This window comes from Pholcus phalangioides, unplaced genomic scaffold, assembly GCF_987345545.1.
Source record: "Pholcus phalangioides strain wild (caught in Gottingen) unplaced genomic scaffold, Ppha-v1.0 ptg000015l_1, whole genome shotgun sequence".
Lineage (NCBI taxonomy): Eukaryota > Metazoa > Arthropoda > Arachnida > Araneae > Pholcidae > Pholcus > Pholcus phalangioides.
The window spans coordinates 60224094-60368272 of record NW_028301608.1 but is presented as its reverse complement, the minus strand read 5'-3'; the positions used below and the strand labels follow the sequence as shown (position 1 = coordinate 60368272).

Here is a 144179-nt window from a genome sequence, read left to right as displayed (position 1 = left end):
CATTTTATCAGCTCTGAAACTAATTTTACACTAATTAAAAATCAAGTGAAAAATTCTGAAAATATTTCTTTCGGTAATTTTGAAATAAATTTTTCATAAACGATAAGTCATTTCTCCCATTAATTCTAAAATTATTTCTCTCATTAATTCTAAAATTATTTCTCTCATTAATTCTAAAATTATTTCTCTCATTAATTCTAAAGTTATTTCTCTCATTAATTCACAAATTATTTTTCTCATTTGTTCTGAATTGTTTTTCTCTAAAGTGCATTTTGAAATTAATTCTTCAACCAATTTTGGAATATTTTGTTTTCTACAAATTTTGTAACTATGTATATTTTTTTTTGTTTGGGGGCTAATGCGAAAAGCTTTGAAGGCCACAAGTGGCCCACAAGACATGCATTAGAGACCGCTGGGTAGGACAGGAATAAAGTTTGACTGATTCATACAGTTTAAATTTTCACTAAGGGAAGACACCGCAGGTATATACAGGGTACATAGGAAAGCCACTTTGCCACAAATTACTGATGAACCGTTGATCCTAGAGACATACTATCAATTACAGTATCCAATTAATGTATAGACTTCGGTTCCATCATTCATATTGCAAAGGGTTGTATAGTAATTAAAATAAAAAAAAAGTAACTTTCTATTTAGCTAGCCTAACTAAAAATACCAATCAGAAATACAAATACAAATACAACGCCACAACAGGCAAAATGCCCAACGAGGTGGCTGAGAAAAAGATGCCCATAAAAATATGGATGGCATATATTTCAAAAATACAGCAACCCAATTAAAAATGCAATTAACAAAAATTGTAAACAATATATACACATGATAAAATATTATACAATGCCCATAAAGAATACTTATGGTTGTCTTATTCTAAGAATGAATAGCTTCTCGATTTACCCCAACACGTTTATCGTATTTCTTTTTAAACGTGTCAATTGTGTTACAATTTACTACCTCCGGGGGTAAGCTATTCCATTTATTAACAACCCTATCAGAGGAAAATTCCCTGCGACACCATAGCCATGCATTGTCCCTCACTAATCGATACTGGTGTCCCCTTGTAAAAGCAGTCGATTGGCGGTCGCTGACTCGTTTCTCCTGAGGCCAACAAAAAAAGGACCGCGTTTCTTAACTCGATATTCGTCGAAATATTCGAAATCATAAACGTACTAAAGTTGGGAAAGAACAGCATGTACTAACGGAAAAGCCCAGAAGTATGCTGATCTTTCCAAATATTTCTTCGATTTCCGAATTCAAATATCTCAGTGAATATTCAACTTCAAAATTTGGAATTCTTTTTGGTATACATATAGAAGAGACAGGGAATCACTTCCTATTTTTGGAGAGGGTGCCCGAAAAAAAAGTTAATTTTTTATTTTAATAACTGTACTAAAAACGTTATTTAGTACCTGTTCAAATTGGAAGTATGCCTCTAGGACCAACGTTCACCAATAACTTTCGTCAAAGATACATTCATGTGAGTGATCACAAGGCAAGGGATATACCAGTGCCAAAGTTTGAAAATCACTGGTGAAATGAATGAACATCGATTGCTGTAAATTCACCATTTCAGAATTACCATCTTGCGATTGTTACAAAAAGCATACGCTGTCCGGCTGATGAGGTATTAATAAAATCTTTTCTTTATAATACATGCGACCAATAGTATATTCATCGTCAAGACTGGCTACATGGTATAACTTCGATAATGATGATTAGAAAACAACAATTATCGATCATCAAACGGTGATAGCACTGTATCACGAACATATTAAGAAATTGGAAATAATTTTTTTTTCTCTTATAAGATTTTTCTGAAGGAACATCTGAAATCATTTATATATAAATGATATGACAAAAAAAAAATTCGCATTATTGACATCATCGTCATTATCAAGTGGTTGAACAACGAGGTCATCAATATGAGTAAGACACATTTGGCGACGTCCCAGCCTTGAGCATTTTTCCGATTGACAAGCGGAAGAACGTCGTTATAAGATAATTCTTTTCTTTCTTTCTTTTTTCCACTTTCCTTCCTTTTCTTTACAGGAAAATGAAAATGTTGTTTTCTTCCATATTTCGGTTTCTTTTTTTGCTCCCTCTTATTTCTCAAAATCCTTTTTTTTTTCTGGTATTTAATGATTATTGACAGCGACCACTAATAGTTTGAGTCTGACGAGCTTATCATTATATTCAATTTAATGATCCGATTTTGTGATTCACGTTAATCGATCAAATAAGAGAAATAAAATACCGGAAATTTTATTCCTTTATCGCCCACAAATTGATTTGTTATAATTGTATACTGAATTGTTAATTCGAATTCAAATTGATGGGAAAAATAAGATTTATATATATATTTTTTCATTGACGTTTTTTTTGAACACATAAATTAATTCCTTTGAAATAGTGATTTTCAAAAATATGTTTAAATGAAAATAGTAGTAGAAAATAAATATGTTCATGTGTGTTGATTATGCGTTGATTATGTGTTGAGTCATGCACGTGCAGTACATGATTTATAACAACGTATTCAATATTCTTATACATTTGTTATAAAATATTTGCACTTTTTTGTTCACAAAAGCACTATTATGTTCTAACTTACGTTCTCTACGGAAATTGAATATTTGTAGATCACTGAACGAAATAAAATCCGTGTTTTTCTACTATTTGTTCCATAGCTCATCATTGATCGCATTGCAATTACTATAAGCTAAAACTTAATGGAAACTTGAAATTACTGCATTACATCACGGGAATCCATATCGAAGTTCAGAGTTTTAATTTTAATAATAATAATTGTAGAAATCGTAATGAATTCGAAAATATTCGGGCACTTGCTCGATGAATTCAAGTTAATTTTCTGGGGTTTGTTTTCAGTTTTTTTTGATAAATTTCGTAATATTGTTTAGTAATAATTAATGTTTCACCTACCAATGTTACCAATATCTTACCATTATCTTGGATATCGAAAAAAAGACTGTCTGAGCTGTACTGTTAATTCTGAGTCTCTGTCCTGCACGAATAATTACTCAAGGTTTTAAATTACACAAGTTAATGTTCCAGCAATAACAATAATATATTTCTAGTATGTTCCAACAGTGATGATTTCAATCATCGAAAAAATAATCTGAAATTCAAGCTTTCACTGTTTAGTTTCTCACCAATAAAAAGGTAAAACAAGTTTACCAAAAGTGATTTATCGGCCAATGGTCATCACAATTAAAACATTACATAAGCTCCAGCAACAGGAAAAATTTACAAATGAGCTCTTAATCGTATATTGCAGTGATTAGCTTTCGCGCAGCTTCTTCTATCGACAAAACTGCATTCAAATATACCAATTCCTACAATTTTTATGAATCTTTGAACTATTCACGAATTTATGGGAAAAATAATAAATAATAATAATAAGTAAATAATAAATAATAAATAATAATAATAAATAAATAATAAGTAATAATAACAAATAAATAATAAGTAATAATAATAAATAAATAATAATAAATAAATAATAAGTAATAATAATAAATAATAATAATAAATAATAATAATAATAAATAATAATAATAAATAAATAATAAATTGTTTATTTATTATTTTTCTGAAACGTATATTCATTAATATAAAAAAAAACAAAAAAAAACACATTTTCACTGCAAATATTTAAAAGTGTTTCTACGAAAATATTAAAAAAAATCAATGATTAAGCAAAATTGGTTAAGAAAAATAATTGGCGGGTGTGGTTTCGTGTTAATAAAACGGAGATTGAGAGATTGAGAATTCGAGAATATAGTGATAAATGAATAAATATTAGCATTGGTATTTGGTATTTTTAGTTTTCGCTTTAGGGAAGTGAACTTGGTTTTGGGGTGTAATTGGCTGACATATTGGTTGCTATTTTGGATTCTATTTAAATTTTTTATTTTACCTTACTCGACAGAATGACCTGCATGATGGTTTTGTCATAATTTTTTTTCGACATTGTTATAATCATCATTTAAGATTAAAAAGACTACAACTGCTGTCAGAAAAAAAGAAGACTACACAGAAAGCAACGAGACTTCCGGGTGGATTGAGCATGGCAAGTGAAAAAAAATTGCACTACCTAGTATGGGAAAATCTCAATCATTTTGCATACTTAAGTTGTTCTCAGACGTATCCATTAGCCAGTGAGTGATTTCCGTTGAAATGAAGCGGAACGGGATATCAGGGGGTTATGAGAATGAATTGGAAAGTAGTTATGAGTCCAATATTATTAGTTATAAGTTTTTCCTCCCTCAATTTCCATGTATCCACCCACTCAGACAAGGACTAAGAGAAGCACCTTCTCTGAGAAGCTGCATTTTAGCTTTAACTTCACGCACCAGTTGCTATTTCAACACACCACACGTTTCTACTTCGACTAAGCGTCGAACTGGTGACGAACCCGAGCAGGAAAATTCTGTCACGTTTTTGTGATTCTACGTGTTTTATTTATTTCTTTTTTCTTATTTTAGTTTACTTGTTTCGGGCTCTTCTTTTCCCTCGATCGTGAGAAGCTTAATCTATTCTTCTAGAGTATATAAGAGGATAGTTTTTCTATGAGTCGTTCAGAAGTGAAGTTGTCAAACAAAAAGTGTCATTTGGAGCTACCTTATCTGATTTCTTTGGTTTATTTAGATACTCTTATATTCCCAATACATCCATTCCAGTATGATCTCAAAGGTACAGTGGCCATCAATACTTATTACATTTCTTGAACGATAAGTTTCTATCTAAAGTCGATCGAAAGCTAACTTTATATTAAGGATAACCCAGAGGATAGAACGATATATAAATCATTTTTTGTGAAACGCAATGTAAATTTAACATGTGTGATTGAGGCTCAATTTTTTTTTAATTTATGAAGAAAAAAATATTTGTAACAATCGATCTCGTATAATGACTGATTATACGAGAAAATCAACCATCGATTTGATATAATGATACCTTTTGCTCTATTTGAGATTCCATAGATATACCTCGAGTATACATTGAATCGATTTGCAAAAAATCAGTGACTTAGTTTTACTTAATTTACTCTACTGAAAAACAAAATTTCCCCTTTAAATATTCATATATATTTTGTACATATTCATATATTTTATTTCTGATGACCGTCTAAAAAAAAACGTTTTCATTGACCATAGTAGAGTATTCACAATTTACAGTGGGTAGAGCACCACAATCCCTTATATAACGAATTTTTCTATGAAATTAATAACGAATACGAGTAATAACAATAAATACTAGAATGCGAAATTTTTATGAGAACTCTCATATTTCCGTTGATTTATTCCGAATTCTAAAAATTCTTCTCTAAATCATTTCTCCATAACGAATTTCGGAAAGTGAATGCGTTATAATATTTAAGCATTAAAAGTTAAAACAAAGTAAACAACGAAGCAAGTTTTTCAAGCAACAAAGTTAAAATTTTTTAAGTTAATCACTAAACTTACAAGCCCAAGTAGTGAAAAAAGATTCTATATAAAAATATATAAATAATTTCAAACTGAATCGTCTTATATACAGGGTGCATAGAAAACAGGGGAGGCCGAACCGTTCATCCTAGAGGTTTTAATTAGAAAAAGTTCCCAATAGCATGTGGTACTAAAATGTTTCAAATATGTCATGCATGTTGCAAGGGGTTTATAGTTATTAAAATAAATATAATAAATAAAATATAAAAAAATATTTTTTATACAGTCCCTGAGTGCCCAGAATCCAATTAGAAAATTGTTGCTCTGTCTCCCTTCGTGCCAACAAGAATCATTCCGTATTTCTAAGTGCAATATTCACAGAGATATTCGAATTCGAAAAACGAATCGAGGAAAAAAACAACAGCGTTAAATGCGAATAAAAAGGGTTTTCCGCATCATATCTGCTTTTTTCTCGGTTTTCGAATTCGAATATCTCAGTGCATATTGCACTTAGAAGCATGAAAAAAATGTTGTTGTCACGAGGAGAGACAGGGTAACAACTTTCTAATTGAGTTTTGGGGAACACGGGAACTGTATGAAAAGTTATTTTTTAATAAATAACTATAAACCACGTGAAATCTGAATGACATATATCAATATTATATGCTTTGGAAACTTTTCCTAATTGAAAGTATACGTTTAGGATCAACGGTTCGGCAGTAAAATGCCATACCTCCTGGTCGCTATGCACCCTGTATATACATATTCTCATCGATGATAATATTTAGTGTATTTTATTAAAATTTAAACAATAGTTTTACTTTTTATAATGTTTCATATAATTTGTATGTCGATGTTCCAGTTATTTTTCAAAGATATTAGTCATATTTATAATTATTATTTATCCAGTAGTGATCCTACGCACCGTATGGAATAACTAAACATAGACGGTTTAAAGCTGATTTGTGGAAAAGCTTCGATGGGGGGCATTCACCAGGATTATAACCAAGTGTCATGAAACAGGAAGTTTGGTTGGCTATAAAAGAAAAAGAAATAGGGAATGGGATGAAAATACGGCAATGTGTGAAATGATAATACTAGTAGTAGGTCCTTTGACATAGCTAGTTGCAGCTTGCGGATAAATACCTTAAATATGAAGATTCAATGCCCATTCATTCTTCAATTGATCAAGTTTTCAATCTTTTATGTGATATACGAAATTTCAATTACTGAGATTGAGACTTTTAGTGTCTGAATGAGAATTTTGATTCATACTTGAATTAATGCTAAAAATAAAATGAGCGTAAATACGTGCGAGCTATAAAAATCGTTGATTCTGTCTTAGGGCATTAGGTAATATTAGTTACATTACCCTTGTCACGTCTTGAAGTACCAGGCAGAAAGTAAGTTAATTAATGGGGGAATTGCATTGAAAATGATATCTCGTATCAATTTTGCAAATTTTCTGAATTTTTTCATTGAAACAAACAATCGACACGAATTTTGGAATTGAGCACGCTTCTAAGAAACAAGAATACGATTTTTTAGTGATATGGATATAAAATCTCTCTCAATTTCAATATACTAAAAGAAATCATTGAAAATAAAGGTCGGTCTACTAAAAAATAATAATGACTTAGTATGTTATAATTATATTGACTTAGTAGTGACTGAAATAGATCTGGTGTGGTACGTTGTTTGCCATATAATTATTTTTAACATATGTTCTGGATATCTTTCGGTAACACTCTGACAGATTCTTTAGAATCCGGCCGTGCCCGGTGAGTCCCGTGCATTAAGACGGCACTGAAACACTGCAAATATGTGAGATTAATATTGATATTTATAGTCATATAATTACCATAATATAATACAAATTATGGAAATTATTTTCAATTCCAATTTTAGTAAGGGTTATGAATCGAATCGTGAGTTTCAAGAAGGGAATACATAAAAAAATTAAGTTTTTGAGAAATCGAAAAAAACCGCATGAGTTTAAGGAGTCCTGTATCTGCCTCTAGGGACTGGATTTTGAGTTTTTCTTACCACTCCCATGTAGAGCAAAGCGTCGTTATATCCGAGGTCATAGCGTTTTCATTGACATTATATTCGAGTCCCGTTAACATTATTCTCTATAGGAATTAGTCCGAACCACCAAATTATCGAATTTATAACCAAGGTGTCGTTATAACTAAGTTCAACTGTAAATTCATGATGGGAGAAAAAACATACCCGGATGAGAAAGAATGCATCATTGAATAAACTTCCTGAATGGGGTTTTAGACTCATCGCACAGAAAATAATGTTGAAAAAAGTCACTTCCTATACATTGATACCGTCATCAAAGGAAGAGGCATTACTACGTCAAGAAGCAGGAAGAAAGTAAAAACAAATACTTGAAAAGCAGGAAAAATATCTTCATGAATGGAAGGACAGCCAACCAACATATACACACATGAGATGAATGACTGTAGTAATTACCAACATAAGGAAAACTGAAATACAGTGCTTCACATTCAAATAATGATCATTAGGTTCCGCAGTTGTCTCTACGGATTTTAACGATGGTTTATAAATAACTTTCACTAGCAGTAAAAGGATTAGTAGTGATCAGTCTCAGATTAGTAACAAATAAGGGATTTGGAAAGAAACAAACAAAAAAAAAAACTAGCTAATCCTGTATACAATAACTATCAATTTGGGGAAAAAAATCCGTTTGATTTTACTTTATCCTGAGAATTTCACAAAATAAATTCCTTACATTGAATAGTTCTTTTTTTTTTTTTACGATGGAAATTATGAGGAAAAATGTTACCCTATAAGAAAGAAAGAAGGTGAGGTCGCTTTCCATATTTAACTTAATCGGATGAGGGGGGAGGGGAGTCTTTTACCTTTTAGCACAGTAAAAAATTTTATGTAGAAATACTATTGAAAACATTATTTATCCATTGATTTGTTTCAAATGTTTGTCAAATATATCTGATTGTGTATGCTATCCAAAATTTTACATGTCCCTAATACCGAAGTCAGGGCCAGAACGGGGGGAGGGGGGGGGGTAGGGGTTTTTTAAATATTAAGTTTAATTTTGAATAAGATTGAGTCGATAAAATCTCAATCTTTTTTATCTGGGCATTTTGCCTGTTGTGGCGTTGTTTTTGTATTTGTATTTATTTGTATCATTCTATGAACTTAAGTTTTCTTTATTTTGAATCATTTGTTATTCAATTGTATGGATTCCATGCGATTTTATCATGCACGCAAGCTGTTTTTGATGCATTTTTTTTGAAATTTTTTTAAAAATTAAGTGTTAAAGATATGTAAAATTTTGTGCTAGCATAAAATGGCATACTCTCAAATATATGTGGCAAAAATTTGAAACGAATTAATGGATAAATAATATTTTAAATAATTTTAATTTTTACATAAAGTTTTTTCGCCATGTTGTTGTTTTACCAGGTAGGAGATCCCTTAATGATATTCCGAATATTTCTCTCCCTTTTTTTTGTGCGATGCAAAAATATTAAATTTGTGCCTGTTTGGAGTGATTTTCATGATAGTTTGATGGAAAACATCAACCTCAGAAACAAACGATGAAATTGGCTATATAAATCAAAATATTACGTTGTTATTAATGATGAATAGTCAATATCAAGTAAAATATACTCCTTCAAGTGTAATACATATAATAATTGCGCTAATTTTTTTTCCCTTTTCAATTTCAGGCTTTTATTCTCTTGGCTGTTTTCGCAGTTGCATTCGCTGACTATCATTCCAGCTACAGCGAAGATGATGCTGTAAGTATAAAATAATACATTGTGTGATTGACAATATTATGTACTGTACTTTTTTCCGTGACTATTAATTCGTTTAATATTATGAATTATATTATATCGTACGTAGATGATGTTTTTCATGTCCTCATGTACTTTGATTGCAGAACGGGATTCAACTGTCCACTGGTAATGAAAATCAAAGCAGATCAATACTACAAAAAATTATTAAAAATGAATGTGAATATATTTTGCTATGATGAGATTTTGTGAGATAATGAAAAACTCATAGAGAATTCGTCTATTATGCGAATATTTGCTTGAGATAAAAGTATTTTATCTATTTATTTGTTTAATCAAACACATTCGAGACTTTTGGGGCTAAGTTAGCCTGCGAGTTCTCAAATAGTAATACCCCATAAATTCGTGGGTAGTTTAAAAATTCATAAAAATGGAAGTAAAAAATTGTTACATTTGAATGTAGTTTGCGAAAAAGTTTTTCAGGAAGGGGTATTTTTCAGTACAGAAAATTGTTAAATTTCCGAGTTTTCGTCGATAGAGGGCGCTGCAAGAAAGTCCGACAATAGTGATTGGACTTTTATCTTTCTCCAATCTCTTTTGTGTCCGAAACGTTTGTAAAGCTGAGGCGTGGCTGAGTCAAAACAACTTGGTGCTTTGTCTACCAATGTCAACATCACTATGAAAATCTTATGCAAGTGTCAATAACAGGAGAACTTAGAAATGAGTTGTTATTTATATAGCATGTGCATTTCATAGGATTCTGACAAGCATATTTCCAGTGATTTGTTTTCATGCATTTCCATCTATAGTCAAAAATTTAAACTATACTGTTTTCCTGAATCTTTTCGCACCGAATATGCAAATACATACGAATTTATTCACAAATTAATTAACTAATGTGACGCACTGACTATATCCGGAACAGGACCACGAGACTCAGCCCTACCATTTCGGATACCACGTGAAGGATCACCACGGTGAACAACACAGGGAAGAAGCAAGCGATGGCCATGGCAAAGTAAAGGGCAGCTACGGATTCACTGACGAGAAGGGCGTCCACCGCCAGGTTCATTACGTCGCCGACGACGATGGTTTCAGGGCTGAAATCAAGACAAATGAACCAGGAACCGCTAACCAGCAACCTGCCAACGTTGGTTTCTTCTCCAACGCTCAAGAGTATCTTCACTTCCACGAGGACATTCCCGAACCCCACAGCGCTTATTTCGACTAAAGATATTTCTCAAGTCTTGTATCAGTCGAATGAGGTAAGTAAACTAGACCTTGCCCTATCCGATAGATTTTACCATTACATTTCGTACATTGCGTGCACAATTAAATCCAGGGAACAATTTTTTTAGCTGTGCGTGACATCTCGTCGGCTCCTCTTAGGCATATAAGTCACACCAGAAAAATAACCCGGAAAAGCTGCAACCATCTTCAACCTGTTGCTCGTGAGCACCATGATGCTCCTCGAAGCACCAAAAGTGCTCAACGCTCGTGTTTGATTTCGTAGACGCGAGCACTTGCTCCATGTTTCGATTAAACATTCTGTAGAATTGCATTCAAGGATTACAGTTAAAAATGCGGATTTAAGCATACGTATGTCAAAGTTGCCGTATAGAGTGTTTATCGTTCGATGATGGGCATAAGCAGTGTTCACGACTTGAGAAAGGTTGCAGCAGATAATTTGCATTTTTTCCATATTTTTCAAAATGCATGTTAATTTTTTTACTTACCCTGGATTTGACACCCCTCCTATAGCGCGGCGCTTCGTGTGGCCGCACATGTTGCATCTCGACCAAGAGCCACTCCTTTTTTTATATAAATAACTTTTTAATCTTTCTTTCAAACCGAGTACTAATCCGGTCTATAACCATGGGAAATTAGCTACGGAATTGTTTATACATGCGCACCTAACAATCTGAGTACGTGTTGTGCGTGAATTTTTAGTGCGAATTCATTACTATGACTACATGACCACGCAGCAGCCAACTTTTCAATTGCTAATCAATTAATTGATTAATAATCATCTGTAGCAAAAATAAAGCATAAGGTTTCGTGGAAACCACGGAGAAATAAGAATGACGAAATTGTTTCGTCATAAGAACATACTAATTCAAACATAGGAAACTACTAAACCACACATGTGCCTCGTCCATATCCCTCTGCGGAACTTCAAACGGTACATATTGGGATATGTCTGTCCGTGTTGTGAACCTGACGTGAAACTTGTTTCTGTGTAATGCTTGTATGGTGCTGCCATCTGCCACGTATTTTCCGAACTATGAGTGAAGTGCAATGCTTGAGGATTTTACCGTTGTAGGTCTGTTGCTCTCTGCGGCGAGACTTTTTAATGGGGAGATCGGCTTGCATTCGCATTTCGAAGTTGGGAATCACAGAAAACCAACTTCAGCCGACCACCACTGTGGCGAAGGTGGATTTCGAACTCGCGACCTCGCGATGGGAGTCCGTCATTATGACCACTCGAACACCACAGCGGCTAAGAGAAGGAAACTGTATTTACTGTATTAAAAAAAATCCAATTGGACAAATTCGGTAGAAAAAAAATCTTTAAATTCCTTCAATTTTTTTTTGATTTGATGGTTATTATTTCCTACGAAATCTTTATTTCCGACCATACCTACAGAGGGAGATATTACTACTTGAAGGTGTGCAGAGAAGATCTACGCATGATCTTGTTAGCATACAAGGCTTGAGCTATGAAGAGAGACTTGATTTCTTGAATATGTTTGCATTGGAAGAACGCAGGGGTTTGGAGGAGGATATGATCAAAGTGTTTAGAATTTTCACCGGGATGAATATAGGATGGACCACGAGTTATTTATACACCGTCAATCACCTGCTTCGACAAGGGAACACCAGTACCGTTTAGTACGGGACAACTCCAGGTTATAGTGTCTCGCATGGAGTTTTTCCCTAATAGGGTTATCAATAAATGGAGTAGCTTTAATTTGGGGGTCGGTAAACCTATTAGGATAAATCGAGAGGCGTGCTATCCGTACTTAGATTATAGGCTATACTACTAATTACTTTCGACAGATATATGCTTTTATATTGTGTGGCGGTATTTTAGTGATATTTGACATTCATATTTTTTATGGACATCTTTCTTCAGCCATGGGCAGTTTGCCTGTTATGACATTTGTATTTGTCTTAGTTTCACGCTGCTTTTTACAAGTAATTGTAAATTTTGTAGATTTTTAAAATATTTTTTTTTTATTTTGAAAGGTATAGCAGACAAAGGTAATCCAGCCAGTTGCTTATTCCCTTCGTAGAAAACCCAAACTGGATGGGTAAGGAATAACCGGTGAATGCAAGCCGTATACGTTCTGTTCTAACAAATCAACAGCAAACATTCCAGAGCGAAAATTGTTCACCAGGCTGCAAAAAACCGAAACAAAAAAATACACACACACAAGACAACAAGCGACGACGCAAAGATAAAGATGTCACTGATAAAAGAGTGCCACACTTCAAAGAATAATTTTAGCGTAATCTCAAGAGAATATCGAAAATTATTGGATTAATTGAATGTAGGTCTCTTACAGGATCAAGTATATGACATGAAGTAATGACATAAAGAAATCTGAAATTGGTAAGCGCTGTCTTTATGCTGTGGTAAGCGATGATTGATGGTTATTCATGCAGTACATATGTACATGCTGTTCTATATAGTCTAGTATATTTGTTGTAATATTTTAGGATTCAAAATCGTATAGATGTGTTCTAAACCTTTCTCTCTTTCTTTCCTCTTATATTTTCAATCTACATAATTAAAATTATATCGGGTTTTATCGCATGTTCGTAAAAAGGTATCAAAATCACTACATTTTTTTAAAATGTAATTTTCTTTACCATTATTTTTTCTTCTAAAACAGACTTTTTCCTTCACTACTATTTTCCAACCCTATTCTTTTTTTTCCATTGGTTGAAGTTACATTTTGTGATATGTGTACTCTAGTCATTGATAGGAAAATTTCGAAGTTGTTAAAAAAAAATAAGTATCATGAAATTACTCGTCCTTACCACAGCATAAAGAAGTGATTATTTCTCAACGCAGAAAACTTGTAAACTGATGAATAAATTTTTGGATGGAAAAAAAGATTGAATTGATAAATATATATATATATATACTTAATTTTTCATATGTATATAAGCATTGAGATTTTCATCGAATGGCATGTTTAGATTAGTAACCAACGACATTAAATAGTGCACATAATTTTGTAATATTTTTCTGAAAATTATTTAGCAGTAAAAATATCGCAAAAAAAAAAATCACATTCATCACTATAGTTATATTCTTCATTTTGTAATATAGTCTTATTTTTTTTTCCATTTGATTCACGATTGCTTTTCGCGTTATGTTTGGTGCCGCGTATCTATGTAAACTGTATTATAGAATCATCATAGTAATAAAATATCGAATCATTGCAGAAATGTATTCTTTGTTTCATTTATTTCGGATCTTATAGAAATTCTTCATCGGGATACGGAGACCTATAACATGCTGCAGTTTCCACATCCAACGAAATTCTGCGACACCCTTGATATTTAAAAAGAAAAATTCGATATTTTTTGAAAAATATCAACTTGTTTCAGAAAAAAGTTTTGACCGTTCTTCCAATTCGTGAACAAATTGCAATTCTTGTTTTCTATGTGTGATGATTGGTTACTTTATATTTGAGCAGTTTATAAAAAAAATTGGAGATTAATTTAGCATGTTTTTCTTGGTAATTCACGTAAATGTATAATTAATCAATTTTTTAATTGATAAAAATTAATTGTCTCAATTTCATTAAAATAATTAGTAATTATGTTTTCGGGAACTTCATGTACCATGGAACAAAAAAATTTGGGAGTATACTATTTTTTTTTTGATTATTTCTTTTCATGATCATGAAAAAAGTTCCGGATCTAAAATCTCGATAAAATTCCTACAAAAAATTTCATTTTAAAAATTCATAGAAAATCAAATCTTTCTCTTTAACTTTTAGAAAAATATATATACTGCGGCACTGTTTATGTCTTCTAATTTCACAAAATGTTCGTTTCACGGAAAAAAATTGCAAGAAAATTACTTGAGCAATTTTTTTAATCCTTTAGGTGGCATTGACGATGCATCTCACCTCCTTAAAAGCCTTTTATTTTTGCATTAATATTGATTGCCCATATATTTTGTAAAGTTGATTTTTCAATGAAACGCCCATTACTTTGCACCTGCTGAAAATAGGAAGAAAGTCTACTTCATTAAATATGCCATTTTGCATGGGGTTTAGTGATTTCTACTATGCCGCTCAACCCTTAAATGATTGAAAATGATTTTTCTTCTGATCTGATAACTTTTTTCATAGTATAACTTTCCGGTAAAAAATCATTAAAAAAAAACTATTTCGAATTTGATTGTTTATAAAGAGCCTTAAAGAGAACGTACATAGCTTTAAAAAACGTATATAAAACAAATGTGTTGAAGTGTATGTATATATATATATATATATATATATATATATATATATATATAATATTACTTTCCAAATACATAACTACCTTCTTTGTGAGCTAAATTATAGGGAAAAAAATTGGGGTTGCAAACTTCAAGTTAAAAAAAGATTAAAATAAAACATTTTGACAAATGAGCGGAATCGCAGCCACACCTGCTCAGCAACAAAAAGCTGTTGTTATAATCGGGACGTCTATCAGCAAATTCAAAATATAAAATGGAAAGAAAAATAAAATCATCTTACGGGTGCAAAGGCGATTTTGAATTTTCATATCCTCACTATTGGCAGCAGTAATGAACGTTTAAAAGACTCTTTGCACATATGAAAAGCCATGCATTTAAGGTTTAAAGGGTTAAACAAAGCCTACTGCGCGCAAATGCAACGTGGGTCAAAAATGGGTCCTGCACTAATGAAACTTTGACCATACAGTGTCTGTTGAAGTCAAATAAGTTTCTAAGTCAGATATAAGTTCTAATTTTATTACGTCTTCCAATATTACGTCTGCAAAGAGCAACTACAAAAGTTATATCTCAATGATACTTCTCCAGAATTAATAAACTGTCACCGTGAGTTTGAAACCAAAGTGCAAATTCGCAAATTTAAACGTATTGTCCGCAGAAGAAAAGTAAAGTTTTGATTACATCAGTGTCACGATTAATAGTCCATAAGTTAACATCAGAGCAGCGGTATCGAGGAGGAGCTCCCGATCCAAATTCACGAAATTCCAAGCCGTCAAAAATATGATTTTCCTGTCAGAAGCGGCACTCATCAGCTTCAAGGCGTGTTTCGAAGCGGCATCCAGACGAGGTTCTTCTGCTTCCAACCCATCGTCACATTCTATTTTCTGCAGGACGTCGTCCACAGCGTTTTTGAACAGCATCCGGGTCATGAACATTTTTCTGGACACTCGCGCTGCAAGCATGATTATGCAAATCAATGGGCATAACGACAGCGGCATGTAGTTGAAGCAGTGCATCACGAAGCGGTAAGTGAACATCGAAGTGAGGCTCCGTTGAAGGGCTGAATTCATGACCTGTAATGACATGAAGAATATGAAGATAGAGAACACACAGCATAGGTAATACGAAATCACTACCATTATAGCAGCGGACATCATTTCATCGAGATTAGCTATCGCGCACTGTATGTTGCAGAATTGTTTCATGGCTCCCGCGACTGCGTCTGGGAAGCGTAACTCCTTCAGAGATGTGTTTAATTCTTCCAAAAAATCTGAGATCGTTAAGCACGTAGCGCAATAAAGCACGGTCACAAGCCCAACGAAAACGAAATGATACCACTGAGAAAAAAACGAACATGCGAAGTACAGAAACCTCTTCATCGTGTCATCGTAACTGAAATTGATGAATAGCGTCACATCGTACATGTAGTCGATGGTAGTGCTGTCGTACGGATCGCAAGTAAGAGCAAACGTCAAGGAGTACAAGAACGGCAGCAAAAGCACTATAGCCACACATATGTTGACGCCGATGAAGCGTCTGTTCTGCAGTTTACTGTTCGCTGAAACCGCTTCCAAACTTTCCAACAACTTTCTCATTTTGACTCTTCGTGAATAAAGCAAATACATACAAACCAAGGGGAAAACTTTCACCGGCCAGAAGAATATGATGTTGTTGATATGTTCACCGTGTTTCAACGCTAATACGAAATTCGCTATAAAATACGCTGACCCAACGTGCAAGAGTATGGACGTCGAACTCCATAGGATTTTATAGACGAAAAACGAAGATTGAAGTCCCAGAATATACGTGAACCACGGGTATAAAAAAACTGGGAGGATACCAAACGTTTTTTTGAAATATGGTGTGGATTTGGAGTAGCTCCAAACTGTTTTGCTCGGCCGTAAATACATCAAAATGGAGGGAGAGCTGCTGGATATGTGCTTGATTGACACAATATCAGTCATTTTTCCTTGGTTTTTTAAGTGAAAAAATTTGTTTTACTATAATCACAATGCTATTTGCGTCCTATGTATGCTGTATCTATGTTACTGTTCTGCATAGACACTGAAATATGCAGCGTTACTAAATTCTCGCGAACAGTTATCATAAATGGATGAAATTGATGATGAAAATTTAAGAAAACGCTAAGATCTTTTCTTAAGCATGGAGCTACTATGTCCTCACGATGTCGAAATTGAACTGCTTTATGATCGAACCTCATTCCAATTTCTCCGATCAAATACGTTCAATGCGTTCAATTGATTCAACTAATCAAATATTACATTACGCATGTACAGTATATACAAACCCATTGTTATAGAAACATCACTTTCTCAAATATGACCTTCACCGGCTGGGACAAGCTGGTGCAATTGGAATTTCTGCGTTATACAGCACATTCCCTTCCCAGAGTAAATACGTCTCTATGATTGGTAATGAAATCTTTGTAAAGCGTGAAGATGGTTCTATATCAAATAGAAATCAGAACAAACATAATAAATTGAGATCCCGTGAAAAGCTTCGCCCACTAATGATGTAGTGTCAGTTGATTTCACTGGAGACGGCACCATCATCAGTTGCATAATGAGATTATTATTGATCATTTTCAATGGTCAGTATATCGTAAGGCGCAGTTGACAGGAATTGTTTATTTTGTCTGTTTACTTGAATAATTAGTAGTATTTGAACTATATGCACAGTTTGGATAGCCATATAAACCCTATAATACCAGTATGACATTACATATGATGAGATTTTCGGTGCTGTCAGGTTATTAGAATTTGATTTCTAGACCATTCACACGTTTCCAATAATATACGGCCCAAATACTTGTATTCTGATAAGAATAATAGTTATCATGCAACCGAAAAAACAACAACATTGAAACCCTGTTCGTATTCAAGCACGTAAAAAAACTGGTCTCCAAATTTTTGACATGGTGAAAACATGGCCTATTACACATATTATTTAACCATTGATTTACTTCAAATTTAGTACAAACATTTCTGATTGTATATATTATGCTACGCCAAAAGAACGCTTTATGCAGTTTACATACCTCGGCCAAAGAAAATGATTCGCTCCCGAATCACGTTCGTTAGCTGAAATTTTCGTAAGCCGAAACGTGATTTCCCATAGTATTCTATAGAAAATTGTTTGACTCATTGCAGGTTCTGCCCAAGATTTAAATAGATTTTTTTAAAACACCAGGAACGCTATAAAAAAAGACAAAACCTAAGTCTAGGCTAAAATGAACAGATTCAAAATAGTATAAAAAGAGAATCTACAGGAATATGAGAGATATTGAATTGTGTGTGTGGCTGGTGTTGATACAACCTAGTCAAGTTTGTCGGTGTCCCCTCCATTTGTGATCTAGTCTGCTTATTTCTGTGTCTGATACATACAGATAGAAAATATAAGCTCCTAGAATGTTCAGACTGTTCAATTTAATGCTAAGAGTCTTGCACCGAAAGAACGCGTGCTCTGAAAACATAGACTCCCTTTTTTTAAATACATTTTTTATTGGCTGAATCTTTCATTTTATATAAAATGGTTGAAAACTTTCAGAAAAAAAAAGGTACAGGTGGAAAAATATCCCGAAGGGTGGACATGACTCAAGTGAGAGTAATTCTGATGATGATAGGCGCTAAAATTTAGCTTACGATGCGGCTGTTTTATATTAGCGCATGCACCATATGACACAAAATGTTAGTTAGCCAAATCCGCCTTCGTTAGCCGAGGTAGCAAAATCACGAAAAACTCCAGGTATCACTCTGTCTATGTTACTTCTCTGTCTATGACATCAATTTCACTGAAAAAAGATTCCAAATAAAAGAAATTGCTGAGTTCATAACATGATGTGAAAACGATTTCAGATCCATTCATAAACAATGGGTTATAAAAAAATTATTCTTTTTAGTTTTAAAATTAATTTAAAATAAAGATCGAGTCTCAATTAAATCTCAGTATTTTTCATCGTGTTATGAACTGAACGGGTTTATTTATTTTGAACCAATTTATATTCAATTACATTGATGTCATGCTACTTTATCATGCTCAGAAGGTGTTAAAAATGCATCCTTTTTTTAAAAATTTGCACAAAAATTACGTATTAGAGACATATAAAACGATCAAATATATGTGTACGAAATTTGAAATAAATCAATGGTAACTTATATTTTTTAATGATATCCCCTACCGGAACATAGTTTTCACCATGTTTAAAAAGCAGAACCACTTTGGTGAATCATATCTGGTTATCATTACACGAACATGCACTCGAGTGATAGTGCTGCCATCTAATGAATTATTTATAAACAACAATAATCAGTTGGATAAAGAGAAATATGTTTTGGTTTTTAATACTGCTCAATTCAAAGGAAGCATGAATTTTAATGGAGTCTATATGGAATAAATTTTAACGGAATTTGAATAAGATAATAGATTATTATCTCATTTACAGACAAAAATGTATTAATCTCATTATTAAGATGAAAGAGTTATGTGTAAATCCTTAACGCGTAAAGTAAAAAGTCTTAAACAGGCTTAATTCCTAAAACATTTGTGTGATACTTATGAAACAACATTTTTTTCGATTTGTTAACAGAAAAACACGTTTTTTTTACAGATTAAGGATAATTAGTTTCGACAAAGATAAAACCATTATTATTATTAAATAAACTGGTTAATTATAACACAGCTGCTGTTTTATGATCGGATTAATAATTCGACTATAATCCAAGCAGAAACTCTTACAAATGATAATTTAGTAGAAAACGGGCAGAAATTTTTTATGGACAACTGATAAAGGCAGAATATAATCTAAATAAGTGAACGGCAAATAAATAGAGGATAAATATTGGAGAATAATTGTATTTGTGTGTTAGGAAATAGTTAAAATGATAAATCACTAAGGTGATGTAAAGACCTTATGGGTGAATGGGGTTGGAGCGTCTGAGGAAGTATCAAGTTCCTCAACCTTTTTACACATGTGGACTGGTAAAAATAATTAAAAATATTCACGAACCGGCAGAAACGAGAGGAATAAGTTGCGGGTTTTTTTTGGCAAAAAAAAAATTTGTTAATGATTTGCAAACCGGGGGAAAAATGAATGTAAAAACGAATTTGCGGAACACAAAAACATAAAAAGTGTATACAGGAGGACTGATTTCTTTCTTTCATCAAAAAATACTTAAATAGTAGAAGTAATTGCAAACCAACTGACAGCATTCTGATTTGAAAGGATACTCATTTCGAAACAATTATACACACATTATATCCAAAAAGTTGATAAAAATTTCTATCAAACATTGGAAGAATCGGAATTCCAACATTTAAGGGAAATCACTCCTTTTCCCTGTACACAAAGACTTACGGTCATTAGGTTTGATATAGAAGGATAATAGTTGTGTATAAATAACTTATCTATTCATTGTATATTTTTTTAATATAATATATATAATCAGCACGTATTCCCAAGAGATCTTTACGATTTGTCCAGGGAATTTTGTTAGTGTTAGTAGACATCCATGCTCGAACACGGACCTGCACAGTCAAAAGCTAGCTCCCTAACCACTGGACTGCCAGGCGACAATATTCATAATTTCACCGTATTAGCATAACACTTATCATATGTCAAAAAATACTAAATATTCATAGTATTTTACTTATTTATTTCTAATCTCATTTTCACGATATCATCATTTTCAATCTTTTAATTTTTGTATAGACTATGATAATATTACACTTGGTAAGGGCATGGTCCTCCTCTACTGTCTAACTTAATTTTACTGGATCTATCGTATTTTTATAACCCAAGAAGAGCCAGAAAATCTGAAGTATTTTGTATTGTACCCTAATAAAGTAATTTGCTTAACGCACAAGTGTTTTCGAATCGGCGTAGATATGATGAAAAGGCTATCAGATGAGCTACACTCAGCGAAGACACTCGTTCCAACATTCAAGGTTTCACGCTGACTGTAAAAACAGATATAATAGGTAATTCAGAGACAGTATTTTTTTTAAATCTTGAAATTATGCAACTACATATCAGCAGCTACGTAGATTGGGTGGAAACTTTTTGTGGACCATCGGTTGAAGAACACTGATCTAAAAGGTTGGTATTGGTAAAGAACAGCCTCTATAAGATATGTTCTCAAAAGACAACTTCCGTATAACTAACTCTGCCTATCATACTCTGTTGAAAATCAATGAGCGATTCTCATTAGTACAATAGTTTTTTAACAGGGGTGCATGAGCTTGGATGAAAATAAAATTGACATTGTTCTTACATTATTTCGTAAGAATTTTGAAGAATCAATATTTGTACTTTACAAGCATTACTGAATTAGTTTTAGCATTCAAATAATTACACGTAGAAACCTGGATTTTTTTTTTTGGTTTCAGGGGAGACAGGGCAACAACTTTCTAACTGGGTTTTTTTAAAGAATTAAATTTTTACACGCACACCTTGTGTTTAAAAACCCAATTATAAGAAAGTTATCTTGGCTGCCCTAAAAAATTCCACGTTTTAATTGCAACTATTTGACAACAAACAGAGAGAAGTTGGAAAAATGAATGGGGGGTAAAACGAGTGTTTTAGTTGGTCTAGGAGAGACAGTACAACAACTTTCTAATTAGCTTTTTGAGCATAGGATGTCCGTATAAAAGTCAATTTTTGTATGTTAATAACTATACCACCCCTTGCAATATAAATGTCGTGTCTAACGTTGTTTGTATACATCTACTAATTGGAACTATGTCTCCAGGGTCAACGGTTCGCTAATAATTTGCGGTATGTGTTGCTTGCTATATGCACTGTGTATATGATATAGTCAATTTACTTATTAAAAAAAAAAAAATAGACAATCAAAAAAGCAGCGCGGCGGCTGATTTTATCGACTAATTTCACATTTATCAAATAATACTTTAAATAGGAAATTTGGTATAGAGAAGCAAATTAAGATGTGAGCATTCGGATGAAACTTCAATTTTACAGAAAATCTTTTCTGAAGTTTGTTATGCATAGATTGCTGTTTTCCCATATAGATACAGTCTTCATTTATATTTTCAAACACTTTGCACCGTTTTGCAGAAGTAAATATCAATGACAGATTTTGATAACACACATTGCATTAGGATATTTTAGGGGTTTTTTTTTCAAACGAGAGACCAAAACAAGAATTAAAAAGTAATTATACACGTGCCTATGGATAAAATATATCTTCATTCATGAATTCAATAATCTCACATTTATACAAACACATAAATGAATATATGCTAAGTACATAATCTCATTCGGGATAATGATTTTCATGAATCTATAAATCGCTCGGATTCCTGGTGAAGGTTCACGAGGGTATAATAATATGGCGGAACTGTGCAACGATTACAAGCAATTTTCGTTTGGTTGACATTAAAGAATTAGTGCTTATTGGAGCAAGAGAAAAAAACAAACTCGAATAACCTGAACCAGCAAATAAAGTGTCCTTTTGGACATCGCGATAACATTTCCGGCGATAACCGAGAAATGAAACCATGGTAATTACGGAAATATAAAATAGATTAATGAAATACTGCAGCGTTGAATTAATTTTTTGCTATTATTGTCGCAATAATTTTAGAATTCTATTCATCGGGGACAAAATCGAATAGAATTATGTTATTAATATACTTTGTCTTACATAATCAAGATTTATACATAAGGCTGGGATTACACTATAAAAGTTCCATAAAAGCTCTTTTATAAAACTTAAAAAAGCAACAATAATGGACCTATTGGTTATATTTCAGCAAATGTAACTGAAACGCTTATCGGCTGCATTTTTAAAGTTTTATAAAAGATATTTTATCAAACTCTCATAGTGTAATCTCGGCCTAAAGAAAAAAATGTTTTTATTTTGCTGATGCAAATCGGTCTAAATAAATGTAATGGATGGGTACAGTAAGTACTGTGGATCCAGCTTAAGATGAGATTTTCCTGTTCAAGAACTCTTTCCAGTGTCCCGGGTTTCTTTCCTATGAAGAAACATTACTCGTTCAAGACGTTTTCCCACTTATTTCATTTGACTACTACTGCCACTTCACTACATGCCAACGCCGGCCATATCGCCCTACAGAAATTTGCTGCCGTTAAAGACTAGGGTTGGAAATGAAGGCGCCATCCATCGGTGGTAGCGTAAAGCTACGTTAGGGAGAATATGGTTATTTATATGCTTCCTCCGGTTCGAACCGGGGAACTGACGGCAACGTTTAGGGTGGTAGACGAGGATCTCACCACCATGTCACTTGGCTGACACCATATTAGATTAGTCTTAATGATGTTTTTTTTTTGGTGGTCGGCTGAAGTTGGTTTTTTGTGGTTCCCAATTTCGAGGCTCGAACGCGAGCCGATCTCCCCTTTAAAACGTCTCGCCACAGACAGCAACGGAAATACAAACATTTCAATCATTGAAATTCACTCACTTCATTTCTGCAATATAGATCGCAGCACTGAAATATCAGACACAATAGATACACACTTAGACTGTTAGGTACACACACATACACTTCCGGTACAACTCACTAAGGTAGTAAATTGCCAAAATATAGCAATAGACCCAAGTTGTGCTCGGTTGGAAAGAAAGAAAAAGAAAGTCCCGATGATGTACAGGGTACCATTCATATCCTTTTCCATCCTCTAGTCCAGTGTTTCAGACCGGTGCCGGTATCATCAGACCACTGGGACCCGCTACTACTTAACCATACATGCACCTCGTACACATTCCTATACGAAATTTCAAACGAATCGGCACATGCCGGAATGCGAGTTCTGAGTATATGTATGACCCTAACGTATTTATATTGTCGAGTTGCGCTATTTTCGAGTTCGTGCTGCAATTTGTCTTCCATTTTCTGACGTAAAGATGGGGAAACGCTTGAATTTTCATGCCATGTCAGTATCGTGCTGCAAGTCTGCCTGCTCTCGGCGGAGAGACTTTTTCAAATGGAAGACCGGCTCACATTCGCGCCTCGAAGCTGGAAAACCCACTGGGGCCCATGACTGCTTTTTTAAGGGGGGTCCGCGGGATCATTTTCATTCACTGAGATTGCATTAATGACGTATTTTGTGCTGTGGAATTGCAATATATTCAAATATTATAAAAAAACAAACATTTTTTGGGTTTAATGGAATGTTGGTGATTGACCTTCTAAAGCTATGAGAGTCTGCGCAAGATTGACCTTAAGTACAGGTAGTCCGCGACGCCAAAAAGTTGGGAAACACCGCTCTAGTTGAAATAGGGCCGTTTTTCATCCTATCCCGATTCTCCGACTGGTGAAAATAGACAGTCCACACTTTCTCTTTCGAGTCATAAAAATGGTGCTCCCTCTCCCTCTAGTCAAAATGGTGCCGCGCGTTTCATAATTTTTCCGATTCATTCTTTAGTCAAAAGTTCTTTGTCTAAAAACTTTTATAGTATAATAACGGCCTATGGAAAAAAAAAACTTTGGAAATCGACGTCAAAGCGCAGACACCCTTTTCTTACTTTCAGACACGTTTCGTAATGTTTCATTGTACAATGTAGTGTCTGAGTCCGGGAAAATTAACTTCCGTTGAAAGGAAAATGACTTTCTTATAATCGTGTAACAAGCTCCAAGTGGTTTGTTCACACTCTTAATCGACAAGTAGGTTAATCACTTCGGACATTAGTTCATTTCGCTTTGATGAATTTAACATCTTTTTCCGCGTTTTATCTTTCTTCGTATTATTTTGCTGAAGGAGAACAAATAAAGATAAATATTTCGTCGTTTCTTCTCAAAAGAAAATACGTGTTTTTTTTTTCTTAAAGATATATTTTATTTTATGGGTTGAGTAATAATGTAAAATACGTTCAAGGTTGGAAAAAAATACTAAGGAAATGTGTACGTTTCTGGTGTATTTTTTCCTTTCCTGTTGTAGGATTTCCAACAAAAAAAAATCAAATTGGTAGATTTTTATCTTTTCGTTATCTCAAATCTTTCTATTTATGGTTTTTTTTTTTTACTTATAGGATTTGCCAGTTACATATTTGGAAAATTTGCTTTTCCTATTTTTCCATGAATAAATGCTGTTTTAGTAATCTAATCTTATCAATGTATGAAAGTTCAAGGAAAAATGCATATTGGAAACTTCGTAATGTGTTTGACAATTTTAAATTATCAAAAAATGTACTGATAACTGATTTAAATTCCTCTAGTAAATATTCAATTAATGATGGAGAAGAATAGGGCTTAAGGGATGTCATGGCCCGTGAAGTCGAATTTCCGAAAACGACTTCAAAAATTATTTCATCTAATTGCAAATAAAATAATAAAAATTTCGTGTCAATCGGTTAATTTGTTCTTTCTTAATAAAAGAAAAAATAATGAACTCTAGTGTAAACGTGCGCAAGAAAAAACACTTTGAACGTGATGAATGGAAATTTCATTGACACTGAACCTTATTTGAAATGCAAAAAATTTAAATTTGGAATTTGATTTTGAATATAAGATTGAGTCAGGGAAATTTCAATCTTTGGATCTATTCCCCAAACTGAAGTGTTCTTCATTTTGAATCAATTTTTATTAAATTGCATTGATATCATGCGCACATGCTGTTTTTAATCCAGTTTTTTGAAAATTTGCAAAAAATAATAATAATTAAGTATTAGAGATATATAAACTTTATACTGACATAAGATAGTATACATAATCAAAAATATGTAATAGTAACGTGAAATATATCAATGGTAAAGAAGTAATTTTAATGGTATTTCTACCAGAGCGTATCTTTTTACTGAGTTGAAAGATATGAGAGGGAGAGTGACCACTTAATCCCATTAAATTTTTAATGTTTCATCATTTATATACGTTGTTTTTATATATTTATAATTGCATTTTTAATTAATATGCTCTATTTTGCTGTATATTATATATGGCATCCATATTTTAAAATAACCCGACATATAAAAAACCGACAGCTTTGGGAAAAGTTGTTTAGGGAAATTTTGCCTTTGACATTTATTTAGCCCCGACGTTCCGTCTACGAAATTTCGTTCTGGCACGTTTCGTGCCCAGTGTATTTCGCTACAAGTAATTTCGCCCCTGACTATTCGTCCCGGACATACCGCTCCTAACATTTTGCCTGCCCTGACCGTTTGAGTGACGAAGTGAATGGGTGAGTGAACAAGTAAATGATTGTATGAGTTACCAAATGGGTGGGTGAGTTACCAAGTGAGTAGCTGAACAAGTGAGTAGGTGAGTTACCGTAAGACTGACCAAGTGAGTGGGTGAGTGACCGTATGAGTGGATGACCAAGTGAATGTGTGAATGACCGCATGTGTGAGTGACCAAGTGGGTGATCCTATGAGAGACCAAGGGAGGGGGTGGGTGACGATATGAGCGACCAAGGGAGTGGGTGGGTGACCATATGAGTGGCCAATTGAAGGGGTAAGTGACTGCATGAGGGGCAAGTGAGAGGGTGAGTAACTAGATGGGTGGGTGCGTGACCGCATGGATGTGTAATTGAGTGGATGGGTGACCATTTAGAGATCAAGTGAGTGTGGTCATTCAAACGGTCATCAGCTTAATTACTCATACGGTCACTAACTTGATCATGAAAATGGCCACTCACTGTCTCGTAAACTCAATCGCAAACACTCACTTCGTCATTCAAACAGTTACTCACTCATTTATAGTCAATCGCACACCCACTTCGCTACTCATACACTCACTCCCCCACTTAAATGGTCAGTCACACAGTCAGTCACTTACTAGGTCGCTCACTCATACGGTCATGGCAGGCGAAATCTAGCGGAGAAGAAACGAAACGTACCAGGGGCAAAATGTCAGAGACGAAATTTCCGGATCCCAGGAAAGTATATAAATGCTAAGAATATATACATATTTTTTATGTTGTATTTTCAGGGATGTATAATTAAAACAGTGTCTTGAATTGCGAACCTAAAAAAAAAACCACAAACAATAAATGAAACACAAAATGTTCTCATTTGAAATATTAAGGAGCGTTTTTGTTCGAAAATGGTAGGTGGACACAATCCACTACACAACCGTGTTAAAGGGCTACTGAGAGAAAAGAAAACGACTTTTTCAAAGGGACATATCAAAACTGGTTTCTAGGATGAGAAAGTAAAAAAGTATGGAAAGTGTGTGTGTGTGTGTGTTATAGAAAATAGAGGAAGGAGTGTTAGTTTTTTGTGAATGATGGGGTTCTGCCCAAGGACAACCTCAGCGTGTTCTGTAGCGCGTATCAACACGCGTGATTAACTAGCATTTGAAATCCATAAAGAAACGCGTAAAACTAGAGTAAAACTGATTAAAGAGGGACAAGAAAACTTCATTTTCGCGTTGTAAGAGTTGACAACTTGACCGAGACTTGTCAAAATTAATCGGTTACAAAATGATTTGCTTCCAAGTACCATGCCGTTAATTACTATGTGAATCAGAGGCCATAGGTTTTTTTTTTACACTGCGGAAAACCTTAAAATTACAGTTGTTCTTTAGCTTATAATATACTATTCCGAAAATGTCTCTCGCAAGCACCCGAGATGGTAAAGTACGAAGCCCAATTTCACGAACGAACAGCACAGATTTATTTTACAGAATAGCTATTGCCCCTATTCACAATCAGCGGATCGACGAAACATGCCAACCTGTATGTAAATGTTGCTGCCAAAGCCCGAAATTGGCCAGATCGCGAATTGACCAATTTCATCGTGAATTGACCTGGCAAATGTCCAAATTTCGGGTTTTGGCCAGCCAGCTCGCGAATAGCCACGGATCCCTTGCCATAGTCCGATTTTGGACTCCCAAAGAATTTAACTGCCAATTTGGAACATTGACCGTTAAAAAGTTAAGTTTATTATTGATTTACAATTTGGACACTTCAAATGTGATCTGTATGCTGCTTATGTATTACTATTAAAATTTAATTTTCACTTTATTTCGAAAACTATCCAGGCTATTACTGACTATATAACTCGATTTGACAAAATCAATGCCAGATTCGGAATTTGCAACCCCAAAATCACTGAAATATTTTTGCCAATGATTCACTGTGTTTATAACACACACTTCGAACGTGATTTGAATGTTACTTATATGTATTATACCATTGAAATTTAACTTTCACTTTATCCCAAAAACTAGAGCCGGTCTGACAAAACCAATTCCAGAATCGAAATCAGCGCCCCAAAATCACCCTAAAATCACTCAGATATCTTTGAGAGCAAAATTAGTGTTAAGCAGTGTTATCATCATAAAAATACACAGAGGCATTATAGGCCTACTTGTTTTCAGTTTTTATATTATAAGATATTATGTAACGGCTTGTATGAAATCACAAAATGTATCCGCTAACTAAAATGTATTTGCTTTCGCTTCATACTAGCATTGTAAACCTGGAAATTTTCATCGCAGGATTTGTCATTTTTGAGATGGACAAATTTTTGTAGTGACTTTTACCCAAGACCGTAAATTTTCAATAAGCTTCAACCTTATAAATGCAATAGAATAAACATAGAGCATTCGTTATTTAGTAAAAATTTTCGACGTGGAGTAAACTAATGAAAATTCTTATTCACTTCACAGAAAAATTTGTAACGGAGGGATTCTTTACATAGACACAATCTATTGCGTAAATATATAACATATCATTTCTTCTCATTATTTTAACGGAAGGTGAATCGCTCTTCTGTCAAAAAAATGATAGTCATTTTCATTATTTGCTTAAGATGGTTTTCTTGTGCATGAAAAATAAGTTATAACTTTAAATATGAAATTCTCTCTCTCGGCAAATGTAATTAAATATTTTGAATTTGTATTAAGTAGGGAAAAAATTTTGTACCTTGATCATAGTAAACCTTGAAACACTTGAAATAATTGTGACAGTATTGCTTATTTTGACAGTATTGCTTTTTTTGACTGATGTTTTTGGAATGCAAGAGATTTGAAATACATAACCTTACAACTAAAAAAAGTTTCAGCTCTTTGTCTATGGCATTGACAGATTTTGCAAGTAGGTACATAAAGTAAAAAAATTGTGTTCTTCTCTTTGCTGTGTTTCTTCTCGTCAACGTTGCAAGTTTAGTGTGAACACTACATTTAGTAATTATAATCTACGCATTCTTCTGATTAATCGTACCACGTGCTGTACCACGCATCGCAAAAAATGTTACTAATATTTTTCACAAACAATAAAGCATCTCGTACCTTCAAACAACTACGATCGTGTAGCTTGGAACAGTATAAAACTTGATTTTTTTTCTTAGTTAACTTTGGAATACTCAACTTACACTCATTTTTAATACTTATTTTTATTCCTTTTAAATACAATTTACATTCGAAATTTTATAGTTCTATACATTCTCCTTATAAAAACTGTAGCTCTATCCATTTCTCCTCTTTCATTCCCCTTCGGTTATTTCCTAGTCAAATTTGTTGGAAAAAACAAATTTTACGGGGGAGGGGGAGATGTATTCAACGAAAACGTTTACCAAATGAATTTCCTTAGGAGGAGAGGTGAGAAAATATTTTATTATTTATCAGTGCCAGATGCAACAAATATTAGCATCACGGATATTGTATCTCTAATGCAATGTTTTATACAGTATAGAGTTACTAAAAATGAATTCAGTGAAATTTTACGGTAAAAATCGACTGAGAAAAAAAAAAGCGTTTGAAAAATGATGCACCAAAGTATATAACAAAGTCTCATTTTTTATTCTCAATTTTTCAGCTTATTTGTTTTAAAACAAGATTCATTTGCCGTCCAGTTTTGCATACAGAGTGGTGATAAAATAACTTGGCCTATACACGATCCCTTAGTGGCTGCAAAGTCAACAAATGCAAATTAAATTCGAGATATAGGTATTTCGCAGTATGCACTTGAAAATGAGTAGAGAAACAAAAACCGTAGCCCTTGCGGTTACGGTCACAGCAACAAAATTCCGAAAAATTCAAGTGGGAGCGCGCACTTTTATGCATTGCAATGTAATTGGCGCAGTAAAAAAACATAAATGGCGTTAGAACGGTACCTGCGGCACCATAAATGCCGGCGCTGACGCAGACAGAGAAATATGTGGAAACAATCAATGAATATCACAATTCTGACGCCGGAAGTTTCTCCCGGAGGGGTTAACGCATCATATCCTCAGTAAAATCCTCATTCTTTGTCTGCGTCCTGCGGCAGTGTTATGGTGCTGCAGGGGTAGCGGTATCTATAACCATTTTCTTTATAAATGGTTTTTCAATGCGTTAATCAGTTAGCGATTCATAAAAGTGTGTGTCGCTATTTGAATACTTCGAAATTTTGTTGCTGTGCCCATAACCACGAGAGCTAAGGGTTTTGTTTTGCTCTTCGTTCTCGAGCGTATTACTTTGAAACACATATATCTCGAATTTCATTCTCATTCGTTGATTTTGCGGCCACTAGGGGCTCAAATCTATAATGGGATTCCTCGACATCTTGTTATTTTTTTCACCTATTGCATATTTCAGAAGATTTTTTTAATTGTATTATATACAATATTTTATTTTTCTCATCTTTATGTAGAATTTATGTCTTTTATTTGAATTTTGTTTATTTTAATTTCTTGCGTAAATTGTGATTTTATTACTGAAAGATGGAATTGGGTTCGACATGTTGCTTTGTTTTTAAATGAATGAATAAAACGGTGTTCAAGTTGAAGTATTATACCTTAATTATAGAGACAAATAGTTGGGGGTTTTCATACTTGTAATTATCATTTTGAAACACGGGAATTAAATGCTAACATGTTTATTTAATGGTTCCTATTCTATATTTGTTTTCTGGCTGATTTACTAACATGAATGAACAATGAATTTGCACCCATTGAACCACTCGCATCGAATCATACTGTATTTATCCCCGTGGGAAAAAGAAATGGATTAAGGATTGTATGTAATTGTTGATTTATTTTGAAAAACAATACCTTATTGTTTTCTAACCAGTATATTTGCTCATCAACCAGCGAGTTGTCACTAATCTTATTAATAAGAATAGTGTCGATGTTTCCTTTTGCTGTATCACAATTTAAGGCAGTTAATTTAGTGATTAATAAGTGAAATTGCGTAAATTCACACTCGTAAGTAACTAACGACCCAAAAATTTTATTACATACGCCCTATTTAATTAATCCTTTATCAGATAACATATTGTCTTGAATTTTTGCGTTCTTATTGGAAGGGTATATATAAGTATGTATGAAATTTCGCTGAGATTTGAAGTTGTACAATTCACTTTTTTCTTGTCGGATATCGGTGTTTGTCTTCCTTATTGGATTATTAACAAAAAGTAAACAATGTTGAAGGTAAGAGATAAGCTAGATTATGAAAAACGAGGGCTATTGTGGCCCATTTTATATAAAAATTTCAAATTCACTTTCCAATATATCCAATACTATTACTACTTTTAAGTTTTGGTAACCTTTTTTATGTCAATAGGCTATTTTTACATGATGTATGTGTAAAGAAAAAACGTTTTCCTAACTTAAGCTAATTAAGAAAAAAGTAAAACATTTTCGGCCAATGTTACCCTTGTATGTGCTTAACTTTTGCCCACTTTTTCCATTCTTAAAGCATTAAATAAAAAGTTGGATACTTTTTGAACCTGGGCTCGTAATACAACTTCAATTTTGATGTAAAATTTATGTTTCAACTTGTATTAATAATAAAAATAGCAAATATCTGTATATTTTTTTAAAATTTGTATTTAATAATCTTATGTCTACAGGCTTTAAAGGCGTAACTATTAGGAACCAATAATTACACATTTTGTCATGTGACTAGTAAATGGTAGTTCTGTCAGGACTAAAAACCTTGTGATCACCTGGTTTGCTAGAAAATGCATGTCTAAAATTGTTTTTAATATTTCTTGGAAGTATTTTAAAGTTACCTGCAGCTTTTGCATTTGGTTTATTCTAACAGATCTAATTACAGCTAAACAGTTTGAAAGTGATTATTACTGTGGTCTGCATAACATCCACAATTCAGGATAACGCTTGTATTTATACGCTATCTTTCCAGTCTGGAAACAAAAACGTGAAATAGGATAGACATTTAAAAAAAATGAACATAATTATTCAATTCGTAATTATGGTTTTAAGTGTACTCAATGTTTTTGGGAACAAAGAAAGATTACGAACGAAATTTAAATTATACCACAGCTGAAAATGTTAAACTGTGCTTTTAATTATGCATCTACCTAACTTGGTAAAGCTGGATTACAACCCCAATAGTTGAAAGTTTGAAAGATGAGAAAACCACGTGCAATTTACATCATTCAAAACCACCACTGTTGATACATAGTCGGTCATTCGTGAACTACCCGAAGCGCTCAGTTGCATTGCTTAGTACTACTACTTAGCAAAAAATTATAAAAACACTATTTCCAAAACTTTTTCTCTACAGTAAAATTAGAGTGCGTTTTATTATTTTATCGTTTTAGGCCAAAGAGGAATTCTAGAGGGCCATACTAGCCCGCGTTTACGGTAAATTGCAACAATTTCTTTCATCGTAGTCTGTGCGCATAATCATGCGATTAACATTTGTGTTGTATTTTCTGAAATTGCTCAGCTTATTTACCCCTATACTGTAGTATTCAGTAGTGAAGACGGCAATCGGTATTTCGTACGATAGTTATAAAAACAACCACCATTACTAAATTCAGGATTTTATATTTTTTCCAGCTCGTAGTGATTTCGATAATGATTGGTGCATCAGCTGCCTTCATATCTGCGCCACAAACTGTAAGTCTTACATTTTGTTTTCAATGTATAGTTTCATATTTTTGCTCCCAAAAAAATTCAATTTACTCATTTCCTAACATTGCGCTAGAGTGAAACACAATTCTTAATTGTGAATTAAAGTAGTAGTAGTATCCTTTGTTTCTCAAATGTAAATTCAAACTGGTTCAGTTGATTCGTAATTCTCAGTTTCAGAAATTTCAAAATTAACGATTAATACAAATACGAACACAAAGGCCAGAATAGGCAAATTGCCCAACGAAGTGGCTGAAAAACAAAATGTCCATAAAAACTGATTTACTGCATTACAGTTAGTTTTTAAGTAACTTAAATGATTTTGACGAAGAATGTATATTGCAGTATTCTGGATTTATAAGCGAAGTCTACAAATTCTTAAAAGATTTCTTTCGAACCCTTTCAATATGAAAAAGTATCCAAATAATGTGCCGTTACGACACGTCATTTCATTTACTAAAAACCAATTATGTAGGGAAATAAAAACTTTAAATTTTCATGCAACTGTTTCTTAGTATATTAAAGGGAGAGGGGGAGATATGTGTAAATAACCAGCACATTTTAGATTATTTTTCTATTCAAATTTTTGAAAATATCCCGTTACAAAAAGATTTGAATATTTTACAACAAATAAACAAACCACTTTGTTTCAAGAGACCAGATATTTTCTGGATTTTATGTGAAAGTGCACTAGGAAAGAAAAGTCACCTGGCCCTCTTGCATTCCGGGCAAGCGTGCTACCATCTACACCACTGGAGACAGTCGTGTAGATGGTAGACAGTCCGGAGACAGACTGGGCTGGGCTTTCCTTACTTCACGCACTGTGGCATGAGGCGCTGAAGTAGGATCTTAACTTCAATTGGCCCCCAGATGGTACCGTAGACATAGAAATATACGGCTTTTTCTGAGCTCAACATATCTAGGAAATAGATATTTTCTGGACACTGCGTAAAATAAGGAAGGCGGGGTCGTGTCTCCAGTGGTGCAAATGGTGTCACCCTAGTCCAGAATACAAAAGGGCCTGGGTTTGAGTTCCGAGGAGACCAGATGACTTTTCTTTCCGTGTTCACCTCGGCATAAAATCCAGAAAATATGTTTCCTTCATATATTTGGCTGAGAAAAATCAGCCACTGTTTTTCTCAAAAACTGATCTTAACGATTTCATTAAAATATTGTTATATACCGGACACTCATACACTCACACAAAAAATGACTGCTATACTGTACTAAATTTAAATAAACACCATGATTGAGAATTAAATCGTGCATTGCGAACTGCATTTTAACAATTTAAAACGTACAAGCTATTGAAAACTATCATTTTTGATTTTAGGTTCACGCTCCGCAACCTTATCAATTCGGGTATAAAATCAATGATGGTATGGGACAACAGTATAGGCAAGAAATGAGCGACGGTGCCGGTGTAGTACGAGGCAGCTATGGCTTCACAGATGCTAGAGGAATCTATCGCGAGGTTCATTACATTGCAGACCATAACGGTTTCCGAGCTCAGGTCAAGACAAACGAACCGGGCACAGCAAATCAGGACCCAGCACATGTGAACGTTATCTCGGCACCTCATCCTGCCGTCCATCTTCGCCGCCATCTAGCTCCTCGGAAACAAGTTGGAATAGCGTCACCTCGTCCACGTAGAGGCCGTTATCCGGGATACTGACGCAGTAGAATGTATGAAACGTCACAAATTTAGTACAAAATATACACTGAACTATTCTGGCGTAATAGCAAATAGTTAAATATACACATATGCAAAGTACAATCATGCATATGAAATAATAACATGTCCGTTATAACATATTATTTGAGTTTGTTATTATAATCTTTAGTGTGTGTGTAAGGGATTTTATCTCCTTTTCTTTCATTGAAGTTCAACTGAATAAAATATTTTGAAACAATTGGTTCGTGATGTGTTCAGATCTCTCTTATTACTAACTGATCAATCAAGCCCGGATAATAAGCAAATGCATATGTGCATATGCAATTATTTTATTTTTTTTAGTATTTTTGGTGTTTTAAGCATTAATGCATGTAAATGCATCAAATCAAAGAATTTTCAGAATAAGTGCACATTTTTGAAAGTTTATTTAAGCTCAATCCCTTTTTTAAACAATTTTTCAAATAAATATTGCTCATAACATTTTCATAACATGGGTTTTTTCTTAGTAGACATGTTTGTGATACTGCGTTTTCCGAACATCAACAGTTTTACTGTAAGGCTATTTCTAGAGATATGTCAAAAGTGTTAAATGTTTTTTAGATCTGATATCAAAATTCTTTGGTATTTCGTTGCTGACAAGCTACAATCAACTAGGAACTAAAAATACTGAAGTTATTTTGCATATGCAAGTATACATATGTGTAGGAAATTCTTTTTGTAAATGAATATAAGCTAAAAATAAAAAAAATGCATTTTAAAAACAAATTTGCTTCTTTTTCTGCATGGTGATTTTTTTAGACATACTTTCTCACTGTTTGTACGTGGTTCGGAATTTTTAACTTTCTCAGGATTTTTTGTGTATATTTTGCGATTTTAAGCATATTTGGGGGGGGGGGGGGTCATATTTTGACATTTTTCCGATTTAAAAATTGAGGAATTAGAAAACTGAGGATCTTTATAGCTCATTTGGTGTACAGGCATCCCTGGCTTTACGCGATTAATTGGTTCCGCAAAACAACCGTGTAAGCAGCCCACTTTACGCGGATGATATTGTGTTATTGGCAGAAAATGCCGCATCTCTTCAGAAAAAAATTAACTTTCTTGCTCTGTACTTTGGGAAACTAAAGTTACGAGCGAATTTGAACAAAACTAAAATAATGCTTTTCAGAAAGGGCGGTAAACTTGCTCGAGGAGACCATTTAAAGTGGGAAGGCGAAAATTTAGAAATCATGAACGAGTATAACTATTTAGGTGCTACTTTTTCATGCTCGGATTCTTTCTGGAGAAATACTAATGGTGTTGTGTGTGTGGCCAAAGCTAAGGTGGCTGCGGGTGGAGTTACTCGGCAAGTCCCACAACTCATCTACTCCTGTGGCATTAAGACTATTTGATTCTTTGTCAAGGTCTGTCATAAATTATGCTGCGCCAATCTGGTCACTGGATCACTGGTTACACATTGAAAAAGTGCAAGATTTGTTTCTCCGTAAATTATTCCCAACGTCCAGATATTGTCCCGTCTATCTTCTAAGACTTGAATCAACCAGATGACCAATATCAATTTCTCTTCTAAAAAATACCCTCTTTTTCTGGTGTAAAATTTTAATGCTCGCAGATAACCGACTCCCCAAGATCTGTTACAATGCCCTTTTAAAACGCCCTCCAATGAATAATGGCCGCAACTGGGTTTTTGATATTTTGAATTTGCTATATACAATTGGACTCTCGTTCGTTTGGGATCTGCAAGTCGTACCGGTGGCGATCAAGAAATATTTTTTTACCATTATTACAAGATACATAGACCTAACAATTCGAATCTATATTTCCTCAATTTTGAGATCAACTAGATATGCTCATTATAATGAAACATTTCTCAGCATTACACCAGAAAATTATCTGTTTTTCAATACACCCATATCCTGGAAACGCTTGATTTTGTGTGTCATACTTAATCCTGGCCTGGCGAGAATTTCCCTAACTGTAACTACAACTTTAGTCGTTCCTTTGACGTATTTCATATTATTTTTGAATGTCCATTGTTTAATTTGCAGAGAGCTGTCTCGTTAAAATCGTGTATTTTCCGCAATCCAAACAGACAATACCTAATTTTTAAAATTTTGCACCTCTCTGAATATCAAATTGAAAAACTGTTTTATTTTCTTAATGATATTGTGAAGTTCATGAATTTTTTAAATTGAAAAGTGTATGTGTGTTTTCTATGTCCTATGACTGATATTCTAATGATTTGTAATTTATTACTTGTATATTTTATTTTTTTGTATGCCATCCTCGCATGGGTCTGGCCTCATAAGCAAATAAATTATTATTATTATTATTATTATGTAACCGTGTAAGGTGAAATCACGTATAGAGTGAGTGTAACATAGGTAAGATAGATATAGAGGGGGTTTCCTTCAGAAAAGATTAACAAATAAACCCAACGTTTTTTGCATCAACAAAATAATTTTTTCTTCAATGATTAATTGATTATTCAAAATTTTAAATCAGTCTCATGATTTCAATCGAAACGAATGAATATAATTAATATTTTTGACTTTTTTCTTGGTGTCAACTGATCTTCTTGTTGTCTTCTCTCTTGTATGATAACTGTCTGATAACTAGTTTTAATGAAACAGTCAAGGTTCATGTGACAAGCAGAATTTTTCGTCTTTTTATGAAAACTTCAATACCAAGAGCATTGTCCAAGATTTCTGAATATCCCTCGCAAATACAAAAATTCTAGTTTCACAAAGGTTTTCACAAGCTAGTTTCACGGTATTTTTCTTTGGTTGAAATCCTGATAGCATTGTCAATTTTATCAAAAGATGTTGATTAGTGAGTTCTGGTGAATGGGATTTGAGCATTCGACTCATCTAAGTCATGAAATCCAACGAATTTTGTCATTTCAATTACGTCATATCTTTCATTTGCAAGCCGATTTTCAGGATTAACGTCACTCTCCAGGCCAAATTTCACAGGTTGCAATTTCTAAAATCAACTTTTGAAGAGAGCTTTATAGTGAAATCGTGTGAAGCGAGGGATACCTGTACTTTTTTGTGCTGCTGTTGTCGCCTGTCGAGGAAGTAATGATATTGTTGCTAATCCTGAGATTTATTTTGTCCAATGTATTTTCATCTCCTCCCATTTTGGCAGGGGTCTTGGGCTGACTGCAGTGGTTGGTATGTTAATATAAGGCTTATGGAGAATTAAAGAATAAATATAATTGAAATAGCTACATAGAATTCTCGTAGTCGTTAAGATTCTTACTTATTCCAAGATGTTAATCGCGCGCGTTTTATCATTCATCTTACACTTTAAGGCATCTAAAAGTCTATAACTTGGGAAAACATTATTATTACGTATCAAAATAAATACTTGACAATACCAGCAGTCTTATGCTAAATGCTCTTACACAATACAAAGAACTCTTACGCGGGGTTCAAAATTGTGATAAAATACCACGTTGTAACATTGAAACACGTTGAAATTCAGTCAAATTTTTTGGAATGTAAAGCATTGAATGATTACATAATTTTCTATTGTTTAAAAAAAGGATAAAGGAATAAAAAAATAGAAATGACTTGATTTGGCATTTGACAAACAAATAGACAAAGGAATATAATTGGATAATGCGATGCAAAGAGAAATCTCATTATAATTTCTATGAAATCTAAACCACAAATAAAAAAGAAAAGGAAAAAGAAAACGCATAATTGAAGGATATTATATTCTATTTAACCTTAAGGCAGTTCGTAACGGCACTCTGATAGGTTTTCATCAGAAATGTATCAGTGATATCGGCCGGTTATGCTTGCATAGTTCTTCTCTCAAATGCTTTGCTCTCTTTGAAGAACATTTTTAAGAGGAACAGATCTATCCATCGACCCGGAACGAGGGAGATTCCGTGAAAATGGTGTTAATAATTTTTGATCAATGATTTTAAAATCGGTCGCTCGTACCACTCTACCGTATCACACCACCTCCAATATATAAGCGGAAGAAAAATTTCAAAATGCCGCAATAGACATCAAACCATCAATAATAGTACTACTTTCAATTCAGACAACCTGTGAAACTTTGTCTCTCTCAGTTTTCATTTGGATTATCATCGACAAAATGGTTATGAAAGTAAGTTACATCGAAGTAATTTATCATTGGTGCTTCCATTAAGGTTAACTTAGATGATGATTGATTTGTACGATACATACCTTAGGTTTTCTTTCATGTCCTATAGAAGGAGTTCTTAACGTTTAATATTTTACGGACCTTTTGTATGAATATGACGAAGGCTAGCTCACACTTTGCCAGTAACATGAAGGCTATATACATAGACCCCTTTATAGAATAATATTCAACCAATAATAATGTAAGAACGCAATGTAAGTTAATTTACATCTCATTCAGGCTCGTTGAAACCTCTCGAAGGACTTTTCGAAGGATTTCTCGGACTCCATGCCTTAAACTGCATTAATAGAAGGAGAGTTTCTTGACTTGAAGGGCTGTTGTTGATATCAGTGACATAACACACACCACAACGTTATTGGTTAGCATCATTATCAGATGTTTACAGATATTTGTTAGTGTGTCAGACTTTCAAACATTTCCTGATTATTTAACCACTAGCGTTGGTAAACGTTTAAGATGAACGCTCAGCAAAGACGGTCTTCAACAAGAGGAACTTTCCTATTTACGACGGCTGCGAAAATCTGGAAAAGTTATTTTAGACCAGAGTTTCTCAACTTATGATCCGCGGACAGGAAGTGGTTCACAATGATGGAACTAGTGGTTCACAGGCAGACAATGAAAATTTAATTTTAATTAAATGAAATTTATTCAAGTGTTTCTAGCAAATATTAGTAATGATCCTATAGGTGCATATAATAATTTAGACACCCCTCCCTCCACATACTATGAGACAGTGGTCCGTTCAATTGTTTCAGATATTTTACTGGGTTCAGGAAAAAGGTTGAGAAACGCTGCTTTAGACGTTTATGTTTTCTCTGTAAATACTGTTTTTTTTGGAATTTGAGGAAATCTTATTCAAACGTAATAGTTAGAATTCTTAAAAATACATTTTAAGCTCAAAACTGATTTTATTTTCCATAAGTTTCTACTGTAAATTAAATTGTAATAGTAAACATTTGTCAAACTCTTTTGTTTCTAAATTTTATTTAAGTTCTAAATAAGATTATTTAATGTAAAATTTACATATCATTTAAATCCCAGTGATTTTATCCGCATATTTGAATGTTATTACCCTAAACCAACTGAACAATAACAAATTAGAAGAGAGAAAAACATGAGCTATGCTAACAGGATGCTAAAAAACGTCCTCCGAGATTTTGAAAACACATGCTCGTATTCTGTGACTATATATCTTATTGCTCTTTACTATCACCGAAAATCTATATGATTTCCTTAAAAAGTATATTAAAAATAAAAATTTTTTAGTCTTTTAGAATCTATTTTTCTTTTTGTAAGTTCAATTTTTCTATTACTTTTTCAATCTCTACATACGAAAATATCACGATATCAATGCCTTCAACATTAATAAATAATGATACGTTCTACCTTTCATGCCAAAACTGATATTTTCATTGTTTACAATGATTTGGAGGTCACATGCGCTGATGCGTAAAGTGACATGATCGTCTTTTTTATTTCTTAATACGACATTGAAAGGGAAAAGAATAACTCTATTTCTCTATACCACATTAGTTATCATTCTTGTCATTCTAAATTATAGTGTATTGAAAAAAAAAACTAGAAAACGAATTCGCTTAAAGGAAAAGATGTTGATATGTGTCCGGTCAGTCCCTTGTCATTGCTCTCCCAATTCACGGATCGATTTAAAAGATCTACACAGAGTTCATCTATTATTTTCCCCCCCTGCTGAACTTTATCAGGTTTAATATATTTATAAAAACTGGACTCTTCTACGCATGACCCTCGGAGCTTTCTATCGTGACCCGCTTAACATTTTTAGAAAATTGCTAAAGACATAGAAAAAAAATAATAACAGGCCAGTTTCAGAAACAGAACACAAAGCCAAAACAGTTTGAATTTGGGGTTTCTGATTTCATGAATTCCAGACAGAAACGTCGGCATCCTGAAAGACATAACTAATTACTCGGAAATGGTAACAGAGATATTTGCGAGTATATTGATAAAAATTTCTTATTAATGGAAGACAAATTTTAGAATTACTGAAAGTAGTAATTTTTACTACTAAGTAAGTACATGAATAAAAATTTTAAACGTTGTGTTTAAAGTGTTATGATTTAGAAGTAAAATTCTTCGTTTGTCAAAATTATTTTCAGCAATTGATCCGCTTACATTCAGTACATAAATGAGCAGACAGAACTTCAAAACGACACTTATATAAACTGGTAATTCAGGCACATGCCATTTTCACTTTAAAATATGGAAGGCAGATGACAGCACCACTTGAGTACAAAAAATACATGAATCTGACAGAGTAAATACGTTAGGGCCGCATATATACGCAGAACACAAGCTCCGATATGTACCAGTTCGTTAGAAATTCTCCAGAGGAGAATTTACGCATTGCGTGCACGGTTGAGTAGTAGTAGTGTCGATAAAGTATGTAAGTACGTTGTTTTTAACTAAACGTAAAAGAAGTTTTCGTAAAATAAGTCTGAAAATTTAAATAATATATTATATATTATAATATATTAATATATTATAATATATATAATAATATATTATTTAAATAATATATTCTGGAATATATTATGAAACTATAAAAAAAAAATACAGCAATGTGTCGGTCAAGAAACAGATATTTCTTAACAAGTTATAGTTATATCGTGTTTGTCGTATAGAAAGGTTATTTAAGCCTTTAAGTGGAAAAAGACGAGATATCTCGTCCCCATAAAAGTCTCTCATTTTACCATTGACAAGCCTAGATAGTTTGTAAAATGGATTTCTCAATGTAAAACATTTCTCTATACCCCTTACCCCTTAGTGCGCACCTGCTGAAAATCGGAAGAAAGCCTACTTTATTAAAAAAAAGATATGCCACTTTAAAAGAGGGCTTAGTGATCTCTAATTGCCACTTAAAGGGTTAAATACATAAATTTTATATCATGCTCTTTTCACCAAGCCTTTATGCATGGAATATAGTAATTTGTAATCAAAAGAGTTCCTGGGGCAAAAGCTTTCAAAAATCCATAACATACATTATCTGAAAATGATCTATCGTATGTAACGATGCTATTTTCACAGAAATGCACTGGAACAAGTAAATTTTTTTTATTATGTATCACGTGCTGCTAGTATGCGCTTGTGCATCATTTTCTGAAGCATACATATTGTACCATTAACTGTATAATCAAGTTAAGAGTACTGGCGCTTACATAAGGTTTTCATTGTTATATTGACATTTGTGTATAGAAAATACTACTGGGGGTTTATTATAGTTTTATTACCTCAGTTGCGGATCGCCAGAGGAAGCTTTACGAACGTTTCGGACACAGAAGAGTTTGAAAAAAGCTTCCGTGAAGGAATTATATGATTTGCTTTCATACAGCGCCATCTAGTGGCAAAACCTCAAACTAAATTTCTGTTCTGTACCGAAAAATACCCCCTCGTGAGAATAACTTTTAGAAAACCACATTCAAATATACCAATTCTTACAACTTTTATGAATTTTCCAACTATTTAATCAATCAATCATAATAGCACAATAATATAGGTTTCATATCACGATTTAAAGTATTTCTACTATAGTAAACCCCCTGTTTTGCGAACACTCGCGGGACAAAAAAAAATTGACCGGGGTGACCGTATTGGGGGGGGGGGGGGATTCCTGTTAAAACTGTAGAATATAGTATTCGCAATAAACTGAAATGGTTATTTATTTGAAAATGAACGAAATTTTGACAATGCATTAAAGTCATGAAAGTACATAATTATTGCACACAAACACAATTAAAATTAGTATGAACGAAATGTTCTACAAAATTTACATATTTATTTATTTATTTAAGGCTAAACCCAGTAAATATTGAATTTACATCTATTGGAAAAAACTGATCAATTGATGTTTGATGGTTTTTGACGAGTATTCAAACTCCTTCAAAATGTATTTTAGCTTCGAGACTAAATCCAATGCCTATTCGTCATTGTGTTTACGGGAAAATGTATTAATCCGTCCAGTACTTTGAAAATGTCCGAATAGTTTTTGACACTACTTTCTTGCTCCTCGCGCTTGTTTTCCACACACATTTCGTCTTCTCCAGACGACTGGCATTGCTAGTTTCTCAAGGATATTTCCTTTTATGATCTAATATTCTCACATTATCATCCGTAGGAGCATTCTAAACGGACATTAGAGATGTAAACATCAACAAGACAGAATTTCGTTCATTAATAGACCAATATAACCGTCAAATATTAGACTTGTGCTGCTATCTAGTGAGCATAATTTGGACAAAAATTACAAATATTGGTGTCTGTGACCGTATTTCAAGGTGACCGTTAAGCAGGGGTTCGAAATACATTATACAAATAGGCGTTTTGCCTGGAAATTTTTATTTGGTCGTAAAACCAGGATGACCGCATATTAGGGGTTTTACGGTATATGTCCACAAACGCACAAAAACAAATCAGTTACCGTATTTGACCAAAAAATGAAAAAGAATGAATGAATACGTTCAATTTATGAATAAATAAGCAATAGGTGGCGTCAGTTACAACCAGAAATAAGATTAAAGTATGCGGAACCGATTCCTAAATTTTGATAGATTCATAATTGCGAAATTGATTTTTCATGTCGTTCTTAAAATCCAGTTTCATTTGAATGAATGAAAATAAATGGTGCATGCAACGGAGAAAGCAAAATCAAGACGTGCCGTGCCCACTTTCGCTTTCATCTGATTCGAAATCGCCGTTGCATGAAATCAAAAGGAAAAAGATAAGCCGAAAGGCTTCAGTGGTGAACGATTTTAATTTTTTTTATATCCTTCCAACGGAGATATAAATTAGGATAACAAATCACTTGTCAAATCAGTATCATTTTAGAGCGTGATGAATGCAGATTGAGTGGACACTTCCTAAACTTCCTGTAAATTTATGCAAAGTTACAAAGCTAGGACGTATTTAGTTGTGCATGTTTTAAGCTTTCCTATTCTGAGTAGTTTCGACTAATCAGCGAAAGATGAATGATTAGAAAATGCAAATATTTTACTAGAGTTTCTTTGGATTGAAACTCGCACATTAAATCTCTTTCTACGGTGCTTTAGAGAAGTTACAGTGAAAAATAGTTCATTGAGTAACGTTGAAAAATACTCTTATTTATTTCAATTAGTGAATTATTATGGTTTTACTATGAAAAAAATAATAAATTGCATTTCCAATAACATCTCAAATTTCATTTACCATATCTCTCGTACGTCAAAATTGTATAAACCATAGTTTCTCAAACTTTTTATCTCATCGCCCCCACCCTAACTCAAACGAACCCATGGGATCTTATGCCATACCCGTAGCTTCTATCACTCCGCTGGACCATTCCATCCTCCACGAGAAGGTGATATTGCCACTTTGTGAAACATTAGACCGAATCTCGATTTCATGTCAAATGTGTTCAAAGCGTTAAAAATACACCGACATAAAGTTCGGCACTCTTGTCCCTTCAATTACAGTTTAAAACTTGAAAGATTATTTTTTATTCGAGCTGATAACTTTTTTTTCATAGTTAATGACACTTATTGAAAGCTGGAAAAATAATTAAAAATACCCATTTCAAATTGTGATGCTCATACAGGGCCTTATTGAAGACGTGCAGAGCCTAAAAAAACCGGACATAAAACAAAGATAATATATTCAACATAAAAAAAATATATTGAAGCGATATTACTTTCCAAATACATAACTACCTTCTTTGTGTTATTCAAACTACAGTAAGAAAAAAATTTCGGGTTTTGCAAACTTCAAGGGGAAAAAAAATTCTGGCAAAATATTGAACAAGATAGCAAAATCACAGCCACATGCTCTGCAATAAACAATGAGTTGTCTTTATTTGGGTATTTATCAGCATATTTAAAATATATTAAATAAAAAGAATATGACCTCATCTTCTGCGCAAATGTGATTCTGAATTTCTATCTGAAAACTGGCTGCAGTACGCATGTTTAAAGAACCCTTTGAACATATGCAAAGCTCAAAGTTACACATTTAAAGGGTTGAAGTATTTAAAATACACCAACATTTGATGGGGGCACTCTTATCCTTTTAATTACAGTTTAAGGTATGGTTTTTGAATTGCAAGGCATATAGATAGAAATCAATCACCTTTTTTCATGAAAAAAGTCAATCCAGTAATCAAGGGAGTAATCGGGACAAAAAAAAAAATCATATATATACTACTCATACAAGCACTAAACATCCTTATTGTCACTTACGAATTCAGAAGATAGATAGCTACACTTCAACCACATGACACGCACACCTGAAAACATGTTCATGTTAGGGACTTATTAAAGTTGATGTAGTGTTTTCAGAAACAACGCGATTTTAGATTTAAAAAATAAATAAAATATTTACTGACATTTATATTTAATTTCTCTTGTTCTACTCATAATGTCTGTGAAGTATTACCTTTTTATATTAATTCAAATCAATTATTTCTCCATAACTCCTCCCAGTGCCGTCTTAAGGCATGGGCCCACCCTGGCACGGCCCGGGGGCCTCAAGCGAAGAGGGGCCTCACAAAAATTAGATCTGATTGAAATTTTTGAGAAGTTGTTTGATAGGGCCTCAGAAAAATCAATTGGCCCGGGGGCCCATGGTACTCTTAAGACGGCCCTGACTCCTCCTCCTATTTTTGCCGTTCTTCAGGTGTAAGAAAACTGAGCACTTGCTTAGAGTACACCGAATATTTGATTTCATACACAGTTGACAATATTTCATTGAAAAGCTATAAAGTTTTCAGTATGATAATATTTTCAGCATAAATTAGTATAGGGTTGGTGAGCTGAATTTTTCTTAGCCGAATAACCTTGGGGGAAAAAGATTAAAATAGTTGATTTTTGTGAAAATCTGGTTTTTTATATCATAAAACAATAGAAATAAATGGTAAGAGTGCTTCAAAATTTAAAAATGCTATGATGTATGTTGTAGGACGCCAGGAGCAGTACGCAAATAAAATGCAAAAATATAATAAGTAAAATTAAATATAAATAAAGTTAAATGTATATAAATTTTTAAATATATATAAAATAAATAATTTTTTTGTAAAAAGTTTTGAAATTTAATTCTATACAGGAACGCTAGAAAACATGTGACATACGCATCCTGTCAAATGACATTATGTCCTATTATAAAATAATTATTGGTGATATAAAGTATCATATGAGGATTTTTGCATTAATTGTGAAACATGTTTTTCATTAATTGAAACACTAGTTTTTATTGAATTACACAAAAATTTATTGACAATATAATTTTTATAATGTGCACATAATTATCATCATAATATATCATCACTAAAAGTTCTATCGCATGGTCCTATATTACATACTTCAATATTATTTTTCAAGAGGAAAATTAGTAAGTAAATTTGTGGAAAATAACGTGCTTTTAAATATGCGTTCACTGTAGGTATTTAGTAGATCACCAACGCATAAAAGAGATTTAGTTATTATTCATTATTAGTTCCGAGGAACGTGAAAATAATGATTACTGTTCCAATTTTTAAAATTATTTGAACAGAATATTTTTGTTTCCATGTGGCGTTACTCAATTATTTGAATAACTTCATGAGAAAAAAATTTAACACATTACATTGCTATATTCTATGATTGCAGGTTATTTTGCTGTGCATGGTAGCCGGAGTTGCTTTGGCTGGGCACTACGAGCATTTCAAGCATGAAGATCATTATGAAGAGGTATGAATTCCTCAAATTATTCAAAATATTGCCTTTGTTAACAAATATGGTTTTTAAAAAATAAACGTGATATTGATGAAGTTAATATTAAACACACACATTTATTCATTAAATGTTTTTAATGTGAAAACATGTGACTAAATAATTTTTTTTTTCGCTGCATAGCATCATGCACCACAGCCCTACAAGTTTGGCTATGAAATAAAGGATCATGAGGGCAAGCAGTTCAGACACGAAGTTGGTGATGGACATGGATCCGTACACGGCAGCTACGGATACGTCGATCACAAGGGTATCCATCGGGAAGTTCATTACGTCGCAGACAAAAATGGATTTCGCGCTGAAGTAAAGACCAACGAGCCCGGATCAGCCAATCAAGACCCAGCCAATGTCAAGATTCATTCAGACGCTAAGCCTGAACTTCATGTTGAAGAGCCCACCATCCACAAATACGAGCATAATCAACATCACCATCACGGTTGAAGAATGAGAAATGACCATTCATGATCGGACAATTATGAACATTTTCCACTCACGTACATACATGTGCAAAGTATACGGACGTGATGACAGCGATGGCCAGATTGTTTTGAGATGTGAGATAATGTTATGAACTGTTACATTTTCCAACACATTGCTTTATTCACTTTCATTTCAAATAGAAGAAAACCCGACAAAACCTACTTTTCATTATTTTTTAAATTGGAACAATTTTTTTCATAACGGGTTTCCTCACAATTTCAAAAAGCTCTATGAGACATATACTGTATATTGTATTATATTATTTATTATATTATAATTTGTAAATACAGAGTGAATCAAAACCCACCAGACTTTTCGAAAATCATAAAAATCGGGAAAAAAATTCTCAGTTTTTTTATGAACTTTTGAAGTCTTTGGGGGGTGACTTAGAGGGTGGCTTTTCGTTCATCCTCATGTTTTGATGAAAAATCGAAGGTAATTTTCTACCTTGAACAAAAAAAATTTGCAATCATCTCAGTTCAATTATGTCACTTTAATTATATTTAATTATTTGGTATATATAATTACAATTATTCAATATTTAATCATTACATTTTTATATGCAAAAATAATGAAATAAATAACCAAAATGTGTACCAATATGCATTTTTTTTTTAACTACGCAGAAATTTAGCAAATTTTCAACTTTAACATTAGTGAATTTGTATTGTGAAAAATTCATACCTATATATTGCTTTGTGTATGCGTGTGTTTCGTTCGATTCCGTGAGAATGTGATGGTTCATAACATTTCTTTGTATGATGCATTTTGTGTATCTGCGAAGTACTTTTTTGCCAAATGTTTTATTTTTACATATTAGCGGTTCCTTAAATTTTTTGTTGTTCAAATGTTGTTTTGGGGGTGTATTATATTATACTGAACTTCTTTCTTTTTTGTGCCTAGTGTTCATTTCTATTCAAATTTTATAAAGCTTCGAAGCATATTATATGATGCAGCCATAACTTCTTTGTCATCGCTTGTACGTATATTACTCCAATGAAATAAAAATAAATATATATATAATGTACGGTACATTTATTGTCTCTTCGTTCTGAGAACACCTATAAATATAATATCAATCGTTATTAGGGTCTAGGATTTTTATGCCGTAAAAACATAAAAATAAGCCACAAAAAATCTGAAAACATTCCTTCATAAATAGACCAACCATATTTTCTCGAGTAAAATACAAGAAATTGCGGAAAATTGCCAATCATTGTCAGAAGTGATGCCAAATATACACAGATAAAATTGGCAATTGTTGCTAATATCAAGTACATAAATTAAAACTAACAGCAATTGGGGTGGAGGTAAATGGTCTAGTGGAAAAAGAGCCCGCGAAAAATAAATCATTTCATTGTGTTGCTGAAATATGCAAAATATGAAAATATGCTCTAAAATATGAAAATATACCTTAAATTCTGAATATAATGAAAAATGCCTTAAAATTACAAAAACCATGTAAAAACTCTATTGTGTTAAAATAGCGAAATGCGGAAAATCATAAAAAAGTACTCAAAGTCGTAGAAATCCTAACCCAATCATTATAAACATTAATAATATTTACTGTATTCATCCTACACCCTATGTTCTCCTAAGCGTAATGAAACATTCGTGAAAATACGTAAGAAAAAGTTCTGCAATTTACTTTGGGAGAGTATTAAAAAGTCAAAGTGTGATAGTTATTAAGCTTTAATAACAATAATAAATTTTACGAAATAGTAAACAATAATAATAAACACCGGGAAGTGCAAAGAGATAATATTTGATGTAATAGTTTTACATAACACCAATAAAATAATAAGTTTTTGAAAAGGATATTTAATATTCTGAATGGACACTTAATATGCAGAAAAAAAAACCATTTACAGTATAAAGAATTTAGTTATACCACGGTAATACTGCATAAAAATTGTATTACCCAATTACAATGTGGTATGGCATTTCTCTTCAACTGGTATTACTTAGTAATTATCTTTCGTAGTTGTAATAGCATATTTTTTGGATTTTAACGCTTCAGCAACCGTGCAATACGCATAAATTTCATTCAAAGGAATCAGCTGCAGGCATTTTGAATGGAATTTTTGTACCACCTCGCGGCTGACGTAATTATCATGATACTTGCAATAGAATAAATGTGGTCACAAATACACTCAGTGTAAAAGTTAATCTGAAGAAAAGAAAAAATATATTTATCGTAGAAAATATATCCGTGTATATTTTACAATTTTCCCTCCCTTTTTCTGAATTTTTCTCAAAATAAAATTAAGTACCTAACTTTTCCAGTTGTTTATGTATATTTTGGGATGTGTGCATTAATTACTATTTGGATTTTGTCGACGTCGACCAGTTTTAAAAGAACATTTTAATCATATAAATAGAGACAAACTGAATTTTTTCATCTTTGATACATATATATCATTAATAAAGTTTGGACTTTTACTCCTTAAATGGGGATCTAAAAGATACCTCCCATTTTTTTTCAGTTTTTTGATAACAGAAGGAATTGTAATTTTATGTGAAGACAAGTGCTAAAGAATGGCAACAGATTTAAGCCGAAGCACATCAAATAAATAAATAAATGAATATAATTAACAAAAATAAATAAATGAAAATGATTTCGAAAGCCACTGACAAAAGTAAAGGGTGAATTAATTTTAATGCAGAAAAATAAGATAAATTTTGCAAAAAAATGCTATAATAACCAAATGCGAAAAAGTTGTTTCTGACAATATTTATCGTCGCAGAGAGCAGGCAGATCAACAATATGATGCTTACATTTGTAAGAAAATTCAGAAATTCACTTCCGTTATGGAAAACAAATGGCAGCATTTTTGGAACACACTATCTTAATTTTTTTTATTAGTCGACTCGTTTGCACCTGTCACGACGATTCATAACATTTCACAAAGGTTTCTGATTTTGTGTAACTTATCTCTGTGTATATTTATTCTATTTGTAAATTGGGAGAATGAATAAACATTTTCCCATGGCCATGATTTGTAGGGCAAATTGCTTGAATTGCGCAAGCGACAGAGCCTGGTAGTATTCGGTAGGTAAGTTAGCTCTTTCGGAACGCTGATATAATATTACGTTAGATGCATAACACATTCCGACATGCGGATGTGTGGATCAATTGGATATTCCTCAGAGGAATGCTTACTTGCTGTATGTACTGTCAAGTGGTGGTAGTAACAGCAGTAGTAACTATTACTAAGTGCGTTGAATGAAAAAATAGGCATGTATCGTTTGCTCACTCAGAGAAGAGCAAGCTCGCAGAATTTTCCAAAACGAATAGTAATAGTTGAACTAAATAGACACGTCTAAAAGCAGTGTTTTTATTTTTGAACTATTAGCGGTATCCTCACGCATCCCAAGGGATCAGTATGATCCACCCAGGGAATTTGTTAGTATTAGTAGATATCTATGGCCGAACCCAGACCTGGAAAGTGAGACGCTAGCTCCCGACTGCCAGGCAGCTATTTCGATAATAACTAAAAATGCTAAAATAATGTACGAAAGCAATAACAAAAATCCATCAACTATTTGAATGGATATTTAAAACATTTTTGAAGAACAATAATTTATTACTTACACTGTTATACGACGGATTTCGGGAATAGCAATTACATTTTGAACAATTATCTATGCTTTATTCTGACCATATTTTATTATTATTATTATTTATCATGTATTATTCATGACTATATTAAAATAATGAAATAAAATCAACTTGGAAAATCTCTTATACTCAAAAAGAGTACCTTAGTGACTTTTAACCGACCGCAATTCTAGGGCATCGTCTTATGAGAGACCACAAACCAGTATATTTATCTCAACTATTTTTCAGAAGTTTTTTCTCCCCATTTGCAAGATATACAGAAAAATATATGCTCCATTGAAGTACAGCCCCTAACTCCTCTGTTGCTAAGTGGTGAGCGCACTCGTCCGGCGAACGAGGGACCCGCTTTCGTCTCCCGGTAGAATCAAAGATGAGTTTTTTCCTTCCTTAAAAAATCAACATCTCAAAAAAATAAATATCTTCACAGTAGGTGGACTGCTTTCTGCATATCTTGCAGCTGCTTTCTGCATATCTTGCAGCTGCTTTCTGCATATCTTCTGCATATCTTACAAGTGGGGAGCGACATCATGTCATATATTTCATTCTTTTGTTTTATTAGAAGTGTTCCTTGTTTTTTACACATTTGTGATGCTCAGCGAACGAAAGTCTTGGCTTACGAATTTTTCTTCTAATGAAGATTTTTATGCGATTTTTCGATAACTCGGCTAACAAAAATTTCCGTTGATATGCACCTGACAACATAGAAAAACCACGTCGCGAGCTAAATTTTAGAGCCAATCATCATCAGAATTTCTATCATGCAAGCCCGAAACTGTTCATGTTCACCTCAGAATATTTTTGCAGACGTACCTACACTTCTGAAAGTTTTTGAACCATTTCGTGCAAAATGAGATTCAGCTAATGTAAAATGCATCGAAAAAAAAAGTCTGTGTTCTCAGGCAGGCCCGTAGCCATAAATTTCATTCAGAGGGGAGAGGAAACCACTTGCGTTTCGGGGGGGGGGGGTTCAAAGTGATAGATAAATAGATTTAACTACCTCTTTACCCCTTTTTTTCAGTTATTTTCTCACATTTCGGGGTGGGGGAACAGACTCCCAAGTCCCCCCTCTCGCTACGCCCTCGTTCTCAGGGCACGCGTTTTCTTCAGTGCAAGACTCATAGCATCAAACTGAACAGTCTGGACATTCTACGAGCTTATCTTTTCCGTCTGAGTGTATCAGACACAGAAATGAGCTGACCAAATCGCAAATGGAGGGGGGACGCCTACGAACTCGACTGAGTTGTGTCAATACCAGACTGCAGCTGGTGTTGCTTGTGCACATAGGAAAAATAAAAAGATCTCTTCAGTATCTCATCTTCCTGTAAATTCCAGTTCATCTATTTTTGAAGCTGTTAATGTCAGCGTTCGATCAGTTTTTGCCTTATTTTTAGTGTTCCTTGGTGTTTAAAAAAAAAAAAAATTTTGGACAGTACCTGGAATGAACTAAACGATTTTCTATGGAAACCTATAGAAAATCGTATTTCGGTAAAAGATTTCAGCTAACGAACGTGATTCTAAAAGGAATAATCTTCGTTAGCCGAGGTAACACTGTAGTGATAAAAATTAATGGATTTTATTCGCAAGTAAAAAGAAAGAGGCTTGACACATGGACTTAAACTATTTTTCACTGAAGCTCTCCATCAACATATCACACAACTCGGCTGGGAATGATTAAAAGTAGTGAGAGAACGCGATGGCTGAGCATGCTTTTCTTTTTTCACTCCTAAAGCACCTATCACTGATAATTTCATTAGGTCGTCACGTCGATTGTCACAGCGAGGATAAAAACCAATGACAAAATGTAACCAGGCGACAAAAATCAGGGAAGAACAAGCGGTAATTAGCCGCTAATTTCCGGAAATGAATTTAGCATCTCTCTAACTTAACACACTGCATATTTTTTTCAAGGAAATGCTCGTCACATCTCATAAAGTCAGTAAGTACGACGAGTACTACTTATTGACTTGGCTTCTTTTTCTGCTCATTTCTAAAAGTGAAAGACTGAATGCTTGACTAAGTTCATCATTTCCATTTGCGTGAAGCACTTCTTACAAACCGAGTGACCCGAAAAAAGAGGAAGCGTGTCACTTAATACTGACACCGAGCCGCGTTCATTTTCTGCGTACCTCTTAACCAGCATTTTTTAAAGACGACTCTCACTCTCAGCATCAAACACTCGTCCACTAACCTGCGGGCAGAAGAGTTATCCCATCCGATTTGTAGTTTCAGACCTATCAGGATTCGTCATGATTTTCAGGGTGAGTTACGATTATATTTGAGTCATTATATATAACAACTGAAAAGAATAAACTTCTCTTAGCTATAATCAAACTTCAGTTTCGTCAAAGTCTCACTTAATTTTTAGGGCTGGTCTGATTAACAGATCAATTATTAATTGCAGTTGAGAGTTTTATTAAAGATAACCGACTAGATAAATCCGATTAAAATTTATATTAAAAGTTTGTAAATTAACTTTATTTGATGAAACCGATTAGATAATTACATTAGGTTCCTATTCATAGCATTTTGGACAAATGACCGCATTTAAATATTCTTGAATCTCATTAATTTTATCAAAGTTTTTGGCAATGGGAACCACAACTAAATTCATTGAAAACTGGTGAGGATTTCACTTCCAAATTGTGAAACTGATAGTTGTTTTGAAAGAAAAGCAAAGCTGAAAATATATTGTCTCCACCGTGAATAGTAGTTTTTTTTTCATTCGGAAAGACCTATTTCCCCTCCCCAGTACAATTTAGGAGTTAAACCCCCTTCTAACGGGGATTTTACTCCCAAATATTATCTCTTCTAGTTTCAAAGGGAAACAAGCAATAGTATGCAGATCGAAATAGTTTCGAGATGAGTGACTTACCAAAACGAAGTGACTAAACTAAACTCGTACCATTATTTTTTCATGTATATTTGATCGAAGAATATCTCACTTCTGGAGAGTTTAATCGATATCGTGTTCTTAAACATCAATTTTGTTAATATTTATATTTATATACATTTTTTTTATAAACAGCTAAGTTTTGTGTTGTTTAATAATGTAGAGCATAAATAATAGTATTTAATTATGTCTAATTCTTCTGCTAGGATCGATAAAAGAATTGATTGGTACATCATGAAATATTTTTGGTACATCACTAGATTTTTCAGATTATAAACCAAATCTGTAGCGAAACATGACTTTTTATTTCTGCATTCTGTCACATACCTATATATATTTTTTAATAAACGTGGAAAAATTCAATCATTTCTACAATTATTTATGTTTTATCTTTTCCCAGGTTACTTTTCTTCTTTTGACCATTGCTGCTTCTTGTTTTGCTACGCATAATGGACTGTACTACGAAGTAAGTACAATAGAATCATTTCGTAAAACGATATAATTTTCAAACAGAATCAAAAATAAATTCGTAGTAAAAATTGAAAATAAGAAACATATTTACAATTTGAAGACAATATGGTTGATAATCAGTTTTGTATGTGATCAAATTCTCAGTATTAATGTCCATTTGCCTTGCCGCTTGCAGAAAAAAAATTTCTGCACTAGAATTTAGTTTATGCACGACGAATAAAATAACTTGATTTCAAAAGATTTTTTTATACATGCACATCGGTATATTTGTAATACTTCCACCTATTTTACTTCTTATTTGTGAACATTATATGAAATATTGAGCGAATCCATTGATGCTGATCGAAATATTTAAATATATTACAAGATGGAAATAATTTATGTATAATGTGGATAATTTTTATTTCTCCTAAATTCATAATTTTTTACTCTGAATAAACGTAAACAACATTTGAAAATACGTTCAAAAATCAAATAAATAAATGAACCATCCGATATTTTTTCTTATATGTGTTTGGGATGACCGTAAATCCCGATTGATCTATTTTTGAGAGACACTGCAGAACATGCGTATGTATCAAATGAAAATTGCAAGGTGAAAAGATTTTAAGAACAAATTTTCCGTAAACCATTTCTGTCAGTACTTTTCTCCTGATTAATTTAATGCGTTGACTATAGAAATAAAAATAACTTTCCCATTTTTTTCTCAGCATTAAAAAAATATTGCCTTAGGCGTTTAAGGAAATCAGGACTGATAGGCCTGAGACAGAGTTTTATAGGATTTATGGAGCCCGGAAATCGAATATATTTTTGCTTTTTGTTGTTTATGAAGAGAAAGATGTCCTCTCCACTTGTGCTGTTACAAAATATGCGGAAAACTGGTTAGAGTCAAAAATAATTCAAATTTATTGCTCTCGTCTTAAGACCAATTGCAAAGGTGACGACATAATAAGGTACAATTATTAATACACTTCTAGTAATTACTTTACCGTACATGAAACTCGTACACATTCCTCTACGGAATTTCTAACGAATTGGTACATTGGTCGTGGTTTGTTCCTGCGTGATGCTTGTTATGCGTAGTGCTACCATCTGCCATCAATTTTCTATGAATGAAGTGTAATGATTGAATAATTGTACTGTTGTAGGCCTGTTGCTCTCTGTGGCGAGACTTTTTTACAGGGGAAGTTATAAAGAGTTATTAATGCAATTCAAGATAAGAGAGTCCAAAATACTTTCGTGTAGAGAAACCGGGGTTCTAGTTTAAAACATTCTCGTATAGAGAGACCTCCTCCTAATCAGAACATGGCCCGCCGCTCCGTTTCAGCAAATAGATATAAGCAGGAGATCAAAGATGAGTAGAGATACCGAGGTTCTCGAGTTTAAAATATTCTCGTATACAGAGATCGAGATTCTATTCCCCGTGGAGGAAGTTATGAATTTTTATTTCCAAAATATCAGCATCTCTATACAATATCTTTCATTCACAAGACTTGTTATGACATTAACAAGACGGAGAAAAATGTCCTTTGTACTTAGTAGAGAGGACATTTTTCTCCACATATATGCCACCATCTGGTAGCCCTGATGTCATTTACACGCAACTAGCCGGTTTTTGTCACTTTCAATCGGAGCATACACATAAGGACGTAGTATTAAAATGAAATCAGGAATAGAGGGGTAAAAATAAGTTGTAAGGAAGAAATATTCTCTCTGCTATCATAGCACAGCGATAGAGAACTTGTCAGGCATGCGAGAGACCGTGGTTCGAGTCCCCATGAAAGCAGAGATGAATTTTTTTCCCAAAAAATCAGCATGTCTACATATAGCCAGTTTTCTGTATATTTTTGTTTTAAGTGTTTTAATATATTTTTTATTTCGTTTTAATTTGTTACACAAACTATATGAAGAAAAAAAAATTGAACTTGGGCATGTTTCGAACTTATTGTGTTTTTCAATGTGTATCTGTCACTCGTTTCAGGGGAATTTTCAGCCTCAGCCTTACCATTTCGGATATAACGTGAAGGATCATTCGGGTCAGCAGTACCGAAAAGAAGAAGGCGACGGACACGGTGCCGTGAGAGGAAGCTACGGATTTGTTGACGAGCGCGGCGTCCATCGCGAGGTCCATTACGTTGCCGACCACAACGGATTTCGTGCCCAGGTTAAGACCAATGAACCCGGGACAGCCAATCAGGATCCAGCTAACGTCCAACTACACGCTCGCGCGAATCACGCTCTGCATTACGATAATTATCATGGCGGCCATGCTAATCATAATCTTCCTCATCTACATAATCAGGCATTCCACTTGGGGTGATTCTATCCATTAACAGCTAATGTAAATATACCAAAGATTGATAATAAAATATATATTTTTTTACATTTTCTTCGAGCTGTGAAATTATATTTTTTGCATTTGAAGTGCTATTTATATCTTTCGCATAGTGTCATTTTTTTGTATAAATAACTAAAAATGATGCTAAATTAAATTAAAAGACGCATTAGTATCAATTTCTATGACTAGTTCCTGAAGTACGAGAAAAGAGAGGATATAGTGGTTATATTAATTTCTCTAATATTCCAAATGAGCTGAAATCCAGTAAAAAATGTACAGTCCAATCATTCTTGTGGAACTCAGATATGTCAAGGTAACGTCGTAACCTGTGGGTCGAGGCCCCAAACTTGGGTTGTTAAAGCTTCTGAGATGGGTTGTATGAAACCACTTACCGAGTGCCACTTAACCGATCTGCTTATAAAACAATTTGTTGGGTGACTGGTTTCAGGAATGTTTTGACGATTTCGGCGTCCTGGGCAGGGATTCAGATATTGTTGGGCCATGATTTTATTGTTTTTGGGAGAAATCGGCATCCTAAATGGCATGATACAGTGTTATTACAGAATAGACAGGAATGTTATCTAGGCCTATATAAAAATATGGACACATGAAACAAACATTCATGAAAATTCAGACATATTGAAAATTCGAAGAACATCATGATTACAGAATTAATGGGGAATTATATACCAGAATTGGTGACAAATTATTCAAGGATTGATAACAATTAATTCTAAAATTAGTGAAAAATTACTGAATGTTAATGAGAGAAAAAAATTGCGGAATTATCGAAAATTTAGAATTTATGGAAAAATAATTTAAAAATGGGCGATAGTTTTCAATAATTTGGGCTCAGGTCCTGTCTTCTCACTTGTTAAGACGCCATGGACTGGTGTTTCATAAAACATTTTGTGGATCAGAAATATTTACAGAAGAACATCTCGATAACGAACATCCCACCCATCTGACCAAAAATTTTGTCCGCTACGATCTACAGTGAGACCTCGTTTATACGACTTTTACTTTTATACGACGTTTTTCTTCGGTCGAATTAGTTCCTAAACATTTTAATGTTAAAATGTGCAGGTTATTGTATGTATAAGTGATACACAAGTGGTTATCGGTAGTTATGCATAATCACCAATCGTCTCGATATAGAAAGTTTAATTAAATTTAACTACATTTATCACTTTCAACGGTGATTATGCATAATTCCTAAATAAAGTTGGTAATTTTTTTTAGAAGACACCAACGAATAAGGCAAATACACAAAAATAATAATAAAAGTCCTAATGCATTTCAACACCAATGGGTGCCGTCTTCAGAGGAAAAATTTAACCACTAGTTTCGCTGACCGAGTTTCCCATTTGGGTTGAATACCAAACGGTTGCTCAGCGGAAGAAGTACGTCTGTTCACTTCAAACGTCGTGGTCAGAATGAAGCTGTGAGCCTGCGTGAGATACTAATGCAGCGTCCTGATTGGACCTTTGCGGAATAGTGCTATCCGATTGGTCCATTCGAATTTTCTTGTAATTCCCGCTCGAAATGAATTTAAGCCATGGTGTTGCGATCGGGGGTGTAGATTTATTATCGTTCACTAGTATATTTTTGAAGGCCCGAATATATGTGCCTTCGTAGAAATCTAGATCAACTGTGGACTTGACTTTGTGAAGAACTCTTGCTTCTTGAAATTTGAATTTGTGGCCTTCTTACCAACAGTGAGCGGCGATGGTCGATTTTTCACATTCCTGATTCTTAACACAGCGAGCGTGTTCATTTAATCTTGCTTTTATGGGTCTCCTTGTCTGTCCTATATAACCAAGACAGCAATCACCACATGGAATGTAATAAATGCCCCATTGTTTATTCTGCGGTATAGCATCCTTAGGGGGCATGAAATTTTTTTTTTTTTTTTGTGTATTTGCCTTATTCGTTGGTGTCTTCTAAATATTCTTGGGCAAAGTGGATCAACTCTTCTAAAGTTGGTAAGCCTGAAAGATATGGAAACATTTATAACCTTTCTTCCCCTCATTAAACCAAATAATAATTTCTATCCTTAAATGATACGTGCACCATACATATTTTGCGATGAAAATTAAGTTAAATTAAAATAAGTGAGAAGAAGATAAAAACATTAGAAATTGAAAAATAACATGAAAAAATTTTTAGATTAACTATGCTGCTACATTGAAGGAAGATGAAGTTCAAAGATAAGATATCCGCTTAAAATACAAAAATTAAACACCAGAGTGCTGTTTCAAAGCTAATATAGCCCCCTTCGTCAGTAGAAATAGCTTTTTATAGCGTAAGCCACTCGTCGCTCTATAACAGGCTATTTGCACTGATGATGGGGTGCTTAATTTCTGTATTTTGAGCGATTATCTCCGAAGTTCATCATCACTGTGCTCAAAGGGTGTTTCCGTTATATTTCATATTAAATAAACAATAATGACTCTGTAAGTAAAAATCTCTGTGGTAAATTAATCAATGGACTTTTATAATCAATCAATCAACTTAAGTAATCAATGCACAAATAAGTAAATAAAATTAAATAAAAAATAATTAATTGAGATAATTCAATATAATTCACCTTGATCATCATAAAATATCTTCTCACTTCTTATTTTGGAGATAACCTATGATAATATTATACCTTGTAAGGGCATTGCCCTTCCCTAACGTCTAAATCATAGTTTCCCAACCTTTTTCTGTCCCATCGCCCCCCCCCCCAGCCCAATCTAACCCATATAATACTATGCTATACCCGCAGCTTCTATCGCCCCCGGAACATTCCATTGCTTTCCAGGGGGCGTTAACGTCCACGTTGGGAATCACTGGTCTAAATTGATTTTGCTGGATCCATTGTATTTTTCTAGCCCAAAAATTTAAAAAATACTATCCTATTTTACCTTATCAAAAGTTATTAGCTTAGAGTACTAATGTTTTCGAATCTGCATAGATATATGATAAAGAGGTTACAGCTGAGCCTACACTCAGCGAGGACCCTCGTTCCACCATTCAAGATTTGAAGATTTGAAGAGATACTTCCAAAAAAATAAATTAATTAATATTTTTTTATCTATATAAAATTCTCACATTTCTAATGGGAAGAAACGACAATCAGCGATATGGCATTACGAACTGCTTAAAGTTTTTGCAACCAATAAGGCGGTTGTTTAATTATCAAAGCGTATCTAATAGGGTAGGCATAATTTACCATATTACATTTTCTTTTTCGGATATTGCATGAAATAAAATAGAATATTCGTTGGATTTATTAAAAAATATTAATTTGAATAACATTCAAATGAAACAAAACGATTTATTTAGAAATATAACTGTATAATAGAAGTTCGTATTAATGAAAAAATTATTAATCCGACCGGCAAACGAATATTATTCATGATCTTAATAATCTTTGTTTTAATATTGATGTTAGTTTTGGAGAGAATATGGACTGACGGAACAAAACTTTATGCTTCAATACCTCGCCATCGATTAGATAGAAATTCATTGCTTAACAATTATTTAAAATATGCATATCCGTCTGTGGAATGCACATAAAAATATTTTTCACATTTTGAAATCAATATCGATACGAGAAAATTATTTCGATTGATTCTCGGTTGCCGTCACCTTGTGGGTCACGGTCAATGCATTAGAAATCAGAATTTCATGTCCCACGCCTTCTCGATAACGAATGCAGTTCGATAGTATAAAAGCTTTCGATGCCAAATTCATGGCATCAGTCGCAGCACAGCAACTAAAGATTCAAATATGGTTTGCAAGGTAAGCAATTAAAATATACCTACAATATAAACTTCTGCAACAGTCTAGTGTTTGTTCCGAGAAATACTGCTCTAACTATACACACAGTCAACACCGGTTATTAGAATTACGGATAATGTTATCATTATAATAATAGTTATCATTATAAAAACCTCGAGTCTATATGTTATCGCATTAAACGGCGGTGACTAATAAAAAAAACCACTAAAAATGCTCACTTGGATAATTTATGAATTATTTTAATAGCTTCTCTCGAAGTAATAACTTATAGTTATAAGGATTGCTGTCTCCAGTAATTTGCCACAATATCGTTAATTTCTTTATAGTTCCGGCTAAAAACTGGTCACTTAACGATTTTTTCAGATTTTCATATCGAATTAATACCTATCTTAGTGGGCTGTCTATAGTTCCAAAATTTTTTAAATATTTTCTAATGCACTGTGGTGTATTGAGGATTTTCCTCCTCAAAAATTTGATTGATGCGATAAAATATAAATTACACTGGATAACAACGGTCTTGTTCAGTTGTGCCATTCAGATGTATGGATAAAAATAATCAGTTATTAGATTAACTACTAATATATAATGATTTAATTTTTTTTGTTTTCAACAAAAGAGTGAAATAACTCATCAGTTTTTATAATTATTATTTGTATAGGTTACTTTCTGTCTTCTCGCCGTCTTGGCATTGGCTAATGGCAATGGAATGATGGTAAGTTGTTCTTATAGTCATTAATGCAAAAAAAATTTTTATTCCCGCGTGAAATAGCAAAAAAAAAAACAACAAAAAACAGTAAAAAAATTTTTTTTTGTAAATAAATAATTTAAATAAAAACTTTCGAATTGCTGGAAAAAGAAATCTATTTTTATCATTTTCTTAAAATTTTGAAAATTATAGTAACCTGCTAGTAAAATCAAATTATCGATGATCAATAAACTGTTAGAGCATATACGTTTGAGTCATTTTTTGAAACATTCTTCACCATTTGTATCATAGTTTGAATCAAATTCTAAATATTATTCAAAAATTAAAATATTATCAATTATTTTTGACAAATCTATGCATTTTGAGATAACTCTAAAAGATTGATGCATATTATTAATGAGAATAAAGATGAGACTAAGATATTTGGTTCCTATATAAATACGTAATACATTTGTGCGATGCAATTTATGTCCCACTTTTATCCGATTCAAATGAGAAATCCGACCTTAACATCACAATGAATAATTTCAATTGTCACTGTATATTTTAAATTTATTCTTAAAGGAAATAAAAAAAAAAATTCTGAGAAAGGAACACCAGAATTTATTGTGAAGTTTTTCTGGAAAAGATATATCAGACACCTATAAACTTTCTCTAGTTCTATGCAAATTTTGAGTAAATTCAGGAAAAACATACAAGGAATAGCGTATGAAAATATATTTTTTAAGTACTTACAAACATTTACTTCTTAACACTTAAATGCATAGATTTGAAATGTGCACACAAAGGGTTTTTTAAACATTCATTACTGCAGCCAGTTTAAAGATAAAAAATCAGAACTGCATTTGCACATAAGGTGAGGTCATATTATTTTCAATTCGCTGGAAGAACCCGTCCCAATTAACGACAACTACTCTGTTTGTTGCAGAGGCGCGTGTAATTGATTTCACTAAGTTTACACTAAAATTTCACTAAAATGTTTTGTTTGCACATTTTTTTTTCTTTACCTTGAAGTTTGCAATTCGAATTTTTGTTTTCTTACGAACGTTTGAATCACAAAGAAAGTAATTATGTACTATATATGAAAAGTAATATAACTTCAATATATTTATTTTACATGCGATTTATGAGGCTCTATACGTGTTCTTTAAGGCCCTATATAAGCCCTACAATTCGAGAAATAGATTTTTAAAAATAATTTTTCCGGCTTTCAAAATACTGGTTGTCTTCGAAAAAAATTATAACGTCTGAAAAAAAATATGCATTTAAGGGTTAAAATATTCTTGTTATTTTACAGGTTGGCCATCACGCACCCCAGCCATTTTCTTTCGGTTACAGCGTAAAGGATCATCATGGTGAACAACACAGGCAAGAGAGCGGTGATGGACACGGTGTCAAGGGAAGTTACGGATTCACCGATGCCCGCGGTGTCCACCGCCAGGTCCACTACGTTGCTGATGGTGCCGGTTTCCGTGCACAGGTCAAGACCAATGAACCCGGAACCGCCAATCAAGATCCAGCTGCAGTCAACATTGTGTCTTCCGCTCACCCATACTTCGGTGCCGGATATGGTTTGGGCAATCTAGGATATGGTCTTGGATACGCCGGACAAGCCGGTCTTGGTTATGCAGGCTATGGTGCCGGTCATCTTGGTTATGGCAATGGTTTGGGCTACGGAGCTTACGGTTACCTGTAAACAATTATTTCCCGATACTGCAGGAACTTTCTGAATGAAACGTTTTTGTTTTATGGAAATAAATTGATGCACTTTTATATTGAATCGACTTATGCAGTGTCTTTTATTTTCTAATTTTCTTTCATTTTGGTAAATTCCGAAAGAAATTCTAAAGCATTGAAACGTTGCTAATTCTATTCTAGAAAACTAGTAAGTTTTTAAAGATGCATTTCTAGTCACGTTCCAATCACTATTATTATAGTTCTAGTCACAATAATAATAGTGATTGGAATTTTCTCGAGAACAAAGCACATCAACAAAACAATGCCGTAAAAAGGACGAGCAAAAGTTTATTTCATTAAACGCACTTCTTAACTCGTGGAAAAAAATAATGCAACATTTTACAGAAAATTGTCTTGTTATATAGACATGCTGATTTTTGGAAAGAAAAATCCACTTGCCTCTACCGGAAATTGACGTCACGTCCATTCACATTCCGGACAAGCACGCTACCAATATTCTATACAAGTAGTTAGAATGTTGGTATTGCACTCGTTCGGAATGCGAGAAAACGTAGGTTCGATTCCCTATCCTTTCGCATTCTGAATTTTTCAGAAAGCAAAAATTCCTCGCAAGTGAATTCTCCTTTCCAAAAACCAGCATCTATACGTAACACATCCAGTTTTCTGAAAAATATTGCACGGACAAGTAAAGAGTGAAATATATATGGAAAAAAATAATTTATATACGGATTAATCAATTCATCAATTTTCAAAAACGATATTTCGAATAACTCATGAAAAATATTCAAAATCAATTCTTTGCCGGTGCTCGATTTTTATTAGTTTTTATATGCAACACATTTTCAATATTTTCAACTACTTTCATGATGCAAACGAGTTTTCTTTTAGGTGAATACGTCTCACAAATCATCTGACGATACTGGGAGCATTCGCAAAAAGTAGCGTGACTCAGGAGGTGCCCAACACAAGGTCAAAAGCAAAGCTGGGCACCAGACACGATGCCCTGATTCTTAACGTTGTTTTCAGCTATATCTCAAAAAGTACGCAACGCAAGTCAAAAGCAACGGTATCGTCTGATGTTCATTGTAACCGCAAATCTAAAAAATATCACTAAAGTGGACTCGCTGCCTACATTCGTAGCAAATTATTTTACGCGGTATCTCGAGCAGTTCACAGGGAAAATAAACGACATTGATATCGTTTGTTAGCTATTCCAAAGAAAAAGCCAAAGATAATGGCATAACTTCATTATGTCAGTACTTACCACGCGATTCAAAGCACAAAAAAAACGTATTCACGTCAAAACTTACGGCCATGTTTATGACACAGCCGACCAAAATTTTTTTTCGAATAATTATTTCTCACACTACCTGTCTATATTCAGAAAAAAAAAACATTCACACATTTATATGCATATGACATTTTATAAATACATTATATTATGGATCGGTTGTACTTTTCACAGACTTGAAAAATTTTCATTACGATTTTATTACGTTATTACATACAATACTCAGGGTCTCAAATTTATATGTACATAAAAAACCACCTACATTTGAAATTGCATATCCTTTTTACAGCTCTTAAGAATGTAAAAATAGTTCTTCCGAATTCTTACATTGTATTCCCCATATGAATAAAATGATCAAAGTTACCATAAAGCACTTATGGAGCAGTACCCGATGTCTTGCACTTATATTTTCCAATGCCATAGAATTAGAGATACTATTTCTAAGTGCTCAAATAAGAGATGAAGTTAAATAAACATGAAAATAAAAAAAAGAGACTTTCTCTGGATATTCATGCTGTAATGAACTTTGTAAAAAAAATTTGTTGTCTCCACCGGGAAACATTTTTTTCCGGAGTTCACCTATGCATTAATATCCAGCATGTCTCATAACAATCATTGGTATGTCGGTTATACATGTTGATATACATGCGTCACATAAATTTTATGCATGTACATCAAATTCTAATACGATAAGAATGAAAGCGATAACAGCGACGATTTATTCAACTGAACGTGCATGTGAAAGACTTCCTGTTTTTAAAATTTCCAAATAAAGTTTTTATTGCAAAACAACATCAACAACTTATAAAATATTGGGTTAAGTTCTTTTTATTTGAGGTTTATTGAAAATTGCACATTGGTACTAGGATACACTTAACTCAAACATTGCAAGAAACAAGAGTAATTATTTTATTTGCTTAAGCAGAATTTTTTCTCTTCTTTTTAGATTTAAAAGAATGATAATTGAATTGTTGATTAAATCTACATTATTTGGGAATTTTATATGATATATAACTCTTTGATTTCAGTGGGTCTAGAAAACGCTGACGATATATACATATTTATATAAAAATTAAATCATCACGCATTTAAAAAAGGAAACAGTGGATACCTGTAAAGGAAATGCTGCAAAATAATATTTGAGCAAGTTACAAATAATGTTCGACTTCATGATGACAAATCGAAAAAAAACAAAAAAAACATGCGTCCTTAATTTTTTAAAGACAGTCCTTATTATATATGTATAATATAATATGGAATTTCGCAATGGCACATTTTAAATTATTATTTTCAACTCCATCTGTAAGATGTTCTGTAAAAGACGCGTGCGGCACAAAAAGTAATACGAAATTCAAAAACAGTTGACTAGAGAATATTAATGCTCAGAAATAATTTCAATAGCTAAAAAAGAAAAGATAAGAATGCACATGTTAATCAATATATTTGATTTTCAATAGCTAACACTCTACCGCACACCAACCCCTGTCATATATCGTCATACTGCAATTTCCAAACAGTGCAGTTGGGTGAGAAATGCCGGCGCCATCTATCGGTGGTCGTCCCAGGCTCAGTAGGTAAAGAAATTGTCTCAGACGTTCTTTGCCCGGATTCAAACCAGTGGATCTTAACGGCAACCTTCATAGGGGCAGACGAGCATCTTACCACTGCGCCATTCGGGCCTGGCACTCAACAGCTAGCATTTCGATCGTTAAAAAATGTATAAATATGTAGATGGTGGGGTGGGGGGGGGTTTATTCTGTTCTAATAATATAAATAAGTTTGTCTGAACCTATGTGTGTGTGTGTGGAAATGGAGAAAATAGCAACGTAGCACTAGTAAAAATTTGAAGGAGAAAAAAATATGTTAGACAATCGTTTTGGAATCCACATAAGTATATACGTATATACTAGTAAAAATACTCGGCGTTGCCCGGAAACGAAAATGGGGATGGATACATGTTGTGAACTTCTAAAATTACAAAAACGGGATAGAAAACATGTTCTAAACTTGCATAATTGCAAAGATGAGAAAGAAAACATGTTGCGAACTTAAATACGACGGAATAGATGCATGTTGCCAACTTGCATAATCACAAAAAAAGTACCAAAATAACGTGTGCACCTCAGATATTTTATTCATATTTGAAGGGGTGGTATAGTTATTAAAATTAAAAAAAATTAAAATTAGTACTGCAAAACGTTTCTATGCGAGATAACAGGCACCCATAAGACCAAAATCTTTGTCCCTCTAACCGGGAGTGTTGGTTTACGCATAAGGAGATACAACCCTGTTCCACATGCTTCAAAAAATGTATTTTAATAGCAATATCCGTTATGGCAGATTGAACGGAATCGGCGTGGGCAAATGGATGGATCATGACGTTTTGAGTTGACAAGTGAATGGTCGCTCACTTTGGTTCCACACCTTTGCGAGGTGAATGGTGTCGCTGTACGGGATTCAACTGGGACCACCGATTTGAGAGTTCTCATTGACGAGCGGCTCTTCGGTTTTCTGAACATTGTTCAGCGGTGGTCAGGAAAACGAATGGAATGCTCGGTTTCATTCTTGAAAAGGTCTCTTCGCGTTCTCGAGAAGTCATTCTTCCATTTTCCGAGGCTTAATTCGTCCTGCACTGGAATATGCAGTTAGGTTTTGAAGATCATGCTTACCAGAGGGATATAAAAACTCTCTGTGCGTCACTAACCACCTGTCAATTTGATTTTCCCCTTGTATCTTCCCCCTAAAATGTCCCAGACGACAATATAGTCCAAGGATGAGAGCCACTGCCCTAAAGGACTTGCCTTAATTCATGCTATAAAATGAAAATTTAGCTTGCTATATTTCTTTTCTGGTCTTACCGATGGTTGGAAGCCACAGCGTAATATTTTAGAAAATTTCAATTTTATGTTAAAATCATGCACACGCACAAACAGATATACTCTAAAATAAAGCTCCTTATAACTCCTGGATGAACGCAGGTGTCGAGGAGATATGATCGAAGTGTTCAAAATTTTCAATGGGATGGATAGGATGGACCATGAACTTTTAGTACACCGCCAATCAACCGCTTTTACAAGAGGACACCAGTATCGATTGGTGAGGGACAATGCAAGGTTATGGTGTCGCAGGGAATTTTTCTCCAATAGGGTTGTTAATAAATGGAATAGCTTACCCCCGGAGGTAGTAAATTGTAACACAATTGACACGTTTAAAAAGAAATACGATAAACATGTTGGGGTAAATCGAGAAGCTATCCATTCTTAGAATAAGACAACCATAAGTATTCTTTATGGGCATTGTATAATATTTTATCATGTGTATATATTGTTTGTAATTTGTGTTAATTGCATTTTTAATTGGGTTGCTGTATTTTTGAAACATATGACAACCATATTTTTATGGGCATCTTTTTATCAGCCACCTCGTTGGGCATTTTGCCTGTTGTGGCGTTGTATTTGTATTTGTATTTGTATTTGTATTTATAGATACCTATATAATTTTCAATAACCTGCCAAAAGTTTGAATTAGAGCAGACGTACTATGTAAAAATAAAATTCAGTACGAGAATTTAATTTTACTCAGTTTTTTAATCGGTGTGTCTTAAGACCCCCTTGAACAAATATTGAGACTCAAATTTATTATACCATAAAAAAAGGGAACAGAGAAATCACATACAAATTATCTACACAATAAACCTTAACAAATGCTCGTTGATTGACCAGTTACTTATTTTGAAATAAGTGTGTTGTTTAATGGAGTGTTTAAATACTACATTACGGTTAAATTGCAGTTTCATGATTTCATAACGCATTCCCATGGCAAATCAAGAACTACCGAATTACACATACATAGGGATATTTTAAGTGCAAGCGGTATTTAATCCAAGTTCTATGAGAATTTAATAATCTGCTTAATAAAAGGATTAATAAGCAGTTATTTTATGCACCATTTTAATATGGCATTTAGTTATGGTCAGCTGTGCTAAACTTGCTAGATAAATGCATTGAAGGTCAAAGAAATGATTCACTAATCCTTTGATTACAGATTGCTGGAAAGCAACCGGAAAAAGAAATGCGAGTGAAATAATTGAATACCGAGACAGAGCTCGTGTGAAGTGATCTATGACGTGACAAAGCATTAAGAAGTCCAAAAGTCAGCCATGTCTGCTAAAAGACGTAATTTTGGTCCTGGTATTTCAATATCTTGAATTTCGAGGTCAAGACCAAATGCAGAAATTTCATTTCAGTTTTTGTGAGTATAAAAACTGAAGTTTCGGCTCATTTCGATCACAATTTACTCTTTCAGTTCAAACGAAAAACAACCTACAATCAAAAATGATCGCAAAGGTAAGAAATATGGTAAAGGTTAGAAAATATGAGTTATTACTTAAATTTTGATTTCAACTGATACCTTCGGTTTAGATAGATCTACATTTAACAAAGATTTTATGCACATTTCTCAAGTTTAATTTAGTAGATTTGATTGAAAAAAAATTAATCTAAATTTATCATTTTTTCTCTAAAGTTGATTAAACAAAATACTTAAAAAACATTATGCAACGTAACAAATAAATCTAAATACATTAAATAATACAGTAATACATTAGGTTAAAAAAAACTTCAGCATAATTTTTAAATTAAAATATACATGAAATGTGCATATTAGAAACTAAATTATAAAATTTTATTCAGAATTTCTCCATTGTTTTTATACGCCAATTAATAATTAGTATAATTGTAATTATAAATCAGTAAATAGCGTAAACAATCATTTCTCTTATTCAAATATTTCAATCAATGTGAATAATATTCAAAAGATTTCTGAAAGAACATATTAATTTCAGCTGATTTCTCATAATATGCTTGTATATTTTCACTAATTACTGACACATGCACATCTATTCAAGTCGAATTCGGGTATTTCATGACATAATTTCATCCCGTTTTAGATTTTCTTCATTGCCTTTGTAGCAGCCGCTGTCCAAGCCAGCATTATGCCACTACACGGGGTGAATATTCACATAGTTTTTTTCGTTTCGTTTAACGTATATAAGCTTTATATAATAAGAATTATAGTGATGCATATTCACAAATGATAATAAAAAAAAGAAATACCTCACTAAATCGGAAAATCGGATGATTTCAGGCAAAAGAATATAGTTGTTGAAAATAAGCTGAACGTGTGCACTGTATTTTTTTCAATCAAAATACTGATTTAAATTAATATCTCACACAGGATCTTCACCATGCACCTCAGCCATACTCTTTTGGATACAGCGTGAAGGACAAACATGGTGAACAACACAGGCAAGAAACCGGTGATGGACATAGCGGTGTGAAAGGAAGCTACGGGTTCACCGATGACCGTGGTGTCCACCGTCAGGTCAACTACGTCGCTGACCACGCTGGCTTCCGCGCTCAGGTCAAGACCAACGAACCTGGAACTGCCAACCAGGACCCTGCTGCTGTAAACATCATCTCATCAGCTCACCCATACTTCGGTGCTGGACACGGACTGGGATATGGTGGATCTGCCTACGGTGGTCTCGGATACGCCGGTTATGGAGGATATGGACTTGGACTCGGTCACGGTATCAAGGCACCATTGGCCGCCGGACATCTCGGAGGATATGGTGGATATGGCCTCGGATACGGAGGTTACGGACACGGTACTGTCCAAAGGTACGACAGCAGAGAACAACATCTCGGCATGTTCTAGATTTGAATGTACGTTAGTCAAGAAGTCATTCAATATGTAGCTTATGCCACTTTGGTGATAGATTTATCAGCATAGAAATAAACATAACTTATAATTTATAATTTGGTTGTAAATTATTTGTCTCCATATTAAATGTTTCAATGTACGTGAGGTATACATTTGTATACCAATAAATCCTCAGATTATAAAATTAAGAATAATTTTTGATCGATGACTCAAATTTTTTAGTTTTTAATATTTTGACGATACTTTCAAACATTTTTGGTGTTTTTGTAGAATGTTATTACCAATTACTATAAAATAAAGTATGTGAAAAATGTACTGGTGAAGACATACATAAATCACAACAGATATAGCTGATAAATTATAAATTTATTTAGTAAATAATCATTCAGTAATACAATAGAGTCAAAGAATAAATAGACATTCTTTAGATGCTATAAATTGATAAGCATTATAATTGTAATTATAAATCAGTAAATAGCGTAAACAATCATTTCTCTTATTCAAATATTTCAATCAATGTGAATAATATTCAAAAGATTTCTGAAAGAACATATTAATTTCAGCTGATTTCTCATAATATGCTTGTATATTTTCACTAATTACTGACACATGCACATCTATTCAAGTCGAATTCGGGTATTTCATGACATAATTTCATCCCGTTTTAGATTTTCTTCATTGCCTTTGTAGCAGCCGCTGTCCAAGCCAGCATTATGCCACTACACGGGGTGAATATTCACATAGTTTTTTTCGTTTCGTTTAACGTATATAAGCTTTATATAATAAGAATTATAGTGATGCATATTCACAAATGATAATAAAAAAAAGAAATACCTCACTAAATCGGAAAATCGGATGATTTCAGGCAAAAGAATATAGTTGTTGAAAATAAGCTGAACGTGTGCACTGTATTTTTTTCAATCAAAATACTGATTTAAATTAATATCTCACACAGGATCTTCACCATGCACCTCAGCCATACTCTTTTGGATACAGCGTGAAGGACAAACATGGTGAACAACACAGGCAAGAAACCGGTGATGGACATAGCGGTGTGAAAGGAAGCTACGGGTTCACCGATGACCGTGGTGTCCACCGTCAGGTCAACTACGTCGCTGACCACGCTGGCTTCCGCGCTCAGGTCAAGACCAACGAACCTGGAACTGCCAACCAGGACCCTGCTGCTGTAAACATCATCTCATCAGCTCACCCATACTTCGGTGCTGGACACGGACTGGGATATGGTGGATCTGCCTACGGTGGTCTCGGATACGCCGGTTATGGAGGATATGGACTTGGACTCGGTCACGGTATCAAGGCACCATTGGCCGCCGGACATCTCGGAGGATATGGTGGATATGGCCTCGGATACGGAGGTTACGGACACGGTACTGTCCAAAGGTACGACAGCAGAGAACAACATCTCGGCATGTTCTAGATTTGAATGTACGTTAGTCAAGAAGTCATTCAATATGTAGCTTATGCCACTTTGGTGATAGATTTATCAGCATAGAAATAAACATAACTTATAATTTATAATTTGGTTGTAAATTATTTGTCTCCATATTAAATGTTTCAATGTACGTGAGGTATACATTTGTATACCAATAAATCCTCAGATTATAAAATTAAGAATAATTTTTGATCGATGACTCAAATTTTTTAGTTTTTAATATTTTGACGATACTTTCAAACATTTTTGGTGTTTTTGTAGAATGTTATTACCAATTACTATAAAATAAAGTATGTGAAAAATGTACTGGTGAAGACATACATAAATCACAACAGATATAGCTGATAAATTATAAATTTATTTAGTAAATAATCATTCAGTAATACAATAGAGTCAAAGAATAAATAGACATTCTTTAGATGCTATAAACTCTTTAAACATCAGTGACGAAATATCTCACCTCCATAATTTTATTCACCTGTTATTTTAGCATTCAAAAGCCCAAATAGTTTGTAAAAATCATTTCTCAATAGAAAACTTCCCCCTATACCCCTTAGTGTGAACTTGCTGAAAATAAGAAGAAAGCCTACATCGTTAATAAAGATATGACATTTTTAAGGGGGTTCAGTGATTTCTAATTTCCGCTTAAAGGGATAAACCGAATAACAGTCTAATAGATTTCAAAATAACAATAAAATAAAAATCTTTCGTAATCTGAAATAGAACACATCGAATGTTCAGCAATGAGTGCCCTATTTTTTAAGTAATTACAAAAGCGAATGCATTGCAGATTGTCTGTTTCAGAACAGTTTTCTTTCTAAATCTGTTATAGTGAAAATATATTGTCCAAAAAAATATCCCCTATAACGATCGTGTAACACTGAGAATTTTAGGCTGATTAACAAGGGTTTTCAGATATAGCATGAAAAGATTAATAATTAGAGTGATTTTTTGTTTGTTGAAAAAATATATGTTTTTTCTGAGTATTAATCCATGTATTTATACGTTAGAAAAAAAAGAGTCGTATTTTTTTAGCATAGATTATATACAGCTGCGTATTATCTGCAGGTTTTTTCATGACGGGATAAAACAGAAATAAATATTTCTAAACTTTTTTTTTTTAATTTATGCACGGAACAGGAATAAGAGTTTGGAGAATGAATGATTTTTAGTCGAGACAAACATGTGTTAAATTGATTCATTTGTCCACATTAATACCAAGTTCATTAAGTATGAATAGATTCTTTGTGAAAACGCTTGCTCCACTCTCAAATCAAATTACCGTTTTTCAATCATTTTAAAACTTATTAGAAAGCAAATGTTTTACATTATATTTTTCTGCTGTGCTGTAAGAAATTCAAAACATCAGTATATCATATTTTCAAAGAGTTACAAAAAATCATATCAATAGCGATGAGCCCATGAATTTATTTCTTTTCAAACATATCCCCTATATATATATATATATATATATATATATATATATATATATATATATATATATATATATATATATATATATATATATATATATATATATATATATATATATATATATATATATATATATATATATATATATATATATATATATATATATATATATATATATATATATATATATATATATATATATATATATATATATATATATATATATATATATATAGATTTCTATACAAATGTAGCTCATTTGTTGCACCGCAATGTGAAATGATATTTAAAATTTTATGTGATTTTCTAATGCTCGGCTTAAGAATAAGTATATAATGTAATAATAATTATACAAATGAAACACAAACATAATGTTCTAATGTTCTTCAATATGAGAATTTTTCAATTACCAACCACGTGACTTCATGCAATCTTTTCTGCTTTTGTGAATATACTCGTATATAGAGTAGATGCATACATATTATACAAATACTGTACATGCATACTTATCAAATAAATAAAAACAATTACAGTAAAATGATTTATTATACAAGATCAACTAAACAACGGTTGACGGAAATTGAGTACCGGGGGCTCAAGGCTTAAGTGACGAAGAATATTACTTTATCACATAGGTATTGGAAACACAAATGTCAAGTCCAGCAAATTTATCAATTTAAATGATGAATTGTATGGTACTTGGTTATACTGTCCTCAACATGCAGATTTATAACTGTCTTGAGTGATGAATTAATATGTTTCCAACTATTAATATACTCACGTATGACAAAAATTGAGATTAGAGAATAAAATTAATACATCTCTCTTCGTGATGCACATAAAGGCTCAACACAAAGAAAATATCAAACATTTATTAATTACAACTATCCGAAACAATACACCATCCCGACTTATCAACTAACTGAGTACAACTGAATGAAACGAAATAAAATATGACTAACACTTCATACTTGCGTTCTGTCGATTATAACGTACTTAGGATTTTGGGTGTTTCATAGCAAGAAGGTTTGGTGAATGTTTTTTTAACAAAAGCAAAATAAAAATTCTCTCACACAATGATTTTACTTTAATAATGCTTCAAATGAAATCATGAATGGTTGTTAATTCACTGAGTTGTGTGACCATACACGAAAAACCATTGCATTGTATTACATTACTATTATTATCACGCAATTATTATGCTTAAATTATACACTACAGACGAAAAGAAGCCCTCGCATTGAAAAAAAAAGGCTGCTCATTCTTTTCTCTCCCTCTCTCTACTGATTTCTTAGCATAAGTTCCATGTCACAATTTTTCCGGGAAACAAAAGATCCGAAATTTTGTTTTTTATGTACCGAGATTAAACTTCATGCCTCTGGAATATTTATACCTCAAATTTCCATTTAAAGGTGAAAAAATTGAAAAAGTGAGGTGAGAAAAAAAATCTGAAATTTTAATTAGCCAAATTCATTTATCAATCTTAAAGTTGCCGTTAACGTAAAAAAATTAAGAATCTAACTCAGTATACAGCCACCAACTTGTGAGTGAAAGACATCGAAAAAAAAAGCCATTTGGAACAGGCTATAAATTTTGAATCTTTTTCCAACTGACCCTGTTGTGCTTAAATTACAGTATCGAGACAAATATGATAAAAAATAATATGTATATGTAGTATAGAGACGTGCCATTTACCTGTAAAATGATGCATAGTTATATTGTACTTCTGTGTATAGCAAAGTTATATAAATACAGTACAAAGGCCACAACAGACAAAATGCCCAACGAGGTGGCAGAAAAAAGATGTCCATAAAAATATTGATGTCGAATATGAATATCTAAACTATTCCAAAAAAAATTCTACACAGGAATATACTGTTTTTACATAAATTCCGTTAAAACGTTGCAAAATAGTTTCTCCTTACTTTTTACTTTTATTACAAAAACTAATTTAGTGATGTTGATATAATGGTTAACTCTCGAAATTGAACCCTATATCTCAGAGAGCTCAAAAAGGAGTTGTACACGACTGGGAATGGGATGAAATTCGGAAAATGATCATGCAGATGTGATGCGCTCACCATCTATATTTGGTAAAAAATAATTTTCATTAAAAACTTCCCCCGATGGGTGACAAATTATTTTTCTATTGGTCAGTATATTCTTCTTAGTTTTCAACAATGCTTTCGATTTGCAAAATTATGTTTACTACAGCCCCATTATAGCATTAAGTCTATATCGATTAATGCTGCCTTTCAGATGTGACAATCACTCTCGATAGATCTGCGATTAGGAACAATCGTGAGAACCCAAGGTGGACAATATGAACATCGTTAAAATGAATTGTTAAGCAGCAACACTTTTTTTAGGGAATTTTTGCAACTTTTTTGGGAGTTTTTTATTTATGAAATGCCCATCATTTATAGGAGCGTTTCCCACAAACTTCGTATTTTGCAAACTTAAACTTCTCTCTTCTTCCTGTAACTATATAATATTCACAGCTTTTATCCCCATACCACCAGACATCACCCATTTTGGGAAATATGAGTCTGAATTGATTTGGACCAGCAGAACGTATTCCAAAGCCATCTGAGTTATTCAAGTTAATATTTCGGATATTTCTGCAAATGTATATCGAAGATACGTCTGGAATGAGTATGAAATTCGAAAATGCGGAAATGTGCAAACCAACACAAATCGTAAACGAACTATTCGGAATTTCATATTGTTTTCATTCTTCCTCCACACATAGCTTTTATTCAGTTTTATGAAAACGAAAATTTCTTTTATTTAATTATTATGATTATGATATATTTATGTCGTCACAAGGGGGAAAAATAAGCCGATGAATGAAGACAAATGGGTAGTGGACTATGACGTAACTTTAAAAGCGGCCAAAGTCAGTCATGTCTGCTTCGGATGCAATTCTTGTTCTGGTATTTGAATGATTTTGAAATTCGAGGTCAAGATCGAGTATGAAATTTCATTTGGGCCCTTCAGTATAAAAGCCCAGCTTCCTATTCGATCGGATAACAGTTCCCTTTTTGCATTCAAACAAGAAGCAAACTTATCAATCAGAGGAAAATGATCGCCAAGGTGAGAAATTCATAATCCATTGTTTTTTATTGCTGACTTTTGCATTGTAAGGTATCAGTATAGCTCTTGGAATTTAAATATTGCTTTACTTGCTGACGTGATTGTTCCCCAAGGCGATATAAATTACTTCCCCGAATTAATTAGTTGTCAACATATTTTGATTGTAGCAGTTGAAGAAAATTCCATTCATCATTTTAAATTATATTTCAAATTAACCCAACCAAGTCTTTGATCGAAATCACGTAAAAGATTTTCATTTACATTTATAAAACATATGCATGATTTCAATTTTCAAAATATTTAATTTTTCATACACATTCGTCAGTTCTGATGAGGAGAAATGATTATCGATATTTGATTTTCATTTCAGTTTGTCCTAATTGCTTTTGCTGCTGCCACTGTACAAGCGAGTATTTTCCCGCTTCACGGAGTAAGTTCTAATTCAACATGTTTACTTTCAAATATGTATTGATGAATCAGAGATCGATGCAGATCGATTCATATCGATAAATTAAGAAAAATAATATGACAGCATTGCCGTACAAATAGCTGAAAGAGTTTCAATATAATTTTACGGCAAATAACTTTTATATAATGTACATGATATGAATCGATTGAGAAAGTATGTTATGATGGTTATGGTATTGTCGTAAAATACCATAACGATCAGATTGGTATTTTACGGCATAACCGCATGTAGACTTGTGCATTATGTCTTTAGATGTAATAGTGATATCAAATGGTTTGTTTGTCGATGAAAGTAATGTATATCACTGGAATTTCAGGCTCATCACCATGCACCTCAGCCATACTCTTTTGGATACAGCGTGAAAGACAAACATGGTGAACAGCACAGGCAAGAAACTGGTAATGGTGCCGGACATGTGAAGGGCAACTACGGATTCACTGATGACCGCGGTGTGCACCGTCAGGTCAACTACGTCGCTGACCACGCTGGCTTCCGCGCTCAGGTCAAGACCAACGAACCTGGAACTGCCAACCAGGACCCTGCTGCTGTAAACATCATCTCATCAGCTCACCCATACTTCGGTGCTGGACACGGACTGGGATATGGTGGCTCTGCCTACGGTGGTCTCGAATACGCCGGTTATGGAGGATATGGACTTGGACTCGGCCACGGTATCAAGGCACCATTGGCCGCCGGACATCTCGGAGCATATGGTGGATATGGCCTCGGATACGGTGGTTACGGACACGGTACTGTCCAAAGGTACGACAGCAGAGAACACCATCTCGGCCTGCTCTAGATCAGAATGCATGTTAGTCAAGAAATCATTCAAAATATAGCTTGTGCCACTTTAGTGATACATTAATCAGCATGGAAATAAACATATCTCGTAATTTATAAAAAATTTGTTTGTGAATTCTTTACTCCGTGTTAAAGGTTTGGATGGATATGAGGTATAAAAGGTTTTTTTTCCAATTAATACACAAATTTGAATAGAAAATGAAGCATAACATGTGATCGATGACTGAAAAAGTATTTACTTTTTAACGTTTCGGCAATACCTTCAACAATTTTTAATGCTCGCGAATGCTTTTATGAAACGGCATCATCAAATAGCTAGAAAATATAAAGGTGTACATTATATTTGGTGAAGATATGCGCAAATAGAGCTGATAAATATGATGGACATATCGTAGATATGTTTTGCTCTTTACTTCGTTTGATAGCATCTAAACAATGTCAATATTTTTTACTTCACTCCAATTTCCGTATTACGATAGATTATTTCGATGGAAATATCGTAGATATGTCTTTGTGCGGATTGTATGCCACTGCTTTTCATCTGCGGCTCCTTCAAATGAGAGGTAAAACCTCAAACAGTCATAAAAAAAAAAAATCTCAAAGATTTGTATACGACGTACAGATGAAAAAAGAAAAATCAAACTTTTTTTCAAGAAAACATTTGATAAACTACTGCTTTTATTCCCAAGAAGTTTATTATCGATAAATTAAATTTGCAAATGCGGATTATACGCAAAGAATTACGGCAACATTCAAATGTACAGGGTGTCTTGTAAGTGCTAGCTCGGCCTTTATCTCATCAACCGTCCATCGTAGAGGTATGATTTCAGTTTAAGAACTCTTCAACAAGTGTTCAAAAATGACCCTGTACCAAGTTCTGAGTGTGAAAATATAATGTGTAACAAAATAAAAGATCTAAATGCTTATACTGTCCCCCTGTGCTCTAACTTCCAATTAGAAAGTTGTTGCACTGTATTCCCTAATTCCAACAAAAAAATTCGTTGTTTCTAAATGCAGTATTGATAGATATATCAATTCGAAAATCGTGCGAAAGAAAAGCGTTAAATGAATATTATATTGATTATCTGTGGGTATATATCTATAGTAATTCATTCGAATATATCTGTGAATATATATATTTGAAAATAAGGAAAATTTTTTGTTGCCTTCAGGAGAGACAGGCCAAGAACTTTCTAACTGCAAGTTAGAGCACAAGGGACCGTATAAGAATTCAGATATATTATTTTGTGACACAATGTGTTGTCACTCTCAAAACTGGTACACGGTAATTTTTGAAAACTCGCACTTCCAGGACACGCTGCATATGGTATTGATGGAATGTACCAACAAAATTTCTCATGCCAACACTTTCGAAATCTCGACTAACATTTCAGCATCAGGAAGGGTTACACTCGTGATATTGGGAGAGAGATTTTATAATTTGAATATATAAAATATTGGTTACATTTCAGAAAATATGTGTAAAAATATTTTTCACCTTGAGGTTGGCCTTAAAATACAACTTTTTTATGCACAGTAGGAAAGGAATGATTTTTTCAAGTCTGGCTGCCTGGATGAAATATACCGGATATAAAGACTGAGTTTTTGGAGAATGACGATGATTTTGAGTCGACAAAAGTATATTGAACACGGAATCAAATTGCTCTATTTGTATTAAAAAGGTCCATATTTTATCAACTTCATTAAATAGCAATAGATTCTCGATAAAAATGTTTGTATCACTCTGAAACAAAATTACCAGTTTCCAATCATTTATTTATATAATTTAAAACTTATTGAACGTTAAATTTATATGGATTAAATGAATATAAACGAAATTCATGAATTTATTTGTTTTCAATTGACACACAATGTTGGCTTGAAATTGATCGAACTGAGTACTCAGCGCGTAAGCTTTAGCAACACATATGTAAAATTAAAAAATATTATTTCATAAAAATACTGATAATACAAACTAGATGCTCAGCAAATGTATCAATTTTAGTGACATGCATGATGCTGGATTTGACTATTTTCAACATGGTTATTTATAAGGATTTGATTGATGAATATTAATACATCTCCGACTATTAAAGAACTCTCAAAAATGGAGATAAGAAAAATAAAAGTAAACATCTGTTTTCCTGAAACATAAGATTTAGGACAAGCAAAATGTACTTTAAAACTTTTGGAGTTTAGAGGCAGATACTCGAATGATTATATTGTATAACAAATACACTCATGACCATAAATTGAGGATAATGCCAGCTCCGGCAAATAAAGTTTCAGAAACAAAACAAACGTTACTTATTCATAAAGCCCATTTATTAAACAAAAGATAAAGAACAAAAACGATGGTGGATAAACTACGATTTTTGCTCCCTGGAGCAATTGTAAAAAATATCTCCTTTACAAACCTTACTACTACATGGTTGGTATGATGATAAATACATTGTATGTCTCCCATGCGATGAAATATAGTCCGTACAACGCCTAGTCATGCTGAGTATCAAATTATCGATCTGATCTTGGAGAAGATCACTCCACTCAGCAAGCAATGCTCTCCGAAATTCCGGTACACATGTAGGAGGTGGTTGACGGGCTGCAACTCGTCGGCCAAACATGTCCCACACATCCTCTATCGGATTCAAGTCAGGTGAGAATGCTGGCCATTCCATACGTTATGGGTTATATCCTCAGATTCAAGGCATTCGTTTACGATATTTGCTCGGTGAGGACGGGCGTTGTCATACATAAACACAAATTCTGCGCCCATGGCACCCCTAAACAAACGTACATGTTGTTCCAGAATGATGTCCCGATAAATTTGAGCTTTCATGGTTCCGGTTTGAACATGCAGATCTGTTCTGGAACCCAGTATAATTCCACCCAAAACGAGCAATGCTGCACCACCGTAACGTTGTCGTTCAATGATGTTGTCTTGGTGGTAACGGGTACCTGGCGTTCTCCATATGAAAGTCCGACGTGAATCAGACAGCAAGCTAAACCTGGACTCGTCGGAAAACATCACACAAGCCCACTGTGACGATGTCCAACTTGCATGTTCTCTACTCCAGGCTAATCGCTGCCGACAGTGCGTTGCCGTGAGCGGAACACATCTGACAGGCCTGCGAGCATATAGACCAATATCTCCCAAACGTCTGTACACGGTTTGCCTTGAAACTGTGGTACCCGTGGCTGCAGATAGCTGACGAGACAGGTCGGATGCTGTGCTCCGTCTGCTTCTTTTGGCAGTTACTGCCAAATACCGGTTTTCATTCGGCGTTGTAACTCGGAGGCGACCTGTAATGTAACGTCTACTAACATTTCCATTATCTTGGAATCGTTGCCAAAGCCTAGAGATGACACTTTAGGCAATTCCAAGTTCCTCGGATATTTCCATCTGAGTACGCCCACATTCCAGGCGGACGATAACTCTACCACGTAAAAAATCATCCACATGCGTCCTCTGTGTCAAAACTATTCGCTTATGGCACTGAGCGACTTACAGAACTCCTGTGAACAATTTTACTTCTTTGCCACCATTCCTTATATACCCCCTTCCCCCTCTTACACTCTCGTCATTGTGACGTACTATCGGCATTATCTGGCGACTTCCTGAAATTTGCATATCATTCCTGCAGATGTGTGTGATAATTCTAAAGGTGAAATTTTTACTTTAGATTTCGACTTTCGTGCGATTCTGAATTATCCTTAATTTATGGACATGAGTGTAAAAAACAATCCTCTCATTAATATGGATTAGAATAAGATCATGAAACACAATTAGTCCTTTTATATTTGTGTGTGACCACGCATTCTAACAGTTAAGAAAACTCATATACTTTTCATTTAAAAATAGTTATACTAGGAATATAGAACTATTATTCCCAGGCCCCTCTCAGATGGGAAACTTCAATTTCAATATTTCTGTATACGTATATTGAATATATATCTGAAAAGGTATAAACGTTTATAATGCGGACATGTATTAAGCAGCATAAATCGTAAACGGATTCTTTGGAATTTCCTCATTTTTTGTTTTCGTTTTCTCATCCACACTTTGCTCCTATTGATTAAAGCTACGCAAACAAAATTTCATTTTATTATTTTTTTATTATTATAATTAAGTTGTCCCCAAGAAGGGAAAAATAAATAAGCTGTTGAATTAGAGAGTAGATGGCTGTGAAGTGACCCTTGACGTGATTTTAAAACAGGACAAAGTAAGTCATGTCTGCTTGGAAAGTAGTTCTTGTCCTGGTATTTGAACCATTTGGAAATTCATGGTCAATATCAAGTGTGAAATTTCATTTTGGCCTTTAGTATAAAAGGCCAGGCTCTTATTCGATCTGATCACAGTTCTCTCTTTCAGTTCAGACAAGAAGCAAACTTATCCCTCCAAAGAAAATGATCGCCAAGGTGAGAAATATAATTATGGTATAATTATAAAATGAAATATAAATGTAATATAATTATAATTATCACTAACAGTGAAGACTTTTTTTTTCTGTAATGCAAACTATCAGTAACAATATATATATTTATGGAACATATGTGAATGATATTATCGAGCTCTTTCTTTGAAGGGAGAATTGGAAACAATCTATTCCTCGGTCTCAAACTTTTCCATAGTGACGAGTAGACCCTCGTCGATAATTTCGGTTAACATAGGGTTTATGAACATTGTTATCTATGAGAACTTGACTCATCCAAAAAAACTGACGACTTGCTAGGGTGACGACTTAACGAGGTTTTACAGTACTATTTCTCCAGACAAATCATTCGCTGAACACATTTTGATTTTAGCAGTTGGGAAAAATTCCAATCATTATTTTAAATGATTTTTCAACATAACCCATCCAAGTGTGATCGAAATGACGTAAAGAAATTTCATGTACATTATCAAAGATACGAGGGGGTACCTAAAAGTAACTGGGATTTCTTTTTCAGAATTTGTTTATTCAATTTTTTCACAAAATTTCCTAGGAACGTTACTTCGCACATTGACTCAGAGGGGGGTGGGGTGGTTCATACTTACTTAGTAAGAGAACCGCATATTGCCGATGCTCCGCTTACCTTAACGTGATTCCGGTTAGTTTTGAGGTACACCCTCCTATACATGATTTAAATTTCTAAAATATTTAATTTTACGCAGAAATTTATCAGTTTTGGAGAGAAGTGATTGTTAATATTTTTTATTTTATTTCAGTTTGTCCTTATTGGTTTTGCTGCTGCCACAGTACACGCCAGCATTATACCACTTCACGGAGTAAGTCCTAATTTGATAGGTTTAACCTCAAATAAGCAATGATCCAGAATGTGATTTGGAACATTTGAAAAAAATGTGGCAGCCTTGCCGCCAAATAATTGCATATATCATTATAATTTTTTGGCGAATAAGTTGTAAATAATATGTTTAGATACAAGAGTGATACCAAATATTTTTTTTCTTGTGAAACGAAAGTAATGTATATAACTGGAATTTCAGGCTCATCACCATGCACCTCAGCCATACTCTTTTGGATACAGCGTGAAAGACAAACATGGTGAACAGCACAGGCAAGAAACTGGTAATGGTGCCGGACATGTGAAGGGCAACTACGGATTCACTGATGACCGCGGTGTGCACCGTCAGGTCAACTACGTCGCTGACCACGCTGGCTTCCGCGCTCAGGTCAAGACCAACGAACCTGGAACTGCCAACCAGGACCCTGCTGCTGTAAACATCATCTCATCAGCTCACCCATACTTCGGTGCTGGACACGGACTGGGATATGGTGGCTCTGCCTACGGTGGTCTCGGATACGCCGGTTATGGAGGATATGGACTTGGACTCGGCCACGGTATCAAGGCACCATTGGCCGCCGGACATCTCGGAGCATATGGTGGATATGGCCTCGGATACGGTGGTTACGGACACGGTACTGTCCAAAGGTACGACAGCAGAGAACACCATCTCGGCCTGCTCTAGATCAGAATGCATGTTAGTCAAGAAATCATTCAAAATATAGCTTGTGCCACTTTAGTGATACATTAATCAGCATGGAAATAAACATATCTCGTAATTTATAAAAAATTTGTTTGTGAATTCTTTACTCCGTGTTAAAGGTTTGGATGGATATGAGGTATAAAAGGTTTTTTTTCCAATTAATACACAAATTTGAATAGAAAATGAAGCATAACATGTGATCGATGACTGAAAAAGTATTTACTTTTTAACGTTTCGGCAATACCTTCAACAATTTTTAATGCTCGCGAATGCTTTTATGAAACGGCATCATCAAATAGCTAGAAAATATAAAGGTGTACATTATATTTGGTGAAGATATGCGCAAATAGAGCTGATAAATATGATGGACATATCGTAGATATGTTTTGCTCTTTACTTCGTTTGATAGCATCTAAACAATGTCAATATTTTTTACTTCACTCCAATTTCCGTATTACGATAGATTATTTCGATGGAAATATCGTAGATATGTCTTTGTGCGGATTGTATGCCACTGCTTTTCATCTGCGGCTCCTTCAAATGAGAGGTAAAAACTCAAACAGTCATAAAAAAAAAAAATCTCAAAGATTTGTATACGACGTACAGATGAAAAAAGAAAAATCAAACTTTTTTTCAAGAAAACATTTGATAAACTACTGCTTTTATTCCCAAGAAGTTTATTATCGATAAATTAAATTTGCAAATGCGGATTATACGCAAAGAATTACGGCAACATTCAAATGTACAGGGTGTCTTGTAAGTGCTAGCTCGGCCTTTATCTCATCAACCGTCCATCGTAGAGGTATGATTTCAGTTTAAGAACTCTTCAACAAGTGTTCAAAAATGACCCTGTACCAAGTTCTGAGTGTGAAAATATAATGTGTAACAAAATAAAAGATCTAAATGCTTATACTGTCCCCCTGTGCTCTAACTTCCAATTAGAAAGTTGTTGCACTGTATTCCCTAATTCCAACAAAAAAATTCGTTGTTTCTAAATGCAGTATTGATAGATATATCAATTCGAAAATCGTGCGAAAGAAAAGCGTTAAATGAATATTATATTGATTATCTGTGGGTATATATCTATAGTAATTCATTCGAATATATCTGTGAATATATATATTTGAAAATAAGGAAAATTTTTTGTTGCCTTCAGGAGAGACAGGCCAAGAACTTTCTAACTGCAAGTTAGAGCACAAGGGACCGTATAAGAATTCAGATATATTATTTTGTGACACAATGTGTTGTCACTCTCAAAACTGGTACACGGTAATTTTTGAAAACTCGCACTTCCAGGACACGCTGCATATGGTATTGATGGAATGTACCAACAAAATTTCTCATGCCAACACTTTCGAAATCTCGACTAACATTTCAGCATCAGGAAGGGTTACACTCGTGATATTGGGAGAGAGATTTTATAATTTGAATATATAAAATATTGGTTACATTTCAGAAAATATGTGTAAAAATATTTTTCACCTTGAGGTTGGCCTTAAAATACAACTTTTTTATGCACAGTAGGAAAGGAATGATTTTTTCAAGTCTGGCTGCCTGGATGAAATATACCGGATATAAAGACTGAGTTTTTGGAGAATGACGATGATTTTGAGTCGACAAAAGTATATTGAACACGGAATCAAATTGCTCTATTTGTATTAAAAAGGTCCATATTTTATCAACTTCATTAAATAGCAATAGATTCTCGATAAAAATGTTTGTATCACTCTGAAACAAAATTACCAGTTTCCAATCATTTATTTATATAATTTAAAACTTATTGAACGTTAAATTTATATGGATTAAATGAATATAAACGAAATTCATGAATTTATTTGTTTTCAATTGACACACAATGTTGGCTTGAAATTGATCGAACTGAGTACTCAGCGCGTAAGCTTTAGCAACACATATGTAAAATTAAAAAATATTATTTCATAAAAATACTGATAATACAAACTAGATGCTCAGCAAATGTATCAATTTTAGTGACATGCATGATGCTGGATTTGACTATTTTCAACATGGTTATTTATAAGGATTTGATTGATGAATATTAATACATCTCCGACTATTAAAGAACTCTCAAAAATGGAGATAAGAAAAATAAAAGTAAACATCTGTTTTCCTGAAACATAAGATTTAGGACAAGCAAAATGTACTTTAAAACTTTTGGAGTTTAGAGGCAGATACTCGAATGATTATATTGTATAACAAATACACTCATGACCATAAATTGAGGATAATGCCAGCTCCGGCAAATAAAGTTTCAGAAACAAAACAAACGTTACTTATTCATAAAGCCCATTTATTAAACAAAAGATAAAGAACAAAAACGATGGTGGATAAACTACGATTTTTGCTCCCTGGAGCAATTGTAAAAAATATCTCCTTTACAAAACCTTACTACTACATGGTTGGTATGATGATAAATACATTGTATGTCTCCCATGCGATGAAATATAGTCCGTACAACGCCTAGTCATGCTGAGTATCAAATTATCGATCTGATCTTGGAGAAGATCACTCCACTCAGCAAGCAATGCTCTCCGAAATTCCGGTACACATGTAGGAGGTGGTTGACGGGCTGCAACTCGTCGGCCAAACATGTCCCACACATCCTCTATCAGATTCAAGTCAGGTGAGAATGCTGGCCATTCCATACGTTATGGGTTATATCCTCAGATTCAAGGCATTCGTTTACGATATTTGCTCGGTGAGGACGGGCGTTGTCATACATAAACACAAATTCTGCGCCCATGGCACCCCTAAACAAACGTACATGTTGTTCCAGAATGATGTCCCGATAAATTTGAGCTTTCATGGTTCCGGTTTGAACATGCAGATCTGTTCTGGAACCCAGTATAATTCCACCCAAAACGAGCAATGCTGCACCACCGTAACGTTGTCGTTCAATGATGTTGTCTTGGTGGTAACGGGTACCTGGCGTTCTCCATATGAAAGTCCGACGTGAATCAGACAGCAAGCTAAACCTGGACTCGTCGGAAAACATCACACAAGCCCACTGTGACGATGTCCAACTTGCATGTTCTCTACTCCAGGCTAATCGCTGCCGACAGTGCGTTGCCGTGAGCGGAACACATCTGACAGGCCTGCGAGCATATAGACCAATATCTCCCAAACGTCTGTACACGGTTTGCCTTGAAACTGTGGTACCCGTGGCTGCAGATAGCTGACGAGACAGGTCGGATGCTGTGCTCCGTCTGCTTCTTTTGGCAGTTACTGCCAAATACCGGTTTTCATTCGGCGTTGTAACTCGGAGGCGACCTGTAATGTAACGTCTACTAACATTTCCATTATCTTGGAATCGTTGCCAAAGCCTAGAGATGACACTTTAGGCAATTCCAAGTTCCTCGGATATTTCCATCTGAGTACGCCCACATTCAAGGCGGACGATAACTCTACCACGTAAAAAATCATCCACATGCGTCCTCTGTGTCAAAACTATTCGCTTATGGCACTGAGCGACTTACAGAACTCCTGTGAACAATTTTACTTCTTTGCCACCATTCCTTATATACCCCCTTCCCCCTCTTACACTCTCGTCATTGTGACGTACTATCGGCATTATCTGGCGACTTCCTGAAATTTGCATATCATTCCTGCAGATGTGTGTGATAATTCTAAAGGTGAAATTTTTACTTTAGATTTCGACTTTCGTGCGATTCTGAATTATCCTTAATTTATGGACATGAGTGTAAAAAACAATCCTCTCATTAATATGGATTAGAATAAGATCATGAAACACAATTAGTCCTTTTATATTTGTGTGTGACCACGCATTCTAACAGTTAAGAAAACTCATATACTTTTCATTTAAAAATAGTTATACTAGGAATATAGAACTATTATTCCCAGGTCCCTCTCAGATGGGAAACTTCAATTTCAATATTTCTGTATACGTATATTGAATATATATCTGAAAAGGTATAAACGTTTATAATGCGGACATGTATTAAGCAGCATAAATCGTAAACGGATTCTTTGGAATTTCCTCATTTTTTGTTTTCGTTTTCTCATCCACACTTTGCTCCTATTGATTAAAGCTACGCAAACAAAATTTCATTTTATTATTTTTTTATTATTATAATTAAGTTGTCCCCAAGAAGGGAAAAATAAATAAGCTGTTGAATTAGAGAGTAGATGGCTGTGAAGTGACCCTTGACGTGATTTTAAAACAGGACAAAGTAAGTCATGTCTGCTTGGAAAGTAGTTCTTGTCCTGGTATTTGAACCATTTGGAAATTCATGGTCAATATCAAGTGTGAAATTTCATTTTGGCCTTTAGTATAAAAGGCCAGGCTCTTATTCGATCTGATCACAGTTCTCTCTTTCAGTTCAGACAAGAAGCAAACTTATCCCTCCAAAGAAAATGATCGCCAAGGTGAGAAATATAATTATGGTATAATTATAAAATGAAATATAAATGTAATATAATTATAATTATCACTAACAGTGAAGACTTTTTTTTTCTGTAATGCAAACTATCAGTAACAATATATATATTTATGGAACATATGTGAATGATATTATCGAGCTCTTTCTTTGAAGGGAGAATTGGAAACAATCTATTCCTCGGTCTCAAACTTTTCCATAGTGACGAGTAGACCCTCGTCGATAATTTCGGTTAACATAGGGTTTATGAACATTGTTATCTATGAGAACTTGACTCATCCAAAAAAACTGACGACTTGCTAGGGTGACGACTTAACGAGGTTTTACAGTACTATTTCTCCAGACAAATCATTCGCTGAACACATTTTGATTTTAGCAGTTGGGAAAAATTCCAATCATTATTTTAAATGATTTTTCAACATAACCCATCCAAGTCTGATCGAAATGACGTAAAGAAATTTCATGTACATTATCAAAGATACGAGGGGGTACCTAAAAGTAACTGGGATTTCTTTTTCAGAATTTGTTTATTCAATTTTTTCACAAAATTTCCTAGGAACGTTACTTCGCACATTGACTCAGAGGGGGGTGGGGTGGTTCATACTTACTTAGTAAGAGAACCGCATATTGCCGATGCTCCGCTTACCTTAACGTGATTCCGGTTAGTTTTGAGGTACACCCTCCTATACATGATTTAAATTTCTAAAATATTTAATTTTACGCAGAAATTTATCAGTTTTGGAGAGAAGTGATTGTTAATATTTTTTATTTTATTTCAGTTTGTCCTTATTGCTTTTGCTGCTGCCACAGTACACGCCAGCATTATACCACTTCACGGAGTAAGTCCTAATTTGATAGGTTTAACCTCAAATAAGCAATGATCCAGAATGTGATTTGGAACATTTGAAAAAAATGTGGCAGCCTTGCCGCCAAATAATTGCATATATCATTATAATTTTTTGGCGAATAAGTTGTAAATAATATGTTTAGATACAAGAGTGATATCAAATATTTTTTTTCTTGTGAAACGAAAGTAATGTATATAACTGGAATTTCAGGCTCATCACCATGCACCTCAGCCATACTCTTTTGGATACAGCGTGAAAGACAAACATGGTGAACAGCACAGGCAAGAAACTGGTAATGGTGCCGGACATGTGAAGGGCAACTACGGATTCACTGATGACCGCGGTGTGCACCGTCAGGTCAACTACGTCGCTGACCACGCTGGCTTCCGCGCTCAGGTCAAGACCAACGAACCTGGAACTGCCAACCAGGACCCTGCTGCTGTAAACATCATCTCATCAGCTCACCCATACTTCGGTGCTGGACACGGACTGGGATATGGTGGCTCTGCCTACGGTGGTCTCGGATACGCCGGTTATGGAGGATATGGACTTGGACTCGGCCACGGTATCAAGGCACCATTGGCCGCCGGACATCTCGGAGCATATGGTGGATATGGCCTCGGATACGGTGGTTACGGACACGGTACTGTCCAAAGGTACGACAGCAGAGAACACCATCTCGGCCTGCTCTAGATCAGAATGCATGTTAGTCAAGAAATCATTCAAAATATAGCTTGTGCCACTTTAGTGATACATTAATCAGCATGGAAATAAACATATCTCGTAATTTATAAAAAATTTGTTTGTGAATTCTTTACTCCGTGTTAAAGGTTTGGATGGATATGAGGTATAAAAGGTTTTTTTTCCAATTAATACACAAATTTGAATAGAAAATGAAGCATAACATGTGATCGATGACTGAAAAAGTATTTACTTTTTAACGTTTCGGCAATACCTTCAACAATTTTTAATGCTCGCGAATGCTTTTATGAAACGGCATCATCAAATAGCTAGAAAATATAAAGGTGTACATTATATTTGGTGAAGATATGCGCAAATAGAGCTGATAAATATGATGGACATATCGTAGATATGTTTTGCTCTTTACTTCGTTTGATAGCATCTAAACAATGTCAATATTTTTTACTTCACTCCAATTTCCGTATTACGATAGATTATTTCGATGGAAATATCGTAGATATGTCTTTGTGCGGATTGTATGCCACTGCTTTTCATCTGCGGCTCCTTCAAATGAGAGGTAAAAACTCAAACAGTCATAAAAAAAAAAATCTCAAAGATTTGTATACGACGTACAGATGAAAAAAGAAAAATCAAACTTTTTTTCAAGAAAACATTTGATAAACTACTGCTTTTATTCCCAAGAAGTTTATTATCGATAAATTAAATTTGCAAATGCGGATTATACGCAAAGAATTACGGCAACATTCAAATGTACAGGGTGTCTTGTAAGTGCTAGCTCGGCCTTTATCTCATCAACCGTCCATCGTAGAGGTATGATTTCAGTTTAAGAACTCTTCAACAAGTGTTCAAAAATGACCCTGTACCAAGTTCTGAGTGTGAAAATATAATGTGTAACAAAATAAAAGATCTAAATGCTTATACTGTCCCCCTGTGCTCTAACTTCCAATTAGAAAGTTGTTGCACTGTATTCCCTAATTCCAACAAAAAAATTCGTTGTTTCTAAATGCAGTATTGATAGATATATCAATTCGAAAATCGTGCGAAAGAAAAGCGTTAAATGAATATTATATTGATTATCTGTGGGTATATATCTATAGTAATTCATTCGAATATATCTGTGAATATATATATTTGAAAATAAGGAAAATTTTTTGTTGCCTTCAGGAGAGACAGGCCAAGAACTTTCTAACTGCAAGTTAGAGCACAAGGGACCGTATAAGAATTCAGATATATTATTTTGTGACACAATGTGTTGTCACTCTCAAAACTGGTACACGGTAATTTTTGAAAACTCGCACTTCCAGGACACGCTGCATATGGTATTGATGGAATGTACCAACAAAATTTCTCATGCCAACACTTTCGAAATCTCGACTAACATTTCAGCATCAGGAAGGGTTACACTCGTGATATTGGGAGAGAGATTTTATAATTTGAATATATAAAATATTGGTTACATTTCAGAAAATATGTGTAAAAATATTTTTCACCTTGAGGTTGGCCTTAAAATACAACTTTTTTATGCACAGTAGGAAAGGAATGATTTTTTCAAGTCTGGCTGCCTGGATGAAATATACCGGATATAAAGACTGAGTTTTTGGAGAATGACGATGATTTTGAGTCGACAAAAGTATATTGAACACGGAATCAAATTGCTCTATTTGTATTAAAAAGGTCCATATTTTATCAACTTCATTAAATAGCAATAGATTCTCGATAAAAATGTTTGTATCACTCTGAAACAAAATTACCAGTTTCCAATCATTTATTTATATAATTTAAAACTTATTGAACGTTAAATTTATATGGATTAAATGAATATAAACGAAATTCATGAATTTATTTGTTTTCAATTGACACACAATGTTGGCTTGAAATTGATCGAACTGAGTACTCAGCGCGTAAGCTTTAGCAACACATATGTAAAATTAAAAAATATTATTTCATAAAAATACTGATAATACAAACTAGATGCTCAGCAAATGTATCAATTTTAGTGACATGCATGATGCTGGATTTGACTATTTTCAACATGGTTATTTATAAGGATTTGATTGATGAATATTAATACATCTCCGACTATTAAAGAACTCTCAAAAATGGAGATAAGAAAAATAAAAGTAAACATCTGTTTTCCTGAAACATAAGATTTAGGACAAGCAAAATGTACTTTAAAACTTTTGGAGTTTAGAGGCAGATACTCGAATGATTATATTGTATAACAAATACACTCATGACCATAAATTGAGGATAATGCCAGCTCCGGCAAATAAAGTTTCAGAAACAAAACAAACGTTACTTATTCATAAAGCCCATTTATTAAACAAAAGATAAAGAACAAAAACGATGGTGGATAAACTACGATTTTTGCTCCCTGGAGCAATTGTAAAAAATATCTCCTTTACAAAACCTTACTACTACATGGTTGGTATGATGATAAATACATTGTATGTCTCCCATGCGATGAAATATAGTCCGTACAACGCCTAGTCATGCTGAGTATCAAATTATCGATCTGATCTTGGAGAAGATCACTCCACTCAGCAAGCAATGCTCTCCGAAATTCCGGTACACATGTAGGAGGTGGTTGACGGGCTGCAACTCGTCGGCCAAACATGTCCCACACATCCTCTATCAGATTCAAGTCAGGTGAGAATGCTGGCCATTCCATACGTTATGGGTTATATCCTCAGATTCAAGGCATTCGTTTACGATATTTGCTCGGTGAGGACGGGCGTTGTCATACATAAACACAAATTCTGCGCCCATGGCACCCCTAAACAAACGTACATGTTGTTCCAGAATGATGTCCCGATAAATTTGAGCTTTCATGGTTCCGGTTTGAACATGCAGATCTGTTCTGGAACCCAGTATAATTCCACCCAAAACGAGCAATGCTGCACCACCGTAACGTTGTCGTTCAATGATGTTGTCTTGGTGGTAACGGGTACCTGGCGTTCTCCATATGAAAGTCCGACGTGAATCAGACAGCAAGCTAAACCTGGACTCGTCGGAAAACATCACACAAGCCCACTGTGACGATGTCCAACTTGCATGTTCTCTACTCCAGGCTAATCGCTGCCGACAGTGCGTTGCCGTGAGCGGAACACATCTGACAGGCCTGCGAGCATATAGACCAATATCTCCCAAACGTCTGTACACGGTTTGCCTTGAAACTGTGGTACCCGTGGCTGCAGATAGCTGACGAGACAGGTCGGATGCTGTGCTCCGTCTGCTTCTTTTGGCAGTTACTGCCAAATACCGGTTTTCATTCGGCGTTGTAACTCGGAGGCGACCTGTAATGTAACGTCTACTAACATTTCCATTATCTTGGAATCGTTGCCAAAGCCTAGAGATGACACTTTAGGCAATTCCAAGTTCCTCGGATATTTCCATCTGAGTACGCCCACATTCCAGGCGGACGATAACTCTACCACGTAAAAAATCATCCACATGCGTCCTCTGTGTCAAAACTATTCGCTTATGGCACTGAGCGACTTACAGAACTCCTGTGAACAATTTTACTTCTTTGCCACCATTCCTTATATACCCCCTTCCCCCTCTTACACTCTCGTCATTGTGACGTACTATCGGCATTATCTGGCGACTTCCTGAAATTTGCATATCATTCCTGCAGATGTGTGTGATAATTCTAAAGGTGAAATTTTTACTTTAGATTTCGACTTTCGTGCGATTCTGAATTATCCTTAATTTATGGACATGAGTGTAAAAAACAATCCTCTCATTAATATGGATTAGAATAAGATCATGAAACACAATTAGTCCTTTTATATTTGTGTGTGACCACGCATTCTAACAGTTAAGAAAACTCATATACTTTTCATTTAAAAATAGTTATACTAGGAATATAGAACTATTATTCCCAGGTCCCTCTCAGATGGGAAACTTCAATTTCAATATTTCTGTATACGTATATTGAATATATATCTGAAAAGGTATAAACGTTTATAATGCGGACATGTATTAAGCAGCATAAATCGTAAACGGATTCTTTGGAATTTCCTCATTTTTTGTTTTCGTTTTCTCATCCACACTTTGCTCCTATTGATTAAAGCTACGCAAACAAAATTTCATTTTATTATTTTTTTATTATTATAATTAAGTTGTCCCCAAGAAGGGAAAAATAAATAAGCTGTTGAATTAGAGAGTAGATGGCTGTGAAGTGACCCTTGACGTGATTTTAAAACAGGACAAAGTAAGTATGTCTGCTTGGAAAGTAGTTCTTGTCCTGGTATTTGAACCATTTGGAAATTCATGGTCAATATCAAGTGTGAAATTTCATTTTGGCCTTTAGTATAAAAGGCCAGGCTCTTATTCGATCTGATCACAGTTCTCTCTTTCAGTTCAGACAAGAAGCAAACTTATCCCTCCAAAGAAAATGATCGCCAAGGTGAGAAATATAATTATGGTATAATTATAAAATGAAATATAAATGTAATATAATTATAATTATCACTAACAGTGAAGACTTTTTTTTTCTGTAATGCAAACTATCAGTAACAATATATATATTTATGGAACATATGTGAATGATATTATCGAGCTCTTTCTTTGAAGGGAGAATTGGAAACAATCTATTCCTCGGTCTCAAACTTTTCCATAGTGACGAGTAGACCCTCGTCGATAATTTCGGTTAACATAGGGTTTATGAACATTGTTATCTATGAGAACTTGACTCATCCAAAAAAACTGACGACTTGCTAGGGTGACGACTTAACGAGGTTTTACAGTACTATTTCTCCAGACAAATCATTCGCTGAACACATTTTGATTTTAGCAGTTGGGAAAAATTCCAATCATTATTTTAAATGATTTTTCAACATAACCCATCCAAGTCTGATCGAAATGACGTAAAGAAATTTCATGTACATTATCAAAGATACGAGGGGGTACCTAAAAGTAACTGGGATTTCTTTTTCAGAATTTGTTTATTCAATTTTTTCACAAAATTTCCTAGGAACGTTACTTCGCACATTGACTCAGAGGGGGGTGGGGTGGTTCATACTTACTTAGTAAGAGAACCGCATATTGCCGATGCTCCGCTTACCTTAACGTGATTCCGGTTAGTTTTGAGGTACACCCTCCTATACATGATTTAAATTTCTAAAATATTTAATTTTACGCAGAAATTTATCAGTTTTGGAGAGAAGTGATTGTTAATATTTTTTATTTTATTTCAGTTTGTCCTTATTGCTTTTGCTGCTGCCACAGTACACGCCAGCATTATACCACTTCACGGAGTAAGTCCTAATTTGATAGGTTTAACCTCAAATAAGCAATGATCCAGAATGTGATTTGGAACATTTGAAAAAAATGTGGCAGCCTTGCCGCCAAATAATTGCATATATCATTATAATTTTTTGGCGAATAAGTTGTAAATAATATGTTTAGATACAAGAGTGATACCAAATATTTTTTTTCTTGTGAAACGAAAGTAATGTATATAACTGGAATTTCAGGCTCATCACCATGCACCTCAGCCATACTCTTTTGGATACAGCGTGAAAGACAAACATGGTGAACAGCACAGGCAAGAAACTGGTAATGGTGCCGGACATGTGAAGGGCAACTACGGATTCACTGATGACCGCGGTGTGCACCGTCAGGTCAACTACGTCGCTGACCACGCTGGCTTCCGCGCTCAGGTCAAGACCAACGAACCTGGAACTGCCAACCAGGACCCTGCTGCTGTAAACATCATCTCATCAGCTCACCCATACTTCGGTGCTGGACACGGACTGGGATATGGTGGCTCTGCCTACGGTGGTCTCGGATACGCCGGTTATGGAGGATATGGACTTGGACTCGGCCACGGTATCAAGGCACCATTGGCCGCCGGACATCTCGGAGCATATGGTGGATATGGCCTCGGATACGGTGGTTACGGACACGGTACTGTCCAAAGGTACGACAGCAGAGAACACCATCTCGGCCTGCTCTAGATCAGAATGCATGTTAGTCAAGAAATCATTCAAAATATAGCTTGTGCCACTTTAGTGATACATTAATCAGCATGGAAATAAACATATCTCGTAATTTATAAAAAATTTGTTTGTGAATTCTTTACTCCGTGTTAAAGGTTTGGATGGATGTGAGGTATAAAAGGTTTTTTTTCCAATTAATACACAAATTTGAATAGAAAATGAAGCATAACATGTGATCGATGACTGAAAAAGTATTTACTTTTTAACGTTTCGGAAATACCTTCAACAATTTTTAATGTTCGCGAATGCTTTTATGAAACGGCATCATCAAATAGCTAGAAAATATAAAGGTGTACATTATATTTGGTGAAGATATGCGCAAATAGAGCTGATAAATATGATGGACATATCGTAGATATGTTTTGCTCTTTACTTCGTTTGATAGCATCTAAACAATGTCAATATTTTTTACTTCACTCCAATTTCCGTATTACGATAGATTATTTCGATGGAAATATCGTAGATATGTCTTTGTGCGGATTGTATGCCACTGCTTTTCATCTGCGGCTCCTTCAAATGAGAGGTAAAACCTCAAACAGTCATAAAAAAAAAAATCTCAAAGATTTGTATACGACGTACAGATGAAAAAAGAAAAATCAAACTTTTTTTCAAGAAAACATTTGATAAACTACTGCTTTTATTCCCAAGAAGTTTATTATCGATAAATTAAATTTGCAAATGCGGATTATACGCAAAGAATTACGGCAACATTCAAATGTACAGGGTGTCTTGTAAGTGCTAGCTCGGCCTTTATCTCATCAACCGTCCATCGTAGAGGTATGATTTCAGTTTAAGAACTCTTCAACAAGTGTTCAAAAATGACCCTGTACCAAGTTCTGAGTGTGAAAATATAATGTGTAACAAAATAAAAGATCTAAATGCTTATACTGTCCCCCTGTGCTCTAACTTCCAATTAGAAAGTTGTTGCACTGTATTCCCTAATTCCAACAAAAAAATTCGTTGTTTCTAAATGCAGTATTGATAGATATATCAATTCGAAAATCGTGCGAAAGAAAAGCGTTAAATGAATATTATATTGATTATCTGTGGGTATATATCTATAGTAATTCATTCGAATATATCTGTGAATATATATATTTGAAAATAAGGAAAATTTTTTGTTGCCTTCAGGAGAGACAGGCCAAGAACTTTCTAACTGCAAGTTAGAGCACAAGGGACCGTATAAGAATTCAGATATATTATTTTGTGACACAATGTGTTGTCACTCTCAAAACTGGTACACGGTAATTTTTGAAAACTCGCACTTCCAGGACACGCTGCATATGGTATTGATGGAATGTACCAACAAAATTTCTCATGCCAACACTTTCGAAATCTCGACTAACATTTCAGCATCAGGAAGGGTTACACTCGTGATATTGGGAGAGAGATTTTATAATTTGAATATATAAAATATTGGTTACATTTCAGAAAATATGTGTAAAAATATTTTTCACCTTGAGGTTGGCCTTAAAATACAACTTTTTTATGCACAGTAGGAAAGGAATGATTTTTTCAAGTCTGGCTGCCTGGATGAAATATACCGGATATAAAGACTGAGTTTTTGGAGAATGACGGTGATTTTGAGTCGACAAAAGTATATTGAACACGGAATCAAATTGCTCTATTTGTATTAAAAAGGTCCATATTTTATCAACTTCATTAAATAGCAATAGATTCTCGATAAAAATGTTTGTATCACTCTGAAACAAAATTACCAGTTTCCAATCATTTATTTATATAATTTAAAACTTATTGAACGTTAAATTTATATGGATTAAATGAATATAAACGAAATTCATGAATTTATTTGTTTTCAATTGACACACAATGTTGGCTTGAAATTGATCGAACTGAGTACTCAGCGCGTAAGCTTTAGCAACACATATGTAAAATTAAAAAATATTATTTCATAAAAATACTGATAATACAAACTACATGCTCAGCAAATGTATCAATTTTAGTGACATGCATGATGCTGGATTTGACTATTTTCAACATGGTTATTTATAAGGATTTGATTGATGAATATTATTAATACATCTCCGACTATTAAAGAACTCTCAAAAATGGAGATAAGAAAAATAAAAGTAAACATCTGTTTTCCTGAAACATAAGATTTAGGACAAGCAAAATGTACTTTAAAACTTTTGGAGTTTAGAGGCAGATACTCGAATGATTATATTGTATAACAAATACACTCATGACCATAAATTGAGGATAATGCCAGCTCCGGCAAATAAAGTTTCAGAAACAAAACAAACGTTACTTATTCATAAAGCCCATTTATTAAACAAAAGATAAAGAACAAAAACGATGGTGGATAAACTACGATTTTTGCTCCCTGTAGCAATTGTAAAAAATATCTCCTTTACAAAACCTTACTACTACATGGTTGGTATGATGATAAATACATTGTATGTCTCCCATGCGATGAAATATAGTCCGTACAACGCCTAGTCATGCTGAGTATCAAATTATCGATCTGATCTTGGAGAAGATCACTCCACTCAGCAAGCAATGCTCTCCGAAATTCCGGTACACATGTAGGAGGTGGTTGACGGGCTGCAACTCGTCGGCCAAACATGTCCCACACATCCTCTATCGGATTCAAGTCAGGTGAGAATGCTGGCCATTCCATACGTTATGGGTTATATCCTCAGATTCAAGGCATTCGTTTACGATATTTGCTCGGTGAGGACGGGCTTTGTCATACATAAACACAAATTCTGCGCCCATGGCACCCCTAAACAAACGTACATGTTGTTCCAGAATGATGTCCCGATAAATTTGAGCTTTCATGGTTCCGGTTTGAACATGCAGATCTGTTCTGGAACCCAGTATAATTCCACCCAAAACGAGCAATGCTGCACCACCGTAACGTTGTCGTTCAATGATGTTGTCTTGGTGGTAACGGGTACCTGGCGTTCTCCATATGAAAGTCCGACGTGAATCAGACAGCAAGCTAAACCTGGACTCGTCGGAAAACATCACACAAGCCCACTGTGACGATGTCCAACTTGCATGTTCTCTACTCCAGGCTAATCGCTGCCGACAGTGCGTTGCCGTGAGCGGAACACATCTGACAGGCCTGCGAGCATATAGACCAATATCTCCCAAACGTCTGTACACGGTTTGCCTTGAAACTGTGGTACCCGTGGCTGCAGATAGCTGACGAGACAGGTCGGATGCTGTGCTCCGTCTGCTTCTTTTGGCAGTTACTGCCAAATACCGGTTTTCATTCGGCGTTGTAACTCGGAGGCGACCTGTAATGTAACGTCTACTAACATTTCCATTATCTTGGAATCGTTGCCAAAGCCTAGAGATGACACTTTAGGCAATTCCAAGTTCCTCGGATATTTCCATCTGAGTACGCCCACATTCCAGGCGGACGATAACTCTACCACGTAAAAAATCATCCACATGCGTCCTCTGTGTCAAAACTATTCGCTTATAGCACTGAGCGACTTACAGAACTCCTGTGAACAATTTTACTTCTTTGCCACCATTCCTTATATACCCCCTTCCCCCTCTTACACTCTCGTCATTGTGACGTACTATCGGCATTATCTGGCGACTTCCTGAAATTTGCATATCATTCCTGCAGATGTGTGTGATAATTCTAAAGGTGAAATTTTTACTTTAGATTTCGACTTTCGTGCGATTCTGAATTATCCTTAATTTATGGACATGAGTGTAAAAAACAATCCTCTCATTAATATGGATTAGAATAAGATCATGAAACACAATTAGTCCTTTTATATTTGTGTGTGACCACGCATTCTAACAGTTAAGAAAACTCATATACTTTTCATTTAAAAATAGTTATACTAGGCATATAGAACTATTATTCCCAGGTCCCTCTCAGATGGGAAACTTCAATTTCAATATTTCTGTATACGTATATTGAATATATATCTGAAAAGGTATAAACGTTTATAATGCGGACATGTATTAAGCAGCATAAATCGTAAACGGATTCTTTGGAATTTCCTCATTTTTTGTTTTCGTTTTCTCATCCACACTTTGCTCCTATTGATTAAAGCTACGCAAACAAAATTTCATTTTATTATTTTTTTATTATTATAATTAAGTTGTCCCCAAGAAGGGAAAAATAAATAAGCTGTTGAATTAGAGAGTAGATGGCTGTGAAGTGACCCTTGACGTGATTTTAAAACAGGACAAAGTAAGTCATGTCTGCTTGGAAAGTAGTTCTTGTCCTGGTATTTGAACCATTTGGAAATTCATGGTCAATATCAAGTGTGAAATTTCATTTTGGCCTTTAGTATAAAAAGCCAGGCTCTTATTCGATCTGATCACAGTTCTCTCTTTCAGTTCAGACAAGAAGCAAACTTATCCCTCCAAAGAAAATGATCGCCAAGGTGAGAAATATAATTATGGTATAATTATAAAATGAAATATAAATGTAATATAATTATAATTATCACTAACAGTGAAGACTTTTTTTTTCTGTAATGCAAACTATCAGTAACAATATATATATTTATGGAACATATGTGAATGATATTATCGAGCTCTTTCTTTGAAGGGAGAATTGGAAACAATCTATTCCTCGGTCTCAAACTTTTCCATAGTGACGGGTAGACCCTCGTCGATAATTTCGGTTAACATAGGGTTTATGAACATTGTTATCTATGAGAACTTGACTCATCCAAAAAAACTGACGACTTGCTAGGGTGACGACTTAACGAGGTTTTACAGTACTATTTCTCCAGACAAATCATTCGCTGAACACATTTTGATTATAGCAGTTGGGAAAAATTCCAATCATTATTTTAAATGATTTTTCAACATAACCCATCCAAGTCTGATCGAAATGACGTAAAGAAATTTCATGTACATTATCAAAGATACGAGGGGGTACCTAAAAGTAACTGGGATTTCTTTTTCAGAATTTGTTTATTCAATTTTTTCACAAAATTTCCTAGGAACGTTACTTCGCACATTGACTCAGAGGGGGGTGGGGTGGTTCATACTTACTTAGTAAGAGAACCGCATATTGCCGATGCTCCGCTTACCTTAACGTGATTCCGGTTAATTTTGAGGTACACCCTCCTATACATGATTTAAATTTCTAAAATATTTAATTTTACGCAGAAATTTATCAGTTTTGGAGAGAAGTGATTGTTAATATTTTTTATTTTATTTCAGTTTGTCCTTATTGCTTTTGCTGCTGCCACAGTACACGCCAGCATTATACCACTTCACGGAGTAAGTCCTAATTTGATAGGTTTCACCTCAAATAAGCAATGATCCAGAATGTGATTTGGAACATTTGAAAAAAATGTGGCAGCCTTGCCGCCAAATAATTGCATATATCATTATAATTTTTTGGCGAATAAGTTGTAAATAATATGTTTAGATACAAGAGTGATATCAAATATTTTTTTTTTTTGTGAAACGAAAGTAATGTATATAACTGGAATTTCAGGCTCATCACCATGCACCTCAGCCATACTCTTTTGGATACAGCGTGAAAGACAAACATGGTGAACAGCACAGGCAAGAAACTGGTAATGGTGCCGGACATGTGAAGGGCAACTACGGATTCACTGATGACCGTGGTGTGCACCGTCAGGTCAACTACGTTGCTGACCACGCTGGCTTCCGCGCTCAGGTCAAGACCAACGAACCTGGAACTGCCAACCAGGACCCTGCTGCTGTAAACATCATCTCATCAGCTCACCCATACTTCGGTGCTGGACACGGACTGGGATATGGTGGCTCTGCCTACGGTGGTCTCGGATACGCCGGTTATGGAGGATATGGACTTGGACTCGGCCACGGTATCAAGGCACCATTGGCCGCCGGACATCTCGGAGCATATGGTGGATATGGCCTCGGATACGGTGGTTACGGACACGGTACTGTCCAAAGGTACGACAGCAGAGAACACCATCTCGGCCTGCTCTAGATCAGAATGCATGTTAGTCAAGAAATCATTCAAAATATAGCTTGTGCCACTTTAGTGATACATTAATCAGCATTGAAATAAACATATCTTGTTATTTATAAAAAATTTGTTTGTGAATTCTTTTTTCCATTTTAATTGTTTGAACGAACCTGAGGTATATAAATTTATTTATAAATTAATCCTCAAAGTTAAATAAATATAGAAAATAAAGCATAACTTCTGATCGGTCAATAAATTTTTGTACTTTTGGCAATATACACTCAACAATTTTTGATGCACGTGAATGCTTTTATGGAATGTTATTATCAAATGACTATAAAATATAAAAATATACAATATTTTGGCGAAGATATGCATAAATAATTGATATATATAATGGAGACTGTGTAGATATGTTTAATAAATACTCACGTTGAGTAATATGAAAATTGGGGAGTCAAATAAAATTATTTACATCGTATATAGTTGCTAATATAACCTAATATAACAATTTATGTTACACTAATCAACAGTCAATATATGACAAACGTGTTATTTTAAATGGTTACAAAACTGAGTAAATTTAACAGCATGGAAATACATTGGACATATGCTGTTTTGGAATAGTGATCTTTCTATATTTAAGTTACAGTGAAAATATATCCTCTAAAAAGATACTCTCCACAACGATCGTATAACTAATGGTTTATATATAATATTATTTTCTCGTTGTGGTACATTTTTTCCCCCTATAATATGCTAATTAAATTCCATCTAAAACGAGTACTCCTTTATAAGATGCGTTTGTCTGGTCCCTTGAGTGTTGTTATATATATATAGGCAGGTGTTTCACTGTATATTCGAAACTTTGACTGGTTATTACTATAAAATGAAGATCGTCACGATTCTTATGGGGCCTTCTATACCTAACGTTCCCGTTGATCAGATGTTGCTAGCACGTTTTTATAATAACTACAGTTATATATATATATAATATATATATATATATATATATATATATATATATATATAAAGCGCTCTTTTCATTCCCAAAGAATTAATTGCTGATAATTGAAATTTGCATATGCGGATTATAAGGGAATTATATATATATATATATATTTACAGAATGTACAAATAATATTTCTAATATTAACATTTTCCAATGGCTCAACACAAATCTCGAACATTTTAGTATCAGGAAGGGTTACCATTGTAAAATCACGAGAGAGGTTTTATAATTGTAATAACATTAGTAACATTTAAAAAAAAAAAAATTTTATTGGAGGATGACCTTAAAGTATAACTTTTTTTTATGCAGAAGAAAGGAAATATAATTTTTCAAGTTTGGTTTCCAAGATGAAATAAGCCCGAAACACAGACTGAGTTTGGAGAATGAAGACGATTTTGAGCGACAAAAGCCTATTGCACACACACACACACACACACACACACACACACACACACAGTATCAAGTTGTTTTATTTGTATTTGAGTCCACATTCTACCAAGTTTATTAAAGAGCAATAGATAAAAATGTTTGCATCAGTTAAACAAAATTACCGTTTTCCAATAATTTATTTCAATAACTTTGTTGTAATAAAGTTTGTTGAACCGCAAATATTCCTTTCGCAGTATTTTTCTCTCGTAAGCCATTCAAACTTTGTTTGAATTAAGTGAATATCGATGAAATTCTATAAATTATTTCTTTCCAGTGTTATTTTAAACTTCCGCACACATGTAATGTTGATGTAAAATTCATCGCTGAATGCTCAGTGTTTAAGCGTTAGCAGCATCTGAAAAATCGAAAAATATTATTTCATCACGGGTATTGAACACACGAATGACATGCCCAGTAAATTAATCAATTTCAGTTATGATTGTATGGTGCTTGATTAGACTGTTTTCAACATGTTGCATTATGATGATCTTGATTGATGAATTAATGTGACATTTCCGAAAATTAAAATACTCTTAATCACAAAAATACAGACAAGAAAAATAAAAGAAACCATCTATTTAAAATGCCGAACACAAATGGCGATTTAATGACTACACAGAATGTGCATCCCAAGTTATCAACTGAATAAAACTACTGTACAACAAACAAAAGAACAGATGGCTAACGTTTTATTCTTGGAAAATATGTCGATTGTAATATTGATCTACTTATAAACTTTTTTTAGTTTCAAAGGCCGTGTTCTCCAATGTTTAGACTGCGTAGGTTTTAACCAAAAACAAAACAAAAAGTCCTCTCATTAATATGGATTCAAACAAGATCACGAAACACAATTAGTACTCTTATTTGTGTGACTACGCATTCTAATAGTTATGAAAAAACCCATACACTTTTCATTTAAATATATTTATATTAGGAATATAGAATTATATATCATTTACCACAGCTGTTACTCGCGGCTTCACTCGCGTGGATTTATAAATCTGAAAATTGTTCGACGATGATTCCGTTCAATAATATTTGAATCTCCCTTGACCCCCTTGGGGGGGGGGGTCATTTTCAGAAATCTCGTTTTGGCGAATCTCTGTATTAGAAAAAGTAATACTGGACGAATTTCATATTTATAGCTTCCCGCACTTTAGTCTCAGCGATGATTGCCCCACATGCCTTTTGACCCCCTCCCCTTATGAGACCCTTACCGTATGAGTTTTAAAAAATCCCTCGCGTGTGATTTTTGACATTGGAAAATAAAACGATTGACCAAATTTCTTATTTATAGCTTCAGCGATTTCGACTCAGGGATGATTGCCCCATATAACGTTTGACCCCCTTCACAAACATTTTAGGGAACGAATATTGGAAAACCCCTTCATAGTGAGGCTTTACGTCATGAAATAAAACTACTGACCAAATTTCATGAATAGCTCTAGCGGTTTGGGCTCGTGTGATTTTTCTATATAACATTAGAACACTCTTATGATCACCTTAGCGGACAAGTTTTGGAAAATCCTTTCCTAGTGAGTCTTTACATCATGAAAAAAAAACTATTGGCCAAATTTCATAAATATAGCCTCAGACGTTAGATAGTCAGGCCATGTTATTATATATATATATATATATACATATATCGGTGTGTGTGTCTGTCAGAAAACTTCAGTTTGTATTTCTTGGCATTTACCATTTTTTTTGCTGATTTTCGGTTTGAGTTCGGTTAGAAATTTTGTGGAATTAAATTTGTTCAGTAAATTGAGAAACTGTATGTGGGAATGTATGTGCCAAAATCTTGTTTTATAAAGTATCGATATTCAACTTCATGCCTCTGGAATATTTATACCTCAAATTTCTATGTGAATGTGAAAAAATTTAAAAAGTGAAATAAAAAAAATCTGTAATTTTAACAAAGCAGGTTCATCTATCAATCTTAAAGGTGCCGTAAAAAAAATTAAGAATTTAGTCGAGTCTCTACAGCCAACAACTTGTGAGTGAGAGACATTAACGGAACTATGGAACAGGCTATAAATTTTGAGTCTTTGTCCAACTGACACTGTTGTATATAAATGACAGTATAGAGACAAATACGATAAAAGTAATATGCATATGTAGTAGAGATTGTCATTACCCGTAAAATGTACAGTTATATTGTACTTCTGTGTATAGGTATAGCAAACACAATTATACAAATTCAAAGGCCACAATAGAAAAAATGCCCAACGAGGTGGCTGGAAAAACACGCCCATAAAAATATGGATGGCGCGAATATATATTATCTAAACTATAACAAAAATATTATATACAGAAATACACAGGTATATAATCACTGTTGATAGGCCCAATGATTAGGAACCATCGTGAAAAACCAAGGTAGACAATATGAACATCGTTAAAACGAATTGATGAGCAGCATAATTCGATTTCTTAATGTCCCCCACAATTTATGTAACTATATAATATTCATAGCTTTTATACCCCCCCCCCCCTCTCCCGCAGACACCGCCCATTTTAAGAAATAATGATCTGAATTGATTTCAACCAGAAGACGCAGAACCCGTTCCAGGGCCATCTGAGTTAAAAAAAATTAATTTCCGATATTTCTGTAAATGTATATTGCAGTTATATCTGCAATGGGTATGAAATTCAAAAATGCGAAAATGTGGAAACCAACACAAATACTAAACGAACTCTTTGGAATTTCCTTTTGACTTCGTTTTCTATCCACACATAGCCCATTTAAGTATTATGCAAAGAAAAATTTCTTTTATTTAATTTTTATGATTACATTTTTAAGTCGTCACGGGAAAGCCGATGAATGAAAACAAATGTGAAGTGAACTATGACGTAACTTTAAAAGCGGCCAAAGTCAGTCATGTCTGCTTCGAAAGCAATTCTCTTGTTCTGGTATTTGAATGATTTGGAAATTCGAGGTCAAGACCAAGTATGAAATTTCATTTGGACCCCTCAGTATAAAAGCCCAGGTTCCTATTCGATCTGATCACATATCTCTCTTAGCATTCAAGCAAGAAATAAACTTATTCCACAGAAAAAAATGATGATCAAGGTGAGAAATATATAATCCATTGTTTTTTTATTGATGACTTTCGCATTATAAAAGGTATCAGTAAAACTCTTAGAATTTCAGTATTGCTTTACTTGCTTATGTGAGTTTTCCCAAGGACGACATATTATTTCCCCCGAACTAAGTGGTTGTCAAAATATTCTGATTGTAGCAGTTGAAGAAAATGCCATTCATTATTTTAAATGATATTTCAACCTAACCCATCCAAATCATGTAAAAACATTTCATGTACATTATGAAACATGCGTGATTTCAATTTTAAGATATATTTGATTTTTCATATTCACATTCGTCAGTTCTGGAGAGAAGAAGTGATTATCGATATTTGATTTTCATTTCAGTTTGTCCTTATTGCATTCGCCGCTGCCACTGTACAAGCCAGTATTTCACCACTTCACGGAGTAAGTTCTAATTTGATAGGTTTATTTTCAAATAAGTATTGATGAGTATAGAAATAGATGCAGATCGATTGATATGGATAAATTAAGAAAAATAATGTTAGCATTGCCGTACAAATAGCTGAAAGAGTTTCAATATAATTTTACGGTAAACAAATTTTATATAATGTACATGATATGAATCGATTGAGAAAGTATGTTACGATATTGTTATGGTATTGCCGTAAAATACCATAACGATCAGATTGGTATTTTGCGGCATAACCGCATGTAGACTTGTGCATTATGTCTTTAGATGTAAGAGTAATATCAAATGTTTTGATTGTGGATGAAAGTAATGTATATCACTGGAATTTCAGGCTCATCACCATGCACCTCAGCCATACTCTTTTGGATACAGCGTGAAAGACAAACATGGTGAACAGCACAGGCAAGAAACTGGTAATGGTGCCGGACATGTTAAGGGCAACTACGGATTCACTGATGACCGCGGTGTCCAACGTCAGGTCAACTACGTCGCTGACCACGCTGGCTTCCGCGCTCAGGTCAAGACCAACGAACCTGGAACTGCCAACCAGGACCCTGCTGCTGTGAACATCATCTCATCAGCTCACCCATACTTCGGTGCTGGACACGGACTGGGATATGGTGGCTCTGCCTACGGGGGTCTCGGATACGCCGGTTATGGAGGATATGGACTTGGACTCGGTCACGGTATCAAGGCCCCATTGGCCGCCGGACATCTCGGAGCATATGGTGGATATGGCCTCGGATACGGTGGTTACGGACACGGTACTGTCCAAAGGTACGACAGCAGAGAACACCATGTCGGCCTGCTCTAGATCACAATTCATGTTAATCAAGAAATCATTCTAAATATAGCTTGTGCCACTTTAGTGATACATTTATCGGAATGGAAATAAACATAACTTATAATTTAAAATTTTTTGTGAATTCTCTCTTTACTCCGTATTAAATGTTCGGATCGATATGAGGTATAAGTTTTTTTACTAGTTAATCCTCAAATTTAAATAAATATACACTGTGATCCAGGAAAGATGGGAAAGTCTTTGAGAGGTGATAGTACACACTAATACAAACAATTGTCATCAGGAATGGATAGTCTGACATGAAACGCGAAAGTGCTAGCGCTTGTTTCGAAACGGCCGCTCCACAAACACTAAAACGGCATTCCTGTTGAAATTTATTAGTAGAAAAAAACAGCATGAATGAATACGTAAGCTAGGGAAGAAGAAGTAAATGTATGCAAACCTGCGTCACAGTGAATAAAAGGCGCGAACGCCTTTGATGTTATTCCAGCGTGCAATCGTTCTAACAGTTGTAACGCACGGAATAATGGCGCACTTTAGTAATACTGAAAAAGCAGACATATATTTCATTTACGGATCTGGAAACGGAAGTAGCACAGAGGCAGCACAAATGTACTGTGGTCCGATGCACTGGCACTGTGACGCAGATTTGCATAAGGTTTCTTTTTCTTCCATAGGTTACATTTGCATGCATGGTGTACTTTTTCTCCCGATTAAGTTCAACAGGAATGCTGTTTTAACATTTGCGAAGCTGCCATTTCGAAATGCGCTAGAGCGTTTGCGTTTCATGTTAGACCATGCATTCTTGAATGACAATTGTTTGGATTTGTGTGTACCATCACCTCATAAAGTGTTTCCCATCTTTTTCTGAATCACCCTGTAGAAAATGAAACAGATCGGCGACTGAAATTTTTCATTTTTTAATGTTTCATCAATATACTCAAAAAATTTTGTTGCTCGTGAATGCTTTCATGGAATGTCATCATTAAATAGCTAGGGAATATAAAGGTATACATTATATTTAGTGCAGATATGCATAAATAGAGCTGATAAATATGATGGACATATTGTAGATATGTTTAAGAAATAATATATCGTAATACGGAAAATAGAGATAGAGAGTCAAATTAAAAATATTGACATTGTTTAGACGCTATTAAACAAAGTAAAGACGAAAAAATTCCAAAAAAAACCCCAATAAAATTGGATGTTATTTATTCTGAAAGACATCGAATACTCACTAATGTATGACGTGTTTAAGTGATTACAAAGACGAAAAAAGTTAACTGCGTAAAATCCATCGCACCTTGGCTGTTTTAGTACAGTGATCTTCCTAAATCTATTACAGTGAAAATATCCTAAAAAAGATCTTATCACCAATAATGATCGTCTCACTAGTTGCCTATATAACGATATTTACTCTCTGGTTCAGTCTTAATTGTATTTCATCTATAACAATAACTCATTTATAAGATGCGTTTCTCTGGTTCCTTGACTGTCGTTACATATATAGGTAGTTGTTTCTCTGTATATTCTAAACATTGAGCTGAGACTAGTTATTAGAGTTCTCAGATATAACACACCACGAATAATTATGATTCGAGTAGTTTGATTTGTTTCGTGCAAAAAATATCTACCGCATTGCTCTCAAGGGTTATTCGGTAGAAAAAGGTCCGAATTACTTTGTGCGGATTGTATGCCCATGCTTTTCATCTTGGCTCCTTGAAATTAGAGGTAAAAACTCATCATAAAAAAAAAAAAAAAAAATCTCAAAGATTTGTATACGACGTACAGATGAAAACAGAAAAATCAAAATGTTTTTCAGGAAAACATTTGATAAACTACTGTTTTTATTCCCAAGGCGTTTATTATCTATAAATGAAATTTGCATATGCGGATTATACACAAAGAATTACGGCAACATTGAAATGTACAGGGTGTCTTATAAGTGCTTGCTCGGCCTCTATCTCATCAACCGTCCACCGTAGACGTATGATTTCAGTTTAAGAATATTTCAATTCGAAAATCGTAAAAATTTGCGAAAGAACAGAGTTAAATGAATATTATTGATTATCTGTGAATATCTATCTATAGTAATTCATTCGAATATATATATTTGAAAATAAGGAAAAGTTTCTGTTGCCTTCAGGAGAGACAGGCCAAGAAATATCTAACTGCAAGTTAGACCACAAGGGACCGTATAAGAATTCAGATATTATATTTTGTGACAAAATGTGTTGTCACTATCAAAACTGGTACATGGTAATTTTTGAAAACTCGCACTTCCAGGACACGCTGCATATGGTATTGATGGAATGTACAAACAAAATTTCTCATGTCAACACTTTCCAAATCTCGACTAACATTTCAGCATCAGTAAGGGTTACACTCGTGATATTGGGAGAGAGGTTTTATAATTTTAATATATAAAATATTGGTAACACACATTTCAGAAAATATATAAAAATATTTTTGGGCTTAAAATTGCACTTTATTATGCGCAGTAGGAAATGAATAATTTTTTCAAGTCTGGCTGCCTGGATGAAATATACCGGATATAAAGACTGAGTTTTTGGAGAATGACGATGATTTTGAGTCGACAAAAGTATATTGAACACGGAATCAAATTGCTTTATGTGTATTAAAAAGGTCCATATTTTATCAACTTCATTAAATAGCAGTAGATTCTCGATGAAAATGTTTGTATCACTCTGAAACAAAATTACCAGTTTCCAATCATTTATTTATATAATTTAAAACTTATTAAACGTTAAATTTATATGGATTAAATGAACATAAGCGAAATTCATGAATTTATTTGTTTTCAATTGACACACAATGTTGGCTTGAAATTGATCGCTGAGTACTCAGTGCGTAAACTGTAGCAACACATATGTAAAATTAAAAAAATATTATTTCATAAAAATACTGATAACACAAACTACATGCTCAGTAAATGTATCAATTTTAGGGACATGCATGGTGATGGATTTGACCACTTTTAACATGATTATTTATATGGATCTTGATTGATGAAAATCAATATGATATCTTCGACTATGAAAGAACTCTTCAAAATGCATATAAGAAAAATAAAAGTAAACATCTGTTCCTGAAACATATAAGATTTAGGACAAGCGAAATGCCAAACACTAATGACGATTTGGCGAGTAAATGCAATGCGCCATCTCGAGTTATCAATTGAGTAAAACTACATCAAACAAAAGAAAAAGTGACTAATGTTTTATACTTGGAAACTGTCGATTATAATATTAATGTACTTTTAAACTTTTGCAGTTTAGAGGCCGATACTCGAATGTTTATATTGCATAACAAAAAAAAGCAATCCTCTCATTAATATGAATTGAAATAAGATCATGAAACACAATTAGTCCTTTTATATCTGTGTGGCTAGGCATTCTAATAGTTACGAAAAAACTCATGTACTTTTCATTTAAAAGTAGTTATATCTGAAGAAATCTGAAGAAAGCACTCTATTCGTTGAAATGACATAAAACTCGATGATATACTCATTATTTATTGACTGAAAAATAATTACTAAATTTAAATACTATAATTTCAACGATAGGTGACAAATTATTCTGTGGATACGGAATACATTTATTTCTTTGCTTGCAACAATGCTTTTACACAGCATTCGCAAAGTATGTTTACCACAGTGTTAATATCGCAATGCGTCTATATCCCTAGAACACACAGACAAATGCTGTCGTTCAGATATAAGAATTCCTCCCCGTAGAACAGTGATTAAAAAGCTTCGTGAAAACCAATCGGCACACAATATGAACATCTGTAAAACGAATTGTCGAGCAGCAATTAAACTTTTTGGTGAATTTCTATTTTTATTATATGAAATGGTGCGAGAGAGCACCATTACGTCAGATTTTCCAAAGCACTCTTTTTTATTTCTATAACACATCATTTTCAAATACAATTCAATTTCCTCATAGATCTCTAGCTCTCAAGCCAGCTCATATGATACTATATAATATTCATAACTTTTACTGCCCTCGTCTGTATTTTGGGAAATATTGATCTGAAGCAATCTGGACCATTAGAAGGCATTGCAGGTCCTTCTCAGATGGGGAAGTTCAATTTCAATATTTCTGTATACGTATATTGAATATATGTCTGAAAAGGTATAAACGTTTATAATGCGGACATGTATTAAGCAGCATAAATCGTAAACGGATTCTTTGGAATTTCCTCATTTTTTGTTTTCGTTTTCTCATCCACACTTTGCTCCTATTGATTAAAGTTGTGGCGATGCTGTCGGCAAGAGTGTGTAGGTGTTGGTTTCGAATAGCATAAATCTGCCAACACCTCGTTATGTGTGCGCGCCTTTTCTTGGCCTCTCTTCCGCTGTTTGGGAGAGAAGGCTTTGGTTTCTTGCAGAGTAGAGATGTTTTTTAACTGTGTGCCCGTGTATTCTTATTTCGTATATATGTGTTAACGTGCCGTGTGTTTCTTCTAATTAATAAACCGTATATTTAACCGTATCTAGAATTGAACAGTCTTAGTGGAGTCAAATAAAATTTAACTATGGATAAATAGCTACTTCAATTTAAATGTCATTATCACCTCCGGCAACCACATATTGGTGCCCACAAACTGGTGACTCAGGACTATCGGATATTACCTTCTGAAACCACTGTTCCAGTTCAGCCTCGTACGTTACAACGGATCATGAATACCTCTCTGCAACGTGGATTTTAATTTCAGTTTCGTGGTGAGTGAATATTTCTCTCTTTCGTAGGACTATTGCCGTCTTCATTCTTTCGCTATGGCAAATCCGCAAGCAACTGCTAGTCAGACTGAACTTTCCCTTTCGGGAACCGAAGTCTCACGTGTTTCATTCCGTGCGCCTCCATTTTGGGAAGCCGACGTTGATTTATGGTTCCTTCAAGTGGAATCCCAGTTTATCACGGCAGGCATTACTGCGGATAAGACGAAGTTTCATTCGGTGATTTCCGTTCTCGACACAAAAATCTTGTCTTACGTGAGTGATTTAGTACGTAATCCTCCCACACACGATTTATATGAGACTCTAAAGAAACGTATTCTTTCCCGATTTGCTCAATCTGAAACTGCTCGCTTGAAATCTCTTTTTCATGAGTGCGAGCTAGGCGACAAAAAACCGTCCCAGCTACTTTGTGAGATGCGAAACTTGTCGAATAACACAATCAGTGATGATGTTTTGAGCACATTATGGCAGCAAAGATTACCCGTCAGTGTTCAACAAATTTTGTCGATTTGTCGGGATCCTCTTGACTCTTTAGCTCAGATAGCTGATCGCATATTAGAAGCTTCGAGTTTCAACGCTGTCGTTTCTCAGGTGTCTCAACCTCCTCTGCCTTCTTCAGAGTTGCATGAGCTTAAAAAAGAAATTGCATCGCTCGCTACACGAGTCGAAGAGCTCTCTCGTTCTCGAAACCAATACAGAGGTCGGTCGCGAAACAATTCGAAAACTCGTGAGCGGAAAAAATCTTCAGATCGCTCCGATCGACGCAAATTGTGCTGGTATCATGCTCGATATGGTGAAAAAGCACATCGTTGCATTTCACCTTGCCAGCACTCGGAAAACTAGTGGGCAATCCTGTTACAGCGGCGGCCGGAGATTGCCACTTTCAAAGTCGCTTATTCATTTGTGATAGAAAATCGAAAATTCGTTTTCTTGTTGACAGTGGTGCAGCTGTGAGCTGTTTTCCTAAATCACTTGCCAAAGTTTCCAAGCCTGACGACCTTTCGTTATATGCGGCTAATGGCACTAAAATTCACACATATGGAACTAAGCATTTTGAACTTGATCTCGGACTGAGGAGAATATTCTCATTCAATTTCTTAGTGGCCGACGTCACAAGTCCTATTTTGGGTGCCGATTTCTTGGAGAGATTCGGTTTACTTGTTGATGTCAAGAATCGCCGGTTGGTTGATAATTTGACAACTCTATACTCTCTTGGTGTCGTTACCACTGGTCCTTCTCTCGGTCTAACTACAGTTTCTGGTGCCACTACATACCATAAAATTTTGACCAAGTTCCCAAATCTCACTGGTTCGGTCTTAAATTCTCAACCCAAACCACATGCCATTATCCACTTCATCGAAACATCAGGGCCTCCCGTCTTCGCAAAGGCTAGACGTCTTTCTCCTGAAAAACTTTTTGCCGTCAAGAAAGAATTTAACTTGCTTTTGAAGCAAGGCATCATTCGTCCTAGCAAAAGCCCTTGGGCTAGTCCTATCCACCTAGTCCCAAAAAAGACAGGTGGTTGGCGCATATGTGGTGATTTTCGTCGGTTGAATGCCGTAACTACTCCTGATCGTTATCCTATTCCCAATATTCAAGACTTTTCTTTCGGTCTGGCTGGAAAAAGAATATTTTCTAAACTCGATCTTGTAAAGGCATACCACCAGATTCCTGTGAAAGAAAGTGATATTCCCAAGACGGCTGTGATTACACCGCACGGTCTCTTTGAGTATGTTTTCATGACCTTTGGGCTCAGGAACGCCGCACAAACATTTCAACGATTCGTTGACAGCATCCTCTCGGATCTCGACTTCTGCTATGTTTACTTAGACGACATTCTTGTTGCGTCAGCTGATGAGAAGTCGCATGAACAAGATCTCGATGTGTTGTTCAAGAGACTAAGCGAATACGGTTTAGTTCTCAATCCTGACAAATGCCAATTTGGACTCAAAGAAATTCAGTTTTTAGGTCATCTTGTGTCAGAAAAGGGCATTTCCCCGTTGCCGGATCGTGTTACCGCACTTTTGGACTATCCATTGCCCAACACAATCGATGAGCTGCGACGTTTTCTGGCACTAATAAATTTTTATCATCGTTTCATGAAAAACGCTGCCTCTACGCAAGCATGTTTGCATGATCTAGTTAAAGGCAAACAAAGACGGGAAAAAACAAAAATCGTCTGGTCTGAGGAAGCAAAATCTGCATTCGAGTCATGCAAGGAAATGATTTCCAATGCTGCTCTATTGGCTCATCCTATTTCAAGTGCGCATCTCCTTCTAGCTGTCGACGCGTCTGATTTCGCGATTGGCGGAGTTTTGAATCAAGCAGTTAATGATCAAACTCAGCCATTAGGATTCTTCTCGCGTAAGCTAACTTCAGCTGAACGCAGATACAGTGCGTACGATCGAGAATTGCTAGCGATATATTCAGCAATTAAATATTTTCGACATATGCTGGAGGGATCTGACTTCGAAATTCTCACAGACCACAAACCATTGGTCTATGCATTTTCCCAAAAAAGTGAAAAATGTTCACCTAGGCAGATTCGTCATCTAGAATTCATTAGTCAATTTTCAACCCGTATCAAGCACATTTCAGGCGATCGAAATGCAGTAGCCGATGCATTTTCAAGAATATCGGAAATTGAAATACCTCCTAGTATCGATTTCGCCGAGATGGCTCGCGCTCAGGATGAGGAAGAATTGCGATTACTTCGTGAAATGGACTCAGGTCTCGAGTTAAAACCAATGACTTTCGGTTCTCCTGAAGTCACTCTACAGTGTGATGTTTCCACTGGTTCAATTAGACCTTACGTACCGTCAACGTTTCGCCGCGCTATTTTTGATGCAGTGCACAACCTCTCCCACCCTGGTGCCAAGGCTACTACTGAAATGGTTCGCAGACGATTCATCTGGAAATTTTTAGAAAGGGACTGCAAAGAGTGGTGCAAAACTTGCATCCATTGCCAGCGATCCAAAGTTGGTCGTCACACACATTCTCCTATTGGTGCATTCGGATTACCTTCCGCAAGGTTCTCGCATGTCCATATTGACATCGTGGGTCCACTTCCACCAAGTAAAGGAAATCGCTACGTTGTGACTTGCAGTGACCGATTCACCAGATGGCCGGAAGCTATTCCTGTACCCGATCAGACTGCTGAAACTGTGGCATTCGCTTTCCTGTCGAATTGGATCTCCCGTTTTGGCGTTCCAGAACGCATTACTACGGACAGGGGTTCTCAGTTTGAATCTGAACTCTTCCGATCTCTTGCGAAGTTGCTGGGTGTGGACAGGGTGCGTACTACCGCTTACCACCCACAAAGCAATGGAGCCATCGAGAGATTCCACAGGGACTTGAAAGCTGCCATCATGTGTCACGCCACTGAAAGATGGGTTGACGTTCTTCCTACCATTCTACTCGGGATACGCTCAAGTTTCAAACCTGATTTTGGTGCTACGCCGGCGGACATGGTCTACGGAACATCTCTGAGGTTACCAGGAGACTTCAAAGATTCCGGTAAGCACACCTCAAAATCTGATTATGTCACGAACTTGCGTATGACTATGTCAAAGCTTCGTCCTTCGCCTTTGTCCAATCATTCCTCAAAAAACATTTTTGTGCACAAGGACTTGGCCAGATCCACACACGTTTTTGTGAGGGTTGACACTGTAAGGCGTTCGCTACAGCAGCCTTACCAAGGACCTTATGAAGTTTTGAATAGGACTGATAAATTTTTTACTTTGCGTATCAATAATGAATCTAAGTGTATTTCTATTGATCGTTTAAAACCTGCATTTTTGTTTAATTCTCTCGAATGCAAAGAATCTAATGTTTGCAGATCATCTATATGTAATGCCCCAGCCTCGCCACAGGGCTTCGTCACGAGGTTCGGACGGAAAGTCCGTTTTGTAACACCTTATCAAGCTTAACGTCCTTCGGACTCGTGGGGGAGTACTGTGGCGATGCTGTCGGCAAGAGTGTGTAGGTGTTGGTTTCGAATAGCATAAATCTGCCAACACCTCGTTATGTGTGCGCGCCTTTTCTTGGCCTCTCTTCCGCTGTTTGGGAGAGAAGGCTTTGGTTTCTTGCAGAGTAGAGATGTCTTTTAACTGTGTGTCCGTGTATTCTTATTTCGTATATATGTGTTAACGTGCCGTGTGTTTCTTCTAATTAATAAACCGTATATTTAACCGTATCTAGAATTGAACAGTCTTAGTGGAGTCAAATAAAATTTAACTATGGATAAATAGCTACTTCAATTTAAATGTCATTATCACCTCCGGCAACCACATATTGGTGCCCACAAAGTTACGCAAACAAAATTTCATTTTATTATCATTTTTTATTATAATTAAGTTGTCCCCAAGAAGGGAAAAATAAATAAGCTGTTGAATTAGAGAGTAGATGGCTGTGAAGTGACCCTTGACGTGATTTGAAAACAGGACAAATTTAGTCATGTCTGCTTGGAAAGTAGTTCTCGTCCTGGTATTTGAACCATTTGGAAATTCAGGGTCAAGATCAAGTGTGAAATTTCATTTGGGCCTTCAGTATAAAAAGCCAGGCTCTTATTCGATCTGATCACAGTTCTCTCTTCCAATTCAGTCAAGAAGCATACTTAGCACTCCAAGGAAAATGATCGCCAAGGTGAGAAATATTATTTATTGTTTTTTTTAGTGAAGACTCCTGTAATGAAAACCATCAATAATACAAATTCAGTTTGAACATTGCTTTACTTGCTTATCTGCCTTTTTCCGTTATAGTATGTAAGGCATTTATAGAACAAATGGGAATGATATTATCGAGCTCTTTCTTTGAAGGGAGAATTGGAAACTATCTAGTCCTCGGTCTCAAACTTTTCCGTAGTGACGAGTAAACCCTCGTCGCTAATTTCGGTTAACATAGGGTTTATGAACGTTGTTATCTATGAGAGCTTGACTCATCGAAAACACCTGACGACTTGCTAGGGTGACGACGGAACGAGGCTTTACAGTACTATTTCTCCAGATAAATCATTCGCTGAACACATTTTGATTTTAGCAGTTGATTTTTCAACATAACCCATCCAAATCTGATCGAAATCACGTAAAGGAATTTCATGTACATTATCAAAGATACGAGGGGGTACCTAAAACTAACTGGGATTTCTTTTTGAGAATTTAGTTATTCAATTTTTTCACAAAATTTCCTAGGAACGTTACTTCGCACATTGACTCACAGGGGGTGGGGTGGTTCATACTTACTTAGTAAGAGAACCGCATATTGCCGATGTTCCGCTTACCGTAACGTGATTCCGGTTATTTTTGGGGTATACATGATTTAAATTTCTAAAATATTTAACTTTTCGCAGAAATTTATCAGTTTTGGAGAGAAGTGATTGTTGATATTTTTTACTTTATTTCAGTTTGTCCTTATTGCTTTTGCCGCTGCCACAGTACAAGCCAGTATTATACCACTTCACGGAGTAAGTCCTAATTTGATAGGTTTCACCTCAAATAAGCAATGATCCAGAATGTGATTTGGAACAATTGAAAAAAATGTGGCAGCATTGCCGCCAAATAACTGCATATATCATTATAATTTTATGGCGAATAAGTTGTAAATACTATGTTTAGATACAAGAGTGATATCAAATGGTTTTTTTTTTTGTGAAATGAAGTAATGTATATAACTGGAATTTCAGGCTCATCACCATGCACCTCAGCCATACTCTTTTGGATACAGCGTGAAAGACAAACATGGTGAACAGCACAGGCAAGAAACTGGTAATGGTGCCGGACATGTTAAGGGCAACTACGGATTCACTGATGACCGCGGTGTCCAACGTCAGGTCAACTACGTCGCTGACCACGCTGGCTTCCGCGCTCAGGTCAAGACCAACGAACCTGGAACTGCCAACCAGGATCCTGCTGCTGTGAACATCATCTCATCAGCTCACCCATACTTCGGTGCTGGACACGGACTGGGATATGGTGGCTCTGCCTACGGGGGTCTCGGATACGCCGGTTATGGAGGATATGGACTTGGACTCGGTCACGATATCAAGGCCCCATTGGCCGCCGGACATCTCGGAGCATATGGTGGATATGGCCTCGGATACGGTGGTTACGGACACGGTACTGTCCAAAGGTACGACAGCAGAGAACACCATGTCGGCCTGCTCTAGATCACAATTCATGTTAATCAAGAAATCATTCTAAATATAGCTTGTGCCACTTTAGTGATACATTAATCAGCATGGAAATAAACATCTCTCGTTATTTATAAAAAAATTGTTTGTGAATTTTTACTCCGTACTAAACGTTTGGATGGATGTGAGGTATAAATGTTTTTTTTTCCAATTAATACACAAATTTGAATAGAAAATGAAGCATAACATCTGATCCGTGACTGAAAAACTATTCACTTTTTAACGTTTTGGCAATACCTTCAACAATTTTTCATGCTCTCGAATGCTTTTATGGAATGCCATCATCAAATAGCTAGAAAACATAAAGGTATACATTATATTTGGTGAAGATACGCATAAATAGAGCTGATAAATATGATAAAGAAATAATGCTTAATAAGATAATGCTAAGAAATAATCTATCGGGATACAGAAATTGGAGAGTCAAGCAAAAATTATTCACATTGTTTAGATGCTATTAAACGAAGTAAAGACGAAAAAATTCCAAAAAAACCCCAATAAAATTGGATGTTATTTATTCTGAAAGACATCGAATACTCACTAATGTATGACGTGTTTAAGTGATTACAAAGACGAAAAAAGTTAACTGCGTAAAATCCATCGCACCTTGGCTGTTTTAGTACAGTGATCTTCCTAAATCTATTACAGTGAAAATATCCTAAAAAAGATCTTATCACCAATAATGATCGTCTCACTAGTTGCCTATATAACGATATTTACTCTCTGGTTCAGTCTTAATTGTATTTCATCTATAACAATAACTCATTTATAAGATGCGTTTCTCTGGTTCCTTGACTGTCGTTACATATATAGGTAGTTGTTTCTCTGTATATTCTAAACATTGAGCTGAGACTAGTTATTAGAGTTCTCAGATATAACACACCACGAATAATTATGATTCGAGTAGTTTGATTTGTTTCGTGCAAAAAATATCTACCGCATTGCTCTCAAGGGTTATTCGGTAGAAAAAGGTCCGAATTACTTTGTGCGGATTGTATGCCCATGCTTTTCATCTTGGCTCCTTGAAATTAGAGGTAAAAACTCATCATAAAAAAAAAAAAAAAAATCTCAAAGATTTGTATACGACGTACAGATGAAAACAGAAAAATCAAAATGTTTTTCAGGAAAACATTTGATAAACTACTGTTTTTATTCCCAAGGCGTTTATTATCTATAAATGAAATTTGCATATGCGGATTATACACAAAGAATTACGGCAACATTGAAATGTACAGGGTGTCTTATAAGTGCTTGCTCGGCCTCTATCTCATCAACCGTCCACCGTAGACGTATGATTTCAGTTTAAGAATATTTCAATTCGAAAATCGTAAAAATTTGCGAAAGAACAGAGTTAAATGAATATTATTGATTATCTGTGAATATCTATCTATAGTAATTCATTCGAATATATATATTTGAAAATAAGGAAAAGTTTCTGTTGCCTTCAGGAGAGACAGGCCAAGAAATATCTAACTGCAAGTTAGACCACAAGGGACCGTATAAGAATTCAGATATTATATTTTGTGACAAAATGTGTTGTCACTATCAAAACTGGTACATGGTAATTTTTGAAAACTCGCACTTCCAGGACACGCTGCATATGGTATTGATGGAATGTACCAACAAAATTTCTCATGTCAACACTTTCCAAATCTCGACTAACATTTCAGCATCAGTAAGGGTTACACTCGTGATATTGGGAGAGAGGTTTTATAATTTTAATATATAAAATATTGGTAACACACATTTCAGAAAATATATAAAAATATTTTTGGGCTTAAAATTGCACTTTATTATGCGCAGTAGGAAATGAATAATTTTTTCAAGTATGGCTGCCTGGATGAAATATACCGGATATAAATACAAATACAAATACAACACCACAACAGGCAAATTGCCCAACGACTGAGTTTTTGGAGAATGACGATGATTTTGAGTCGACAAAAGTATATTGAACACGGAATTAAATTGCTCTATTTGTATTAAAAAGGTCCATATTTTATCAACTTCATTAAATAGCAATAGATTCTCGATAAAAATGTTTGTATCACTCTGAAACAAAATTACCAGTTTCCAATCATTTATTTATATAATTTAAAACTTATTAAACGTTAAATTTATATGGATTAAATGAACATAAGCGAAATTCATGAATTTATTTGTTTTCAATCGACACACAATGTTGGCTTGAAATTGATCGCTGAGTACTCAATGCGTAAACTGTAGCAGCACATATGTAAAATTAAAAAAATATTATTTCACAAAAATACTGATAACACAAACTACATGCTCAGTAAATGTATCAATTTTAGTGACATGCATGGTGATGGATTTGACCACTTTCAACATGATTATTTATATGGATCTTGATTGATGAAAATCAATATGATATCTTCGACTATGAAAGAACTCTTCAAAATGCATATAAGAAAAATAAAAGTAAACATCTGTTCCTGAAACATATAAGATTTAGGACAAGCAAAATGCCAAACACTAATGACGATTTGGCGAGTAAATGCAATGCGCCATCTCGAGTTATCAATTGAGTAAAACTACATCAAACAATAGAAAAAGTGACTAATGTTTTATACTTGGAAACTGTCGATTATAACATTAACGTACTTTTAAACTTTTGCAGTTTAGAGGCCGATACTCGAATGTTTATATTGCATAACAAAAAAAAGCAATCCTCTCATTAATATGAATTGAAATAAGATCATGAAACACAATTAGTACTTTTATATCTGTGTGACTAAGCATTCTAATAGTTAAGAAAAAGCTCATGTACTTTTCATTTAAAAGTAGTTATATCTGAAGAAATCTGAAGAAAGCACTCTATTCGTTGAAATGACATAAAACTCGATGATATACTCATTATTTATTGACTGAAAAATAATTACTAAATTTAAATACTATAATTTCAACGATAGGTGACAAATTATTCTGTGGATACGGAATACATTTATTTCTTTGCTTGCAACAATGCTTTTACACAGCATTCGCAAAGTATGTTTACCACAGTGTTAATATCGCAATGCGTCTATATCCCTAGAACACACAGACAAATGCTGTCGTTCAGATATAAGAATTCCTCCCCGTAGAACAGTGATTAAAAAGCTTCGTGAAAACCAATCGGCACACAATATGAACATCTGTAAAACGAATTGTCGAGCAGCAATTAAACTTTTTGGTGAATTTCTATTTTTATTATATGAAATGGTGCGAGAGAGCACCATTACGTCAGATTTTCCAAACACTCTTTTTTATTTCTATAACAGATCTTTTTCAAATATAATTCAATTTCCTCATAGATCTCTAGCTCTCAAGCCAGCTCATATGATACTATATAATATTCATAACTTTTACTGCCCTCGTCTATATCGCTTATTTTGGGAAATATTGATCTGAAGCAATCTGGACCATTAGAAGGCATCGCAGGTCCTTCTCAGATGGGGAAGTTCAATTTCAATATTTCTGTATACGTATATTGAATATATGTCTGAAAAGGTATAAACGTTTATAATGCGGACATGTATTAAGCAGCATAAATCGTAAACGGATTCTTTGGAATTTCCTCATTTTTTGTTTTCGTTTTCTCATCCACACTTTGCCCCTATTGATTAAAGCTACGCAAACAAAATTTCATTTTATTATCATTTTTTATTATAATTAAGTTGTCCCCAAGAAGGGAAAAATAAATAAGCTATTGAATTAGAGAGTAGATGGCTGTGAAGTGACCCTTGACGTGATTTGAAAACAGGACAAATTTAGTCATGTCTGCTTGGAAAGTAGTTCTTGTCCTGGTATTTAAACCATTTGGAAATTCAGGGTCAAGATCAAGTGTGAAATTTCATTTGGGCCTTCAGTATAAAAAGCCAGGCTCTTATTCGATCTGATCACAGTTCTGTCTTCCAATTCAGTCAAGAAGCAAACTTAGCCCTCCAAGGAAAATGATCGCCAAGGTGAGAAATATTATTTATTGTTTTTTTAGTGAAGACTCCTGTAATGAAAACCATCAATAATACAAATTCAGTTTGAACATTGCTTTACTTGCTTATCTGCCTTTTTCCGTTATAGTATGTAAGGCATTTATAGAACAAATGGCAATGATATTATCGAGCTCTTTCTTTGAAGGGAGAATTGGAAACTATCTAGTCCTCGGTCTCAAACTTTTCCGTAGTGACGAGTAAACCCTCGTCGCTAATTTCGGTTAACATAGGGTTTATGAACGTTGTTATCTATGAGAGCTTGACTCATCGAAAACACCTGACGACTTGCTAGGGTGACGACGGAACGAGGCTTTACAGTACTATTTCTCCAGATAAATCATTCGCTGAACACATTTTGATTTTAGCAGTTGATTTTTCAACATAACCCATCCAAATCTGATCGAAATCACGTAAAGGAATTTCATGTACATTATCAAAGATACGAGGGGGTACCTAAAAGTAACTGGGATTTGTTTTTGAGAATTTATTTATTCAATTTTTTCACAAAATTTCCTAGGAACGTTACTTCGCACATTGACTCACAGGGGGTGGGGTGGTTCATACTTACTTAGTAAGAGAACCGCATATTGCCGATGTTCCGCTTACCGTAATGTGACTCCGGTTATTTTTGGGGTATACATGATTTAAATTTCTAAAATATTTAACTTTTCGTAGAAATTTATCAGTTTTGGAGAGAAGTGATTGTTGATATTTTTTACTTTATTTCAGTTTGTCCTTATTGCTTTTGCCGCTGCCACAGTACAAGCCAGTATTATACCACTTCACGGAGTAAGTCCTAATTTGATAGGTTTCACCTCAAATAAGCAATGATCCAGAATGTGATTTGGAACAATTGAAAAAAATGTGGCAGCATTGCCGCCAAATAACTGCATATATCATTATAATTTTATGGCGAATAAGTTGTAAATACTATGTTTAGATACAAGAGTGATATCAAATGGTTTTTTTTTTTTGTGAAATGAAGTAATGTATATAACTGGAATTTCAGGCTCATCACCATGCACCTCAGCCATACTCTTTTGGATACAGCGTGAAAGACAAACATGGTGAACAGCACAGGCAAGAAACTGGTAATGGTGCCGGACATGTTAAGGGCAACTACGGATTCACTGATGACCGCGGTGTCCAACGTCAGGTCAACTACGTCGCTGACCACGCTGGCTTCCGCGCTCAGGTCAAGACCAACGAACCTGGAACTGCCAACCAGGATCCTGCTGCTGTGAACATCATCTCATCAGCTCACCCATACTTCGGTGCTGGACACGGACTGGGATATGGTGGCTCTGCCTACGGGGGTCTCGGATACGCCGGTTATGGAGGATATGGACTTGGACTCGGTCACGATATCAAGGCCCCATTGGCCGCCGGACATCTCGGAGCATATGGTGGATATGGCCTCGGATACGGTGGTTACGGACACGGTACTGTCCAAAGGTACGACAGCAGAGAACACCATCTCGGCCTGCTCTAGATCAGAACGATGTTAGTCAAGAAATCATTCAAAATATAGCTTGTGCCACTTTGGTGATACATTAATCAGCATGGAAATAAACATAACTTGTAATTTATAATTTATTTGTGAATTCTTTTTTCCACATTAATTTTTTGAACGAACGTGAGGTATATAAATTTATTTATAAATTAATTCTCAAAATTAAATAAATATAGAAAATAAAGCACAACTCTCTCTCTCTCTTCTGATTGTTCAATACATTTTTGCACTTTTGACAATATGCACTCAACAATTTTTGATGCTCGTGAATGCTTTTATGGAATGTTATTATCAAATAGCTATAAAATATAAAAATATACAATATTTTGGTGAAGATATGCATAAATAGTTGATAAATATAATGGAGACAGTGTAGATATGTTTAACAAATACCATCTCGTTGAGTAATAAGAAAATTGGGGAGTCAAATAAAATTATTGGCATCGTATATAGATGCTAATATAACCTAATATAACAATTTATATTACAATAATCAACAGTCAATATATGACAAACGTGTTATTTTAAATGGTTACAAAACTGAGTAAATTTAACAGCATGGAAATACATCGCACATCTGCTGTTTTGGAACAGTGATTTTTCTAAATCTAAATTACAGTGAAAATATATCCTCCAAAAAAGAAACTCTCCACAACGATCGTATAACTAATGGTTTATATATAATGATATTATTTTCTTATATATACATATATATATATATATATAGGTTGCGTGTATATAACATGAATACTTACTTATGATTTATCTGATTTTGTTTGTGTAAAAAGTCCATTTTTAATGATTATAGTTCACGGATTATGCGTTAAAAGAAGTCGAAATTGCTTAGTGTGGATTGTGTGTATGCCACTGCGTTAGTTTTGTCCAGCTCATTCTCCTGAGATGTGTAAACAGAAATAATTGTCTGAACAAATCTCTTAAAGATTTGTGCACTGCGTATAGATGGGAATAGAAAAACGAACATTCTTTACAGGGAAAACAATGTGATAAAGCACTCTTTTCATTCCCAAAGAATTAATTACCGATAATTGAAATTTGCATATGCGGATTATACGGAAATTATATGTAATATAAATTATATATAATATATATATATATATATATATATATATATATATATATATATATATATATATACAGGGTGATTATAAAAAAACTATCCCGACATATGGGCCCCTAACTATCATACATACCATTCACAGAAACTGAATGAAATTTTGGCATAAGGTATTTTGATGTATGCTCTCAAGAATGATATGGAAAACAACAGTGTCACTGTAACAGTTACGGTTACAGTGCGAAAATTTCGAAAATATCAAATGGCAACACCAAGTTTTTTGTATTGAAAAGTGATCTCCATTGTGAAAAACCCTAAATAGCGTTCGAACGGCAACTGTAACATGAAAATCACCGGCGGTAGATAGGCTAAAAGTGAGGACAACCAATAAGGACAGAGAAGCAGCATAAAATAAAGCATTTTATTGTGTTTCACAAATTTTCCACGTGACCTTGTGGAGGACTAATCAGGCTGGGATCTCAGCCGAAGAAACGCTGTGACGAATGCAACGAAAATTAATGCTCTGGTGCACGGCAAAGTCCTTTTTACTTTTTCCTTGCCTAGCTCCGGGGATTTTCGTGCTACAGGTGCCATTCCAACGCTATTTAGTGTTTTTCAGTATGGAGATCGCATTCCAATACAAAAAACTTGGTGTTGCCATTTGATATTTTCGAAATTTTCTCACTGTAACCGTAACTGTTAGAGTGACACTGTTGTTTTCCATATCATTCTTGAGCGCATACCTCAAAATACCTTATGGCAAAATTTCATTCAGTTTCTGTGAATGGTATGATAGTTAGGGGCCCATATGTCGGGATAGTTTTTTTATAATCACCCCGTATATATATATACGGGGCTGCTTCTCTGTATATATATATATATATATATAGGTATTTATAGAATGTACAAATAATATTTTTTGTAATATTAACACTTTCCAATGTCAACACAAATCTCGACGAATATTTTAGTATCAGGAAGGGTAACCATTGTAAAATTACGAGAGAGGTTTTTAATAAAATTAGTAACATTTAAGAAAATATATAATTTTATTGGAGGATGACCTTAAAGTATAACTTTTTTATAAAGAAGAAAGGAAATATAATTTTTCAAGTTTGGTTTCCAAGATGAAATAAACCAGAAGCACAGACTGAGTTTGGAGAATGAAGACGATTTTGAGCGACAAAAGTCTATTGAACACACACACACACAGTATCAAGTTGTTTTATTTGTATTTGAGTCCACATTCTACCAAGTTTATTAAAGAGCAATAGATAAAAATGTTTGCATCAGTTAAACAAAATTACCGTTTTCCAATAATTTATTTCAATAATTTAAAGTTTGCTGAACCGCAAATATTCCTATCGCACTATTTTTCTCTTGTAAGCCATTCAGAATTTGCTTGAATTAAGTGAATATCGATGAAATTCTATAAATTATTTCTTTCCAGTGTTATTTTAAACTTCCGCACACATATAATGTTGATGTAAAATTCATCGCTGAATGCTTAGTGTTTAAGCGTTAGCGTTTCTATATAACATTCTATATAAACTAAAACATCCATTTTAATGGATGGCAGGTCTCAGGAGTATAACGGTGTGTGTCTGTCGCACGCTGGCGCTAGAACAGAAAACTTCAGTTTGTATTTCCTGGTATTTGACTTATTCTTTGCCGATTTTTTGAGTAACTTCAGTTTGGTTTGAAATTTTGGGGAATTAAATTTGTTCAGTTCCTCTTGAGACCCGAGAAAAATAATATATGGATATTCTTTCAATTACCAGGTTTTCTGAACAAATGGTCATCAAAAATGATATTTTTTTAAAAATCAAGAAATTAAAATTTTTCAATTTTGCTGAGGAGCACATCCATTTGAATGGATGTTGAGGTCTCTACTACAATATAATAATGAGAAATTTACACAAACGCATCTCTGTACCTATATCTTTATTTTTATCAGTATAGTGCAAGTCAATCACTAATAAATTGTAAAAATTAATTTACAATTTGAATTAGAAAAGTTGATTATTAATAATTAGCTAAAGTTTATTATTAATAAAATTTGAAGCTTCATGAAAGTCTTTAAAACAATTTCTCTCAGCAGAAATGCATAAAACATTTGGCAAGCTGTGGAACAAAATTTAGTTTTTTTACTACAGCCACTATTCCTGCAGTATGCAAAGTTCTTGATCACAACAAGCTCTGGTATATGCTTGGCTTTTTTTGACGAAAAGGTAGGGATGGCCATGTTAATCGAATTCGTTTTGGATTGGGATGCAGCTTTTCGTCATCGGATGAAATAAAGTTTGTAGTTTTTGTACCATCTGCAATTATTTCCACAATACTTATTTTATAGTCCATAAACTTTAAATTGTCTTTTTTTCTGAAAACCGTTGATCTCGCAGTCTCTTTTGTACTGCAACAATGAATTTGCTGCTGCGAAATCTATCATATGAATTTGTACCTTTACTGACCATTTTTTGTTCTTGTTTTTACTCTGTAATAACTAATTGTTCTGTCAACCATATCAACTCCACCCATCTTCAAATTATATTCTCTGATTATTTTTTGCCGGCGGACATGAATATATTTCTTTTCTTCTTTAGACCATGTCTTGCAAGTATCAGTAGAATGATTTTTTCTATCAATATAATAAACACAATCTGATGAGATCATATAAATTGGTTTGTTGTCCCGCCATTTTAAAATGTTCATTTTTTCATCACTTACCTAATCTGTCGAGCCTTTCCCATGTTATTTTAGTATTTTATAAGATATAAAATTTTTCCCCTATTCGTTATTGTTCCTGTTGCAGCTATTCCCTTTTCGTATAAAATTTCAATCAAATTAACAGTTGTGAAATGCCTATCAAAATATACTCGAGTGCCAACAGGAAATGATTCACAAAGTTTCAGTATTGCTTTTTCACCAATAGTGAGAGATTTTGCGTCATTTTGCATTGGAGAAATGAACCTTTATCTTGATAGATACAAAATCTAGAACAATTCCAGATGGATCTGCTGCTACAAATTTTTTAAACCAACTGGATTCGGATTGCGTGGTACATATCGCTTCAGCAATGTTGTGACAGTAAATAGTATTCTTTTTCGACTCGTGCTGTTGATTATCTTCCGTTGATATTATCTTGAATATCTGTTTCTTCATCAGAATCATTCACATCAGAAACTGGATCATTAATGTCTTCATCCTTCCAATCTTCAATGTTGATGTCAGATAAATCTTCATTTCCAGTTAACTCTAACGCTTCTAAATGTGTGTCAATCCTATAAAATATTAAAACTTATATAAATACAATGTTTGTTTACTACTTAGTCTTAAAAACTCTTATTTGTAAAAAATTAGGTGTTAAAACAAGCAAAACATTTATTTTTTAAGAAAATATTTCGAATGTAAGCTAACTAACTCTAATAATATAATTGATAAATTGAGACCCAACATCCATTTTAATGGATGTCTCAAAAATCAAGCTGAATCCCCAAATATTACCGCTTTAGCTTTATTCATTATTTATATCATAAGACAAGAGATGGAACTTCTACAAATATCTTACAAAAATACTAAAAATTAATGAAAAGAATATGAAAATGTAAACTTAGCATGAGAGCTTGAAATTCCCGCTTGACACGCCCACTTTGCTATAAGATAAACAAACAAACTGTCGTTGCCAGATTCCAAAAGATAAAAAGTGATTTCCGATTCATCCTTTATGAGGCTATTCCATTTCTCGCTTTCTACAATAAAATCTTTCGCAATATGAGGGAAAAATAAAACATCCATTTTAATGGATGGCAGGTCTCAGGAGTATAACGGTGTGTGTCTGTCGCACGCTGACGCTAGAACAGAAAACTTCAGTTCGTATTTCCTGGTATTTGCCTTATTTTTTGCCGATTTTTTGAGTAACTTCAGTTTGGTTTGAAATTTTGTGGAATTAAATTTGTTCAGTAAATTGAGAAACTGTATGTGGGAATGCATGTGCCGAAATATTGTTTTATCAAGTATCGATATTCAAATTCATGCCTCTGGAATATTTATACCTCAAATTTCTATGTGAATGTGAAAAAATTTAAAAAGTGAAATAAAAAAAATCTGTAATTTTAACAAAGCAGGTTCATCTATCAATCCTAAAGGTGCCGTAACAAAATTAAGAATCTAGTCCAGTGTCTACAGCCAACAACTTGTGAGTGAGAGTCATTGACGGAACAGACTATAAATTTTGAATCTTTGTCCAACTGACACTGTTGTATATAAATGACAGTATAGAGACAAATATGATAAAAGTAATATGCATATGTAGTAGAGAGTGTCATTACCCGTAAAATGTACAGTTATATTATACTTCTGTGTATAGCAAAGTAATACAAATTCAAAGGCCACAATAGAAAAAATGCCCAACGAGGTGGCTGGAAAAACACGCCCATAAAAATATGGATGGCGCGAATATATATTATCTAAACTATAACAAAAATATTATATACAGAAATGTACAGGTATATAATCACTGTTGATAGACCCAATGATTAGGAAGAATCGTGAAAAAACAAGGTAGACAATATGAACATCGTTAAAACGAATTGCTGAGCAGTAATACCAATTTTTTTAGGGAATTTTTGCCACTTTGTTTAGGCAGCTGTTTATTTATGAAATGACCATCAGTTATAGCAGCCTTTTCCACAAACTTCATATTTTATATAGCGTCTTCTTCTTCAATAACTCTATTTCTTATTGCCCCCCACAATTTATGTAACTATATAATATTCATAGCTTTTATCCCCCCCCCCCTCCCCCGGCAGACATCGCCCATTTTAAGAAATAACGATCTGAATTGATTTGAACCAGCAGAACGCGTTCCAGGGCCATCTGAGTTAAAAAAAATTAATTTCCGATATTTCTGTAAATGTATATTGCAGTTATATCTGCAATGGGTATGAAATTCAAAAATGCGAAAATGTGGAAACCAACACAAATACTAAACGAACTCTTTGGAATTTCCTTTTGACTTCGTTTTCTATCCACACATAGCCCATTTAAGTATTATGCAAAGAAAAATTTCTTTTATTTAATTTTTATGATTACATTTTTAAGTCGTCACGGGAAAGCCGATGAATGAAAACAAATGTGAAGTGAACTATGACGTAACTTTAAAAGCGGCCAAAGTCAGTCATGTCTGCTTCGAAAGCAATTCTCTTGTTCTGGTATTTGAATGATTTGGAAATTCGAGGTCAAGACCGAGTATGAAATTTCATTTGGACCCCTCAGTATAAAAGCCCAGGTTCCTATTCGATCTGATCACATATCTCTCTTAGCATTCAAGCAAGAAATAAACTTATCCCACAGAAAAAAATGATGATCAAGGTGAGAAATATATAATCCATTGTTTTTTTATTGATGACTTTCGCATTATAAAAGGTATCAGTAAAACTCTTAGAATTTCAGTATTGCTTTACTTGCTTATGTGAGTTTTCCCAAGGACGACATATTATTTTCCCCTAACTAAGTGGTTGTCAAAATATTCTGATTGTAGCAGTTGAAGAAAATGTCATTCATTATTTTAAATGATATTTCAACCTAACCCATCCAAATAATGTAAAAACATTTCATGTACATTATGAAACATGCATGATTTCAATTTTAAGATATATTTGATTTTTCATATTCACATTCGTCAGTTCTGGAGAGAGGAAGTGATTATCGATATTTGGTTTTCATTTCAGTTTGTCCTTATTGCATTCGCCGCTGCCACTGTACAAGCCAGTATTTCACCACTTCACGGAGTAAGTTCTAATTTGATAGGTTTATTTTCAAATAAGTATTGATGAGTATAGAAATAGATGCAGATCGATTGATATGGATAAATTAAGAAAAATAATGTTAGCATTGCCGTACAAATAGCTGAAAGAGTTTCAATATAATTTTACGGCAAATAACTTTTATATGATGTACATGATATGAATCGATTGAGAGAGTATGTTATGATTGTTATGGTACTGTCGTTAAATACCATAACGGTATTTTACGGCATAACCGCATGTAGACTTGTGCATTATGTCTTTAGATGTAAGAGTAATATCAAATGTTTTGTTTGTGAATGAGAGTAATGTATATCACTGGAATTTCAGGCTCATCACCATGCACCTCAGCCATACTCTTTTGGATACAGCGTGAAAGACAAACATGGTGAACAGCACAGGCAAGAAACTGGTAATGCTGCCGGACATGTTAAGGGCAACTACGGATTCACTGATGACCGCGGTGTCCAACGTCAGGTCAACTACGTCGCTGACCACGCTGGCTTCCGCGCTCAGGTCAAGACCAACGAACCTGGAACTGCCAACCAGGATCCTGCTGCTGTGAACATCATCTCATCAGCGCACCCATACTTCGGTGCTGGACACGGACTGGGATATGGTGGCTCTGCCTACGGGGGTCTCGGAGACGCCGGTTATGGGGGATATGGACTTGGACTCGGTCACGGTATCAAGGCCCCATTGGCCGCCGGCCATCTCGGAGCATATGGTGGATATGGCCTCGGATACGGTGGTTACGGACACGGTACTGTCCAAAGGTACGACAGCAGAGAACACCATGTCGGCCTGCTCTAGATCACAATTCATGTTAATGAAGAAATCATTCTAAATATAGCTTGTGCCACTTTGGTGATACATTTATCAGAATGGAAATAAACATAACTTATAATTTAAAATTTTTTGTGAATTCTCTCTTTATTCCGTATTAAATGTTTGGATCGATATGAGGTATAAGTTTTTTCACTAGTTAATCCTCTAATTTAAATAAATATACATTGTGATCCAGAAAAGGTGGGAAAGATTTTGAGAGGTGATAGTCTGACATGAAACGCGAAAGTGCTAGCGCTTGTTTCGAAACGGCCGCTCCACAAACACTAAAACGGCATTCCTGTTGAAATTTATTAGTAGAAAAAAACAGCATGAATGAATACGTAAGCTAGGGAAGAAGAAGTAAATGTATGCAAACCTGCGTCACAGTGAATAAAAGGCGCGAACGCCTTTGACGTTATTCCAGCGTGCAATCGTTCTAACAGTTGCAACGAGCGGAATAATGGCGCACTCTAGTAATACTGATAAAGCAGACATGCAATTCATTTACGAAGCTTCAAATTGGTACACAATCATCAAACCCTGTCAGACAAATAAAATACTTAGGCTGTATCCTCAACAAAAATCTATCTTTCTCTTCACACATAGATCATGTAATAAACAAATCTAATAGAATTATGGGTATGCTCAATCGCATCACATTTCCACAGGCAAAACTTTCATTAAAGAACAAAATTATTATTTTTAAATCCATAATAAGACCTACTCTACTCTATGCTTCGCCAGCTTGGGCGCATGGTTGTAAAACGAATATCAGAAAACTACAGACTATGCAGAACAAAATACTCAGAAGATTTGCTGGATCCCCTTGGTTTGTTCGTGGAATAAACATCAGATAAGACTTGGACATACCTCACATATTCACATACATTAAGAAATTAAACAATGATCAATTCGAGCGAATGTTTAATTCCCAATTCGAACATCTGAGGGAAATTGTTGATTATGGGCGCCTTATATGGGAAAATTTGTAAGGATACCTTCCCTCATGTAAATAATTTGTGAAATGCACTTTCCTCAAATCATTTTTGTGTATCCACACCTTTTCATATTCTGTATGTTTTTGCTTCGACATTTTCATATCTATTTGTGTTTTTGACATTATTCGCATCTATTCGACATTATTCACATTTATCCATTATTCGTATCTATGACCTGCATCATTTGACTTTTTTATTCACTCGCACTTCTCTAGCAATTGGTATACTGGTCCATTGAACTGCATATAATGCAAATGTCTTGGGGGGGGGGAGAGCAAAGTCTCTTTTTTTTATCTGAACTTGTACAAATACAATACAAATACAAATACAACGCCACAACAGGCAAATTGCCCAACGAGGTGGCTGACTTAAGAACATCATGGATCCCCGAGCCCTACCTACTACTGCTACACCACACATGCTAAAGAATTTAATTCTGGTCTAGTCTATTGTGTTTCTTGAAAAGTCAGAATACTATCATCTTAGGAAAATATCTACTTACCCAAAAGATCAGATATCAGGTTTTTCCAGACCCAAAAATTTTTTGGTTATGAAAAGACCGGAGGTACCGGGATTGTGAAAAATGTATATAAGCAACTATATATAGTGTATATAAATAATTAGACCAACTGCAAAATATCAAATTTTGTAGATAATATATATTTAATCAAATATTCATAATTAACTGCATTTAATTACATATAATCACATTTATTAATATGATATATAGTTGACGCTAAGTATAAAAATGAGAGTAGGTAATATATGCATTATATGATGAATGAATGATTAATGTTAAAAGAATAGCATTAATTATAACTTAATGACGTCCTAACAGGCTGATGAAGTGACATTCTGTCACTACCCTATTGAGTGACTTTCTGCTTTTTATTTTCCCTCCTACCTGCTTAAGCTTTCTTTTCCCCCTAGATTAATAACCCAATATGAGTAATATTAAACTCTAAGTAGTTTAAAAATAAAAAATATACAACCATGGCGAAAATTACACTACTAGTACAGGATGGCTAATAAATTACTCAGGGGTATATGCACTGTTTGCCAATTTCACTCGGAACCCACAGGCCACTATGTCATATTTAGGATTTAGAATGTGTTGTTTTTTGTGTTTCTACGTTATGTTTTAAATTACTCTGTATACCTGTTCTGTTAATGTACCAACAAACTCAGAGGGTTGTTAGTAGATATCGAGAGGAACAAACATTGCAGTGGAACATGGTGTTACATGGTGAGAGGGTGAAAATCTAGTATCTTTGAGCTCATCCGGGATTCGTTGTACACTGTGCAATGACGTCAGCGGCCACCACTTCGAAACTCTTGTAATAATTAATCAAATAATTATTTTTGTAATTATTATTGCACTTTTTGTCGTTCGAGCGCATCGAAATCTACATTCATTTTTAGCAATTTTCACCCTCTCAACGTGGTTTGCGACACCATGTTCCATTGCAATTTTTGTTCCCCTCGATGCCTACTAACAACCCCCCTGAGTTTCTCGGTTCCATTAACAGCACACCATGTATATATATAATTTATATAAGTATAAGTATACGTTTGAAAATAAAATTTTCATAGCTTTTACTTTTATTTAAAAAAAGAAAAAAAAAGAATTCAGTGGTGCCCCCGAGATGTTGATATAATGAGTGCTCGAAAAAGCGGTCTAATAGTCCAAATAACATGAAATTTGGACAACGGGCCCATAGGGTGATGTGCCCATCACTTATTAAATGAAAATTATTTTCACTAAAATTTTACTGTGGATAGGTAATTCTCCGTCATCATTTCTGAATATCGCTTGGTCCATTGTCGAGGAAGATTCCCGCAGCTCGCATAAGTATATTCGCTTGTTCTTGCGTGCGGAGTGCGGTTCAATAACACAAGGTCGTTATAGAACAACAACTAGGAGGCTGCGCAAGCTAGCAGCAGTCACAAGGTCGTTGTTCAACGTGCTTTTTAAGCAAATTGGTTTCATTGGAAGACGGCCTTAATAATATCATCGACAATTTTATGTTGGAATTACAGAGAAAATGCGCAGATACTCTTTGGGTACGTCCAAACGATACCAAATCGTCTTCCAAGCACAGTTGGCCATTGGAAGAAAAAGGTTCAGGCACTGGAACAGAGATTTGTAAAGGCCAAAGAGGATAAAAATATAGCTAGAGCGCAATACAAGAAAGCAAGGACGGTACACAAGCTTTCGCGTTTGAGACGAAGTTTTGTGCTGAGGAAAGCAGTTCTTACGGTCTTACGGTGGAAGCATATCGTTCAGTATTTAAATGAAACGTATACAGCCTCAAGTGAGGATGAGTTTCAAGGATAGGTTTAACTCAACCATTCTTCAGACAGCAGAATACCTATGAATACCTAGAATACCTAGCGTCTGAATGTTATATATCCGGATATAGTAGAACGAATTGATTTAGTGCAGAGACGAAGCGACGTATCCGAACATGACTCACCAATTACGACGTAGAGATAGCTCACATAGTGAATAACCTCAAGAACAGATGCGCACCAGGGTATGACAATATGAACATCCCAATTCTGATGAAACTTTTTGAAGAATATGCTGAAGTTTTTACCTTCGTCTCAATGAACTGATAGACATATCGATCTTCCCTCACCATTTCAAAAAAGGGAAGATTCTTCTTTTTCTGAAAAAGGATCGTGATCCAGAGTTCTTGCGTTCATATCGTCCAATATGTCTTCTGTCCACATTGAGGCTGTTCTTCATGTCATCAGACACAAACACGCCCATGGTCTTGAAACAGCTGTGGTGTCGGTGGACATCCTACGCCACGAACTCATTATAAACCAGTTACATCGTACCCTACTTCCGTGGTCTTAGGTGAGTATCGTGGAGAATATGTTGCGAGACCGTTGCATAACAATGACTGCTGATGGAGGTGTAGCTACAAAAGAGCAGCACCAAGGATGCCCAAAAGGATCCTGCAGTGATCCTTTACTGTGGACGCTGGTGCTTGATAGGCTGTGAAAACTTAACTGGGGGTCCTCCTGTCTACATACAAGCATTCGCAGATGATCTCATATTTGTAATATCAGGGACGACCACGATGACATAACTCTGACAGCTCAGAATGCATTCATGTCTCTGTCGAAATGGTTGAGTAATAATAAGCTGCAGATAGAAGTGGAGAAAACCACATTTCTCTGGCTTCATCCTAAGAAGCAGAAGCCAAGGATCGTGATCAATGGTTTACAGATTTGGCCTTCCAAAGTAATTAAATATCTAGGAGTGTAGATAGATGACAAAATCAGTTTTATGACACTTATCGCTAAGCAAGTAGACAAGGTACACGGTACCCTCCAACTCCTTCGTAGAAAGGAGTAGGAATAAAAATGTTTTATACAGATCTGTTGTGCAGCGCCAGCTTTCCTGTGGATGCACCTCTTGGTTTCGGTACCCTACGCAAACACAAAGGAGAATTCTGGACATATCCCAGCACCCGTTCCTGTTGTATGTATTTGGGGGCCTACTCCACCACTGCAAATGAAGTCTTATATGTTGCCACAGGGAATCCGCGGCTGAGCAGTTATATTGAATATGAAGCCCGTAAGACCAGCACTCTCCATTTGGGTGAAGACGTTGTCATCAATACTCGGTCACTGCAAGCGCAGGCGTTTGAAAAGAAACACAAGCTATGGCTCATGCACCCCAGCGTGGATATCGACGCAAATCAGGTCGTGCTGAATGCATTAAGCTGGCTCCTGGAACAGTAAAGACTTATACAGATGGCTCGAAGTCGTCTGACGGTACAGGGTGCACTTATGTAGTTATAAAATAAAATGGACCCATCGAGGAACAACGGAGCAGGCGGCTCGGAAGGAAAACAGTGTTTTTCAAGCTGAAGTATATGCGATTCTGAATGCCATTTCAAGGGCACACGCCTTATCTCACGTGATACCATATACAGTCGAACTTGGTTAATTTTAAGTCCAAAGTCACTGGGAAAAAAAATTCTAATTATCCAAAATTCGAATTATTCAATTAATTTATCCTGGATCGGTAAAATGCCTGCAAATTGCAAACTTCATCAACAACATTCACAAAAGATAATAACTATCAATTTTTTAAAATTTTATCATCAGTTACGAAACTGTTTCCCAAATTTTAATAATTTATAATTGTAATACATAAAACTGATATTAGCTGCTACATTATTACACTGTTCTGAAATTGACATCACTACATAATTTCTTGACTATGTTCAAAGCCTGATTTACCGAAACCGTTTATGCTAAGCCTCCATGAAACTGCTTCCGAAATTTTGCTTATCATTCTTATGGTATATCAAGGAAATATACTTCCATTAACGTATTATTATCAGTGCGATCTGAACACTTTCCTATACTTTCCATGTTCTAAATGACGACGAAAAGATTGAGATTTGGAATGTTAAATATAGGTTGAAAAGCCTAAATTAAGTAGTACACAGTCTCGATGCACTCCAGCTGAACAATGCAATAATGGGCATTAAATTAACAAAGAAAAAAAAAGAGTAGAGAAAAAGAATTTTAAAATTTTTATTAGTCTTTAAAAATGTGTTGGTAAACAATTTTATCGAAAACAGCAAACTTTGGCTTTTTGTAGAATTTTTCCAAACTGAAGTTGATCATAGAAAATCATGATAGTTTCCCTCAAACATCGAATTATCCAGAAAAGTCGAAAAAAGTTCGAATGAAGCAAGAAATTTCAACAATAACTTAGATACAAATCTTAAAGGGTGAGTTCGTATGTATTTTATTTCTACCACCATGCATTGCATTTTATTTGCTTGCTTATTTTATACTTTGTATATTTATTTGTTTATTTTTGTGTGTGTGCGTTCCTCCCCCCCCCCTTTTTTGGTGGTGATGTAAGTATCACCCTGCAATTCAGAAACAATGTAATTTCTTTTAATCTTCATAAAATTTTGAAATATCCAAAATACTAATTAACCAAGCTCTATTGTTTAATACTTAAAATACTGTATAATATTATAATATTCATAACTTTTACCGCCCCCCCCCTTCCATTTTGGGAAACATTAGTATGAAACAATTTGGACCAGTAGAACGCGTTCCAGGTCCATGTGGGACGGGGATGTCCAATTCAGATATTTCTGTATTCGTATATTGAAGTTACGTCAGGAATAAGTATGAACTTTCATAATGCGGCCATGTGCTAACAAATCGTAAACGAATTCTTTGGATTTTCCCCATTTCGTTTTCGTTTTTCATTCATTTCCCTCATTCATCAAATAAAGCAAACAAAATTTTATTTCATTTTATTTTTTTATGATTATTAAGTCGCAACCAAGAGGGAAAAAATAAATAAGTCGTTTGATCAAGATGACTGTGAAGTCATCCATGACGTGATTTTAAAACGAGCCAAAGTCAGTCATGTTTGTTTCGAACGTAATTCTTGTAATGGTATTTGAACCATTTGGAAATTCAAGGTCAAGATCAAGTCTGAAATTTCATTCTCGGGCCTTTAGTATAAAAGCCTAGGTTTCTATTCGATTTGATCACAGTTCTATCTTTGCATTCAAACAAGAAGCAAACTTATCAATCAGAAGAAAATGATCGCCAAGGTGAGAAATATGCTATCCAATGGTTTTTTATTGATAACTTTTGCATTTTAAGGTATCAGCGCAACTCTTGGAGTTTGACTATTGCTTTACTTACTTCGAGCTTATTTTCAAGGGCGATATATTGTTTTTCCAAACTAATTATTTGCGAACACATTTTGATTGTAGTACTTGAGGAAAATTAAATTCTGTTATTTAGATGATATTTCAACCTAACCCATCCAAGTGTTTGATCGAAATCACGTAGAAGAATTTCATGTACATTATCAAAGATATGAATGATTTATAATTCGCAAATATTTAATTTTGCACACATATTTGTCAGTTTTGGAAAGAAGTCATTATTGATATTTCATTTTCATTTCAGTTTGTCCTTATTGCTTTCACCGCTGCCACTGTACAAGCCAGTATTTTACCACTTCACGGAGTAAGTTCTAATTTGATAGGTTTAATTCCGAATAACCATTGATGAATGTGAAAGATCAATCCAGAATATTATATGGACGAATTAAGAAAAAATAATACGACAGCATTGCCGTAAAAATAACTGAAAATTCCAATATAATTTCATGGCTGATAATTTATAATTTATGTCTTTAGATATATCAGCGATGTCAATTTTTTTTGTCAATGAAATTAATGCATAACACTGGAATTTCAGGATCACCACCATGCACCTCAGCCATTCTCTTTTGGATACAGCGTAAAAGACAAACACGGTGAACAGCACAGGCAAGAAACTGGTAATGGTGCCGGACATGTGAAAGGCAACTACGGATTCACTGATGACCGCGGTGTCCAACGTCAGGTGAACTACGTGGCTGACCACGCTGGCTTCCGCGCTCAGGTCAAGACCAACGAACCGGGTACTGCCAACCAGGATCCAGCTGCTGTCAACATCATCTCCTCAGCTCACCCATACTTCGGTGCCGGACATGGACTGGGATATGGTGGCTACGGATACGGAGGTCTTGGATTCGCCGGTAATGGAGGCTACGGACTTGGACTCGGTCACGGTATCAAGGTGCCATTGGCCGCAGGACATCTCGGAGCATATGGTGGATATGGCCTCGGATACGGTGGATATGGACTCGGATACGATGGTTATGGCCTCGGATACGGTGGTTACGGACACGGTACTGTCCAAAGGTACGACAGCAGAGAACAACATCTCGGCCTGTTTTAAATCAGAATGCATGTTGTTAAGAAATCATTCAAAATGTAGCTTTTGCCACTTCGGTCACATTTTTATCAACATGGAAATAAACATGACTAGTTATTTATTATTTATTTGCAAATTCTTCTCTTTTTTTAAATGTTTGAATGAACGTGAAGTATTAATTTCTTTACCCCCAATGTTAATTAAATATATAAAATTAAGAATAATTCCGAATAATTAAGAATAAATAACTATTAATTTTGTTATAAAATAGCTATAAACTATAAAGTTGTATACAGTATTTTGGGCAGGATTAGGTAAATAGCTTATAAATATAAAGGTTACGGTGCTAAAAAATGTTTGGTAAATAGTAATTTAGTAAAAAATGCTGGAAATACAGAAAATAGTGATCAAGTGGCTTTCTACATTTGCTACTTGGTGCTTGTGTTGTGTATTTCTAGCATATTTTAATAAATAAATTACTATTCTTCAACCATTTTAGCATCATTTATCACCGTGTCAAACATTGTATGGGAGTTGTGTTCATCACTTTTGCCTTAGTGAATATAGAATGAATTCATATTAAGTAAACAAATACATGTGTGTGCATACTCATTGATTAAATACAATGCGTACTTTTAAATAAATAGAACGCATAATCCTCAAATAAATACCATCCGTACTCCTCAAATAAGTACCAAGAATGTTCAGTAAATAAATAAATACAGCGGAACAATAAATGTATTTGCATTGTTGTATTTGTATAAGAAATGTATTTAATCTGATAGTTCCGCTAAAGTACTGTTGTTGGGAATTGAGTACCGAGTGTTTAGTTCTTAAGTATTAGCTACATCTTAAAAGTTAATAAATATTATTTAACCACAGGAACTTAAAAAAAAATGACATGCCCAGTAAATTTATTAATTCAGCCGATGAATTGTATGATGCTTGGTTAGACTGCTTTCTACAGAGATTTACAATAATCTTGAATGGTAAATTTATATGGCATTTCCGACTATTAAAAAACTGGCGAACATCAAAAATGCAGAAAAGAAATATACAGTGAACACAACTCTTCTTGAGCATATAAAGACTCAACACTGGCAAAATATCAAGCACACTAATTATGACATCTAGACAATTTACTATTCAGGATTATCCACCAAGTACACTCAAATGAGATAAAATAAAAATTACCTAAGTTAAATTTTATATTTGGAAGCTGTCCATTATGATATTAAGGTATCTAGACATTTTGGGATTTTACGACCGGTATTCGAAGATCTCGCCGCTGTGGTGGTCGAGTGGTTATAGTGACGGACTCGCGATGCGAGGATCCGGGTTCGAACCCCACAGTGGTGGTCGGCTGAAGTTGGTTTTCTGTGGTTCCCAACTTCAAGGCGCAAATGCGAGCCGATCTCCCCGTTAAAAAGTCTCGCCACAGAGAGCAACAGTCCTACAACGATAAATCATTCAATCATAACACTTCACTCATAGTTAGAAAAACTGGTGACAGATGGCAGCACTACGCATAACAAGCATTACAGAGAAACAAAAATTTCACGTCAGGTGTCACTACACGTACACGCACATTCCCGCATGTACCGATTCGTTGGGGGTTCCGCGGGGGGGGGGGGTGCATGTGTGGTGTAGCAGTTGTAGGTAGGGCCTCCAAAAAATGGCTCGGGTATCCATGATGTTCTTAAGTCAGCCACCTCGTTGGGAAATTTGCCTGTTGTGGCGTGGTATTTGTATTTGTATATGTCATTGGTCTAGTACCATGATCTTATTTGATCAATGCACATTTCTTAATTATGAAGAATCCTAAGTGAAGATTTTTTGGAATAAGAAGGCATCAAATTAGATCATAAGAGGAAATTAATGCCTTGAATTTTGTGACCATACATGCTGCTAATTATGAAAAACCATATTTGATATTTTGCTGATTATTGTATTATATGTAGAAAAAAAGAAATGCTCTGTTGGAAAATTAAATAAAAAATTTTTGAACATCAGCTTCAGAAATGTTTGTTTTGGCTTAAAATATTGTGGTTTTAAAAATTTATACATAGCAGTAAATTGGGAAAAGTGATGTGAAAATGTGAAAAAATAATGAAATTAAGTTTAACTTCATGTCTCTGGTACGTCAAAATTCGATTTGATACTAAAAAAAGAAATAAAAAACCACCAAATCGACCCTGAAATTCTAACAAGATAGGTTCTAGAGTGAGTCTTAAAAACGAACGTAAAAAAGTTGGAAATCTGCCAGTGAAAGACGTGGATCCACAAGCCGTTTTGAAATTGCTATAAATTTTGGACCCTCGTCTATTATCATTTGACTCAATAACGCATAAATGTGCATATTAAGAAAAAAAAACAGAAACGCACTATTTACTCGTAAATTACCTGGTTATGTATCGCGTTTGTGTATATAACATTGTCAAACAAAGTTTAAAAATGTTTTTTATTTAACAAATTACTTTATCGTCTTTAGACAGACAGACAGACAGAGAGAGAGAGAGAGAGCGCGAGAGAGTGTGTTGATGCAATAAGATACTCTGAATACTGGTTATCGAAAATAAACTTTCGCTTCTCGGAGACTCATGAAGTCGTTCCATTGGCAAATTCCATGAATTCGAATAACGGACATACAGATGATGTGCGCTCACTTCTTAGTAAGGTAGAAACAATTGCCACAGAAAATTCTCCGATGAGTGGCAAATCATTTTTTGGCATATTTAATGTGTATTTTTATTGGTTTTCAAAAAGCTTTCGATTCAAAAAACTATATACTACAACCCTATGATCGCATTGATTGCATAACCCCAGATGATCGCCCCGGATGTGACAGTCGTTCGCGGTAGACCAATAATTGCAAAGCATGATAGTTTATCACATGACATACAAAATGACAATATGAACATTTCTGAAACACCATTTATTCGTACGTTTTCTCCCAAGTTTTTAAGAAATCAAATGGTGAGCACACATCATCTAAATCGGAGTTTCCCAAACTTAACTTTTTATATATTGCCCCATCAACAATTTCTTTTTTTTTTTAACGCCCCCTTGAATCCATCCAGCGCATAGGATCTCATCTTTTACTGCTCCCTTGGATATCGATCGCCCAATCATTTCCTTCAGGTTGGACGTTTTTTTTCTTTGTTTTTCAGCAATTTTAAGCAATTCTTTTTCCGATTGATGGTGACGTTTTGATGACAGTTGTGACGTTATGGTGACGTCCCGTATTTGACCGTATTTAAGTTCCCAGTTCCATTTATTTTCCTGATACCGATTGTCATTCTATGACGTGGCTCACGCCAATATAAACCAAAATGCAATCCGAGGTTGCATGTGGTCCCAGCGTCATAATGTTTGCCAATTTTTTGCAATGAAATATGGAATTACTTAAACAGTTACTCAATTCTACTCCAAAAAAAAATTGGAAAGTCCTCTCTCTCGATTTTTTTTGTAGGTTCATTTCCTACGAAAGCATTTTTCAACCGCTGCGGCGTGAGAAGACCGTATGTGCGCCGGGAAAATTTTCAGAGAATATTGAATTATTTTTTCTAAAGCAACCCAAAGATGAGGCACTATACGATTAATATTATTTAATAATAATAATGAAAATAAAATAAAAGCTAGAGAACATTTTTATACAATGTTTTCTAGAGAATAAAAAAAAACCAAAAAAAACGACGTTTCAAAAGTGCCTGAATTGAAAAACAAGTCAAAGTCTAGAATATCAAATTTGTTGTAGAAAAGGGTTAAAATAGAAAATATACTAGGAAACTTTCAACCAAAGATGTGTAAAATCGATGAGACCGTTATTAAATCTTTTCAAAAAGATTTACTGCAAACCATTCCAGAAAAAGTATTTTCATACACCAACAGGTGGCATAATGCATATTTTCTTCAGATTGGTTGCCAAATTTCATTTCTTCCAGGCTGTGGCTTACAATATGTGATCCGTGGTTACTCTAACGAAATTAATCGCCAAATTTAGTGAGTAAATAAAAAAGAGGCTTTGGTGGGCCACCACCACACAATGATATTCTTAAAAAAGGCTACTTGAATCAATAAGTTTGGCAACCGGTGGTTTGAAATGTACGAACGACGATACAATCGAAATGATACTGAAAAATCGAAATGATCGCAAACAAATTGTGAGGGAAATGAGAGAGGATGCCAAATGAACTACTAAGAAATTGATATTAAATTTCAATTTTATTTGGTAAAAAATAAATTTCAATTTGAGAATCAATTGATGGTACATTTTGAAATGTTACAAGAAAAAAACGAACTGTTTTTAACATTAAATTTGTATGAAACCAGTTTTTCTGTAAAGCGCAACACCTTATATATATAAATGTGAAAGTATGTATGTATTTGTTTTTTACAAAAGTGCTCACCATTGATCGTATCACTCGAAAAATGCAATTTTTTTCAGGATTCTTCGCTAATTCTTTGCTAATATGCTTTCGGGGAGCCGTAAGCATATTCCTGCCCAAAAATATATTTATCAATTTTCTTTATATAGCAGAAGTTTTTCCAAAAACACCTTTATTTAATACTTAAATTTTAGCATTATCGAATCACTTTTTAAGATGAGCCAGGAAAATACCAGCTGATTGAACTATAAAGACATACATTATTTACGGGTCGGTAAACGTCACCGGGTACAGCTAGTTGAACATAAAAACAGAAATCATAGTTAGAATCTACGGAAAACTCTTTGACACTGCTCCTGTCGCAAAAAGAAAACATTCCACAAATATTTGTCAAGTTCTAATATATAATTAAGTTTTGATTCAGGAATTTCAATGATTTTATGACGATAATTACTAGTAAATAAAAATAATTAATTAATGATAATTAACTCATGATTAAGAATTATTGTTAGCAAAATTTTCAGTAAAATGACTTTTTAGAATATCAAATTAAGTGTGCCGTGGAAGTTCAACTGCAAGTTCAAGTGTGCCGCTATATAAAAAGGTTCATAAACGCTGTGCTACGGACTGTGTAAACTGTTCAGGCAAACACTTTCAAGGACCTCATCGCCAAAATCAGTGACATGAGTTACTTACCCCGATGTGTTTTATTATAGTATCTGCACACGAACCTTTCATATTCTACCATATTTGTTCTATAACAAAATATGATTGTTTCTGTCCATTCTACCATCCCTTGAAGTGTGTCCTATGAACTTTCAATCACCCTGTATGTCCGTAATAAGTATAAAATTTTATAACACGGTCATGTACTAATCAACATAGATCCTAAACCAATTCTTTGCGATTCGCTTATTTGGAATTTTTCATCCACGCGTTACTCATTTGCCTTAAAGTTACTCAAACAAAAAATTTGCCAGTTTTTCATTTTTTTTTTATGAATATCTAGTAAAATAAGAAATGAAACATTGAACGAGCTGCAAGAGGTATGTGAAGTGATCTATGACGTGATCTTAAAAAGGCACCAAAGTCAGTCATGTCTGCTTCGGAGGTTGCGCAATCTCTTGCCCTGAAATTTGAATAATTTGGAATTTCGAGTTCAAGATCAAGTGTGAAATTCAATTTGGGCCCTTCAGTATAAAAGCCATGGTTTGATCGATATGATCACATTTCTCTATCTTTGCATTCCAACAAGAAGCAAACTTATCCCCTCAAAAGAAAATGATCGCCAAGGTGAGAAATATAATTTACAGCTCATTCTCCCTGTATCAATGATAAGTTTTTGCATTCGAAGCTATCGGTAAAACTTCCAGTTTGAAAATTGATTACGATAAAAGCTTACGTTTTTTTCCGCCTGAGCTATACAGTATTTTCCCTAGAATAATTATTTGCTTAAAACATCTTTACGATAGCTCCGTTAAAATAATATATATTTATCAAAAACACACAAGTCACTGATCGAAACCACGTAACAAAAGCTTTCATTTAAATTATCAAAAATATTCACGATTGAAATTTCTCGCAAAAGTTCATTATTTACAGCATAATTATTATTGCAAAATGGGATAAGTTATATTGATATTTCCATTTCAGATTGTTCTCATTGCTTTTGCTGCTGCCGCTGTACAGGCCAGCATTTTACCACTTCCCAAAGTAAGTTTTAATTTAGGTTTCATTTCGAATGAGCGTTAGTGGGTCGAATGATATAAAGGATATAAAACAATCACGGATATAATATGGATCGATTAAG

The 144179-nt window shown here is 34.5% G+C and overlaps 13 protein-coding genes across 13 annotated transcripts in view; all 13 read left to right on the top strand.

Annotated features, from left to right (window-relative positions):
* The first annotated feature begins 4608 nt into the window (after positions 1–4608).
* LOC149076375 (cuticle protein 10.9-like) lies at positions 4609–12851 on the top strand. The gene is made up of 4 exons (XM_089243916.1): positions 4609–4728; positions 9185–9256; positions 10179–10518; positions 12503–12851. Exons 1-3 carry the CDS (start codon positions 4717–4719, stop codon positions 10482–10484), a joined length of 390 nt encoding a protein of 129 aa, XP_089100042.1. The 5' UTR covers positions 4609–4716; the 3' UTR covers positions 10485–10518; positions 12503–12851.
* A 25374-nt stretch (positions 12852–38225) lies between these two features.
* Positions 38226–47628, top strand: LOC149076374 (cuticle protein 10.9-like). Its single transcript, XM_089245534.1, has 3 exons — positions 38226–38330; positions 46034–46114; positions 46280–47628. The coding sequence occupies exons 1-3, from the start codon at positions 38319–38321 to the stop codon at positions 46595–46597; spliced, it is 411 nt and encodes a 136-aa protein (XP_089101660.1). The 5' UTR covers positions 38226–38318; the 3' UTR covers positions 46598–47628.
* Positions 47629–52307: 4679 nt separating this feature from the next.
* On the top strand, positions 52308–56009 carry LOC149076373 (cuticle protein 10.9-like). Its single transcript, XM_089245532.1, has 3 exons — positions 52308–52516; positions 53549–53614; positions 55601–56009. The coding sequence occupies exons 1-3, from the start codon at positions 52505–52507 to the stop codon at positions 55937–55939; spliced, it is 417 nt and encodes a 138-aa protein (XP_089101658.1). The 5' UTR covers positions 52308–52504; the 3' UTR covers positions 55940–56009.
* Positions 56010–67775: 11766 nt separating this feature from the next.
* On the top strand, positions 67776–69159 carry LOC149076372 (uncharacterized). Its single transcript, XM_089242240.1, has 2 exons — positions 67776–67787; positions 68677–69159. The coding sequence occupies exons 1-2, from the start codon at positions 67776–67778 to the stop codon at positions 69157–69159; spliced, it is 495 nt and encodes a 164-aa protein (XP_089098366.1).
* Positions 69160–69165: 6 nt separating this feature from the next.
* Positions 69166–70603, top strand: LOC149076371 (uncharacterized). The gene is made up of 2 exons (XM_089242239.1): positions 69166–69213; positions 70121–70603. Exons 1-2 carry the CDS (start codon positions 69166–69168, stop codon positions 70601–70603), a joined length of 531 nt encoding a protein of 176 aa, XP_089098365.1.
* Positions 70604–74958: 4355 nt separating this feature from the next.
* On the top strand, positions 74959–76416 carry LOC149076370 (uncharacterized). The gene is made up of 2 exons (XM_089242238.1): positions 74959–74988; positions 75934–76416. The coding sequence occupies exons 1-2, from the start codon at positions 74959–74961 to the stop codon at positions 76414–76416; spliced, it is 513 nt and encodes a 170-aa protein (XP_089098364.1).
* A 4232-nt stretch (positions 76417–80648) lies between these two features.
* Positions 80649–82389, top strand: LOC149076369 (uncharacterized). The gene is made up of 3 exons (XM_089242237.1): positions 80649–80678; positions 81628–81687; positions 81907–82389. The coding sequence occupies exons 1-3, from the start codon at positions 80649–80651 to the stop codon at positions 82387–82389; spliced, it is 573 nt and encodes a 190-aa protein (XP_089098363.1).
* A 4233-nt stretch (positions 82390–86622) lies between these two features.
* On the top strand, positions 86623–88363 carry LOC149076368 (uncharacterized). The gene is made up of 3 exons (XM_089242236.1): positions 86623–86652; positions 87602–87661; positions 87881–88363. Exons 1-3 carry the CDS (start codon positions 86623–86625, stop codon positions 88361–88363), a joined length of 573 nt encoding a protein of 190 aa, XP_089098362.1.
* Positions 88364–92594: 4231 nt separating this feature from the next.
* On the top strand, positions 92595–94335 carry LOC149076367 (uncharacterized). Its single transcript, XM_089242235.1, has 3 exons — positions 92595–92624; positions 93574–93633; positions 93853–94335. Exons 1-3 carry the CDS (start codon positions 92595–92597, stop codon positions 94333–94335), a joined length of 573 nt encoding a protein of 190 aa, XP_089098361.1.
* A 4235-nt stretch (positions 94336–98570) lies between these two features.
* On the top strand, positions 98571–100312 carry LOC149076366 (uncharacterized). Its single transcript, XM_089242234.1, has 3 exons — positions 98571–98600; positions 99550–99609; positions 99830–100312. Exons 1-3 carry the CDS (start codon positions 98571–98573, stop codon positions 100310–100312), a joined length of 573 nt encoding a protein of 190 aa, XP_089098360.1.
* Positions 100313–104613: 4301 nt separating this feature from the next.
* On the top strand, positions 104614–106063 carry LOC149076365 (uncharacterized). Its single transcript, XM_089242233.1, has 2 exons — positions 104614–104682; positions 105581–106063. The coding sequence occupies exons 1-2, from the start codon at positions 104614–104616 to the stop codon at positions 106061–106063; spliced, it is 552 nt and encodes a 183-aa protein (XP_089098359.1).
* A 14713-nt stretch (positions 106064–120776) lies between these two features.
* Positions 120777–122484, top strand: LOC149076364 (uncharacterized). The gene is made up of 3 exons (XM_089242232.1): positions 120777–120806; positions 121722–121781; positions 122002–122484. Exons 1-3 carry the CDS (start codon positions 120777–120779, stop codon positions 122482–122484), a joined length of 573 nt encoding a protein of 190 aa, XP_089098358.1.
* A 21166-nt stretch (positions 122485–143650) lies between these two features.
* The window catches only part of LOC149076363 (uncharacterized), a 1219-nt gene continuing 690 nt past the window's right edge, over positions 143651–144179 (top strand). Inside the window, exons 1-2 of the mRNA XM_089242231.1 lie at positions 143651–143662; positions 144023–144082. Of these exons, the coding sequence (XP_089098357.1) occupies positions 143651–143662; positions 144023–144082 (72 nt within the window). The remainder of the gene's footprint in view (positions 143663–144022; positions 144083–144179) is intronic.

Bases quoted from the DNA above. Each gene is read 5' to 3' on its own strand.
- LOC149076365 (XM_089242233.1), top strand. From the start codon at position 104,614: ATGTCTGCTTCGAAAGCAATTCTCTTGTTCTGGTATTTGAATGATTTG. The intron at 104,683-105,580 runs GTATGAAATTTC...CTGGAATTTCAG, and splicing joins AAATTCGAGGTCAAGACCAA to GCTCATCACCATGCACCTCA.
- LOC149076375 (XM_089243916.1), top strand. The intron at 9,257-10,178 runs GTAAGTATAAAA...TATCCGGAACAG, and splicing joins GCTACAGCGAAGATGATGCT to GACCACGAGACTCAGCCCTA.
- LOC149076373 (XM_089245532.1), top strand. The intron at 53,615-55,600 runs GTAAGTACAATA...CACTCGTTTCAG, and splicing joins ATAATGGACTGTACTACGAA to GGGAATTTTCAGCCTCAGCC.
- LOC149076370 (XM_089242238.1), top strand. From the start codon at position 74,959: ATGTCTGCTTCGGATGCAATTCTTGTTCTG. The intron at 74,989-75,933 runs GTATTTGAATGA...CTGGAATTTCAG, and splicing joins CGGATGCAATTCTTGTTCTG to GCTCATCACCATGCACCTCA.
- LOC149076374 (XM_089245534.1), top strand. The intron at 46,115-46,279 runs GTATGAATTCCT...TTCGCTGCATAG, and splicing joins ATGAAGATCATTATGAAGAG to CATCATGCACCACAGCCCTA.
- LOC149076371 (XM_089242239.1), top strand. From the start codon at position 69,166: ATGTACGTTAGTCAAGAAGTCATTCAATATGTAGCTTATGCCACTTTG. The intron at 69,214-70,120 runs GTGATAGATTTA...TATCTCACACAG, and splicing joins ATGTAGCTTATGCCACTTTG to GATCTTCACCATGCACCTCA.
- LOC149076368 (XM_089242236.1), top strand. From the start codon at position 86,623: ATGTCTGCTTGGAAAGTAGTTCTTGTCCTG. The intron at 86,653-87,601 runs GTATTTGAACCA...ATTTTATTTCAG, and splicing joins GGAAAGTAGTTCTTGTCCTG to TTTGTCCTTATTGCTTTTGC. The intron at 87,662-87,880 runs GTAAGTCCTAAT...CTGGAATTTCAG, and splicing joins GCATTATACCACTTCACGGA to GCTCATCACCATGCACCTCA.
- LOC149076364 (XM_089242232.1), top strand. From the start codon at position 120,777: ATGTCTGCTTGGAAAGTAGTTCTTGTCCTG. The intron at 120,807-121,721 runs GTATTTAAACCA...ACTTTATTTCAG, and splicing joins GGAAAGTAGTTCTTGTCCTG to TTTGTCCTTATTGCTTTTGC. The intron at 121,782-122,001 runs GTAAGTCCTAAT...CTGGAATTTCAG, and splicing joins GTATTATACCACTTCACGGA to GCTCATCACCATGCACCTCA.
- LOC149076367 (XM_089242235.1), top strand. From the start codon at position 92,595: ATGTCTGCTTGGAAAGTAGTTCTTGTCCTG. The intron at 92,625-93,573 runs GTATTTGAACCA...ATTTTATTTCAG, and splicing joins GGAAAGTAGTTCTTGTCCTG to TTTGTCCTTATTGCTTTTGC. The intron at 93,634-93,852 runs GTAAGTCCTAAT...CTGGAATTTCAG, and splicing joins GCATTATACCACTTCACGGA to GCTCATCACCATGCACCTCA.
- LOC149076366 (XM_089242234.1), top strand. From the start codon at position 98,571: ATGTCTGCTTGGAAAGTAGTTCTTGTCCTG. The intron at 98,601-99,549 runs GTATTTGAACCA...ATTTTATTTCAG, and splicing joins GGAAAGTAGTTCTTGTCCTG to TTTGTCCTTATTGCTTTTGC. The intron at 99,610-99,829 runs GTAAGTCCTAAT...CTGGAATTTCAG, and splicing joins GCATTATACCACTTCACGGA to GCTCATCACCATGCACCTCA.
- LOC149076369 (XM_089242237.1), top strand. From the start codon at position 80,649: ATGTCTGCTTGGAAAGTAGTTCTTGTCCTG. The intron at 80,679-81,627 runs GTATTTGAACCA...ATTTTATTTCAG, and splicing joins GGAAAGTAGTTCTTGTCCTG to TTTGTCCTTATTGGTTTTGC. The intron at 81,688-81,906 runs GTAAGTCCTAAT...CTGGAATTTCAG, and splicing joins GCATTATACCACTTCACGGA to GCTCATCACCATGCACCTCA.